The sequence below is a fragment of the Eubalaena glacialis genome, chromosome 4 (genome assembly GCF_028564815.1).
Source record: "Eubalaena glacialis isolate mEubGla1 chromosome 4, mEubGla1.1.hap2.+ XY, whole genome shotgun sequence".
Lineage (NCBI taxonomy): Eukaryota > Metazoa > Chordata > Mammalia > Artiodactyla > Balaenidae > Eubalaena > Eubalaena glacialis.
Genome location: NC_083719.1, coordinates 55,671,281 through 55,803,504, shown reverse-complemented (window position 1 = coordinate 55,803,504; position 132,224 = coordinate 55,671,281). Strand labels below are relative to the sequence as shown.

The following is a 132,224-nucleotide window of genomic DNA, read 5'->3' as shown; positions in this document are numbered from 1 at the left end:
AGGCTGTGTTCTGTTGCTTGGATGTCATATTGTCATTCTCCTCCTGCACCTTTTCTTATGTGTCTGCCTCTCTTCTAGCCTCCTCCACACCCTCCTCATGCACACTGCCTAACATGATTGCCCAGGCCATTCTCTCTTCATCATTACCTTGCAGTTCCATCTACCATCCATTTGACGATATCTGTGTCTCTCAGTTCAGATTCTCTGGAGAGGTAGAACATAGTACTGTTTTAGTTTAGTCTAAAGGATTGGTGTTCATACGCCTGAGATTCTCCCTAGTCCATTTAGCTGTGGGAGAAGATGTTAATATGTAAGTGCTATTTCTTTCAGAGGTTTTGCTTGGGCAAACTGCATGTGCCTAGCATATTAGTAGCTGCCCAGTATTTTTTGAATAAATAAGTGAATATTCAAGTGCCTGGTAAGTAAGCTTCGCAGAATGGAATGTTCTATGGCTTAAGCTTTTTTGTACAGGGTAAGTAGAGTTTTATCATTTTTCATGACAATTAGCTAATATTTTATATTAATTGCCTAAAATATGCCAGGTTAAATTTAGTTATGAAGGTAGCTTATTTGCTTTCTAAGATTTTTGGATGTTACCTCCCTTAATATTGTACCTAATACAGTTGGAGAGTAGTTGTAGGTTCAAGAAAGTCATTCATTTCAGCACATATTTATTCAACTTTGTGTTAGGCACTGTTCTAGGTGCTTGGGAACAAAACAGATGAAAGTTCCTGCTTACAGTGGTGGGAACTAGCTAGTAAACAAGTGAAATTTATAAGGTGGCACGTAGTGATTCATGTCACAGAGAAAAGGGAAACAGGAAAGGGAGCTGGCAGAGTGGGATTGGAAGCAGGGATGCTTTTTAAAAAAAGAACAGGGAACTCCTAATTGAGGTGCCATTTGAGCAGAGATCTGCAGAAAATGAGAGCCATTCACATAAGTGAAGAACCTCCCGAGCAAAGAAAATGACAGGTGCAAAGGTCCTAAGACAACATTGTGTTTAGCATGTTCAGGGAACAGCAAAGAAACCAGCTTGGCTGGAGTGGAAGTGAGCAAGGAGAAGAGATTAAGGTCATGTGTAGGCCATTGCAAGGTCTTCAGCGTTTCTTGGGAATCCATTGGAAGGTTTTGAACCAAAGGTGTTGCATGATCGGATGCATAAAAAGAGGCTTCTGGGGGGAATTCCCTGGGGGTCCAGTGGTTAGGACTCTGGGCTTCCACTGCAGGGAGCACGGGTTTGATCCCTAGTCGGGGAACTAAGATCCCACATGCCGAGCAGTGTGGCCCCAAAAAATAATAATTTAAACAAAAAAGAGGCTTCTGACTGCTTTGTTGAAAATAGACCATAAGTTTCAAGGGAGAGAGAGCAGGCCGAGTAGGGCTTGGATCTGAGTGTATTTTCCAAGTGGAGCTCAGGATTTGCCAGTAGATTCCATGTGGAGTATGAAAGAAAGGAGTCAAGAATGACCCCCCAAGGTTTTTGGCCTGAGCAAGTGGGAGAATAAAGTAATGAGATGGGGACTTCCCTGGTGGTGCAGTGGTTATGAATCCACCTGCCAATGCAGGGGACACGGGTTCGAGCCCTGGTCCGGGAAGATCCCACATGCCATGGAGCCACTAAGCCCGTGAGCCACAACTACTGAGCCTGCATGCCTAGAGCCTGTGCTCCACAACAACAGAAGCCACCACAATGAGAAGCCCACACACTGCAATGAAGACCCAACACAGCCAAGAATAAATAAATTTATATAAAGTAATGAGATGGAGAAGTCTGCATAAAGAGTACTTTTGTAGAAAGGAAGGAGAAGGAGTTGGGTTTGGACCTGTGTAGTCTGAGGAGTTGGATATGAGTAAAGTGTTCAAAGGAGAGACCTGGGATAAAGATGAAATTTTAGAAGTTAGCATAGACCTAGAATTTAAAGCCGTTCATCAGGATGAGATAGCCGAGGAAGTGCATATAAATAGAGATGTTAGAGGAGAACTCTGGGGTACTCCCAATGTTTAGAGATGAGATATGAGAAGCAGTAAAAGAGACTGAGAGGGAGCTCTCAATTAATTAGAAGGAAACCCAGAGTGATGCCCTGGAAGCCAAATGGAGAAAGTGTTTCGAGGAGTGGTGGGCCATATCAAAGCTACCAACAGGTCAGATGCTGCTAGCAAGTCACATAGGATGAGGACTAAGAAGTATTTGTTGAATTTAGCAGTGACCCTCATAAGGGCTGTTTTGGTGCAATGGAGGAGGTGGTAGAGAATGGAAAAGAACAGATGAAGACAGCACATGTAAACAACTGTTTCAAGAATCTTTGTATTTCTGAATTTTTGTTATATTTGGATATTAGTAAAATTATATTTGACATAGCTTTAGAATTTTTTGTGAATCTTGTATATATGTGTATGTGTGTAAATTTTTTAATGTAAGATTTCTTACTATGGGTCATGGTGAAAAAGTTTTAAAAATATGGGATTAGGACAAGAAGGTGAAGAGAATGTTTAGAAAAGAGGTAAAGGACATGGGAGATGTTACTCATGTGCGCACAGGGGAAGGATTTGGGGAGTTGGAGAAGGTTGGGATATGTGATCAGAAAGGGAGAAGTTTTGAAACATAAGGATGAGTGTCAGGGCAATGAGGGATGACCTAGGAGTCCTGTGGAAATTGATGTATACTGGAATAAAGGGCATAGTGATCTTATGATCCAGAAATAATCCATTCTCTGTAAAGGGCCAGGGTAAATTAATTTAGCTTTGTGGGCCTCTAAAAATGTTTTAAAAATTCTTAGCTTATAGGCTGTGGTCATATTTTGCTGCCCCCTGCTTTTTTTTTTTTGGGGGGGGGGGGCCATGCCACGTGGCTTATGGGATCTTAGTTCCCAGACCAGGGATTGAACCCAGGCCCTCAGCAGTGAAAGCGCAGAGTCCTAACCTCTGGACCACCAGGGAATTCCCACTGCCCCCTGCTTTATACTAGAAGCCCTTGGCAGAAGCTCTGGACAAATAATTTGCATGGAGTCCTGTTATTTTTTAAAGTATCATTGTTAATAGTACATGTATACGGTACAGAATTCAGATGATTATATGCAGGATAAAGTAAACCTCCCTACCGTGTCCACTAGCTATCCTGCTCCCCTCCCTGGAATCTATCATCATTACCAGTTTCTTATTTAAGAAGTTTTCTATGAAGGTATGAACATGCATGTACATATATGCTCTCAGTCAATCTTAAATTTAACTAGATTCTTTTTCCTTTAGGTCTGAACTATGAAATGTAATAAGTAATACTTGTACCACTTATGACGTTATTGCCTTCATGTCCAAATCCAGCCTTCACTGCCTACTCTGCAATAATGAATCTGGACCCTGTAACTACCCCTCCCTTGTCAGCAGGTACAGTGTAAAGCTTTGTCAGTAGAGGGTGCTGGTGAGACACAGGAGGGGCAGGGGACTACTTTTCTTGGGTCCAGTGTGCCTCTCTAGCAGACACCTGCAGCACATGGTTTCTGCAGCACATGGTTTCTACAGCCTTGTGCAGTGCCTGGCTTCAGCAGTGCCCAGTGGCCAGCAGCACTCAGCAGCCCCACGTGGGTGGCTTTCCCTGGCACCCCCAAAACACTTTCTAAGCAAAGTGCTCCAAGCTTATACCTTCTTGGGCTGCCCCTCTTTCATTAAGCCAGCCTCTCTGTTGTCCATGGCTGTGCCTTCTCTGTCGAAGTCTAGATCTCAGCCCTGGGGTACTTTCTTTGGGTGCTGTGTCTCAGCCTAGCATGAAGAGCCATAAGCTATTCCCTATACCTGCTTAGAGTTCTCAATTTCATAATCAATCCTCATTACTCCAGTTTCCTGTTACAGTGAATAACTCTATAGTAAACTTTCCCCAAATTACTGTGTGGTTTCTATCTCCTGATTGGACTCTGATACAAAACTTAAAGCCTTTCTGATTACAAAAGCATTAGATATAAAATCAGACAAGAAGATAATCCATCTCACCTTTTAGTAATCTCACCCTCCAGAGCAACTATTAATGTTGTAATGCTAAACTAGTTCTATGCTTTATGTTAAATATAAAAATAAAAACAGCTACTTGTAAAACAGAAAGCGGTACAAAAAGGACGAAAGTAAAAAAGAATGCCTTCCTGTCCCCTTTCTACCCACTTAAAATAGTTACCACTATTAACATTTTCTTGTGTATTCTTCCAGAAATTCTTAATGCATCTAGAAACATGAGAGTATAGTTTTTAAACAAATGGAATCATACCATATATACCGTCCCTGTGTTTCATGGTAAAAATAAAAATTAAGGTAAAAGAATGGTTGTTTTCCAACTTATACTAGCATTATGAATTTGGATTGTCCTTCTAACCATTCAGAAAACTCTGTTGATTAACTGGTAGGAATGAAATTTTGGACACAGGCACAGATGTAGACATTCACATCAAATGTAATACCTTGAACATTATGAAGTCATTGACAAAATATGTTCTCCCTGAGCAAAGTGGATTCATAAGAAAATTTTAAGGCCATTATAAATGCATATGTTAGACTCTTAAACATGTGGTTATCTAAAAAAACACTGATACTCAAGAGTCTTGAAAACACAGATTTAGCTAATTTCCAATAATGCTAAATTCTATTCTACACTTTTTTGCTTCTACAATAAGCATTGAATCAAAAGCCTCTAGAATACAAGCATTTTCCCTAAATCCTATTTCTTCATATCCAACACAGTTGGTAAAGGGAAGGTGTACGTAAGTAAACCCTACTATACCAAAGTTAATTAAATGTACAAAACAGACCCTACAAGGATTAAGGAATATCTCTTGTTTCACCTATGTGTGAAAGTGATTCAGTCCTTAAGTTAGCCATTTTCTAATAACTTGAATACTCCTTTCATATGGTGGCTTTAAGATAGATTGGTACACCTCTCCCTACCCCCTTCCCTGTGGCTTTGTTTGTTACTGTTTACCATAGTTAGCCTGAAAGCCTGATGCTGACCCTGATGCTTGATTAAAGGTCTGATCTTTGGTTGGGGAGGATCATTTAGGGACTTCAAAGTTACTGGTAATAATCTGTTTCTTAAGCTCAGTAATGGGTAAGCGAGTGTTTTGTTTTTTTATTACATGCCTTATGCATTTTATTCTTTCGTGTGCAGTATTTAATAACAAGTTTTTGGATAATTAGGTTTTTTAAATTGTTGACAAAATTTTTCTTGATTTAGCAGTTTTTAGCTAAATCTTCTATTTCTGAATGATTGGAGAGAATGGCAGTACCCATTTCCAGTGAAGGGTGAAGTGTTTAGATAGAGGATGCCTTTCTATCATGGCAGTAAGCAGTGTGATGTCTTCTGCATCCAGGAGCCAACTTAACATGTTAAGTCTAGTGAGTCTTCTCAGTCGTAACACACATTGACTCAAAGACTTGACTGTTGTGGCCTGAGCTTTGATACATTCTTTGAAATGCCTGGAAATAGTTAACTCTTGCAAGTTGGGCATGTTGTCCAGTGTTTGAAAGAAGTTTCTGTATCCTTCCTCTGTAATCTTGTGGTTGATTGAAAGATTAAGATTCTCGAGTTTCTGGAAACCTCCATTGATTGCTACCTTGGCTATAAATATAAAAGCAAAATATTTATGAAAACAGAATCATAAGGACTTCTATTTCAATACTGGTAGACTAAGTTATTTGAACCAACCTCTTCTACAACCATCACTTAAAGTAGAAAATGCCCAATTTTAATAAAGATACATAAATTTAACAATAAGTACATTAGATAGATTTACTTCTAATTGGAGTGTTAAAGATTAATAAATTACATTTAAAAAAACCAAACTGTATATTTTTACAAGAGACACACTTTAAATATAAGGACATAGAAAGATTAAAAGTAAAAGGGATACATCTCTAAATAACTGGTGTGGCAAAAAATGACAACTGAAATTAGAAAATATTTTGAACTGAATGAGAATGAAAATATGACACTAAAACTTGTGAGAGGGAGCTAAAGCCAAAGTTAGTGCTCTAACTATCCATCATCTCAGAAAATTAGGATATCAAAAAAAAAAAAAAGAAATTAGGACAAAAAAAGCAAATTATATCCAAAGAAAGTAGCAGGGGATAATAGAGGTAAAAGCAGAATAAATGAAAAACATGTGTAGAGAAAAAAAATTTAATAAAATTGAAAAACCAATCAGGTAAAAAAAAAAAGTATTGAATATATCAGGAATGAAAAGGGGACTATCACCACAGGTCATACAGATATTTTTAAAATTATAAATAGATATTATGGGCAATTTTAGAAAAGTTTTTAAATCCTTAGAAAAATGTAACTTGCCCAAACTGAACCAATGATAACACAAACGTATACCAATAGAAAATCCACAATGAGATATCACGACAGATTCATCAGAATGGCTAAAGTTTAAAAGTCTGACAATACCAAGCAGTAGCCAGAATGTGAAACAACTGCTGGTAGGAATGTAAGTTGGTACAACTATGGAAAACAATATTTACCAAATGACTCAAAGTCCACCCTAGAAATACCTCTGTATATGCATCAACAGTCATGTATAAAATGTTCATAGCAGCATTATTCATAGTAGCCAACTCATATCCAGTTGAATGGATAAATAAATTGGCGTATGTATAGTCATACATGGGATAATAGACAGCAGTGAAAATCAGTGAACTCTATAGTCACACGCATCAGTATGACTCAGTATCACAAGTATGTTGAACCCGAAGAGGCAGGCACAAGAGTACATACTGTGGAGGATTCCGTGACATATATTTTTAAAACAGGTAAAACTAATCTATGGTGAAAGAAAGCAGTATGGTGGTCACCTTTGGGAAGGAGGGGACTGCAGTGTCAGAAGGGACACAAAGGCGGCTTCTGGGATGTAATATTCTATATTGTAACCTAATGAGTAATTGTTACACAAGTATGAGTAACAAGATTTAAGTATGTTCACTTGAAAACTCATTGAGCTGTACACTTATGATTTTGTACTTTTCTTTATGTGTATTAATTTTCTATTTTTAAAAAAGTACTATAAAAAGGAGTACATGGTGGGTATGTGGCCAGGTGTCTGAAACACTAGGTGTTAAGAGTGGACTTGAGGGCTTGTGTAGTCTCAAGTGGGAGGCTATCTTTTACTTCTAAATCTGACCAGAATGAACCAAAATCCACAGAACATTAGAGGGAACAATATGAGAGCAAAAATGAGGAGGTGGGTTGAACATTTTTAGAGGGACGAATGTTTTTGTAGACATTTTGCAGCAGAAAGCTTGAGTAATACCACTGGCTTTCATGTGAGCTGAAAGAGTTTATCTGAGGGTATCTCACCAATTTCCACCACGCTGTCATCATCCAAAGTCTGGAAAAATGAGAGAATGCGGAGACATTGAAGATGCTGACATTGCTGGATGATCAGTTTGGCCACTTGATGAATCCCATCCCCAGTAGGAAGGATCAATTCTTCCAGGTTATTTAAAGAACCTAAAGTGTAGGCTATCAGAAGAGATAAAAAAGCTATTCTCTGTACTGTGTTCCCAAACAATTGTAATTGAAAGTCTCAAAATCATGCACATTCTACGAGTCCCCATGTAGCATAGAGGCTATTCCTCTTTCTCTCCAAGGGCTAGAGAAAGGGGTCAGCCTACACCTTGATCTTCATTGCTACCTCTAGACAACCATTCCTCCACCCTTCCCCAACCAGTCTCTCCTGTACTGAAGTCCAAAAGGCCTATCACATCTCCATTTCCTTTTTTTTTTTTTTGGCTGCACCACATAGCTTGCAGTTCCCCAACCTGGGATTGAACCTGGGCCCTCAGCAGTGAAAGAGTGCAGTCCTAACCACTGGACCACCAGGGAATTCCTATCCATTTCCTCTTTTAGACTGAAGCTTCTACTGGCCTCCAGGATACTCTTCTAGCTCCTCAGTGCCTTCAGCCCCCTTCCTTTCTGTCCTGGTGTCATCCTTAGTGAGTTCTGCCTCTTCCTCCTAGCACTAAATCCTCACAATCCACCACTCTCATAACTTGACTTTTCACTTTGATCCCTCCTTAGCATGGCTTCGCTTGTTGCAGAGCACGGGCTCTTGGAGCGCGGGCTTCAGTAGTTGTGGTTCGCGGGCTCTAGAGCGCAGGCTCAGTAGTTGTAGCACACGGGCTTAGTTGCTCTGCAGCATGTGCGATCTTCCCGGACCAGGGCTCCAACTTGTGTCCCCTGCATTGGCAGGCAGATTCTTAACCACTGCGCCAGCAGGGAAGGCCCCATTTTTGTTCAAATAAATTCTTAATTTTTAATAGGCTTCAGTTTATCTTTTAAGACCTGTTAGAAAAGTTAGAACTTTTTTCCAGAGCATACATTGCTTTTGTAATCATAAAAGAAAAGTTGAAAAAGTAATCTCTATAGTTATCATTTTGTTAAATCTAGGTTTTCATATACTGAGTTTTCATAACCTTAAAAGATAGTTTCACCTATATTCTAGAAACCTTTGAAACAACAGGTATTTAACTTGTCTGGAATGGATACCTGGCAATGAAATTGCATGGTGCTGGGACTTCTCTGGTGGTCCAGTGGCTAAGACTCTGCGCTCCCAATGCAGGGGGCCCAGGTTCGATCCCTGGTCAGGGAACTAGATCCCAATGCCGCAACTAAAGATCCGCATGCTGCAACTAAAAGATCCAGCATGCCGCAATGAAGATCCCGCACGTGGCAACGAAGATCCCGCATGCCATAACTAAGACCCAGCGCAGCCAAATAAATAAGAAATTGCGTAGTGCTGTAACAAACAAATCTGTATTCAAAGAAATGAGTCACTCTGAGAACATTGCTTTGAAAGACATCAAGTGAGATCAAGGCATTTGGAGGGTAAAAGTTGAGCAGCACTGTCCCTCCTAATGAGCCAGGGTAGCTAATACATGTTGTAATTTGTTATAGCTAATGCGAAATAGGAGGATTTTGTGGGGGAAAGAATAAAGAGCAAGCTTTAGGCACTGTTTTATAAACATACCAAATTTTTCAGCTGTTTCCTTATCAGTAATATATTGGTGCTCAAGATTTAATATCTTCAGAGAAATAAAATTTGGTAAAACAACGACTATAAAAGGGAAAAGAAAAATTTAGTTATGTCAGCTACATTTCTTATACCAAAAAGTAATGTGTTTAAAGAGTATTTTAAAAGTGATAGAAATTAATATAATAATTCAGATTGAATTAATTAGTATGACAGGTAGATAACACACATCTTTGCTCAGGAAACAATTCTCATAACTAGAAATGTTTAAACATCTAGAAACAAATATACCTTACTTGAAAATTCATTTAAGATCAGATATTTATTGCAATAGTTTTGTTCTTTGACATCAATTGCATTTTTTAAATTTGGCTGTTAAAAAGTGACTGTCCACAGAAGCATCTTAAACCAAAATTTTACAATTATAGCTCTTACCAAATGGGGCGGCTTTAAAAAATGGTCCAGTAAGGTTAATTTCTTCAAGTTTCTTGCAGGAAGAAAGTACAGTCATGAGAGACTTAAGATCCGAAAAGAAATTACATTGCAGATGGAAAACACGAAGGTTTGGAGAATTCTGAATTAATTTGACTGTAAAATATCAGATTTAAGGCATCAGAGATTGAAAATTTCTATCAGAATTAGTCATATAATTTATTAACTTGTTTCAACAATAGTGAATTAAAATAAAGCATCATGATGTAATGAATTGGGCTTAGGTTCAGGGTCTGTGACTAATTGATGAGCTACGTGAACCGTCGTTACTGACCCTCTCTGGGGAATGAGTTTTCTCCTCTATATAGTGATGGCATTGACTCAGCTAAAACCTTCAGCTTTAACATCCTAATGTCTCTAAGTTTGCACATGATGTTTACACTATAGAAACACTATGCAAAGAAACATAAAGGCAGTGACAACTCTGAAGCAAAACTTAAATTTGATGAAAAAATTGCTGAGAAATATAAGAAAACTACTACTTCCAGCTTCAGCTACAAATTTTTTTGCATGCAGCTCTGCATGTCTGTTCAGTAGGGATTTACCTTTTTTTAGTCTTTAGTGTTTAGTCTTTACTAAACTAAGGAATTGATGATACCTAAGTCATTTTGCTAAATGATATATTTAAGAAAGATAGCTGTACAGGTTGTTCATCAACCATGAGAATAGGCTGATGAGAAACAGGGAAAGGCTTCTGATTACTACCAATCATCAGATTTCCTTCCCTCTTATCTGGCAGATCTCTAAGTTGCAACGTAAGAGCAACTTAAACAAAAACAAAATAAAAGAACTCTACAAACTATTTTTAGAGAGGCAGTACATACCACGTTAAGAGCTCAGACTTAATAGTAAGAATTCCTGTGTTTAATTGCAAATTTACCATTTTCTTATCTGGGTGACCTTGAGCAAATTATCAATACTTAACCTCTATAACTCCATTTCCCCAACTGTAAAAATGAGAATATAATAGTATTTACCTTGTAGAATGGGTATGAAGGTTAAATGAGTTAATATTTATAAAGTGCTTAGAACAATTCCTACCATGTAGTAACGGCTCAATAATTACAAATAGCTGTCATTTTTAAATGACAACAAGTGCTATTCCCACAATTTACCTTGGATACAGGCTACACCCTCAGATCCACAGAAGCTTTAACTTAAATAAATTATTGGCCAAGTAGGTTTTCCAAGTGATATAAAAACAAGTAAATCAAAGTGCCACACTTACCTAGTTTGGAAGGACCATATTCAGCTAAAATTCGGATCAATAATTTCTCCATATGGTGGAGATTTAGGAATTCTTCAGGAATGACTGAAAAAACATCTCGTTTATCATCCAGATTCACAGACAGTTCTTTCAGGCACAAGAACTTGTCCAAACTAAGAAAGAGTTGATCTAGAAAGTAGCACACAGTTTCCCATTATTAATCTAAAGAGTTCCAAATGGAAAATTTCAAACTGTTATTTGATTCATCAAACTGTTTTCATATTTCAAATGAAAACCTTTCACATACCATAAGACTTTCTGTTTTAGAAAGCACATATATGAAGATAATGCTTTCTGCAGCATTTACTGATTATCTATGTCAACTAAAAAGAATATATGCACAACCTACAAGTTTTGAGTTATGTTTTATTCGGTGGACATTCTTAGGACTTCAAGTCCGGGAGGCAGCATCTCAAGTAATCCTGAGAAAACTGCTCCAAGGAGGTGAGGCGGGGAGCTAGGATATATAGGCGTTTTGCAACAAAGGCAGGTAGTCAGAACAAAAGATTACTGTTAATAAAAGAAACTAGATATCTCAAGTTAAGGAATTTAGCACTTTTCTATGTATGGGAAGATGCAAGAGTCTGGGGTCACTAAAATCATTCTTTTGATATGCACCTCAGCTATCTGGGGCCAGTATCCTGTGTTTTCACATCCTGAGTTTCTTCAAGCTGCACCCTTTGGGGTGGCTGCAGTCTGATGACTGCTAGATGGCAGGTATTCTTTGTTTCCTTCCTGAGTTTCCGCAGGGCTCACTAGCGGGGGTGGCTGCAATTGCTGATAGCTACAACATCCTTTGTTTACTGATATGGCAGGCAATATTTTATTTCTCATCTACTATATGAGAAGCCCTGTACTACACTCTGGATTCACAAAGACATCTCAGCAAATGGGGGTGGGACAACTGAATTTCTCCATGCAAAGAAGTTGGACCCTTACCTCCCACTACCATATACAGAATTGGCTCAAAATGAATCAACAACCTAAATATAAGAGCTAAAACCATTCAACTCTTAGAAGAAAACAGGAATAAATCTTCATGACCTTGGATTTGACAATAGATTCTCAGATATGCTACCAAGAGCACTAGCACAAAAGAAAAACCGACAAATTGGACTTCAATGAAATTTGAAACTTTACAGATTGAAGTACATTATTGAGACAGTGAAAAGGGCAATCTACAGGAGAAAATATTTTAAAACCAAGTGTCCAATAAAGATTTAATTATACAAAGAACTCCTATAACTCAAAACAAAAAGACAACACAATTTAAAAAATGGACAAAGGAACAAACAACCCAATCACAAAATGGGCAGGAGACCTAAAGAGACATTTCTCCAAAGAAGACATACAGATGGCTAACAAGCACATAAGATGCTCAACATTGCTAATTATTAGAGAAATGCAAATCAAAACTATGAGGTATCACCTGACAATGGTCAGAATGGCTATCATCAAAAAGTCTACAAATAGGGACTTCCCTGGTGGTGCAATGGTTAAGAATCTGCCTGCCGATGCAGGGGACACGGGTTCAAGCCTTGGTCCAGGAAGATCCCACATGCCACAGAGCAACTAAGCCCGTGCACCACAACTACTGAGCCTGTGCTCTAGAGCCCACGAGCCACAACTACTGAACCTGTGAGCCACAACTACTGAAGCCTGCACACCTAGAGCCTGTGCTCTGCAACAAGAGAAGCCACCGCAATGAGAAGACCATGCACCGCGATGAAGAGCAGCCCGCGCACAGCAACGAAGACCCAACGCAGCCAAAAATAAATAAATAAATAAAATTTAAAAAAAAAAAGTCTCCAAAAATAAATGCTGGAGAGGATGTGGAAAAAAGGAAACCCTCCTACACTGTTGGTGGGAATGTAAATTGGTGCAGCCACTATGGAAAACGGTAAAGAGGTTCTTTAAAAAACTAAAAATAAGGACTTCCCTGGTGGCGCAGTGGTTAAGAATCCGCCTGCCAATGCAGGGGGCACGGGTTCAATCCCTGGTCCAGGAAGATCCCACATGCCGTGGAGCAACTAAGCCCGTGCACCACAACTACTGAGCCTGCACTCTAGAGCCTGCGAGCCACAACTACTGAAGCCCGCGCTCCTAGAGCCCATGCTCCACAACAAGAGAAGCCACCACAATGAGAGGCCCGCTCACTGCAACTAGAGAAAGGCTGCATGCAGCAATGAAGACCCAACGCAGCCAAAAAAAAAAAACTAAACTAAAAATAGAGTTACCATATGATCCAGCGATCCCACTCCTGGGGATGTATCAGGAGAAAACCGTGGTTTGAAAGGGTACGTGCACCACAGTGTTCACAGCAGTACTATTTACAATAGCCAAGACATGGAAGCAACCTAAATGTCCATCAACAGATGACTGGGTAAAGAGGATGTGATGCACACACACAACAGAATATTACTCAGCCATAAAAAAGAATGAAATAATGCCATTTGCAGCTACATGGATGGACCTAGAGATTATCATACTAAATGAAGTAAGTCAGACAGAAAGACAAATATCATATGATATCACTTCTACGTGGAATCTAAAAAAGTGATACAAATGAACTTATTTACAAAACAGAAATAGACTCACAGACATAGAAAAAAACTTACGGTTACCAAAGGGGAAAGGGGAGGGAGGGAGGGATAAATTAGGAGTTTGAGATTAACAGATATAGACTACTATGTATAAAATAAACAAGGGCCTACAGTATAGCACAGGGAACTATATTCAATATCTCGTAATGATCTATAATGGAAAAGAATCTGAAAAAGTTTATATATATATATATATATACACACACACACACTATCTGAATCACTTTGCTGTACACCAGAAACTAACACAAAATTGTAAATAAACTACACTTCAATTTTTTTAAATGGGCAAAAGGATTTAATAGACTGTCTCCAAAAAAGACACACTAACAGCCAATAAGCACATGAAAAGATGCTCAACAGCATTAGTCATTAGGAAAATGCAAATCAAAACCAACGTGAGATACAATTTCACACCTATTAGGATGTCTCTGATTTAAAAAAAACAAAAAAGCATTGAGGATGTGAAGAAACTGGAGCCCTTGTACATTGCTTGTAGGAATGAAAAATGCTGCAGCCAGCGTGGAAAACAGTTTGGAGTTTCCTTGAAAATTAAAATAGAATTACTATCATTAATATCCAATAATTCCACTTCCGGGTATATATCCAAAAGAATTGAAAGTAGGGTCTCAAAGTAATATTTGTGCACCCATGTTCATGGCAACTTTAGCCAGAATAAACAGTGCAAGTGTCCATCAACAGATGAATTGATTTAAAATGTGATATATACATACAATGAAATATTATTCAGCTATAAAAGTAGTGAAGTTCTGACGCATGCTACAACATGGATGAACCTTAAAAACGTGAAAGAAGCCAGACACAAAAGGACAAAATATTGTATGGATTCACTTACGTGAAATAGAATAGACAAATTCATAGAGACATCAGCAGCTGGGGAGAAGCAGGAGTTATTGTTTAATAGGTACAGAGTTTGGGATGATGAAAAGGTTCTGGAAGTGGACAGTGGTGATGGTTGCACAACACTGTTATTGTACTTAATGCCACTGAATTGTATACTGAAAAATGCTTTTAAAGTTTCATGTATGTTTTACCATGATAAAAAATATTTGAAAAAACAAAATTTTTCTAAATTTGATGATAAGTATCAACCCACAGATCCAAAAACATGTTCAGTGACCCTCAAGTAAGATAGATACAAAGCAAAGCACATCTAGGCATTTAACAAACTGCTGAAAATCAAACCCATACTAGCAACAATCAGAAAATGAAAAAATTGAAATACCATTTACAAGAGTATCAAAAACACAAGTACCTAGGAATAAATTTAATGAAAGATGATAAAATCTACACTGAAAACTCTCAAACACTGCTTAGACAAGTGAAAGGAGACACAAATAACTGGGAGATACTACTTCCCACTTGTTTATGTCCCGGAGTACAAGCCCTTTCTTCCATGAAGCAGGTGGGGTGAGGGTAATTCTCAAGCATCATTTACATATAGATCATTCTTTTACTAATAACAAGTCATTTGTTTATTAAGAGACTTCATTAGTCATTTTATTATTTTTAGCAGAGTTTGAAAGCCATTCTGTTATTTGGAAGCCTTTCACTAATTCATATTACTGACAGATATAAGTTAGTAAAGATTTATTTTATATCTGTTCAATCAGCAAGGATTTATGGTCTCACACTTTCAGAAGTTTTCTTCCACCTAAAACTAAGAGCGAGAAGATAAAAGTACACATCCTAACAGTCATCTAAAACAGGTGCAGGTTTACCTTGTAGATGGGTTGTCTCGGAGACTTCAAGAGATTCTAGGGAAGGCAGAGCGAGAAGCAATTCCTGTTCTACTGCACTCAGCTCACATTGGCTTATGGAGCACTTGGTGAACGAGGCCTTATACTGCTCAAGAGCTGGGCGGATGCTTTCAATAAAACCCCCGCTGCTGGTCAAGTGGAGTTCAATGTGCTGTGAAGCTGAGAAAACTTTCATTAGAAATCTTAGCATCTCCTGATCCACAGCATCAGTACCAGTCACACGAACTTCCAGAACGGGAATCTTGTACTGCTTTGGAGAAAGGTTCCAATAGCCAGTGCTGATATCTGCTGGTGCCTTGAGTTGCATGTTCAGAAAACTGTTCATGGTTTCCTGTTTTTCAACTAAATTCTGCTTCCATTCACTCTCAAGTTCAAAGGCAGAAGCATAGTCCTGACCTATAGTTGGTGCCTGGGATTTGTCAAAAATTTTTTCCAGGAATGAAAAATCTGATTTGGGTAACCTATTTCCTCTTATGGAGACCTGGATGCTCCCCAACAATAACAGGCTTTCTGGGTGGTCAAAAAAATACGGTAACTTAAGTACACTCAAAGACAGGGTTCTCCCTTGAAGGAACTGCAAAATAAATGGAGAACAGGCAGCAACAGTGTTGCTTCGATAAGCAATTTTTACAGCCAGAGCCAGTAAATGTTTTGAAACCAGTGAAAGGTAATCTTCTGGAGAGTATTGCCACAACACCCTGAGAAACTGCATCTTCTCTGAAATCTCTGGATGATGCTTCAGGTAGTCATCATTTTCAGATATATTCTCCAGTGTCTCTTGATTATCCACCAAAAGAAGCAATTGGGATACAATTGTTGGCCCTGCCTTTGTTGAAGCGTGGCAAGAGACATAGTTCAAAAAATTTTCATAGGGACCTATAGCCATCATGGTTGAGTTAATTTGTTTCAAATAACGAAGTCCCGAATCTTGATCCTCTTGCCTATCTGAATCCAGGAGTTCAGTCAGCCTCATCCCAGCAAGAAATTCTTGGAATGCAGCATTCAAAAACTGATAGACTGGCCTCAGTCTCTGGGCTGTGAATTTGCTCATCAGGTACATGGCTAGATCTTCACCTTCACCAATCCCTACTTCTATGAGATCATCATCACTAAACTCAAAGCAAGATGAAAAAAACCCTTTCAAGGCCAGCTCGCCACAGGAGGACACAGTTGCTTTGAGAAGGTCAGCTGCAGTTTTGTGCTTTAAGAAAAGGCATTCTATATAGGACTTGAAAACAGCCACATCATCAAAGGACTGACAAAGAGGATACCGAAGCCAATTAGCACAGATTGCTGCTACGACGAAGGGAGTTTTCTGAATTCCCAGTAATGTTTCATTCATTCTAAAGTCAATCATAAACTTTCGCAGACGGGTCAAATTGTCTGGAAAGAGCTTCCGTAATATATAGATGGTATTACAGAAGGGAAACGCTTTGATCTCTAGAATTGTATCTAGGTATCGGCGGATGTCCTTGGCCCTGTTTGTATGGACAGCAATCAATAAGCAGGTCCTTGACAAATGGTTTTTTTGAATCATCCTCTGTATGATTTGGGGGATTGAGCCCATCTCTTTGTAGTCATCCAAAAGGAATAACACCTGGTTCTTTAACTGCTGGATGATGTTCCTCAGGCCCATTTCAGTAACAGATCCTTCTGTCTCTAGGAGCTGGTCACAAATGACATTGGCCAGCCCCTGGTCCAGTCTGGTAGAGCCAAGGGAGACGTAGAAAACCAGCTGGAACCTGTGTAACAAGGGACAGCATCCTGATGCCCATAGAAGAGCTACTTTCTTCAGGAGGACCGTCTTTCCACTACCAGCTTCACCCTCCACACACACGACAGAGTTCAAGTTAGCAAAGACCTCAGGCAACACCACAGGCTCCTGCACAGTATTGATGATGTGTTTTGAAGCAAGGGACAGATCACAACTCAGCAGCTGATCGGTGGCTGGACAGGAAGAGACCTCAAGCAAAGACATGTGGCAGAAAGGGGCACTGGTGTAGGCTTTTCTCAGGCGCTCACTTAGACTCTTTGCCTCCTGAAGCCACTGGGCTTCACCATGGGCCACCTCTGTGGAGAAAAGCAAGGAGGCACAGTTATAAATACTCTTTTAAAATCCCCTACGTAGAAATATATGTACACATTCATATAATCCCATGTGCTACTTCCAGATCCTTACCTGGCACTACAGAACTCACTGCTGACTCTTCAAGATTGCTTTCACTTGTAGTTTCCTTTGAAAAGAAAATCCTCTATTAAATCAACATTTGTATAAGAGGGTGGGGCTTTGAATTACAATTAGGGACCAGACATTTTCTAAACCCAACCCACCCTCAAGTATTTATGCCAGTTGCAGGGAGGAGTGCTACAAATATGAAACAATAAGTGATCTGCAAACACACGCAAGCGTGTGCTCCTGGGTGATATCCAAACAGTTCATTCCATGGGTGACTTGAGCCATGATTACCATCCAGGTGATTAGAATCACAGTGTCTAGAGCAAGACGGACCCTCCAGAAATCATTAGGTGCAACTTCTGATCTTAGTTATCAACAGTTTTTTAAATATTACATACCTGGGATATAGGAAGGTTATGTTTCTTCCTTTAAAAATAAGCTATTTAAGGGGCTCCCCTGGTTGTCCAGTGGGTAAGACTCCAGCTTCCAGTGCAGGGGGCCCGGGTTCCATCCCCGGTTGGGGAACTAGATCCTGCATGCATGCCGCAACTAAGAGTCCACATGCCACAACTATGAGCCTCCGTGCCACAACTAAAAGATCCCACATGCCACAACTAAGATCCGGCACAGCCATAATAAATAAATAATAAATAATAAATAAATATTTTTTAAAAATAAGCTATTTAAAGGAGGTGGGGGGATGAGCAAAGATGAATCAAGTGAACGACAAATTACCTTGTTTTCTTTTTGGGGGATGATGAACATAATACACCTAACATACAGCCTCAAATAAGGGGTGTGTGTGTATTAAATTGGCAGTGGCTAATCTCCTAGAGAACTATGTAGAATTTCTCAGTTTAAAAAGGGGTCAACCTATTAATCTGTATTTTTGATTTGGTTGGTTGGTTGCTGTTGTAAAAGAAACATATCTTCCCAGCTTTGAGAAAGGCCAACTACCAAGTCAGACCTTACTGTCCTCCAAATGATGATCACAGATGGAATCCAGGTAGCCTGGACGCTAATCAACTTTTAGGTCCAAACGAGTCTGGGCCTCAAAGTAGAAGGGATTGACTCTACATTTCATGAAACTAGGTATTATGTTTTGTTTATTGTAGCATCCCCATCTGCAACTGGCACATGGTCGGTGCTTAACAGATATTTGTAGAATTCATTTATTTATTTTTTTTATGATGAGCAGTTCCTGTTCAAAAACAGTTTTTAATCACATGATCACACACTCTGAAAATAAACAAGGTGGTGTTCATACCGTTAAGTCAGAAAGTTCACCATGGCTCTGAAGGTCTGGAATTACTTCTGCAGAGCACTTCATATTTTGGAGAAACTGACAACTAAGCACAAAAGTTAAAAGTTATAAAAATAATTGTATGGGACTTCCCTGGTGGCACAGTGTTTAAGAATCCGCCTGCCAATGCAGGGGACACGGGTTCGATCCCTGGTCCGGGAAGATCCCACATGCTGCGGAGCAACTAAGTCCATGCGCCACAACTACTGAGCCTGTGAGCCCTAGAGCCTGTGAGCCACAACTACTGAGCCCACATGCCACAACTACTGAAACCCGCGCACCTAGAGCCTGTGCTCTGCAACAAGAGAAGCTACTGCGATGAGAAGCCTGCACGCAGCAACGAAGACCCAACGCAGCCAAAAATAAATAAATTAATTAATTAATTTAAAAAAATAGTTGTATGCAATTAAGCATTTGCATTAGGTTTTCAAAAACACTGTTAGAGTTTTAGTGGCAAAAATTAAGTATAAAATTAACATTTCCAGTGATTCTGTCAGTGTCTTTATCAAACAAGACATGTAGACTGTAAATCTCAGCAGTAGAGATATAAATGGTTCATAAAGTAATGGTGGGCATAACCAGCCAATTTGGTGGAATGGGAGCATATTTAACACTCATCCATGAAACCAACTAAAATGAAGCTAAAGGAAAAAAAAATAGAAAAGATAGCTCTATCTATGGATTCTGGAATAATGACAACAAAAAGGACATTAGTAGAAAAAATGGTGAAATACGTATAACATCTGGAGTTGATAGCAATGTACCAGTGTTGGTTTTTAAATTTTAACAAATGTACCAGGATAATATAAGGTGTTAGTATTAGAGGAAACTGGGTGTGGGAATATAGGAACTCTCTGTATTATCTTTTCACCTTTTCTCTAAGTCGAAAATTTTTCCCAAATAAAAAGTTTATTTTAGAAAAAAACTCCATCAATATGAAGACTAAAGAATGGCCGTAAACATACTCTCTAAAAACAATTTGCTAGACATCATGAAACTGCAACATAAAATACCTTCTAAATTCAGGTATGATGTCTGCCTGAAGAACCAAGGAAGAAAATTCTAAAGAGCTCTACCCACAATCATTAACTTGGATAGGTGAGAACTATAAATGTCAGTAGGTAAATGATAAAACTAGAAACAACTATCTTGGTTTATTTTTATGCTGCTGAATTACAGGAAAGCAGGAGATAAAGCAAGAGGACACATCATTTTTATCTTCCTACTTGAAGATGAGCCCAGGAATAGAAGGGTAGCTACAGGAAAATAGCTAGTAGGACTTCAAATGCTTCTGTCCAAGGTCACTATGCAGATAGACCCATCAAGGAAAAGGACTCTGAAGGAAGGTAACATACAGGCATTTTCATACAAGTAAAGCCAATATAGTTAGTTGCCAGCAGACCAGCACTACAAGAAATGTTAAAGGAAGTTCTTCAGTTAAAAGGAAAATGATAACAGATGGAAACTTGGTTCTACCCAAAGGAATGAAGTGTGCCAGGGATGGTAACTCAATGGGTAAATAAGAAATACGTTTTTTCTCTTTTTAAAATGTATTTAAAAGATAATTTTTAAAGCAAAGATATAACACTATATTGTGAGATTTAGAATATATGTGATGTAAAAATGTATGAAAACAAAATCACAATAGGAGGGGGAAAATAGAAGTATACTGTTATATGGTTCATACATTATATGTCAACTGTGATAATATTATTTGAACATGACTGTGATATGTTAAATATGCATTATGTAGATTCTAGAGCAGGTACTAAAAAGATAAAGATGTACATCTAAAAAGCCAACAATAGAGATAAAATGGAATACTAAAAAATACTCAAATGCAAGTCAGGAAAAGAAGAAGAAACAAAGAAGAGATGGGATAAATAGAAAACAAATAGCAAAATAGTAGATTTAAATCCAACCATATTAATAATTATATTAAATGTAAATGTTCTAAACACTCCCATTAGAAAACAGATATTGGGGAATTTCTTGGGGGTCCAGTGGTTAGGACTCTGAGCTCTCACAGCCAGGGGCCCAGGTTAGATCCCTGGTCAGGGAACTAAGATCCCATGAGCTGGCAATACGGTCAAAAAAACTCAAACAAACAAAAACAAACAACAACAACAAAAAAGAAAGCAGATATTGTCAGACTGTTAAAAAAAAGCAAGACCCAACTATGTTGCCTACAAGAAACTCACTTTAAATATAAAGTCATAAATATAAAGTCATAGATTAAAAGTAAAATGATTTCAGGAATTCCATGGTGGTCCAGTGGTTAGGACTGAATGCTCTCTGGGTTCAATCCCTGGTCGGGGAACTAAGATCCCTCAAGCCACACAGCGTGGCCAAAAAAAAAAAAATTAAAACGATTTCAAAAAAGGTAGTATCATGTAAAAACTATACAAAAGCTGGAGTGGCTACATATATTAATATCAGATAAAGACTTAAGAATAAGGAGTACTATGAGAGATAAAGAGGGACATTTCATATATTCTCTGAATATGAAAGAGGAAAGGGCAAAGAATAGCCAAGATATGGTCCTGAAGAAAAAGAACAAGGAAACTGTATGGGAAAATATGAAAATATGCTCAACATTACTAGTAATTAGATTGACCAAAATTAAAATTTGGGCAATACTAAATTAGTGAGGAAGCAGACAGAATGGAAACATCTATGCTAGTGAGAATATAAATCAGTACAACCACTTTAAAAAAAGTTTTGCATAATCTAGTAAAGTTGAATATGTGCAAACCCTATTACACTGCAATTCCATGGTTGGTTATGCATCCTGGAGAAACACATATGAGTACTGGGAATTATGTACAAGAGGGTTCATAGTGGCATTATTTGAATTGCAACACTCTGAAAACAACCCAGATGTTGAATCGAGAATAGAATGGATAATGTTCATAAATAACAATAACAATGTTCATAAAACAATATACTATATAGCAATGAGAACAAGTGAACTACAACTCTATACATAATTATGAATGAGTCTCAAAAACTTTGTGTAAAGTTTGAGTAAAATAAGTCAGTCATCACAGAAGAACCATGCAGTATGCTTCCATTTATTTGAACTTCAAGAATAGGCAAAGTTAAATGTGTTTAATGATACACATGTAGTTGGTGAAACCATTAGGAGAAGAAGGAACAATTAACCCAAATTTCAGGATCATGTTTACCTCTGAATTGGAGGGACAAGGATATAATCAGAATTGGGAAGGTGGGAACACAGTAGCATTCTAAGGACTTGATAATATTCAATTTCTTAACTTTAGTGCTGGGTTCATTTGTTTCTTTGTTAATTGTCCTTTAAATCATACATAAATATTTTAGGTACTCCTTTAAATGCATCGTAGTTTGTGATTTTAAAAAAGAGGCAGAAGATTTGAGCCTCACATGGAGCACCAAAAAACAAAAACAACAACAAAAACCACAAAACAAACAAACAAAAAAGGCAGAGGAAAAATAAAAAGCCATACAAAAAGGGAGTTGATAGAGCCCAGAAGAGGTTCTAAATAAAATTAGACTGCATCCTAGCTTATTTTTCCAAGAATTAAGAAGAACATCCCCACTGTTTAAAAATTTACAAAATACTAAATCCAAATAAGAAAGAAAAAAACACAGCTACTTCTGTCAAAACACCTTCAAAACTGTATCCTCTTTAGCATCTTAGAATTAGATGGAAGTATTTAAGACCTGTTTGTATTAATATTTATTTCTGGAAGAGCACTTACTAATTACAAAGTGAAAACAAAAAAATGTTCTCTTACAGTTGAACATTTTTGAAGAGTTTGGTGAGTGAAAAATAAGCCAAAAAAAAAAAAAAAAAGGTTAAAGAGCTACAGAAAATAAATATTAAAAAGTAGCCATTTATTCATGAAATTTTAGAACACTAGAAACAAACAGAAAATCCTAAATGCATCCAGGATGGGAAAAAGTAGTTTGCAATAAAAGGATTAAGAATCAGAAAGACATGGAATTTCAACAGCAGTATTGCAAGCTATTAGAAAATATAGCAATGTCTGTACAACTTAGAATTAGAATGACTTCCAACCTGGAATTCTATACCTAGCTAAACTACCAAACGAGTGTGGGAAAATATATATAAATATTCAGATATATGCATTAAATGGAAGCTAAAAACATGTATCGCTTATGCGGTCTTTCCCAGGGAACTGTGGAGGAGTGTTCCAAAGTGAATGAATAGAGTGAAGTAAGTCAGAAAGAGAAAAACAAATATCATATATTAACACATATATGTGGAATCTGGAAAAATGGTATAGATGATTTTATTTGCAAAGCAGAAAAAGGAATAGAGAACAAATGTATGGATACCAAGGGGGAAGGGGGGGGTGGGAGGAATTGGGAGATTGGGATTGACACACATACACTACTGACACTATGTATAAAATAGATAACTAATGAGAACATACTGTATAGCACAAGGAACTCTATCTAATGCACTGTGGTGACCTAAATGGGAAGGAAATCCAAAAAAGAGGGGATATATGTATATGTATAGCTGATTCATTTTGCTGTACAGCAGAAACTAACACAATATTGTAAAGCAACTATACTCTGATAAAAATTAATCAAAAAAATAAAAAGACATAATCCAATTCCACAATTAAACAAAACAAAACAACAACAAAGTGAGTGAATAAACCAAGAAGAGGATGACAGTAGATCCAGGAAACAGGAGCTACAACACAGGAGAGAGGCAATAGGAATCCCTAGGATGACCGTGAAGAATGATCCCAGGATCCTAGGGTGACTACAGGACAAATAGTTCATATTGAAGCAGGTCAGAGACTTCACAACAGACTCCTTTAAGAAAATGAAAATGGTGGGCTATCTTACAAGTTTGAATGACCAGAGAGAAGATTTAAACATTTGGGAGAATTTGAAGACGAACTGGTGCTAAATACATTTTAAAACTAAGAAAATGGGTATATTTTTTAAAAAGGAAAATAACAAGTGTTGGCGAGGAGATGGAGAAACTGAAATACATACATATATATACACATATACAATTACATATATCTCAGCCATAAAAAAGAATGAAGTACTGATACATTCTACAAGACAGATGAACCTCAAAACATTGTGCTAAGTGAAGCCAAATACAAAAGATCATATTACATGCTTCCATTTACATGAAATACCCAGAACAGTAAATCTACAGAGACAGAAAGCCGACTGGTAGCTCTAAGGAGCTAGGGTGCACTGGGGAGATAGGGAATGACTGCTTAATGGGTACAGAGTTCTCTTTTGGGATAATGAAAATGTTTTGGAATTAGACAGCAGTGGGTGCTTGCATGACATTGTGCATGTACTAAATGCCACTGGACTGTGCACTTTTAAATAGTTGATGTGTGAATTTCACCTCAAAAACCAAAAAACTAAGCAAACATACTAATAAGACAATTGTTACTTACTACAAAAATTGGAAGTGGTACAGGGAGGGAAGGTAAATTATTTATTACTAGGCTCCGCCTTTATGAAGTCATGATAATGTAAACATGTAATGTGAAAATAATGATCGAACCAAAACTGTGCTGTGACTATAGTGAGAGGAAGGCTAGATGGGAAAGGGGTCATGAAAGCAAGGGCATGAAAGAGAGAAAGACTCATCCTTCATCGTAAGAATCAGAGAGGTGGGCAAAGACTTAATCAGAATATAAAATGAGGGGAAAATTGCTAAAGTATCAATACATCCAGATTCATAGACACTAAACATTCATTCTACTCACTTGGGAAAATATTTGGTGTGTTCTTCTAATGGGTCATCACCTTCCTCGAACTTATACAAATATCCTCCACAGGAAAAACACTGGACGGTGTCGCTTTTACCTAGAAGTAAGGAAATTTGATCAGTGCCACTGGCCAGTGTATTTGTCAAGTGACACACATAATAACTACCAGGCCTTTATTAGCAAAACCCTACTTGCACTTTCAATCAGATTTTGTGACAAAGTCACAAACTGGGTCACCAGTGAGGAAATATTCTATTTAGGGCTCTTCTCTCACCAATGGGGTCATGAACAAGTATCATTCAATGTTCCTATGTACCTGTACCATGCACTGATTAACACCCTCTCCCTGTCCCCTCCTCATTCTATGGAGCAAGAGATCTGCAAATCAGAATGTGGAATTGAAGTTCCATGAAGGAAGAGATGTTTTCCTTTTTTGCTCCCTAATGAATCTCATGGACCTAGAAGAGTGCCTAGGACTTACTAGGCACTCAGTAAGTTATTTATTTAATGAATAAATCAGAAAGAAAATATTTGGAGCTCAGGAAAATATATGAGCAAATATAGCAACTCTCATGTAAGTAAGTTCGTGAAGAATCAAATGCCTCTTACTACATTATTGCTAGGTTTATTCCACTAGAAGTAGGATCAAGTCTTCATGTGAGACTCTATTTCTTTGGACGGAAATTAGCATTTGGATCTACCAAAAGATTGAACTAGAAATGGAGCATCCATCATCTTCCTTCTCTTCTTGGACTCCTGTAGGCATTGTAAAGCCAGAGCAGAGGAAAACCTCCCTTTGTGTCTGGATAACAACAGGAGGTCCTAGAGCTTGCAAGACCCCGAAAGGGTGAGATGCCTAGGGTTTGTGGGGAGAGGAGGAGGTTCAAAAGGAAGAGGGTGAGGACACTGGACAGAGGGTCCTAGAGGAAGGCTGGCAAGACGAAGACAGAATGGAGAGAGCAGGAAGAAAGGGTGGAACACCGCCTTTCCAAATGCTTAAGACTGTGAGGCATTAAGATTTTTTCTACCAATGGAACATGTCTGTTAGTTCGAGTGAACACTACATTCCCCTACTCTGTACTGCTCTGTGGTATTCTTGACCCCTCTGTAAAAGGTCCACATGGACCTCCACTGTAACTTAGCATGTGTGTTTGGTCTGAAGAAGGCCAGCAAGGTTCCCAGGAAGGACACAATATCTTTTCACCTTATTGTACCTCTGGCAGAGGTTTAGCTGAGGGGAACCTGCCTGCTCTTTGTGCATTACAGAGTGGAACTCCCTGATGACCAGCAGCTCAAGAGAGAATACTATGAACCGATGGAAGATTCTACATGCTTAGGAATCATTAAAAGGAATTTCCTTACTTTCTCTTCCAAGGAGTGTGTGGCAAAAACCGCTATCCACACTCCTAGTTATCTCTCATTCTTCCATAGTAACAGAAACCCCAATTTTCAGCTGGGCACATTGCTACCCAGAAAAAAAGTTAAACGTCCCAGCTCCTCTTATAGGTAGGTATGGCCATCTGACACAGAAAGGAAAAGGAATATATAAGGAATAATGAGGGAATTCCATGGCAGTCCAGTGGGTAAGACTCGGCGCTCCCAATGCAGGGGGCCCGGGTTCAATCCCTGGTAGGGGAACTAGATCCCACACGCATGCCACAACTAAGAGTTCACATGCCACAACTAAGAAGTTCACATGCCGCAACTAGGGAGCCCACCTGCCGCAACTAAAAAAAAAGATCCCGCACGCCACAATGAAGATCCCATGCGCTGCATCTAAGACACGGCGCAGCCTAAATAAATAAATAATTTTTTTTTAAAAAAAAAGGAGTAATGAAAGAAGTAGGGATTGTTGAGCTTAGTTAAATATGAGCCCAGGATCATGAAGTGTATGTGGGGTTTAAATGGGCAGCAAGGCAAGAGCTTGGGGCAAACTGCTGACTCACCTATGTAGAAAAAACCTGCGTTGGCCAGAGCTGCAGCTCCCACAGGGGATGCCTGGGGCCAGTTCTTGAAAGAGTCCAGTCGGAGTTCTTCATTAGCAAAGATGTTGCCATTGCAACACACTTGAATAAAAAGCGTATGGTGAGACCAGCAAGCTTTGATATTGCAAGTATCAGTGTTTGAGTTATCCTTTCACATTTACAGACAGAATGATATGTTTGGCGTTTGCTTCAATATAATTGAAGGAGGGAATTAGAAAAGAAGAAACAGGCAAGGCCAGACTGACCACATGTTGAAGCAGAGTGGTGGATGCATGGTGGGGATTTACTATGGTCTTATTTCTATATAGATTAAAAATTTTTTATAATAAAATATTTTCTAATTATCTTTTCATCATATAGCATCAGGATAAAGCAAGAAAAAGCTAGAGGAGCTTCCCTTCCACCCCAAGTTAGTATCAGATTTGAGAAAGACAAATTTTCCTTGCAGCTCCCTTAAGAGCAGGCAGATTTGTTTCTTGCCCTTTGGGTGTCCACTCTATGGGGTGGTTTCTATTAGACTTTCCACATTGGGCTGCCCCTGGGGTTTGGTTCCTGTCTTCTGCACCCTTTGAGGATTTGAAAACCAATTTATGTTTATTAAATATGTTAATAAAATTAGATACTGCGAAACTCCTTAAGATGAAAGCTTGCTTCATTATTCCACTTAGCCCCAGGATTCCTGCTGTCACTTGAGTTTTAATTGGAATATGACTTAATGTACTGGAAAAACCTCAGTCTTTTCCTCCTGTGTGTCTCCTTTACTCTCACACTACTATCCCATTCACGATACTTCTGATACAAGATGTATGGGGGTTTTCTCCCAGTAAGCAATTCTCTGCAACACCAGCTGGGTGTCCTACAATTTAACTCTGTTCCAACACTGTCTACTTAGTAGTGTCAGATCCTACAGGTTAAAGGCTCAATCCCATAACACTGCTCCTACCCCATTTCATTTGTTAGAGTGGATCACAGAACTCAGAGAAACACTTATGTTTGTTTAGTAAAGGATATGATCAAGGGTACAGATGAACAGCCAGATGAACTGGCTCATAGAGTGAGATCTGGGGGCTTCTATCCTCATGGAGTTGGAATGTGTCACATTCCCAGTGTGGATGTGTTCACGTACCTGAAGGCTCCTGGAAACCTGTACTACTGGGATTTTTATGGAGGCTTCCTCACACAGGCATGATCGATCATTAACTCCATTTATACCCCTCTCCCTGCTCTGAAGAATAGGGGATGGGGCTGAAAATTCCAAGCTTCTAATCATGGCTTGCTCTTTCCAGTGACCAGCTCCCATCCAGAAGCCATCCAGGAGCTCACCCAGAATCACCTCATTAGAAATCAAAGATGCTCCCAGTGTTCTTATCACTTAGGAGTTTACAAGGATTTTAGGAGCTCTGTGCCGGGAACTAGGGGCAGAGACCAATATTTATTTTCTATTATTTCACATTTAATTTCTTAACAGACACTGATCTGTTTAAGAATGTTTTCAAAACCATTTTATCCAGAAACCTTAATTGTTTTAAAGGAAATTCAGTCAAGGACCCAACCCTGACATATTTCCCTATGCTCATTTATGTTAAAAAACTAAGTTACTCCAGGAGACCAGAAATCTCTAATGAAATGTTTTTTTAAAAAATTACTATGGCACCATAAAATGAGGAGAAAAATGGAGGGGTTAAAAAAAAAGTAGGCTGAAAAAAAAAAAGCAGAAGAAGAAATAAACAAGCAAAGCTTTTTGCAATACGTCTGAATCTTTACCTGAAGCCATAGGTAAATCTCTCTTGACCCAGGAATTCACAAAATGTTCTCCCTGAAGAAAATTAAAACTCAGGTTATCCTACAAACTACTATGTATAAAACAAATAAGCTACAAGTATCTAATGTACAGCACAGGGAACATATCCAATATTTTATAGTAACTATAAATGGAGTATAACCTTTAAAAATTGTGAATCATTGTGTTGTACACCTGAAACAAATATTATGCATCAATACCTCAATTTTAAAAGATTCAAGTTATCGACTTGGAGCATACAACTATCTATGAATAAAAATTAAAAGAACTCCCTCCTCCACCCCCTGCCCCCAAATGAAGAGTTTCATTGGATTGAGTAGCAGTGTTGTTAGAGAATTATTCCTTTAATTATTATTTCTATTAATGTTGTAATTTTTTATGCAGTGTAAAGGGAAGAAAAAAAACTGAATGTTTATTTATACTCAACAGGAAGCCGTCTCCGGGTCAGTTTTTCCAGAGATCCAACTCAAAAGCTAAGTTACAACAAGATATCACAGAGGTCCTTTGACTAATGAGAAGTATGAGATATAGGAAGGAAACTGGATTCAGAAGGGTGGTTAGGTATTGAGTAACTGATTCTTCTCTGAAAATTGCACCGAGATTGCTCTCTGAAGAAACACTCCTCCCCCACTTTCAGGCCATGTTTTCTGCAGGGTTCTCATCTGAGTCGTGTTAGCCAATAAATTCGCTATTTTTGCCTAAGCAATTTAAGCTGGGTTTTCCCATCACCTGTCACTAGGGAAGCCTTCCCGATAGAGCATAAAGTAACCAGCTCTGAGGCCCGCTGTGGGTAGTGTGCAGTGGTCTGAATGTCTTATGCGGGCACTCAGATGGGGGTGGCCAAGGGAAGCTAGGGGAGGTGACCTCAGTCAAAGAGGGGAAGACTACCAGGAAGGCAGACAGACCAATCAAAAGGCAGCCCTGAAAAAAAATTCTAAGGGCTCTAGTTGACCAAGAGAACATGCTTTTCTTCAAACTGCCCAATGAGAGGTAGGGGAATGAAATAAGGGAAGAAGAAAGAAGGAGAGCTCATGACAAAAGAGTGATGCCGCCCCCTTCTCATTCAGATATTAGGTACTCAAAAGCCAACTTGAGAAAAAATTTGCTGTTGTAAATTACCGTGACGCCAACAAATCCCTTGTAGCTTTGAATATACCGGGTAATTTCCTCTGAGGATTTCTTACTTTGAAGAAATTCACATCTATAATTAATAAACAGAATTAAAATTTACCCTGATACTGTATAGAGATGTCCTGTATCTTTATATAACTGCAGTGACACAATGAACATTTGTTAAAACTTACCGCATTGTATGCTTTAAATTGCTCAATTTTATTTTACTTTGATAAAACTGTCATAAAATTTACCCCAAAACTTATGACAATTATCATTATTCTCATATAATTATTATTTCCATTAACAACATGTGTAATAATTTAAAACTAAATCTTCAGATTATCTTTTCTCTTGAAACAAAATATAATTCAATCAAAGAGACAGATTTACAGTAATATATAGACTGGAGGGGTTTTTTTTTTGTTAAATTAAACTATGGTGACTATAGTTCCTGTGGTTAAATGAAAGTTACTGGCAGTAAGGATAACAAACAATAATAAATTTCATCCACTGAAAAACATATATCACTACTCTGTAAAAAAATACAATGGAAATTAATAAATTGAATTTTTTAAAAAGAGCATATGGAATACATTTTAAAAACACATTCCTTTCCACAAAACAGAAGCAATTTTTAAGTTAACTTTAAAAAAATCTCTCTCATTCAAATGTAAGGTTCCTTTCTAGTGATGTTATAGTAACATGAGGGCTGAGAGTCAGGAGGCCAGAATGTTAGTCCCAGTTCTGCCACTAACGGGAAGTGATCAATCTTGCCACTGTTCTCTTGTACAGACATGAGAAAGTGAACTCCACTAGTTGAGTCATATATTGCTCCAGGGCCACCACTCTGGGTAGCTAAGGTCCCCAGGTTTTAGGTGTACAGATCCTTCTGAGGAGCGCCCCAAACCTGTATGCAACCCAAATCCGTACACAATCCACATAGCACATGACGGACGGGGCCCTCCCCACATGCTTAGCGTGGATTGAGAAGGTGCTCGATAGATACTACTTCTTTAAAAAAATACAACAAAGGGCTTCCCTGGTGGCACAGTGGTTAAGAATCCGCCTGCCAATGCAGGGGACACGGGTTCAAGCCCTGATCCGCAAAGATCCCACATGCCGTGGAGCAACTAAGCCCTTGCGCCACAACTACTGAGCCTGTGCTCTAGAGCCCGCAAGCCACAACTACTGAGCCCATGTGCCACAATTACTGAGCCTGTGCTCTAGAGCCCGCGAGCTACAACTACTGAGTCCGCGCTCCAGAGCCCGTGCTCTGCAGCAAGAGAAGCCACCACAATGAAAAGCCCGTGCACTGCAACGAAGACCCAATGCAGCCAAAAATAAAATAAATAACAAATAAATTACAAATATATACATAATGTTTAAAAAAATACAATAAAGATCAGCTTATTTTATTTATTTACAATTATTTAGTACACTGAGTACTACGTTTTAAAGAGTAGGAGTAGACTCAGACATTGTGTCCGTAGCTTATAAAAGCAGCAAACAAAGCCAAAATTGATGCCCAAACAGCTAAGGTTAGAGCACAACCAACAAGAAACTGGGGAATTCTTAGTTCTAATTCCAGCTCTGAAATGTATTGGCTAAGCATAAGCTCATGATGACAAACAGGTGGAAGGTGAAACGGTCATGGAATACACAGGAGTTTTTACAAGGCATTTGCTCCATATACTTTACTTATCACCCTTATAACAACCCTACCAGCTATGGATTATCATTTTCATTTTTACACACGAGACTTAGAGGGTCAGTAACGTGGCTAGGGTCGGGGGGTCAGGAAGCAGTCGGCTCTGTGTATCTGTGAGCCTCTGCGCTCTGCCTTGCCCTTTGTATTGATAGCAGCAGACCTTAGCTCCTTCCACCTCTGGAGCTGAGTGCTGGACTCACATCTTCTCCCTATGCTTCTCACCTTTCCCTCAGTCCTACGTCAGAGAAGGTGTACCAGGGCCACCCGAGACAGGATGTGCAACTCTTGTTGGTGTTAGACCATCACATGATGGTTGATGTGAATGGTGCTGCTGGGAGTTGTCCAGTGTATAACCCAGTGACACTAAGCATTGTGGCCATGAGAATAAGTGAAGCATTGGCTAAGGCTACAGCTACGACAGGTGCCCAAGAGCCAGGGCTGATATTCACTCGGTACACACTCATGTGGTTCACTGCCAACACTCAGTATGATTGGCTGGGTGTCTATTCTTGATTGGTCAAGGAACCAGAATGACATTCAAAGTATTTAACCATCTGGCTTCCTGTATCCCTATAACTGTCTCATCTGCTTGTCAGGAAGAGCTCCCCTCCCTTTCCAATCTCCCTCTCCATCTCTCTCTCTCCCCCTCTTCCTTCTCTCCTTTGTTCCCTTCCTCCCTCCCACCCCCTCACTTTCTTTTCAACCATAAAAGAAATACACATTTGTTTCCCAGAATTTAAACAAGATAGAAGTGAACAAAGTAAAATATGAAAATCCCTCTCCACCTCATCTCCTGACAAACCCAAACCTCAAGAGTTCGATTGTTTGGTTTGTATATTTTCTTAACTTTTTCTATATATATTTCAAACAAGTCCATATATAGGTTGAATGGTTTTAAAGGCTTATACTACACATTATTTTGCATACTGCTTTTTTCACTTAACATATCAGACATACTTCCATTTTTGTGAGCATGGCTGTCCATGTGAAAGATGACTTATAAACCTAAAGAACAGCCCAGTTGTTTTGTGGTTGACCTACGATCCAACCAGAAACTTCTTTGCATGTGGTAGGTGTATGACAAATATGTTAAAGAAATAAACTATGAGCTGAAGCACACTGCTAGATCCAATTATTAGATTATAGGAAATACAGGAAGTAGAGAAACATGGTAAATGACACCACAGAAACATTCAGCCAAACATAGAGTGTAGGCAGTTTTACAGGACAGACTACATGGCTCCTTTCATGAGTAAGTGACAAGAAAAAGTCAGGGAGGAGGAAATCTGTAAATTAAAAATCTTGAGATATATCAGCTAAATGTAATGTATGGACCTTGTTTGGATCCTGATTCAAATCAACCAATGGCAAAGAGAAAGTGAGTTGGGGGGATGTGGACATTTGAACACTGTCTCAGATATTTGATGTTATTGAGGAATTACTGATAATCCTCTTTAGAAGACAGAATGATACTGTGGTTATGTTTCTTTAAAATATTCTTATATTTTTGAGTTATATACTAAAATATCAACAAGTGACATTATATGATGTCTGGGATTTGCTTTAAAATAAGTTGGTTATTTTTATTTCTGGGGAAGAAGTGGGTGAGAGATGGATGAAATAAGATTTGGCCATGTGTTGATAAGTGTTCTCTCCACTTGTATATGAAATTTTCCAAAATGAAAGTTTTAGAAATTGTTAAAGGAGTGAATCTGTATTTGGTAGATACAGTCACATAGAAAATACTAGTAAACGTAACATTAGAAATAATTTTTAAAAACACTTCATTTTCTAAGCAGAGAACTCAAGACCATTGTAATAATCAAAACTCTTACTGAGTTTTTGAAATACAATGTTTTCATTTGGTATATATTCAGCAGTGCATGCAACCATTTGTAATAATGTTTTAAACATTGTCTTACTTTCCAACTTCCTTTATGTACCATTTTACATCATCCCTATGCAAATTATTCATGTTTATTAAGGCAGATTCTGAAACTTATACTTGGCAAAACATATCTTAGTATTTTGGATAATAAAACAGTAAGAAACTATTTTGAAATTATATAATTAAAAATTTTCACGATATCATCAGGGCTTTCTTGCTTGAATAAATCCTGGAGTGTTCCAATTTAGGAGAGAGAAAGATCAAAACTGAAGGTTCTACTCTGAGAAGGTGACTCTTGCCTTTAGTTTTGTTTGTCTTAAAAAAAAATTACAAGCAAAAAATATTTATCTACTTACTTGGGGAACCACTTGGCATGTTCCTTCCAGGGATCATCATCATCTTCCCAATTTCCTAAACAGCCACCACAGCAAAAGCACTGTACAGTGTCACGTTTACCTGCATATGAAGGAAGACACTTAGATTGCCCGGCAACAGTGCCATGGGATGGTCCAGAAGGGGTGTCTCCAGAAGTTGACTGCTCTGTGCATGAATGAGACACGCTCCATCCCATCTGCCCACTCACACTCTCATCTGGCTGAATCCTCATCCACAGCCCCACTGCCCTAAGTGACCATTTCCGAAGCCTGGGACCCCACCTCTCAGATGTGGCCCACACAGAACTCTAAGCTGTTGGACTCAATATGCCCCCTGAAGTAGTGGGGAAGCAGAGGAATCCCCGTACTCATGAAGTAAAGCGCAGTTAGAAAACCTAAGCTGTAGCTTTGCTATGAAATTTCAGTGGAAACTTAGGCACAATCTTTTTTTTTTTTCTTCACATTTGACATTTGTATTTGACAAGTATATTTTTCTTTTCTGACAACTGTTTTTAGGGAAACTACAAAGGGATCAACTCACTAGCTTTCAAAACTAAGAAGAAAACTTACTTGAGATTTAAGGCATTTTGAGATGTAAATGGTACACAAACTGGTAGGCAAATTACAATCAAACTACAGACTCCAACCTTTTTGAACACGACAGAAACATCCGTTTTTTCTGCGTTTTACTCTGCTTCAGTCTCTATGTCAATTAGGACATTAACTATAACATCTTGAAGAAATAAGTGATAAGCACACTGTGACATCTGGGGAATTCTATACCAGAAATCTCTTAGATTTTCTTCTTGGGTCCAACTTGGGTAACACCATCAAGGTGAATTTCTTCAGCTTCTGCTATTAATTAATTAACAATAGTAACATTTCATATATCCAACATACACTGTGTGCCAAGCACTATGCAGTGTACCTGTGATGAATTGAAATATTTTCTTTTTTTAAAAACTTTTATTTTATATTGGAGTACAGCTGATTAACAATGTTGTGATAGTTTCAGGTGCACAGCAAAGGGACTCAGCCATACATATGCATGTATCCATTGTCCCCCAAACTCCCCTCCCATCCAGCCTGCCACATAACATTGAGCAGGGTTCCCTGTGCTATACAGTAGGTCCATGTTGGTTATCCTTAGGCACATTTCTTAAACTCTTTGAGCCTCAATGAAGTCAACTGTGAAATGGGGGAAAAGGGCAAGTTTGTCAGATTAGTATTAGTGCTTAATCCGTGCCTAGCATCAAGTAGGTACTCAGTAAATGATAGCTGTTTTTGTTATCACAATTCTCACTCAGATCTGTCATAACATTTATGGCGTGGCTAGGATAATTCAAACAAAGTACAATTTTCTGAAATGCAACTTGCCCTATATGTTAGAGTTAGCTTTAAGGTTAAAACAAAAACAAAAACAAAAACCCTACAATACTGCTGCAATTAAAAGAATCAAAGAAAGATCATTTCAGAGCAGCAAAAGGAGGATGGGTGAGAAGGAGACTGGGGTCAGGCTGACCTCACAGCTTATTTTCAGGGCCTTAGAAATCCAGTCAAGTATTCTCTAAGGTCCAAAATTTTAGGAAAAGTCACTTTCTTATTTTTTATATATTTTTGGTAAATTGACATGTTGTACTACACGTAAAATAAAGCTAAATTACTGAAGTTGAATTTTAATAAAAGAGACCTTATACCTAATATAACACATTGACCAAGTGAGGAAAGATTTACAAAATATTGCAACTGAAATATGGAACCTAAACTTAATTCCAGCAAAATATTTCAGAAAATGACTTCAAACTACCTGTAAAGACAAAGCCAGCAGCTGAGAGCTCCCTTGGGGCTGTCCCTTGGGCATAAAATGGCCATTTCTTGTAGGATTTGAGTCTGGCCTTCTCTTCTTGGTATCTTGCTTTGTCGTCCCTCGTCAACTTGTTCTCTGGATTCTTTACTCTTATATCATACTTGGCAATGTTACCAACATCTTTGCCCAAAAGGAACTCACAATCCGGATGGAACTTCTTATGGTCTTCCATGGGGAGTCTCTGGAGGCTGGTACCAAAGAGGATTAAGCTACAGCAGAAGCACTGAACCCCAGATTTTATGCCAGTGAAATAAAACCCAGCCGCTGCCATCTCCTGGGGTGTCCATGCACTGTAGTCATTATAGGTCACAAAAGTCTTTAACCTTTTTGCTTCACTACGCATTTGGGAATTAAAGCCTTTTTGCATTTTTTCTCGTTCTTTCTGCTCCTCTTCTTCTATTTCCTTTACATATTGAAGCATATCTATGCCTAGAAGACCAGACAGCTCCGGGAGCAAAGCGTAATCAAACTGGGAAATCCTCTCGTCAGGGGCTTTCTCCTGGGCGGCCATTTTCTGAAAAGGGGAAGAAAATGTTCATGAACATCGCCACCTGGTTTACTAGTCCTGAGGTTTGTTTCAACCCTTTATTCTTTCTGTTTTTTCTTCTGAATAACATTGGTCTTCTGCTCATCATTTAGCCCAATTCAGAGCAAATATGCTAGTAGGTTTGTGACAGACCTTTATCCTGCCCTCAACAGTAAGGTCACCTATGGAGTCCAAACAGTTGGAGGCCCCCTTATCACAGCATCAATTGTCACTTAAGTTAAAGGCATAAAATAGGGGATACCCATATCATCATATAACAAGTTCAAAGATGCGTGCTTGCATTCTCAACATTTCAAGAATCAACAAGGTATTCCATTTAATACCTACAGGTGGAGTTGGATATTTCCACTCTACCAGCTTTGCTTTATGTGCCCCGCCTTAATCCAGCTCAGCTGATTTAGAATTTGCCCATCTACCCACATTTCTGCAAAGGCTGCAGCTAATTGAAGATCTTGATTAAGCCCAAGCATGCCCTTCATTTGGCAGTACCTAATGCAAGGAAAAGAGCTCCTTTGTCACTAATATGTTCAGTACATTTCAGCAATGGTTCCTCAGGAAGCTCTATCAGCCCACAAGGTTACTTGGCTTTTTGACTGAAGAGCTCCTTCATTTCAGTTGTCTCTTCATGCCCTCTCCCGTAGAGTCCCTTTAGTGGATATCAGATGAGGGTCACATTCTGAACAAAAGAAATATCTGCCCAATTCTCCCTCTGGTATCATGTTCCTTCCTTTTACAGAAGGAACCAGCCAAAGCTTGGTGGACTTGGAAGCCTAGGGCTCTTAGTACTTTCATTTTGCCAAAGCAGCCCAAACCATGAAAAGTGAGAAAGAGATTTAGAACCAGGGATGCCAGGCTGGCTGCTGAGGCCTTCCTTATTTGCCTCACTATTCTTGGCTGACTTCCCCTCTGTCCATATTTCTGTTTTAACTCATTTAGCTGCTTCTTCTGGCTCTGGATCTATCACCTTTAAATTCCATTGCTGGGGGCGGGGGAGGGACAAATTGGGAATTTGGGATTAACAGATACCCACTACTACATATAAAATAGACAAACAACAAGGATCTACTATATAGCACAGGAAACTATATTCAATATCTTGTAATAACCTATAATGGGAAAAGAATCTTTAAAAAAAAAGATAGATATATATATAACTGAATCACTGTGTTGTACACCTGAAACATTGTGAATCAACTAACTATACTTCAATAAATTTTAAAAAAATAGTAAAAAAAAAAAAAAAAATTCCATTGCTGTGCTTTTCTTCCCATGAATAATTATAGTACTAGGGCAAATTCAAACCAGGATGGCCTCAGCAGCCAACCTGGCATCAGTGGTTCTACGTCTTTCTCCCACTTTTCATCTTTTCTTCTCCTAAACAAAGCCGGAGCCAGCATTTAAATTAAGTCAAAAACGGTTCCCGGGACTTCCCTGGTGGTCCAGTGGGTGAGACTCCGTGCTCCCAATGCAGGGGGCCCAGGTTCCATCCCTGTTCGGGGAACTAGATCCTGCATGCATGCTCCAAATAAGTCCGCATGGCACAACTAAAAAAAAAAAAAGGATCCCGCGTGCCGCAACTAAGACCCAGCACAACCAAAATAAGTAAATAAATAATAAATAAATTTTAAAAAATAACAAAAAATTGTTCCCATTATCCCATTCACACTGCCAACTTCAGCAAGTACACAGGGTCAGATAACTGAAAAAACTCACAAACCTCTACATAGTATACTTACTTCAGAATTTAATAAAGGTAGAGGATACGGTACAAAAATAAAAACCAAAACTACAGGCAAACATCAGAGAGGTCTCAGACTCCAGCCCCAGTTTCTAGGACCCTTTCTCTGTTGTTCAGGACATGCTTGCTTCATTTTAGGTAATGAACCACCTAGATATGTGCAAGGTACCTTGGTCTCAGGGAAACCACACTGTCACCTGACGAGGGGTCTTTTATGCTGCTCCAGTCACGTGGCCCAAAGTAGGATGCCTGACCAGTCTCAAACAAGCTGGTACGGACTGCCCCCTGGTCTCTCAGATCCTAGCACAGGGCTACATTCATCGCTAGTTAGTATGTTTCATTTAGGTTTGGCCGACAGACACCACCATGGCTCCAGGCCTCCCTGGAGATAAATAAGCACAGGGTAGCAACAAACCAGCTGGAATCAATCCTGCACTTCTACAGCAAAGTTCAGTTGTCAGTTTTGCTGGTACCCGGGGCATTTCCAGGAGGAGAGAAGATCTCCAAGGCCCTCTCCAGGTTTCATGCTCATTAATTACAAGTGCTAAGAGTACCAGTGATGCTGCTGTGTCGTGCAAAGGATTTAAATCCACATCTGTATGACTCCAGTGCCTGTCCTCTTGCCTCCAAAGAGAGAAACAAGAGCAAGAGAAATAAGAGGGTCATAAGTTTAGGTGTGGAAGAAAAGCACTTTTGCCAGAGATGGTAATTTACTTACCTAGAGGTTTATCCAGAGCCCCAGTCAAATGGAAGAAGAATGCGTAGTGTAAATACGAATGCTCTCTTTGCCTTTTAATGGGAAGCAGTGAGAACATATTTCAGGAACTGAAACTCAAAACAAGTTGCAGTTTTCTGAGAAATCACCAGTAAATGGTCTAGGGTGCTGAGTCAGCAGGGCTTAGTCAGGAACCAAAAGGTCTCACAAAACCTACAAAGTCCCACAGCAGAAGTGTTTTATTCTAAATAATTTAAGATTGGTTAATGTTTCTGGTGCTAGTATAAGTCTTATTTCTTTGACGGCAGTTTCCATCTTTCTGGTATCTTTTAGCGTTTTCTCTTTTATCTGTGGGTTATAAAATTTCAAAGTTATCGTGTCTCAGTGTGGGTCTTTCTACATTCATTGGACCCAGTGGACTTGTTTCAAGCTGAACGTGTGGGCCTCCCATCAACCCTGGGAAATTATCTTCTATAATTTCTTTGGTAATTCCCTACTGCCTACTATTCTCTTTTCCCTCTTTCTGGTATTCCCATTATTCAGATGGAAATTTATCACTGAAGTTCTTATCTTTTTTTTTGCTCACATATTCTCCCGTGCTTTGGCTTTACTTTCTGGGAGGTTTCCTCTTCATTATCTTCCAACTTTCCAATAAAAATTCTTTTTTTAATATTTATTTATTTGGCTGCACCTGGTCTTAGTTGCGGCACGCGGGATCTTGCAGTTGGGGCACGCGGGATCTTAGTTGCGGCATGCAGGATCTAGTTTCCCTACCAGGGATGGAACTTGGACACCCTGCATTGGGAGCGCGGAGTCTTAACCACCGGACCACCAGGGAAGTCCCACCAATAGTAATTATTAAGTTCAGCAATTATATTTTCAATTTCTCACAGCTCTTTCTTGTTGTCTGTTTCTTATTTTCACAAGATCTGATTTTTTTAGCCAACGCAATCTTTTATGAACCTCTCCTATACTGTCAAATGACAAAATTAAAACAACTTAATAATGAGTTTGTTGTCCTTTAGTCAAGGGAAAGCAATCCATAGACTGGGGGGAGCACAGTGTCCCACAGCGCTGCTCCAGAGGGATGGGGGGAAAGAGTGGGTTTTATAGAGAAGAGGCATGATTGGCTAGGAGGTCGGGGATTCATTAAACGTCTAGCAGGTCCTATTTTCTAGGGTCAGGCAAACTAGGTAAAGCTGAGTTGGGGGATTGTGATTGGTTTATATTAGGTTTCCTTGACAGGTGTTTCCTGTAAGTGCAGGCTGACTTGGGTTTAGATTTGTGACTTGGGCCGGGCCACTGAGGCAGCCCCCATTTTGTGGGTCCCGATATACAAATTATCTTTATCAGTACTAATACAAATAAAGTTCACCTGCCTCCTGAATGATCTGTTTCCTCCAAGGCTAATTACCATTTACCTTTTTGTTCATTTTTCACATTACCAACTTTCCTCAAATGTGTAATGATCCTTGGTTTTCAATTCATGTTTGAAAATTAGGCGATTTCAAAGCTGATTGATCAAAATTATGACTAAAAATTCTGATTAAAAGCCACATGAGTGTGACCTGAACCTAAGCCCTTTACTTTATGGAGAACAGATTGGGGAGCCAAGATTTACCCTGGAGAAGCCCTCAATGTCAGAGAAACACCTCAGAAAATGATTTCAAGTTAGCTGTAAAGTCAGAGCTAGTAGCCGAAAGCTCATTTGGGGTGTTCCTTGAGCATAAAATGGTCAGTTCTTGAAGTATTCTTCGTTTTGGGATGCCCAGGGCCCACCCTAGCTCCTCTAAGTCAGCTGAAACAGTTTATTCCATTTTTTTAGAAGAGAAGAATCCACTAATTTTTTGCCTCAGTGTTAATAACACCTGAATATTAAATAGTCTGATGGTGGGGTAGATGGAGCCAACTGTTTCATGCAGAGACTTTAATTTAGTCTCTTGATTTTCAGCCCTTCCCATCATTCCTGTCCGCCTTCAACCTGGCATTCTGGGCCCCCAGCTGCTCCAGGGTTCTGTACAATGTACAGAGTCTCCCAGGGGTTACATGTGTATTCAGGCTGTGGGCTCCTTTGGTCTGTTTCACTGGTTACTAGTATTCCATTTGAGTTTCCACCTTACAAAAATTTGTTAAGATATTCTGTATGCTGATGGTCCCCTCCTGCTTTCTTAATTTTTCTGGGTTTATAGTTTTAAAAATCATTTCAATAATATTGTGTAATTATTACCAATAATAACTAAAATTTGCTTAGAGCCTACTACTTGCCAGGCACAGTTCTAAAAACCTTAGATATGTCCATTTAATCCCTTTAACAGTCCAAATGAAGTAGCTATTTTTATTACCTACAATTTACAGATGAGAAAACCCAGGCACAAAGGGGTTCAGATTAACCAGACAGTCTGGCAACAGAGTCTGCACTTTTAACCACTGTGTTTGGCTGCCATAAAGGCTAGATATTAAGGAAAGGCAAACCCACGTGTCCCAGAAAGCTCATGCTCTCCCTATTTTGGTAGTTTAGCCAACTGCTGAGTTAGCAAGTCTTCTAGCTGTTACCAGCCTCGTCGGCATGTGAACTCCTCTAGCCAAGCTCTGGTCCAACAGGGCCCTTTACCCAGCCAAGAAGCAATCATTGTTAAATAGCTGACCCCTCCTAACTTTTGTATTAACACATATAACAAGGACAGTGTTTTTTTGAAACACTTTCCCTGGTACATCCAGCTGCTCCTAGACCAGCAATTCTTTTTACAGGAAGTTCAGAGGTCAGGGGAACCTCTCTGCACTGCTGACCATTCTGCCTGTAAAATTTTGCCCAATCAACCTTACTTTTCATCTATAATGTTATGTACATCTGTGTCCAATGCACATTACATTTATTGTAGCACCCTGTAGATTTTGTTGCCATTGTGAATTTTTTTTTTTTTACTATTCTATTTTCTAAATGTTTATTGAAGATGTATAGGACTCTTTCTGATCTACTTTTTTTTAATGTAAATTTATTTTATTTCTTTATTTTTGGCTGCATTGTGTCTTCGTTGCTGTGTGAGGGCTTTCTCTAGTTGCGACGAGCAGTGCCTACTCTTCGTTGTGGTGCGCGTGCTTCTCATTGCGGTGGCTTCTGTTGTTGCGGGGCACGGGCTCTAGGCGCGTGGGCTCAGTAGTTGTGGTGCGTGGGCTCAGTTGTTCTGCGGCATGTGGGATCCTCCTGGCAGGACTCGAACCTGTGTCCCCTACATTGGCAGGGGATTCTCAATCACTGCGCCACCAGGTAAGTCCCTGGTCTACTTTTAATATATGATTGCAAATCCTCTTGAATTTTCTAAGTAGCTGTTTGTATTATCTGAATATTATGATAGTTTTATCTTTTATGTCATTTCATTTTCTTGTCGAATTGAGTATATCCTTTAATATAATGTTGATTAATAACAGTGGTGGCTCAGCCATAAAAAGAAATGAAATGGAGGTGTTTGTAATGAGGTGGATGGAGTTAGAGTCTGTCATACAGAGTGAAGTAAGTCAGAAAGAGAAAAACAAATACAGTATGCTAACACATATATATGGAATCTAAGGGGAAAAAAAAAAAAAAAAAGAGGTCATGAAGAACCTAGTGGCAAGATGGGAATAAAGACACAGACCTACTAGAGAATGGACTTGAGGATATGGGGAGGGGGAGGGGTGAGATGTGACAGGGTGAGAGAGTGTCATGGACATATATACACTACCAAATGTAAAATAGATAACTAGTGGGAAGCAGCCGCATAGCACAGGGAGATCAGCTCGGTGCTTTGTGACCACCTAGAGGGGTGGGATAGGGAGGGTGGGAGGGAGGGAGATGCAAGAGGGAAGAGATATAGCAACATACGTATATGTGTAACTGATTCACTTTGTTGTAAAGCAGAAGCTAGCACACCATTGTAAAGCAATTATACTTCAATAAAGATGTTTAAAAAAAAAAAAAAAAAAAAATAACAGTGGTGGGCTTCCCTGGTGGCGCAGTGGTTGAGAATCTGCCTGCCAGTGCAGGGCACATGGGTTCGAGCCCTGGTCTGGGAAGATCCCACATGCCGCGGAGCAACTGGGCCCGTGAGCCACAACTACTGAGCCTGCGCGTCTGGAGCCTGTGCTCCGCAATGAGAGAGGCCACGACAGTGAGAGGCCCGCGCACCGCGATGAAGAGTGGCCCCCACTTGCCACAACGAGAGAAAGCCCTCGCACAGAAACGAAGACCCAACACAGCCAAAAAATAATAATAATAATAATAAATAAATAAAATTAAAAAAAAATAATAACAGTGGTAATAGATACCTTATTCTTGACTTTGGTAGGAATTCTTCTAAAGTTTGTAGATGTTTAGTGGATACCCTTTATCAGTCGAAAGAGCTTCCCTTTTACTCCTAGTGACAGGGAAAACTTCTGCACAGCCTTAATTGGAAAAAGATATACATATCACCTCTACATGGCAGGAAGGGAAAAAAATCCCCAAAGGAAGAGAAAATTTGGGTAGCCAAAAACAAACACTCACAAATGTCCACTACACGATCTGAAGAGAGGATTTGATGTTTTGAGTTTTAAAATAATACTATTTTCAATTACTTTTTTCAACCAAAACATAAATACAAACCTAGAGAGCAGTACAATTTAGCCACTTTAGGACATCAGTATGTACCTCATTGTGGCTTTAATTTAATGGCTTATTGGCTATTCATATATCTTCTTTGGTAAGGTGACCAAATCTCTTGCCCATTTTTAAATTGGGTTGTTTAGTAGAGGGAGGATTCTGGGGTGGTGCCTGTCAGCACCAGTGTCCTCATGGTGGAATGAGCTCCCCAAATGGCTGCCACCAGCATCTCTGTTCCCAGGGAGTGATCGGAGAGATGTGAGGGGGCACCGCCACGCCTGTGAGGGACAGCCAGTGATGTCATGGCTGGCCGTCATCTGTGGAACATCTTGTCACATGAGGATAGGCACAAAACCAGATTTTTCTACCAGGCATCTGGGGCACTTGTTCTTCAGCCACGGTCCCCGAGTCTTGGCTGAATGAAGGTGGTCAGAGCATTACTGGAAAATTGATAGACCACATGGGACAGGGCCACACCAGCTTCCCTGAACTACGAGCCAAGGCTACAGCCAGATACCAGAGTGGATCTGATTAAGAAGGCTCAGCCTATGGGGTTCCTCACTGTTGATTTACATGTTTGGTCAGATTTCCATGGCAATGGGTCTCCCTTAGCAGATCTGATACTAAAGAGCATGGCCACTGTATTGAAACGGTCTCAGGACCTTGATAATCTTGCCATTCTCTACCTGCTTTCAGGAACTTGCCTCCGTCCAGAAGCCAGGGAGGAAGCCGGGCTCTCTGTCATCACTCTCTTCCTGTGTGGCGGCCTGAGCAAGAATCCCCTTTCTGTGCAAATGTGTGGAGACATTACTGGCAGGCCTGTGGTCCTGTCACAAGAGGTGGAATCTGTCCTTGTGAATGCTGGTCGTCTGAGAGCCTGTGCCTCAGGGGATCTCACTTCTGTACAGGAGGCCATGGCAAGAATGAGCCAAGTTGGGAAAGTTGTGTTTCCTGGATGAGAGGATAAAAGGTATTATGACACGAAATATCAAATATTCCTGAAGCTGGTTGAACACCAGAAAGAGTATGCAGCAATCAAGAAAGGAGACCTAACATAAATTGCAGGTGCTGATGCCAGATTTTATGTCATTGCATCGGGGACCTCTGTCATTTCCAGGATCCTTAGACATCGTTTCATCATTTCTGTATTGTCTTTCAATAAAAAAAAAAAACCAAAACTGAGACGTGCAATCAGAAAAAGAATAAAAATAAATTGGGTTGTTTACCTTTTTATTACTGAATTGCAAGAATTCTTTATATATTTTGGATACCAGTTCTTTGTTATATGTTTGCACTGCAAACATACTCCCTCAGTCTGTGAATTGTCTTTTTGTTTTCTTAATGGTGTCTTCCAAAGCAGATGTTTTAAATTTTGATGAAGCCTGATTTTAATTTTTTCCTTTATGATAGATGCTTTTTGTGTCCTAAGAAATCATCGCCTACTCTTAAGGTTGTGAAGATGTTCTAAAAATTAACATTTGGATTGTACAATATCAACTTTTGGTTAAGGATGTGTGGAGCAACTGAAACCATCATACATGGCTTGTGGGAGTGTAAAATGGTGCAATTCTTTGGAAAAACAGCTTGGCAGTGTCATGTAAAGTTAAGTATACACTTACCATTCAACCTAGCAATTCCATTCTTATGTATTTACCCAAGAAAAACGGAAACATACGAACACACAAGGACTTATACAGGAATGTTCATAGTAGCTTTATTCATAATAACCAAAAAACCAGAAACAATCTCAATGGCCATTGGGAATAAACAAATGATAAAGTATCCATGCAATGGGATACTAGTAGGCAGTAAAAAAGAACAAACTGTTTATATACACAACCTGGACGAATCTTAAAAACATGCTAAGCAAAAGAAGCCACATATACTGTATGATTCAATTCGTAAGAAACTGTGTAACAGGCAAAACTAATCTACAGTGATGGAAAACACAGATGAGTGGTACCTGGGGCTAGAAGTCCTTGGGGATACTGACTGCAAAGAGGCCTGTTGGGCAAGATGAAAGTGCTCTCTTCTGATCGTAGTTGTCATTGCATGTGTGTATTTGTCAAAAGGTATCAAACTGCCCGTTTAAAATGGGAGCATTTTATCGTCTGTTAATTATAACTCAACTATGATTTTTTTTTATTCTAATACAAATAACTTCTTAAGGAGAATCTAAAGAAATGAAAAATCAATTCCAGGTTTGGGATTTGGTTTCTGTAAAGCTACCTGAGTTAATTTTTTTTTTACGTTCAGAATTCTATAACCAGGAACCTGTTTTTAAGTTATCTATGTATCTCTGTAATATGATTAGAGGCAGTGGTTCTCCTACTTTAGCATTTATCACAGTCACCTGGAGGACTTGTTAAAACAGATTGCTAGGCCCACTCCCAGAGTCTCTGATTCAATAGGTCTGTGATGGGGCCCAAGCATTTGCATTTCTAACGGGTTCCCGGTGATGCCGCTGATGCTACTGAGCCAGACACCACCCTTAGAATCACCGATTCCAGAGGTCCTTAAAAGTTCCCTCTTCCTCTAAAGAATCGATTCTAAATACCTAAAATCTAAATTGAATTATCCCCTAAAACGGGTACATCCCAGAAAAGCCTGACACCTAAAAGTTAAAAGATTCTCTGCCCTAATAAGGGACAGAGAAGAGACTGGCCAGGCCAAAGTGTGTTAACTGGCGGCCTGCAAGCAAGTTTTATTTAGCCCGTGTGGTTTTAAAAAATTAGACGTCAACATTTAAAACTTAGGAGAATTCACTTAAAAATCCAGTTTTTCAGTTTCTGTTTAAATATCAAAATATACTGCCCGAGGGAAACTACATTCCCAGAAAGAAAAAATAGGCTGTGGCTGAGTAATAGTTACCTCCTTTGAAAAAAACGTTTTTCTTTTGGACTAGGTAACAAATGCACATGTATAAAATTCAAACGGTACAAAGAAAGGTGTACAGTGAAATCGACATCTCTCTTCTACCCGAGCCCAGCATCTAGAGGCTGCCTCCTTTACATGGAACCAGTGTTTTCCAGATGCTACCACTTTGCATTTACCTAGCCCCTTTTCAAGTATTTGCATTACCTGCCTGGTTCCCTCAGGCATCTGAATTTGCATCTGAGCCCATTTTACAGATTCTCTTCTGCATTCCCAGGCACTTGGTTTATCATTAGCACTTTCACACTTTTAAAAAAAATTAATTATTATTATTATTTTTTTTTGTAGCCGCGCCACGCGGCATGTGGAACCTTAGTGCCCCAACCAGGAATCGAACCCATGGCCCCTGCAGTGGAAGTGCAGAGTCTTAACCACTGGACCGCCAGGGAAGTCCCCACACTGACGTCTTTAAAAGTCTGCCTCTTAGACTGGGAGGGTCACAGAGCCACAAGGTTAGGGTTTGTGTCTTCTTCTTGGTGTCTATATCCTGAAGGCTAGGGTCTCATCAGACAGACAGCAGGTGTATAAGGTTTGCTGAGTGAATTAATGAATAAATGAACAAACTGTGCATTACTTCCAGGGCTCTGGCCTGAGGTGTGACTCAAATAACAATTTAGTCACGTGAAATCAAGAATTTAGGAGAGGGGCAAGATGGCGGAAGAGTAAGACGCGGAGATCACCTTCCTCCCCACAGATACATGAGAAATACATCTACACATGGAACTGCTCCTACAGAACACCCACTGAACGCTGGCAGAAGATGTCAGACCTCCCAAAAGGCAAGAAAATCCCCACGTACTTGGGTAGGGCAAAAGAAAAAAGAAATAACAGAGACAAAAGAATAGGGACGGGACCTGCACCAGTGGGAGGGAGCTGTGAAGGAGGAAAGGTTTCCACACACTAGGAAGCCCCTTCGTGGGCAGAGACTGCGGGTAGCAGAGGCGGGAAGCTTCAGAGCCACGGAGGGGAGCGCAGCCACATTGGTGCGGAGGGCAAAGCGGAGAGATTCCCGCACAGAGGAGCGGTGCCGACCAGCACTCACCAGCCGGAGAGGCTTGTCTGCTCAGCCCCCGGGGCGGGTGGGGGCTGGGAGCTGAGGCTCGGGCTTCGGTGCTAGCCGGGAGGGAGTCCGGGAAAAAGACTGCAGCTGCCGAAGAGGCAAGAGACTTTTTCTTGCCTCTTTGTTTCGCGGCGCACAAGGAGAGGGGATTCAGAGCGCCGCCTAAACGATCTCCAGAGACGGGCGCGAGCCGCGGCTATCAGCGCGGATCCCACAGCAACAGGGACGCAGAGGGAAAAACGGAGAGATTCCCGCACAGAGGCTCAGCGCCGAGCAGCACTCACCAGCCCGAGAGGCTTGTCTGCTCACCCGCCGGGGCGGGCGGGGGCTGGGAGCTGAGGCGCGGGCTTCGGTTGGATCCCAGGGAGAGGACTGGGGTTGGCTGCGTGAGCACAGCCTAAAGGGGCTGGCGCACCACAACTAGCCGGGAGGGTGCCCGAGAAAAAGTCTGCAGCTGCCGAAGAGGCAAGAGACTTTTTCTTGCCTCTTTGTTTCGCGGCGTGCAAGGAGAGGGGATTCAGAGCGCCACTTAAACGAACTCCAGAGACGGGCGCGAGCCGCGGCTATCAGCGCGGACCCCAGACGCTAGGGCTGCTGCTGCCACCACCAAAAGGCCTGTGGGCGAGCACAGGTCATTCTCCACACCGCCCCTCCCGGGAGCCTGTGCAGCCCGCCACGGCCAGGCTCCCGTGATATGGGGACAACTTCCCCAGGAGAGCGCACGGCGCCTCAGGCTGCTGCAACGTCACGCCAGCTTCTGCTGCCGCAGGCTCGCCCCGCCTCCTCCGTACCGCTCCCTCCCCCCAGCCTGACTGAGCCAGAGCCCCCGAATCAGCTGCTCCTTTAACCCCATTCTGTCTGGGGGGGGAACAGACGCCCTCAGGCGACCTACATGCAGAGGCGGGTCCAAATCCAAAGCTGAACCCCGGGAGCTGTACGAACAAAGAAGAGAAAGGGAAATCTCTCCCAGCAGCCTCAGAAGCAGCGGATTAAAGCTCCACAAACAACTTGATGTGCCTGCATCTGTTGAATACCTGAACAGACAACGAATCATCCCAAATTTAGGAGGTGGACTTCGGGAGCAGGATGTATTAACTTTTCCCCTTTTCCTTTTTTTGTGAGTGTATATGTGTATGCTTCTGGGTGAGATTTTGTCTGTATAGCTTTGCTCTCACCGTTAGTCCTAGGGTTAGGTCCGTCCGTTTTTTTTTTTGTTTTTGTTTTTTCTTTGTTTTTTTTTTACTTAAAAAAAATTTTTTTTCCCTAATAAATGTTTTCTTAATAATTTTTTCCTTATTTTCTATTTTTAAAAAATTTAAAAAAATTTTTTAATAAGTTTTTTCATATTTTTTATTTTAAAAAATTAAAAAATTTTTTTCTTAATAAATTTTTTCTTAATTTTTTTCTTATTTTTAGTATAAAAAATTAATAAATCTATTTTTAAAAATTAAAAAAATTTTTTTTCTTAATAAATTTCTTAATAATTTTTTTTCTTATTTTTTATTATAATTGCTTTATTTTATTTTATTTTATTCTCTTTCTTTCTTTCTTTCTATTTTTTCTCCCTTTTATTCTGAGCCGTGTGGATGAAAGGCTCTTGGTGCTCCAGCCAGGCATCAGGGCTGTGCCTCTGAGGTGGGAGAGCCAACTTCAGGACACTGGTCCACAAGAGACCTCCCAGCTCCACGTAATACCAAACGGCGAAAATCTCTCAGAGATCTCCATCTCAACATCAAGACCCAGCTTCACTCAACGACCAGCAAGCTACAGTGCTGGACACCCTATGCCAAACAACTAGCAAGACAGGAACACAGCCCCATCCATTAACAGACAGGCTGTCTAAAATCATAATAAGGCCACAGACACCCCAAAACACACCACCAGACGTGGACGAGCCCACCAGAAAGACAAAATCCAGCCTCATCCACCAGAACACAGGCACTAGTTCCCTCCACCAGGAAGCCTACACAACCCACTGAACCAACCTTAGCCACTGGGGACAGATACCAAAAACAACGGGAACTACGAACCTGCAGCCTGTGAAAAGGAGACCCCAAACACAGTAAGATAAGCAAAATGAGAAGACAGAAAAACACACAGCAGATGAAGGAGCAGGGGCAAAACACACCAGACCTAACAAATGAAGAGGAAATAGGTAGTCTACCTGAAAAAGAATTCAGAATCATGATAGTAAGGATGATCCAAAGTCTTGGAAATAGAATAGACAAAATGCAAGAAACATTTAACAAGGACGTAGAAGAACTAAAGAGGAACCAAGCAACGATGAAAAGCACAATAAATGAAATTAAAAATACTCTAGATGGGATCAATAGCAGAATAACTGAGGCAGAAGAACGGATAAGTGACCTGGAAGATAAAATGGTGGAAATAACTACTGCAGAGCAGAATAAAGAATGAAAAGAACTGAGGACAGTCTCAGAGACCTCTGGGACAACATTAAACGCACCAACATTCGAATTATAGGGGTCCCAGAAGAAGAAGAGAAAAAGAAAGGGACTGAGAAAATATTTGAAGAGATTATAGTTGAAAACTTCCCTAATATGGGAAAGGAAATAGTTAATCAAGTCCTGGAAGCACAGAGAGTCCCATACAGGATAAATCCAAGGAGAAACACACCAAGACACATATTAATCAAACTATCAAAAATTAAATATAAAGAAAACATATTAAAAGCAGCAAGGGAAAAACAACAAATAACACACAAGGGCATCCCCATAAGGTTAACAGCTGATCTTTCAGCAGAAACTCTGCAAGCCAGAAGGGAGTGGCAGGATATACTTAAAGTGATGAAGGAGAAAAACCTACAACCAAGATTACTCTACCCAGCAAGGATCTCATTCAGATTTGATGGAGAAATTAAAACCTTTACAGACAAGCAAAAGCTGAGAGAGTTCAGCACCACCAAACCAGCTTTACAACAAATGCTAAAGGAACTTCTCTAGGCAAGAAACACAAGAGAAGGAAAACACCTACAATAACAAACCCAAAACATTTAAGAAAATGGGAATAGGAACATACATATCGATAATTACCTTAAATGTAAATGGATTAAATGCTCCCACCAAAAGACACAGACTGGCTGAATGGATACAAAAACAAGACCCATATATATGCTGTCTACAAGAGACCCACTTCAGACCTAGAGACACATACAGACTGAAAGTGAGGGGATGGAAAAAGATATTCCATGCAAATGGAAATCAAAAGAAAGCTGGAGTAGCAATTCTCATATCAGACAAAATAGACTTTAAAATAAAGACTATTACAAGAGACAAAGACGGACACTATATAATGATCAAGGGATCGATCCAAGAGGAAGGTATAACAATTGTAAATATTTATGCACCCAACATAGGAGCACCTCAATACATAAGGCAAATACTAACAGCCATAAAAGGGGAAATCGACAGTAACACAATCATAGTAGGGGACTTTAACACCCCACTTTCACCAATGGACAGATCATCCAAAATGAAAATAAATAAGGAAACACAAGCTTTAAATGATACATTAAACAAGATGGACTTAATTGATATTTATAGGACATTCCACCCAAAAACAACAGAATACACATTTTTCTCAAGTGCTCATGGAACATTCTCCAGGATAGATCATATCTTGGGTCACAAATCAAGCCTTGGTAAATTTAAAAAAATTGAAATCGTATCAAGTATCTTTTCCGACCACAACGCTATGAGACTAGATATCAATTACAGGAAAAGATCTGTAAAAAATACAAACACGTGGAGGCTACACAATACACTACTTAATAACGAAGTGATCACTGAAGAAATCAAAGGGGAAATCAAAAAATACCTAGAAACAAATGACAATGGAGACACGACGATCCAAAACCTATGGGATGCAGCAAAAGCAGTTCTAAGAGGGAAGTTTATGGCAATACAAGCCTACATCAAGAAACAGGAAACATCTCGAATAAACAACCTAACCTTGCACCTTAAGCAATTAGAGAAAGAAGAACAAAAAAACCCCAAAGCTAGCAGAAGGAAAGAAATCATAAAGATCAGATCAGAAATAAATGAAAAAGAAATGAAGGAAACAATAGCAAAAATCAATGAAACTAAAAGCTGGTTCTTTGAGAAGATAAACAAAATTGATAAACCATTAGCCAGACTCATCAAGAGAAAAAGGGAGAAGACTCAAATTAATAGAATTAGAAATGAAAAAGGAGAAGTAACCACTGACACTGCAGAAATACAAACGATCATAAGAGATTACTACAAGCAACTCTATGCTAATAAAATGGACAACCTGGAAGAAATGGACAGATTCTTAGAAATGCACAACCTGCCGAGACTGAACCAGGAAGAAATAGAAAATATGAACAGACCAATCACAAGCACTGAAATTGAAACTGTGATTAAAAATCTTCCAACACACAAAAGCCCAGGACCAGATGGCTTCACAGGCAAATTCTATCAAACATTTAGAGAAGAGCTAACACCTATCCTTCTCAAACTCTTCCAAAATATTGCAGAGGGAGGAACACTCCCCAACTCATTCTACGAGGCCACCATCACCCTGATACCAAAACCAGGCAAAGATGTCACAAAGAAAGAAAACTACAGGCCAATATCACTGATGAACATAGATGCAAAAATCCTCAACAAAATACTAGCAAACAGAATCCAACAGCACATTAAAAGGATCATACACCATGATCAAGTGGGGTTTATTCCAGGAATGCAAGGATTCTTCAATATACGCAAATCAATCAACGTGATACATCATATTAACAAATTGAAGGAGAAAAACCATATGATCATCTCAATAGATGCAGAGAAAGCTTTCGACAAAATTCAACACCCATTTATGATAAAAGTCCTGCAGAAAGTAGGCATAGAGGGAACTTTCCTCAACATAATAAAGGCCATATATGACAAACCCACAGCCAACATTGTCCTCAATGGTGAAAAACTGAAACCATTTCCACTAAGATCAGGAACAAGACAAGGTTGCCCACTCTCACCACTATTATTCAACATAGTTTTGGAAGTGTTAGCCACAGCAATCAGAGACGAAAAAGAAATAAAAGGAATCCAAATCGGAAAAGAAGAAGTAAAGCTGTCACTGTTTGCAGATGACATGATACTATACATAGAGAATCCAAAAGATGCTACCAGAAAACTACTAGAGCTAATCAATGAATTTGGTAAAGTAGCAGGATACAAAATTAATGCACAGAAATCTCTTGCATTCCTGTATACTAATGATGAAAAATCTGAAAGTGAAATTAAGAAAACACTCCCGTTTACCATTGCAACAAAAAGAATAAAATACCTAGGAATAAACCTACCTAAGGAGACAAAAGACCTGTATGCAGAAAATTATAGGACACTGATGAAAGAAATTAAAGATGATACAAATAGATGGAGAGATATACCATGTTCTTGGATTGGAAGAATCAACATTGTGAAAATGACTCTGCTACCCAAAGCAATCTACAGATTCAATGCAATCCCTATCAAACTACCACTGGCATTTTTCACAGAACTAGAACAAAAAATTTCACAATTTGTATGGAAACACAAAAGACCCCGAATAGCCAAAGCAATCTTGAGAACGAAAAATGGAGCTGGAGGAATCAGGCTCCCTGACTTCAGACTATATTACAAAGCTACAGTAATCAAGACAGTTTGGTACTGGCACAAAAACAGAAATATAGATCAATGGAACAGGATAGAAAGCCCAGAGATAAGCCCACGCACATATGGTCACCTTATCTTTGATAAAGGAGGCAAGCATATACAGTGGAGAAAAGACAGCCTCTTCAATAAGTGGTGCTGGGAAAATTGGACAGGTACATGTAAAAGTATGAAATTAGAACACTCCCTAACACCATACACAAAAATAAACTCAAAATGGATTAAAGACCTAAGTGTAAGGCCAGACACTATCAAACTCTTAGAGGAAAACATAGGCAGAACACTCTATGACATACATCACAGCAAGATCCTTTTTGACCCAGCTCCTAGAGAAATGGAAATAAAAACACAAATAAACAAATGGGACCTAATGAAACTTAAAAGCTTTTGCACAGCAAAGGAAACCATAAACAAGACCAAAAGACAACCCTCAGAATGGGAGAAAATATTTGCAAATGAAGCAACTGACAAAGGATTAATCTCCAAGATTTACAAGCAGCTCATGCAGCTCAATAACAAAAAAACAAACAACCCAATCCAAAAATGGGCAGAAGACCTAAATAGACATTTCTCCAAAGAAGATATACAGATTGCCAACAGACACATGAAAGAATGCTCAACATCATTAATCATTAGAGAAATGCAAATCAAAACTACAATGAGGTATCATCTCACACCGGTCAGAATGGCCATCATCAAAAAATCTAGAAACAATAAATGCTGGAGAGGGTGTGGAGAAAAGGGAACACTCTTGCACTGTTGGTGGGAATGTAAATTGATACAGCCACTATGGAGAACAGTATGGAAGTTCCTTAAAAAACTAAAAATAGAACTACCATATGACCCAGCAATCCCACTACTGGGCATATACCCTGAGAAAACCATAATTCAGAGTCATGTACCAAAATATTCATTGCAGCTCTGTTTACAATAGCCAGGACATGGAAGCAACCTAGGTGTCCATCATCGGATGAATGGATAAAGAAGATGTGGCACATATATACAATGGAATATTACTCAGCCATAAAAAGAAATGAAATGGAGTTGTTTGTAATGAGGTGGATGGAGTTAGAGTCTGTCATACAGAGTGAAGTAAGTCAGAAAGAGAAAAACAAATACAGTATGCTAACACATATATATGGAATCTAAGGAAAAAAAAAAAAGAGGTCATGAAGAACCTAGTGGCAAGATGGGAATAAAGACACAGACCTACTAGAGAATGGACTTGAGGATATGGGGAGGGGGGGGGTGAGATGTGACAGGGTGAGAGAGTGTCATGGACATATATACACTACCAAATGTAAAATAGATAGCTAGTGGGAAGCAGCCGCATAGCACAGGGAGATCAGCTCGGTGCTTTGTGACCACCTAGAGGGGTGGGATAGGGAGGGTGGGAGGGAGGGAGATGCAAGAGGGAAGAGATATGGGAACATATGTATATGTGTAACTGATTCACTTTGTTGTAAAGCAGAAGCTAGCACACCATTGTAAAGCAATTATACTTCACTAAAGATGTTTAAAAAAAATAAAAATAAAAATAAACTACGGATTATTGCAAGACGCAATTCTCCATTTTACTCATTAAAAAAAAAAAAAAAAAAAGAAAACGACTTTCAGGAAAATAAAAAAGAATATGAAGTGAAATGTATACATTCAAAAGTATTTAAAATAAATCTAATTTTCATAATGAATTTTAAGCTTTAAGGAGTTTTCTAATCAAACAGAACTCAGAAAGACATACTATTCAGGAAGATTCCTAATGTTAAAAAGTTTCCTTCATTATTGTAGTATACTGTGGAGTTCCATGAGGGAAACTAAGGCCAGAACTAACAGTATTATTAGATCACCATTTTTATTTCTATAATCTTAAACAAACCAGGATTTTCTCTATAATTTTTTAAAAATTAATTTATTTATTTTTGGCTTCGTTGGGTCTTCGTTGCTGTGCGCGGGCTTTCTCTAGTTGCGGCGAGCGGGGGCTACTCTTTGTTGCAGTGTGCAGGCTTCTCGTTGTGGTGGCTTCTCTTGTTGCGGAGCACAGGCCCTAGGCGTGCGGGCTTCAGTAGTTGCAGCACGTGGGCTCAGCAGTTGTGGCTCGTGGGCTCTAGAGCGCAGGCTCAGTAGCTGTGGCTCATGGGCTTAGTTGCTCCGTGGCATGTGGGATCTTCCCGGACCAGGGCTCAAACCTGTGTCCCCTGCATTGGCAGGCAGATTCTTAACTACTGCACCACCAGGGAAGCCCTCTCTATAATTTCGAGACTGGAAACTCCTCCTTACGTCTAACTAAAATATTCACCTTAACCTTATCAAGTATACAAATAAAACCCAAAATTGTAGAAAGAGATAAAGCAGCCCCCCAAAAGGCACTCAATGTCCCTTTTATATACAGTAGTGTGAGTGTGTGTCTAATATATTTCTAAGAAACTTTTCAAGAGGTGCCCACTCATGGCCTTTCTTTTAATTCAAGTGGGGGAGATAAAATATTCTGATTATGTTAAAGGCATCTCCTTCAAGCCACTGATACCTCTTGTGGACAGAGCAAAAGGAAGGAAGACAGCAGTTAATTTGGTTACCTAGAGCCGAAGTCTGTTTACTTGTAAAGAACCATGTGGGTCTAGGCGCAGAGAGTATGACTCTTGGGAGAAAGATCTGTACTTTGGTCAAATTATGTCTTAGTGTGTGTGTGCACACATGTGCTGCTAAAAATACATATTCTTTCTAATAACCTATAAGGGAAAAGAATCTGAAAAAGAATATATATATATATAAAAAACTGAAAATAATGCATATTCCTGGGCTTCCTCCAAGATTTATTGAATAGACTCTCCAGGGTGGGATTACATTGTCTTTACTGATAACATTCTTCACTAAGAATTGTTATTTATAAAATCATGACTATCATAGTGAAACTCAAGTTAGAGTGACTAAAGTTCGTAGATTTAAAATAAACATACCTTTGCTATGGAAACCTGATTCACTCTCAGAAGGGTATACCCTAGAAAGAGTCCTGCCTATAACAGTATATCTTCATTGAACCTGAAACATGGACCTCATCATACATTCTCACCTACATTTTTCTGATGACCCAGGGTAGGAAAGTTGAGGGGGATTAAGTTAACCAGTCCCTGGGTATGAACCTGAGTGAGGCTAACAAGGATAGTTCATTAACCTGAACTATAAAAGGTAAGCCAGTCTCAGATAACAAACCACCAAAATGGCGGTATTAGATATACATCATTAAGTAAATACTTTACCAATCATTACAGAGAAAGCTTTAAAGTAATAGGTTTCTTAGATCAGACTTTCCTTTCGAACTGTTCTTCACTGGAGTTTCTTCTAAAGAATCATTTTATTTACAGTCGCAAATGTCTTTTTAACACATTCAATGTGTATTATATGCTGGAATCAAATAGCTGAAGGAGCTGGAATCTTATGAATACAGCCAGGACAACAATGGAGAGAGTCATGAACAAAAATATCACAGTCCACACAAAAAACATTTTGGCACACAGTGCAAACATAGACCTGCAGTGAAAAGAAGAAAACTAAATTTAAAAAGTAGTTTCCAAAAGTTAAGTACAGCATAGTTAGAAGACATTCAAGTTGCTTTGCTCTTTTATATCTTTATCACTTTTTCCCTACTCACCTACCAACTTTATTAGTTCCAATGTACTATATATTCTCAAATCGAAGGCAATTAATTTTTTCCAAAAAATTATTCCTTAGAAATGAGGGAGGGGGCTTCCCTGGTGGCTCAGTGGTTAAGAATCCGCCTGCCAATGCAGGGGACATGGGTTCAAGCCCTGGTCTGGGAAGATTGACCCCACGTGTCGCGGAGCAACTAAGCCCGTGTGCCACAGCTACTGAGCCTGCACTCTGGAGCCCACGAGACACAACTACTGAGCCCACGTGCCACAACTACTGAAGCCCGCGTGCCTAGAGCCTGTGCTCTGCAACAAGAGAAGACACCGCAATGAGAAGCCCGTGCACCGCAACGAAGAGTAGCTCCTGCTCGCTGCAACTAGAGAAAGCCTGCGCACAGCAACAAAGACCCAATGCAGCCAAAAATAAATAAATAAAATAAATAAATTTATAAAAGGAAAAAAACAAAATGAGGGAATAACTTCGTTTTTGAGTCCTTAAAGTCCCTTAGGGACTTCCCTGGTGGCTCAGTGGTTAAGAATCCACCTGCCAATGCAGGGGACACGGGTTCGAGCCCTGGTCGGGGAAGATCCCACATGCCGCGGAGCAACTAAGCCCGTGTGCCACAACCACTGAGTCTGCGCTCTAGAGCCCGCGAGCCACAACTACTGAGCCCGTGCACCACAACTACTGAAGCCCACGCGCCTAGAGCCCGTGCTCTGCAACAAGAGAAGGCACTACAATGAGAAGCCCTCGCACTGCAACAAAGAACAGCCCTCGCCACAACTAGAGAAAGCCCGCGCGCAGCAGCAAAGACCCAGTGCAGCCAAAAATAAATAAAAATAAGATAAATTTATTAAAAAAAAGATGGTGTCTTCTTAAAAACTTTCAAATGAGTCAAAAAGTGGTTCTAGTGAGGATGCAGCTACTGATGTCAAAGAGGCATGTAAAACTTAATAAAATCTTTTTTTTAATTGGTTTTTTATATATATATTTGGGGTTTTTTTTGCCATGCCTCAAGGCTTGTGGGATCTCAGTTCCCCAACCAGGGATTGAACCTGGGCCATGGCAGTGAAAGCACCGAATCCTAACCACTAGACCACCAGGAAACTCCGATACAACTGTTTTATGAAATGTGAGAGTAGAATAAAACAAGCCATCCTTTCAACTAATATTTTATATAGTTTATAAAGTATAGTTTTAAATATGGACATGTAACTAAATTAACAAAAAATTAAAACTAGACAGTGATCTATCTTATTTGCAACTTTATATAAGTTTATATGTTCAAATTGGCCCCATCAAAATTTTAAAAAATATTTTCTCAGTGGCACAATGGAGGGATAACCTTTGGTCTGTGGTCACCTTAAATGGTAACTTCAAAATGAGTTATGAGTGCCTAAAGTATATCATGGAGAAAAAAACTTTTAGTATTTCCAAACTAATATTTCAGTATTTCAGTTTAGCTTGCAAACTGAAGACAAAGTACTAAAACATCTTTATAGCAAAATAAGAATGCAGAATTACAAAACAACTGTTTGTAACAGCTCCCATTTTATCTCTACCTACTGTTATACTTCTGAGGAATAACCCGATATGAGTCTGGTCTTCAACAATCTATTGAAAACTTATAATACTATTTCCTCAATATTTATTGTACAATACTTAATATTTACAAAGCACATGAACTTACATGTTGGTCTTTCAGTTCCCCCTGACAGGCATAACAAAATCTGAAAAAGAAAGTTTAAGGATCATTTTGTTAAGGACTCACTCATTAAAATAGCTCAGGAAAATTTCAACAAGAATTCTCTTATTACTAAGTACAGTTGACCCCTGAACAACACGCAGGCTAGGGGTACCAATCCCCAAGGTCAAAAATCTGAGTATAACTTTACAGTTGGCCCTCTGGCTCTCTGACCCTCCATATCAGCAGTTCCACATCCGAGGATTCAACCAACTGTAGATCATGTACTGTAGTATGTATTTATGGAAAAAATCTACAAGTATGTGGACCCTTGCAATTCAAATCCGTGTTGTTCAAGGGTCAACTGTAATTATCTTTACATATGATTTTTAGGAGAAAGAATTAAGAATACCAGTAATTTAAGAAAATTCCACAGTAAATCCCAAGGTCATCTGACAGCTTAAAATCTTCCTTAAACAAATTTTATTTTATTTTCATCAAGGTTAAATATGAATATGATTTCTCAACTGGTATTCTGCAAGGGAATTAAGACCTACAGAAAATGATATGCATGATTATTTTCCAACTTTCCCAAAGACAGCAGACAGCTGGTACAAGTCTAGATGGATAGAAGTTAATTTATCATAAAAATGGATGCCTAAGGGCTTAATTTTCAAGGAATGGTTTAAAGAATTTAAAGTTCTCAAAATTTATTACAAAAGAGAGCAGTTCTGTCCCTACCCACCCCCACTTCATTTCCAGAGCAAATGCTCATAGTGCTACCTCTTGGTTTTTTTCATAGGCCATTGGCTATGATCCTCCCACTATAGAAGATGAGATTTTAATTCTCTTTCAACTATCTTGAACCAATAGCATGGGTACACATAACTACATAGAAAGAATTGAGATTGACATTTGTTAAGTCATTTTGGATAGAACAATATTAAATGTTTAGTTTATTATGACTATATAGACATATTCAGCTGAGCCATGCCATACAAATTTTCCTCTCTGTAAAACACTTTTTCCTGGAGTTAATAACTGTATTGTTATTCATAAGCTTAAGTTTTCTAACTACCACTAACTCAGCCCCAACCGATCCCTGAGAAGTCTGAATATCCTCTTGTTATGTTCAGCTGCATCAGGAATTCTGTAGTTTCCATCCTCTGGTGACATCTCTCCTGGAGCATTCTGACTTTCTCCAAACTGGACTGACTGTTCTCCATATCTGACATACAAGTGTCATTCTAGGACGTCATCCTACAGCTTTCTTTAGCCACTTTTGAATTAGGTAAATATTCCTATTCTCTTTCATTCATTCTCTTTCTCAGTTCTTTTGAATCATCTCTTCCACAGCTTCCTAAGAAAGTCTCTTGAGACCTTACAAGTCTAAAAATATCTTTATTCTACCTACATTTTTTTTTTTGGCTGCGCTGCGCGGCATGTAGGAACTTAGTTCCCCGACCAGAGATCGAACCCACACCCCCTGCATTGGAAGCATGGAGTCTTAACCACTGGACTGCCAGGGAAGTCCCTATTCTACCTACACTTAAATACCTTGGCTAGGTATATAATTCAGGTTGGTAATAATTCTCATTCCAAATTTTGAAGGAAACTGCTCCCTGTCAGCATCCAGTGTTGGTCATGAGAAGCCAAACAATTTTAATTCCAGGTCATGTGACCCAATTCTCCCTCTCCAGAAATGTTTAGGGTTAGTATTTTGCTGTGTATTCTGAAATTTCACAATGATACACTTTAGTGCAGGTCTGCCTTCAATATGTCAGGCACTTGACAGTCCCTTTCAATCTAGAAAGTTCTTTCCTTCGATAGTAGAAAATATCCTTGAATATTTCTTTCATACTCTTCATTTGATCTTTTCTTTATTTTTTATATTATTTTGATATTAGGCCTTCTGGATAAATCTTCCAGTTTTACACCATGGAAATCAGCAAATGCTACAAATCGGGGCTTTTTTTTTTTCTTTTTTGGAGAGCTGATTTACCAACATACCACCACTCTTACTACAGGGAAATTAATATTAAATATTAAATATTAAATATTAATATTAAAATTTAGGGAAATTACTAGATCTCTGGAGATCCAGATCTGTTTAATGAATCATTTCAGTCATAAACAAGGCATTCTACATCTCATTTTCTATATTAGCAGTAATCTTGACCAAGTGAATATGACTCTTTTTTAATGTAGTAACAATATATTCAAACATTACCACTTGTAACAGATACAAATTAATCAAAACTCATGTACCTTTCTCCATTATGTTCTTCCAGGGGAATATCTTGAAAAGCATCCAAAGGAAATAAGTGATGGTAAGACCGTGCCAAGTGGGGAGCAGACACCAAAGTAAGACCTAACACATAAAGCAGAAAGACATATTTAATAACCCAAACCTCATAAAGATGATGGCTGAAATGTCAAATGATATAACTTAGGCTAAATATTTTCAAGTTCTTTTTTTTTAGGATTGCAGGCATTCATTTCTTTAGTTTACCTGTGGCCATAAAAGGAGACTCCAGGATGGAGTCTTAGTTCTGTCACTAAGTATGTGACCTCTCTTGGCATATTTCCTTACTTATAAATTAAATAAAATTCTACAATTCTGTTACTTTAACTTCTCATTCTCCTTATATATATATTTATTTTATGAAGAGCTGCAAAAACATCTACTAGATCTACTGCACTGCCTTTAAAGAACATAATTTTTTTCAGAAAGAGAATTAGGAAACTCTTTTAGAATGCCATGTTTATTGTTAAAAATGGAGTACTAGGCACACAATGAAAAAAAGTAATCTATGTCTTTTTTCACAGATTAAATCCAGAAACATAGGCAGAGCTTAATATTTATATTTATTTTAATAGCAATATAGGTAAGAAGTTATTCAAGATTAATTTACTGGATAATGAACAGTTGGTTTCTTACCACAGATTTTACATTCAACAGGAAGCTCACAGTACTTTGCCCGACACTGTGGGCAGAAATAGCCTCCTAATGTAAGTCCTGGCTCAGTGTTGCTATCCAGATGCCTATGGGGGGAAACATTACTTTTTAAAAAGTGATATATAAAGATGTGAGCAGTTAGAGCAAAAGCCACTTTGATTTTAAAACCTTCAAGTTGTTTCACTGCTCACTTACGCTGTTCATTTTTGTCTTTTTTTTCCTCTCTGCATTTTGTTTTGAATAGTTTCCATTAATGTCTTTGAATTCACTCATCTCCTCTTCTTCAGTGACTCATCTGCTGTTAATCCTAGTCCAGCTTATTTTTCATCTAAAACACTGTATTCTTCATCTCTAGAAATTTGACTGGGGTCTTTTTTCTATCTTCCATATCTCCTATCATACTCATGTACTCCTCAACTTTCCTGAGCATATGGAGTATATGTATAATAATTATTTTAACACCAAACCTACTACTTCTATCAACTGTGTTATTTCTGGATATGTTTCCATTCTATGATTTTTCTCCTTGTTATGGGTCATACTTTCCTACTTCTTTGCATGACTGGTAATTTTTGATTGGTTGCCAGATATTGTGAATTTTGCTCTGTTTTGGGTGCTGGATTTTTTTTTGCATTGCCTTAAATACACTGTGGCTTTTTCTGGAATATACTTAAGTAACTGTGAAATAGTTTGATGCCAAGACTTGCTTTTAAGTTTGTTAGGCTGTCCAGAACAGCTGCTAGTCTAGAGTTAACTTGGTTTCATGACTGTGGACTCTATTCAATGCCTGTGGTGTTAAGAGGCCTTTCCACACTGACTGGTGGGAACATGTGTGAGCTCTAGGGATTGTTCTGCTGCTCCTCTCCAGCTCTTCTTTCCCTGGCCTCCAGGAGTTTCCCGACAGGAATGTACAGATCAACACTCAGCTAATGACTCGTGGGGAGGTCTCTGAAGCTCTCCAGAGCTCTCGGTGCAGCTCTTCACTCTCGAGTACTCCGCCCTGCAAAATGGTAGTTGCTTCCACCCCACCCCCACAAACTCTGAACTTTGTTTCTGAACGGAGCAAAACCTCCTGGCTCTGTGTGGGTCTTCCCTCCCTGCACAGCAGCCTGGAAATTCTCTCTAGGCAGTAAGCTGCAATCAGAGGGCCCACCTCATTTGTTTCCCGTCTTGCAGGGATCATTATCTGCACTGCCTGTTGTCCAATGTACGAAAACCACAGTTTTGTATATTTTGTTTGGTTTTCTGCAAGGAGACAGAAGTGTAAATCTAGTCCCTATTATACTTTTATAGCTAAAGACAGTAGTCTTATTTCTTATTTATGAGTTTTAAGAATTACTTTCTTAAATTTACTTTTGTTTTATAATTATGTAAAATGTAAAGCTCCAAAGTTAAAACAAGTCATATGCAGAAAAGTCTAGGATCTATCTCTTTGCCTTTCTCCACACATTGCGTTAGTAAACATTTTTTTAGTTTTTACTTTTTGGTTTCATTCCTGTTTTTATTATTAATATAAACAAGAATGTGTCTACTCAAACCTCCACCCTCTTCTTAGATGATTGGTAGCACACTATACACTTTTCTCTACCTTACTGTTTTACTTAGTAATATTACAGGAGTACATATAGTTTTCACTCCTTTTTACAGCTACATAGAAAGTAATCTTCTACAAAAGCCATTACATTTCAAGTCCATCTTTTAAATTTATAACTTACAGGAAGGACTTAACAATGTAAAAACATTATCACGGACAGTTTCAAGGTTTTTACTTACGCCATACTGAAAGAGGGTTTTGCATCTTGATCAGACAGAGAAGCAATGGTATGCTGAGGAAATCCTTCACAGAAGAAAATGTATTACTTTTTTTTCCCCAAGGAAACAGAAAAATTCTAGTAATAGAAACCTAAAAATGTTCCTACCAGAAAGCCCACTAAGTTGTGCAAAAGTTCTCTTTCCTGCCTTTTAGATATGTTTATTATAGCACGGTCAAACTGACAGTAATTCCCAGTTTGAAAAAGAATTAATAGTGGAGGAAATGGGGGAAAGATCTGTCCATACATATGGCCTCAGATTCTAAAGTTCATATCCATATTTTCTAATTTAACTACACTTAACACACACTGCTTTTTAAAAAGAAAATGTGTGTAATTTTTAAATACTTTCTGATATAACAGAGGAGTCTATAATATAGTCTACTTTCATTTTATATAAGAACATACTTCTAGTTAAAAATTTTGGAATGTCCAAACCCATGTAGTTTATTTTCCATATATATTTTTAAATTCTGAAAACAAGTCTAAGAAAAGCAGAAACCATAAAAAAAGAGAAATTTCATTCTATATAAAAATTTTAAACCTATCTACATTTCAAAACAAATAAATAAAAGTAAAGGAATGTGGCCAATTGAAAAAACATTTGCATCAGGTGACTGAAAATGGGTTGATATTCCTAAATGGTTCTAATAAATCAATTTGGAGAATTATTATAAGTTTAAAAATAACTTTAAGATAGGCTAAGGAAATGTATCAGTAAATCGAAAAGATTAGCCAACATAATATCTAAAATGTACTGAGTATTTATATCAAGCATTACTCTAAATACTTGGTCTGTATTAACTCAATCCTTGCAACACACAATGAAATAGATACTAATATCACGTGAGATGAGGAAACAGGAAAGAGAGGTTGAACAGTACTATAAATGGCCAAAAACAAGGCAGAAAAGCATTCCATCTCACTGACAGTTTAAAAATGCACATTAGACAAGGAGTCTCTTTTTGTATTGAAAGTTGGGCTTTTTCAATTACAAATTACAAAAAAGTTGGGCTTTTTCAATTTCAATTTACAAATGAATGTTTACTATAAAATAATAATTGTATTACACAGCTTTGATAAAACAGTACAGATTTTATAGCTTTTTTGATTTCTTAATACAAGAATTTCTCTATAAACACAGTGTCTGTATACCTTTCTAACCTTAACAATTTAAAAAAAAAAACCAGTAGTGTTCCTTGAGTGATAGGACTACAAGTGAGTTTAATTTTCTTTTTACTTCTCTGTATTTCCCAAAATTGCTTCAACAGCATAATTTTCTCTAATTATAAAACATTTAAGTTAAATACAAGAAATTCTTAAACGTTAAAATAACTTGTGCAAATGAGATAGAAAGTCTAGCTTGAGTCAAAATATATTTTTTTAAATGTCTATTTTAAAATAACACAAAATAGGGAATTCCCTGGCAGTCCAGTGGTTAGGACTTGGCACTTTCACTGCAGTGGCCCGGGTTCGATCCCGGGTTGGGGAACTATTTAAGATCCTGCAAGTGGTGCGGCCGAAAAGAAAATTAAAAATAAAAATTAATTAATTAATTACTTAAAAAACACAAAACAAATACTTACCCATACGAATAAGTGAGCATTCAGAGCTTGAGCTGGCAGGCGGAGGACTAACATGATGTGTCAGCAATTCTTTGTAATGGCTTTCATCTAAAATAACATGGTATGTGCCTAACAAGACGAGAAGTAAAAGAGAAGAAACAACAGCTTTCCAGACATAAGAATGAACTGTAATTTCTATATAATTCTGTAAAAGTTTTACCATCTGAAAATGTTCATTTTCAAAGTAAATACTTAAGTTAAATTATCATTTTTCAAAAACTTTATTTAAATAACATCTCTAAATTGACTTCTCTAGGAATAACTGTAATTATAATTTAATTAAAGCCAAGTTACAAGTTCTTCACTAAGTATTAATATAGTAAAATTTCTAGCTTTTCAAGAGTTCTAATGCTTCCTCTGAACACTGACATAACTACTGAAAATTCCTTGCATTCTGAGATGATAGCTTATAGAATCGGTGATATATTTAATGTAACTACCCATATTTTGGACTTCAGAACATGAACTGATTTAAGTTTAGCAGCTTAAAAAACATATAAAAACATCCTAATTAATAAACTGTTACTTTACATAGTAATTATGAGTAAATATTGAAGATTCTAGATATATACCACCAGTTTCACGAGCAAGCACAGTGCAAACCCGAACCTCTGCAGACAATCCAATAACAGACACTCTAATTTTAGCTGCCTTTAGGGTCTTCGTAAAATCCAAGAAAATGGAGAGTTTTGAGGGAAGAAAAAAAAATTGAATAATTAATGTGTTTGAAAAATAGAATGTTCTGAAAACTAGTAATAAATTCACTATAGAATTCTCTTTAGAGTTGTAACTTTGATTTTGATTATGAAGAAATTATTGGTTCTACCTTGATTAGATCATAGATATTAGATGGATCACAGGTTGTGAGACTGCTAAAGATGATTAGGACTTCTCTACTTGTATGTCCGGGCATGTGTCTAAAGAAAGATAAAAACCACTCCAATTAGGTATAACAAATTACACTAATAAAAAACTTAACTCAGAAACAATAGTACACATGGTTTACACACTTAGACTACAGAATAACCCCATTTGTTTCAACATTACAAAGGAATGAATTGTGAGTATACTCTAAAAACCTTAATGCCAATTTTTCTAAAATTAGCTACACACTTAAAAAAAATTCATTGATTCACTTATTCATTCAATAAATATTTCTTGAATACTCTTTTAAGTTCTGGGGATAAAGTGATAAACAAGACCAACAAGGTTCCTGACATCATGAAGCTTACATTCTAATAGATTTGTTTCATACAAAGTCTAAAGTGTACATTGGAAAGTATGACAATACTATAGGAATCAACTTTAAGGTGCATATGTGTGGCTTGAAAATAGTAACATACTTCTTTTTTAAAGACTATAATTTAATCTCATGTTGATTCAGTCATAATATTCATAAACAGTAATGTTTGTGTACCATTTAATTAAATGACGGTTTATGGGATTTTAAGATGTGATGAACTGTTCTCCTCTATACCAAATAGATATTTCTATGCTTTTTGGAGCAATTTTATCAATTATTTATAGCTTTCCTGCTTATATTTTCATTGTTAGGCTCAGCTTTCACTTGTGGATGCTGCTATTGTGCCTACCTTCACTATGTGTGTTACCTCCTTCTCATCTACTTCAAAAATAAAAAAATATCATATAATGGTATAAAAATCTGAGTCAGGACAGACTATCCAGGGATAAAATATATAAGCTTTAAATATATTGAATACTTTCTTTGGGGCTTTAACTATATTCCACATAGTTAAACTTGCTAGAAAAGTGCTATTAATTTATAGATGTATTACAAAATAAGTTAATAAAAAACAACGTACAACAAACTCAGTTATTATATCACATTAAATTCCACATACAATCAATTTTCAATAAAATATTTTTTATCATATTTCTTTTGTACTAATATTACTACAGCTTTAATTATATTTTTCTAAAACCTTTAAGGATATACCTCAGCAACTAAAATGTAAAATAAAAATTACTTACCAACACCATACTAAACATTATAAATGACATTACATATTTCTCTCAATAATGATTTCATTATAGCTGGGTTTATGGAGACACATATTAACATATCATTTCAACTTAACTCATTCAAAAAACTTTGAAATAAATTATAAACAATAAGTGTAAAATACTAACTTTAGAGTCTGCATAGCCATGCTTAAGGAGTTATAAAGAGATGGCTCTCCATGGCAAGTCATATCCACAGCTTTCTTCAAAGATATTATGTGTTTCCTTGGGTTTCCTAAAATAGAAATGGAATACTCTACTTTTAATAAAAATCTATATATACATTATAGAAATTTACCTTTCTCCCAAATTTACATATCTATGATGTTAAACAACAGAATCCCTTTGATTTACATTTTTAGCAAGTTGCGTTTTTTTTGAATTTTTGAATTTTATTTTATTTATTTTTTATATAGCAAGTTCTTATCAGCAAGTTGCACTTTCATCAGAAATGTTTTGTTATATAAAGTCTCACTCATACTGAAAAAACAGAATACAAATAATCTCTTTGTCTATTAGCACACATTTAAATAATATTAACCTAGAGTGTGTAAATTTTTACTCTTAATATTTCCTATTTCATCATTTTTAATACTAATATATGTTCACATTTTAACAGCTCTGAAATCACGATGTGTCTTACAATCACTGGCAGCCAGGCAGCGTTTGTGACACAGCTGTCACTGCCTGCTCATGTGCGAACCTATGAATGCTGTTGATGTGTTGCTGCTTCAACTGTATCATGTGCATTGTTTGTGCTGTTCATGTTGAGTTTAACTGTAATTTAAAGTGTTTTTAGAAAGGCTAATACAGACGGTTATATTTTTATGTAGAAAGGCATGGAACAGAACAGTGAGGTGTAAATTTGTTATTGGTGAAGCAAAAACTCATTGATAGAGGAATGCCTGCAATTCCATTTTTTTCTTCAGGGGTAAAAAACAAGCACTTTATAAGACCCAAAAAAGAGGATTTCCACAAAGAGACAAAACTGTGTTACGTTGTTATTGAAATAACATCTGAAAAGACTGTCTGTCTCATGCTAAGCAATACCAATGAAGGGAAGAGAAACCGCCAAATTCTTTAGAATAGTTGACAGGCATGTCAAACCACCAAGAAGCTGGTATGAACAATTCACGTATCATTTGACATTGTATCAAAGGTTAATTGCTAGAGTGTTTCCTTCTTGATGACTCATAAAATAAAGGTATCTTACAAATGGCAGAATCTGAGATTCAATAAAATATGGTATTCTTCAGACATTTCCTCCTATTTCAACATTGTCTTCATATTAATTAACAACAATGAAACATCGAGTTTATCATATAGCAAACTACCTTCATACCACTGAACATTTATTTCCAATTTGTCACTATTATAGTGGGTTGGCCAGAGTTCATTCAGGATTTTCTGTAACATCGTCGGAAAAACCCGAACGAACTTTTGGGCCAACCCAATACATACCATTGCAGACAGTATATTTGTAGAGTGAGGCTTTTTCTTCTTTCATAACATTTCCTAAGTATACTCCAAGGAATATTTTTTTTCAATACCTTTTTTTTTTTCCCTCTTGGCCGTGCCGCACAGCTTGCGGGATCTTAGTTCCCCGACCAGGGATTGAACCCGCGCCCTCAGCAATGAAAGTGCGGAGTCCTAACCACAGGACCACCAGGGAAGTCCTCCAAGGAACATTTTTATGCCTCTTTTCCAGAAAATGTTAAACAAATTAACCAGACTATCAGCATTATAAGTACCAGTTTCTCCATGGTTCAGCAAGCCATATATTGCTTTTGAAACTTCATTTTGGTCATTTAAAATATGTAAAATGTTGTTGAGTGGGATTTTTTTTTTTTTTAACACTAGTTTGGCTAAACTTTCTTTTTTAATAGTTACTTAATTCCTCTTTTTATTCTGGCATGAACTGTCTATCTTCTTTGCCCATACATCTAGTTGGAGCTTCTTGGTGTTCTTATTTATTTGAATAAGTTTTAAAATATTAACCATTTGCCATAGTTAATATACAGTGGACCCTTGAACAATAAGTGTATGAACTATGTGGGTCTACTTATATGCAGATTTTTTTCCACTAAGTATGTACTAGAGTACTACATGATATGCAGTTGGTTGAACTCACGGATGTGGAACCACGGAAACAGAGTACCGACTGTAAAGTTATACGCAGATTTTCAACTGTGCAGAGGGTCAGCATTCCTAATCCTCAAGTTGTTCAAGGGTCAGCTATATACTGCAAGTATTTATTCTTGGAATCATAAAATTTTAGAAATGAAAAGTACCTAAGTCTAATTCCTTCATTTCATAACTGAGAAACAAATCTAATAAGTTAAGTGATTTGCCCAAAGACATATGCCTACCCAGTGGCAGGACCAGCACTCAAAATCTTCTGGCTCTCTATCCACTTTTCTTTCTACCATACCATACAAAACAATTTTTTATCTCCTACTGTGTTATGAGTATAGAAAAAAAGCATACTTACATTATTGTCAGTGTGGTTTATAGCAGTGATTCTGTTCAGAGGAAGAGAGGGTACTTTCAAGAGGCCTATAAGAATCACCAGAGGATTTTTCATCTCTGTGCACCCATAGAATATTACTATTAACTTGGGGGAGGGGGCATGCAAGAGGGTCGGCCCTACATCCTTTTCTTAGGGGAATCATCCTTCCTTCACTGTGTAAGAATCCAGTTTAGACTATGTGGTTCAAATGGAACTTACCCTGCTTCTACCCTACTCCAGACACAGACATGTAATCCAGGCCTACCAACAAAATACTTCATTCCCTTGGCCACTTTGACGGCTCATGGATGGGCAGATCATAATAAGGGTCTATAAGAGTCCTCTTTGGAACCTGTGCTGAGGCTACGGACTAGGAGGGTCATGTAGACTTGGGCTATTAATAGACATCTTTTCACCTCTCAGAAAACCTATCAGAGAATGAAGCCAGACAGAAACAACTATATGTGAAGTCAGCCCACCTTTCAACATGAGCCGGTAATTTCCCCTTTGCCCTTAAGCTAGTTTGTGATTTTTTGGATTACTTCCAACTGAGTTTCCTGGATGACCCCAGGCTAACATACACTTCACTACTTACTGCCATAATGAAAAATTACTAATGATGGAAGTGTGTCAATTTTATGTGTATTGGTGAGGATGAAAGGTTGAGAACCACATTTAAGGGATAGTGTATTTTACAGAAAATAAAATAGAATTAGTGACGTAAGTTTGCAATAGCACATATACCAAAGCAAATAAAATCTGCCATTATTATCTCTTAAGAATAAAATTCAGTTAGGCATGTCATGCAAGCAGAAAATCTAATCATTAACAACTACAATTCAATTTTTATACTCTTTGTTCTTTAAATTAGAGGTTTACCTTTAAAAAATTAATTTTAAGATTAAGTGGATCTTCTGAATGGTTAAAATAATTTTATCTTTATGCTTTCAGGATAAGAATAAACATTTACATTCATTATAATACTATTCACGACTGTGCAGAACTCAATTTAAAAAAAAAACAAATGAAAAAACAGAACTCAATTTAAAACAGGTCATTTTAGGGACTTCCCTGGCAGTCCAGTGGTTAAGACTCCGTGCTTCCATTGCAGGGGACACGGGTTTGATCCCTGGTTGGGGAACTAAGATCCCTCATGCCGCGTGGGCGGCAAAACAAAACAAAACAAAAAAACAGGTCATTTTAGAGACCAAGAGTTTAATAGAGGGTTTTTTAAGTGTATCACCTAAAGAGCCTGCAGAAAGGCTTCATTTTACTTATTAGGCAACCTTACAAACAGAGTTACAAGGTTGGGTAAATAAAGCCAAGTCCTTGAGTGCTATAAAGGTAATTTTATGCATACCTGAGAGTTCAGTCAGTTTTTCAGCTCTTTTACTCTTTGTTACAATTATTCCAATCTCAAAATAAAAAAAAAAAAAGATTATTAATTTAACAAATTATTTCTTCTTGATAAGAATGTACGTAACTAAAATAAATGACTAATTACAAAAGGAATAAGTAACATGAGAAACTTCTGATATAAACTGAGCTATGTGTTCACTGTACATTAACTTCTAGAGTTATCTTGCTTTTCATTGCTAAGTGTCCCAGAAACTTGTACACGATCTGAATCACTTAATCACCAATAGAATATATGTACAATGTTTTAAAAAAATAAATTATATTTGGCAATAATATCAGGATGCTAATTCTGAATTATATCACTTATCTACATACCTGACTAATAGGATTTTGATCAAAATATTCCTCTACGAAGTATTCCAACAACTGTTTAAAGAAAACAAAAAGGAAATACTAGATAAGGGCAAAACAACAACCACAGAAAACAGGTTTTGTGCAATCTTTTTTTTTTTTAAATTATTTGTTTTTGGCTGCGTTGGGTCTTCGTTGCTGCATGTGGGCTTTCTCTAGTTGCGGCGAGCAGGGGCTATTCTTCGTTGCGGTGCACAGGCTTCTCATTGCGGTGGCTTCTCTTGTTGCAGAGCACAGGCTCTAGGCATGTGGGCTTCAGTAGTTATGGCACACGGGCTTCAGTAGTTGTGGCTCACAGGCTCTAGAGCACGGCTTCAGTAGTTGTGGCGCACAGGTTTTGTTGCTCCACAGCATGTGGGATCTTCCTGGACCAGGGACTGAACCCGTGTCCCCTGCATTGGCAGGCGGATTCTTAACCACTGCACCACCAGGGAAGTCCCTGTGAAATCTACTTATCAAGCATTGTTTCTAATGATTTTTAAGTTTACAGATTTTCAAAAAATGTTCAGAAGTAAAAATATTAAATAAATAAAAAATAATAAATTCTGAAGTATTAAATAAATAAAAATTAAAATATTAAATAAACCTGAATTTGAAACGGTAAGTGATGAGATAGGTTTGAGCTAGTCCTTAAAAGATGGAACCATTTGGACATATAAGACAGAAACAATCTAAACAAGGAAAAGATCCAATAAAGACAAACAGGAGAATAAGCAAAATTGAGGATGGGTTTTAATAAATTAGGAATAATCTGAATGTGTTTATAAGCTGAGGAGATTGATTCAAGTAAGTCAAAGGAGAATGAAGATTCAATAAAAAAAAGGGATAACTGACAAAGCAAGATCCTAACACGGAGTGGAATTAAGGGCATAAATAATTAGCTATTTTGGTATACCATTTCCATAAATGATCCGGTAGCACTTCTACTTAGCTATAGTTTGTATTAGCTCAAAAAAAAAAAAAAAGATTGCTTCCTTTAAAACCATTTCTTTTATAGAATTCAGCATCCTTCCTCACATGTAGTATAAATTAGAATAATTTTAGTATACCTTTAAAGTACATGTCAGTCTATTTGGCTTTAAATCCTGGTCTTCCATTGTTCTTGATCCATCTACTACCACATAAAGATGGCGCATCTACCAAAAAAAAAACCCCAAAAACAAAACACACAAATAAGAACAATTTTCAAATACATTTTTGATCAAGAAGTAAAAATGTCATTTAGTATTCACATATTCTACACATATATTTTTAATATATTCCTTTAAAAAGTTTGTTTTACTGTTGTTTATTCTATTAAGCCAGAATGTTTCTCTAACTCAAACTAGTCCTGTATCAGAAAAGGAAAAAAGAATAACATACCATTCCAAGTCGAACTTGTCCATGGTGCTCAAATACCCTGTTAAAATCATGCAAACATTTTAATGGAATACCATCTACTACCTGAAAAACCATTACAACTTTTCAACTAACCTGCATTTTTTTAGTGAAATAAATTATTAACTTATGGATACATATAATTATGGGCATTTTGGACAGTCCCTGAAGATCAATTTCCCTGCTGAGGCACTAGGTTGCTGGCTCCTTCCCCCTATTTAGAAGGCTACAAGTCAGTTTCCCTGAAACACAGCTCAAATGAAGTACCAAGGAGTGGCCATAAGTGGACAGAAACGCTTAAAGGAATATATTTTACCTTTTGTAACACACACAAACTTTACCTACCTTTTTCTCTTTGCTTTGAAGAGAATGTCTTCTATTGTAGCTTTAAGTGATCCTGATTCATCTTCTTTAAGAATCTCCCTGTAAGCAATAATTACTTGTTTGAAAAGATAAAGCTAAAATTTTATTAACCCAAGAGAAATGAAAACATATGTCCACACAAAGATTGGCACCTGAATGTTCACAGCTGCATTATTCATAACAGCCAAAAATTATAAACAATCTAAATGTCCATCAAATGGTGAAAGGATGAATAAAAACATGGCATAAACATATTAACAGAATACTATTCAGCAATAAAAAGGAATGAATTACTGATACATGCAACAACATGGATGACCTTGAAAACAGTATGTTCAGTTAAAGAAGTCAGACACAACTGACCACATATTATATGATTACATTTCCATGAAATGTCCAGAAAGGGCAAATCTAGAGAAACAGAAAGCACACAGTAGTTGCCTAGGACTGGAGGTGGGAATGGAATTAATTGTAAATGGACATGAGGGATATTACTGGGGTGGTAAAAATGTTCTAAAACTGATTTATGTTGATGATTTCACAATCCAGTAAATTTTCTAAAAATCATTGAATTATACATAAGAAACAGGTGAATGTTAACATGTGTAAAATATACTTCAATGAAGTTGTAAAAACAAAACCAAAAAAACAAAACCCAGAACGTCTAAAAGGGAAGGGAAAGTAATAATGCCCTACTTACCATGTTCTTTCATAGCCTCCTTCCCATCGCTTAGTTCTTTCAGGCTCTTCATCCATTTTTTTCTTACTGTATTGTATTATTCAACATTCCATAAAAAAAAAATCATTAGATTGTGAATTGATTAAAGATGTTTGTCACCAAATGCATACAATTAAATTTGAAAAGTAAAGAGAGGGAAGTAAACATACAAAGTAAAAAAAAAAAACTCAGAATGCAAAATCATCTTATTCTTCGCAATTTATTCAATAATTGTAGCTGAATGAAAAATACTTTAAAATCCTCATGGAACTCTTTTCCCATCCCCAAGAACGAATATGAATAATTATGCACAAATTTGGCACCACCAGAAATAAGCATCTCTTTACAATTTAAAAAAAAACAAAAATGTATTAAAGATGTGTCATAGGACAGAACCATAGAATTATGGGAAGTGGGTACAGGTATAGATGAAACATGAGCCACAACTGCTGCTTATTATAGCTGAGTGATGAATACATGGTGATTCACTGTACTATCTTTCCACCTTTGTGTTTGTGTGAATTTTCTCATAATCAAGTTTTTAAATGAAACTTATTATTATTCATAAATGATAAATGCTTATGGCTCACAATTTTTTAAAAAATACAATATTAAACCTACACTATAACCCCAACTATTAAAAGAAAAAGGAAATATTTAGTAATTCAATAAATAGGACAAATGGTTTTGATGGGATATTACAATTAAGGATGATTGGTTTTTTGCTTCTTTATTCTTTTCTGTATTTTCATATTTTCAACATGAACATGTATTTCTTTAATAATCAGGGATACCCCATCTTGATTTTGAGCTCAATTAATTTATTTTAAATTTTATTTAATTATTTAATAATTTCATTATTATTTAAATAATTTTAGTAAGCATTTGGAAAGGAACTTTATACATTAGCTCAGGCTGTCTCAAGAGGGAGGTTATATGGAAACTCTGTACTTTTCTTTTTTTGCAACTTTTCTGTAAACCTAAAATTATTTCAAAGTTAAAAATTTAAAACATTTGCATTTTGTTTTGTCTGGATTTCACATGTTATTTTAGAAAAAAGATCATAGGATTTGAAAAAATAATAATAATAATAATAATCAGGGATAAATTTGGTGTTGGGAGGACTCTATTAACCATAACCAAGTAATAAACACCCCCGTCACATCCACACCTCCACCCTCCCCAGTGGAATCTCCCTCCCCATTCTACATTCTCACTTTCAACTTCCTTCTACCATAAATGAAAGATCAAAGGAATCCTAAGTGCCAAGACATTAAGGACAAAACAAATCCCATCATTGGCAGGGGCAAAGATTAATTTTTGTGATGAGGACGATAACCAAGACCTCAACCTCATTTATTTCATTTTTCCTATAGAAAAATATACTTAAAAATCTAAATATATATAGATTTTTATAAATGGACTTCTGGAATTAAAACCTATTCACAAGTTGAAGACTGCTTTTATGGCATCACCGCTTTCTCTGGCACCTGCTACAATCAGATATTATTTGCTAAAGTTCTGTGTGTCTCTCACTGAATTAACAAGCCACTCCCTGGCGCTGGAAGAGATTCATTTGTTTCAGGAGATCAGGTGATCCACTTTAGTATCCTGAAATAACAAGAAGTGCCTTAATTCTGACATCAGTGCTATTTCAACACACCATGTTGGTGCCTTGTAGGTTTAATGATGAGTGTAGTAATACAGCATACAGTGACTAAATTGAACATTTTGATCTTCCATGGAGGTGGTTTTGTATTTATCATGAATGTCAAAAATCAAAAGCTTAAATTCTTAAAGACGTGGCTACTGCCATCCATCACATCAATATTTAAACTGTATTTTATTTTTATTTTACTACTTTTAATTCTCTGAAAGTTCAGAAACAAAGTGAGAACTGTATGAGCAGAAACTGCAAGCAGGACCACCTCTGGCTCACTGCATACAAGGACTTCTTAATTCGAACTGTCTGCAATGGGAAATTACAGGGATACGACAGAGGTATTAAGATCCCCATAACTGCAGATGTTCAAAGGGAAGTTGGATGTTTACAATGCATGCAGTTAATAGAGAAGGGATTTATGCAGCCTGGAGGAAAATGTACTTGGTAACCTCTTAGGTCAGCATCTCCAACTGCCTATGACTGCCCAATATTCCATCTTCTTACAAATATCGCTGGGAATCCAACCCCAGGAAAGCCACTTCCCCCTGGGGAAGCCTGGTGGTATGATTCCTTCACATGAGCTCAGAGGGCTACATGTAAACAAATGAGATCTGCACCACACATCGCAATTTATGAAGCTTTCCCTCACACCTAACCCTGCCAAGCGCTGTGCGACAGGCAAGGGTGATAACTGTCCTACTTTTCAGGTGTGGAACTCAAGGCTCTGAGGCTGGTAACTCTATTGAGGCCACACAGCTGGAGGCTGGTGACGAGCTAGAACCCAGGACCACAGGTCCCCAAACTCGTGCCCTGTCTTAGGGCAGGAGAGCCACTCTCCAGACTGCTGCCCCAGATGCTTCTATGCAGCTCCCTAGACGGAAGTTGCCCTCCGCCCCCTCCCACACATCCTCATTCCCTACGAGGCGGTTCTGGGCCATGCAATCCCCGCTTCCAGCCGCGAAGGCCCCTCCCGCTGCCACACTTCCCAGGCCTCGAATCCCCGCCTCGGCTCCGGGCAAACCTCTACCACGGCCTCACCTGTCCTGCTGAGGGCCGCTCTGCCGGAAGCTCTGCTCAATTTGCTCTGAGGGCGCCGCCGAAGTCCTTCCGCCGCGCGCGGTGGCGACGCGCAAACGTTCCGGCTGCTGGGAGCGGTGGTGGCCGGAGCGTGGCGCTCGCAGGCCGGAGCAACCGTGTTGCTGACTTTGCGGGTAGGGACGTCCTGCTTCCTTCCAGCTCTTCGCAAAGAGGCGGGAGGAGTGGTGGCCATTCGCTCTTGGAAAGTTGGAGGCCCGGTAGCCGTCCATCCGGGATCTGAGACTTGATTTTATTCTTTACAAAAGGTTGGCATGAAGGACTCTGACCACATCAGCAGACTCAGCTGAGCCAGCTTGCCGTGCAGCGGTTTTCCTGGACTGCTCCGCTGCTCCTGCTAAATGACACAAATATTTATTGAGCACCTATTTTGGGCCTGGTACAGTTCTAAGCACTGAGGAAATAGAAATGAAAAACTGACAAAAATCCTTGCCCTCATGACAATTATGAAGAAAAACATACTGTATCAAATGGTGATTGTGCCATAGAGAAAAATTAAGCATGGAAGGGGGAAAGTGTTGCGGTTTAAAATAGGTGGTCAGGGGACTTCCCTGGTGGTCCGGTGGTTAAGACTTCCACTGCAGGGTTCACAGGTTCGATCCCTGGTGGGGGAAATAAGATCCCGCATGCCAAGAAGACAGTCGAACCATGATCAGAATGAGGGAGGGAGTTAACCGTGCTGATACTTAGGGAAAGATTTCTCCAGGGAAAGGGAGCTGCAAGTACAAAGGCCCCTGGGGTGGAAGCACATTGGTGTGTTTGAGGGACGGCATGGGCAAGCAGGGGATGAGTGGTGGCAACTGAATCAGAAGTGCGGGTCTCGAAACACTGTCAGATGGCAGTGCAGCTAGTGAAAAACGGCTGGATTCTCAATCGTGTCAATAGACTGGATGTTTGTTATGAAAAAAGAATCAATGGCTCCAAAGGTTGTTGCTGAGCAGCTGAAAGGCTGGAGTTGCAATTACTGAGACGGTGGGGGGTTGGTAAGATCAGTTCAATTTTGAACAAGTTGTTTGAGATATCTGCTAATACGCACAGAATTACTAGCATTTCCCATACCTGAGAAATGGAGAGGCAAGGCACCCCAGAGCCTCAGGAAAGGATTATGCCCAGGAAAAGAAGGAGAAAGGAACTGCCGGAACCTCTTTGGTTCCCCATCACCGCACGCTTCCCCTCTGTTGCCTATATTGTTTTGTTGGTACTAAAATCTTTCCATGTATTCTTCCCCCTCAAAAACATAAACAGAAGCCATCCTGCACAGTAGTGGAAAGAACAGACCTGAATTAAAAATCAGGCTCTGCCACACTAGCTGGGTGACCTGAAGCAAGTCACAACCCAAGTCTGATCTATAAGATGGGATTATTTCCACCTACCCTACAGGGCTTACACATCACATCTTGGCAACTCCATAACCAGCTCCTTTTATTTCTCCCCAGAAGACAAGGTCTTATTGTTTAGTTCTGATGTTGTCTTTAAAAGGTGAGGAGGGGAAATTAGCATTGCTGATTCCCAGTGCCAGTTGGCTTCCATCTTTGCCTCCCCTACATCTTTGACTCCTTTACAGGACTCACACACAAACTCCACCCTTTTTCCTTTTATTTCCTTCCTAGTATCCCCTCTTCCTCCCTCCCTTCGTTCCACAAACCCCACACTTTTCTTTCCTTCTGTTCTGATTAGCCATTCTGTTCCAAGACAGGATTCACACCCATAGAACAAACAGTTACAACCCCAAGCCCCAAGTTTCTCATTTATGTTTACTATCCACCTGTCTGGGAAGACTTTGTGGAAAAACCGGAAAAGGACAGAGGACTCTCCAAAGAATTTAAAGCATATTTGTGGACAGGAGGCCGAATCATTCAAGCTTTTCCCAACTGTAAAGTTTACTCTCCTCTGAATATATGTCTCAGATCTTGAATCAAGTAGGAATGGTACTAAGGCAAAACAAAACAAAAATGCATAAATCCATGGTAATCTTTTGCCATTATTATGATCGACAAAATATTTTAATTGCTTACAAAGTGGTAGAATAAAGAAATGATATAACCTAGTCAAACGTTTCAATTTGTAAAACTAAGCAACAACTATAAAGAATGGAACAATCTGTTCTCTGCCCATGGGTGGCTGGACACAATCCAGAGAGTTAGGAAATTCACAAACAGCTCAGCCAGTGGAATCAGCTGAAATTCAAAGTGTGCAACTTCAAAGACTGGGAGAGATGAGCTTTCCTATTGCAATACCTTTAGATGGAACCTCAATCATTCAAGACTCATTAAAACCCTCCAGAGTTGCTTATAAGAGTATCTGATAATCTTTAACTTGATATGTAAACTCTATACTATCTTTTAAAGCATTTGTTCATTATCTATGAATTATCACAATGCCAAACATAAGGCAATTATCTGCCTAAAACTAAAAAGAATTTACACCATAAAGCTGTACCCAGCACACACCAAACATATGGGATTGGGATGATACATGTACTCTTTTTTTTTTTTTTTTTTTAATGTATTTTTGGCTGTGTTGGGTCTTCGTTTCTGTGCGAGGGCTTTCTCTAGTTGCGGCAAGCGGGGGCCACTCTTCATCGCGGTGCGCGGGCCTCTCACTATCGCGGCCTCTCTTGTTGCGGAGCACAGGCTCCAGACGCGCAGGCTCAGTAGTTGTGGCTCACGGGCCTAGTCGCTCCGCGGCATGTGGGATCTTCCCAGACCAAGGCTCGAACCCGTGTCCCCTGCAATAGCAGGCAGATTCTCAACCACCGTGCCACCAAGGAAGCCCGATACACGTACTTTTAAAACCCAGTTTGCTTTTAAAAACTTGTTTTCACCATTTGACTTTGGAAAGTAGGTATAACTGGCCATATTTATTTTATTTATTTATTTATTTATTTATTTATTTATTTATTTGGCTGCATTGGGTCTTCGTTGCTGCATGCAGGGTTTCTCTAGTCGCAGCGAGCGGGGGCTACTCTTCCTTGTGGTGCGCGGGCTTCTCACTGCAGTGGCTTCTCTTGTCGCGGAGCACAGGCTCTAGGTGCACGGGCTTCAGTAGTTGCGGCACTTGGACTCAGTAGTTGTGGCTCGTGGACCCTAGAGCGCAGGCTCAGTAGTTGTGGCGCACGGGCTTAGTTGCTCTGCAGCATGTGGGATCTTCCTGGACCAGGGATCAAATCCATGTCCCCTGCATTGGCAGGCGGATTCTTAACCACTGCACCACCACGGAAATCCCAAACCACATGCTTTTTCAACAAAATCTTTGGAACAATGGTTAATAGCAGAAAGCAGAATGCAAACGTAACCACAGAAGGTCAGAGATGGAAGAGACCTCTTAAATCTAATCTAAACCTCTATTTTCCAGACTAGAAAACTGCCTGAGTGGTTTTTCAAAGTTATGTCCCAATGGTTAATGCCAACCCCCCAGGGGAATTCCCTGGCAGTCCAGTGGCTAGGACTCTGTGCTTCCACTGCAGGGGGCACGGGTTCGATCCCTGGTCAGGAAACTAAGATCCCACAAGCCGCATGGCACAGACAAGAAAAAGAAAAAAAAAAAGCCACCCCCCCCCCACACACACACAAAAGAACCACCCTGATCCTGACTCAGAGATCAAATGTGTGTAAGTACATTTGAAAAATGATTTTTTTAACTTTCAAAGTTCAATTTTATGGCACAATTTTACAGCGCGAACTCATGCTATTTGACTTTCTGCATTTAGCTGAATGGTTTTGTTCAGTCACAACACTGGCAAACTTGCCTTCATAAACTAAGTGTGCTGACTTCAGTTTAAATTTTAAGACATATAAAAATCAATTGAGGGCTTCCCTGGTGGCGCAGTGGTTAAGAATCTGCCTGCCAATGCAGGGGACACGGGTTCGAGCCCTGGTCTGGGAAGATCCCACATGCCGCGGAGCGACTAAGCCCGTGCGCCACAACTACTGAGCCTGCGCGTCTAGAGCCTGTGCTCCGCGACGGGAGAGGCCGCAACGGTGAGAGGCCCGCGCACCGTGATGAAAAGCGGCCCCCGCTCGCCGCAACTGGAGAAAGCCCTCGCACAGAAACGAAGACCCAACACAGCCAAAAAAAAAAAAAGACATATACCTTTAAAAAAAAAAATCAATTAAGTTGCTCGATAGAGTCCTTACCATTTGGTATGAATCCAAAAGATATGAAAAACATAAACTATTTATTACCTTTTGTAGTATGAGCAGCACATAGAAAATTAAGAATTTCTTCAACTTGAAGAACTGTATCAGTGTTATAATGGAAACCTTATTTTTATCTTTGGAAAATGATTCAGACATATATTAAAAACAATATACTTAAATGAGAGTTCCAAACTGAGGGGATAATCACAATCAACTTGGTTAGCTATATATCCAGTATTATCAGCTAATTCTACTTTACCAGAAAAAAACTGAATTAAAAAAAATGCTGAGATTTAAGGGTACCATTTGAAATAATTTGGTGTTTTATGATATTGGATTCCATTTCCAGACAAATCAGCCTTCTGTTAGCCAAAGGATTTAGGAAGCTACCAACCAGCACAGCACCCAAAATAGTTTAAAAGAGTAACAGATACAACTTCTGAGTGTAGTTTTCCATAGCTTAATATTAACAGCACTAATGACATCAAAAAGGTACATTATGGAAAGAAAACACCAGTTTTAATAATTATAAAATATGTACAAAACTTGAATATTCCCGTAAGATACAATTCAAGTCACAATTGAATTATAAATGTAATTGGATACTTTGATATAATGGAAAAGGCTAGTTGGTTTAAAAAAAGCATGTAAACCATAAAAGATAAAAAGCATTTTAAAATACACAACAAAATTCTAACCAGTAGGTTTAAACTTTGATTTTTAAAAAGTAAACATATATTTACAATCTTCAAATTTCACACATTTGTTACTTTTACATGATCTTTATTACCAGGATAACATGAAATAAAAAGCTCTTAAGCATTTATACACAGAAAAAAATCAATAGGGAGGCTGGTAGGACTCAGTATCCGTAGTAGCTAAAATAGGAAAAGGCCAGGGACTTTATCAATGGAGTCATAAAACAGACTTAACCAAAACTGCAAGCTAGGCAACAAGCAGTTTCACTTCAGAGACTTTATTGCAGGGCCCCAGTTTCCTTATCTGAAAATAAATGATTATAAGTAACAGTTATCTGAAGGGAGAATTCTGGGAGAATTAAACTATCCCCTACAAGACCCAATGAGCGTACTTAGGTATTAAGACCTGATTGCTTAGGGTGTGAAAGTTCACAGCACAGTGTACTCCAGGACCTTCCTTAGAGGTTTAAAAACCTCAAACAAAAGTTCTTAATACAAGAACCAATGTTTAAAGCATAAAATCCTTACTTGGAGTGTTCAGCCCAGTTGATTATCAAAAGCTATTTATAAAATGCTTCAATACTGATGATATTAAAACTACCAAAACTCTGTAATGATCACAAAGATTTGGCCTCCCAGATTAGAGTCCAAAGTCATTTTGACTCCTGATAACATTGCAGAGATGTCAGTCAGATACTTCTTAACCTAACAATGTGGCATCTGCTGTCTATGTTTTCCGTCGATCATAATCTCCAACCATCTTCTTAATGTGTGACAATTTGCTCTTCAACTGCTTGCAATAATTCCTCTTACTTTTGTAATCTGCAGACTAAAAAAGGGGGAAAGAAAAAAGAATCGCGTAAATTTAACAAACTAAAAACGAGTTATGTTTTAGCTGCTGGGAAGGCAGAGGTGAACAACAACAAAAAGGGGGCGTTAGTCATATAGAATTGCAGGGAGTGTTAAATGAAGTAACATGCATGAGGCACCTGGCAGTTATCTCTAACCACATGAGCAGCTGATTCTCTTTTCTCAATCATATCGTCTAACCTGAGTTTTACAAAGGATACACTCATTTCTAATGATTTGTAAAGTCACCAAGAAAATTTATCGGCCTTTTTTTGCTAAAACATGATTTAAAAAAAAATAAAAATCAGTAAAACAAGAAACTGGTGATATGGGTTTACTTAGAATAAAGAAACGGGGTAAAGGGGAGTGAGACAGGAAATTTTACTATGTACGTTTTTAAACTCTTGAATTTAAATTCATGACGTTCTGGGAATTCCCTGGTGGTCCAGCGGTTAAGACTCGGCACTTTCACTGCCGTGGGCCCGGGTTTGATCCCTGGTCTGGGAACTAAGATCCCACAAGCCGCGCAGCACAGCCAAAAAAAAAAATTAATGACTTCTGGAATTTTAAAAATTAATATAAAGTCTTTTAAAAACCAAAAATGTTTTAAGGCAATAAAGACTGATGATGCTGGGAAATTCCCTGGCAGTCCAGTGGGTGGTTGGGACTCTGTGCTTTTATTGCTGAGGGCCCAGGATCGATCCCTTGCTGGGGAACTAAGATCCCACAAACCGCGCTGTGTGGCCAAAGGAGAAAAACAAAAAGAAGACTGATGATGCCAAGTGTTGGCAAGGATATGGAGCAATAGGAATCTACACTGCTTGTTAGGAATGTAAAGTGGCACAAACCAGGGATGCTGTTGACAGTCCCTACCCAAGGCAGGATCCCCACTTGCTCAATGACCTTGCAATTTCATGACTATGTATATACCTAGCAAATGTGTGCCTGTGTGCATACACACTTAAAAACGAACCACTGCTTCATGCCACCATCTGAATGATTCTCACAAACAATACTGAGCAAAAGAAATCACACACAAATTACATACTGTATGATTCCATTTATATAAAGTTCAAAATAGGCAATACTAATACATGATGTTAGAACTTAGGATGGTGGTTACCTCTGGGGTGAGTGTAAAGATTGGATGAGCATACAAGGGGTACTACGAAATGTATTTCTTTATTGGGATGCCAGGTACAAAGGTGTGTGGTTGCTCTGTGAAAATTTACCAAGTTGTATACTTACAATCCGTGTATTTTTCTGTACATATACTTCAAACTAAAAAAAAAAAAATTTTTTTTTTTTTTTTGCATCAGTGCTGGTTGTAGTTGCAAACAACTGAAATTAAGGTTCCAACTTCTTACAGTTTTCATCTTGCAATTATGGGGCCTTTTGTCTATAATCAGTGCATGTGTGACAAGGTATTCAGAGTCATTCTAAAGGTTAAATGAAAAGCACATAATAGATAAGTTCTTCCTAGAAGAATCTTACAATCTGGGATACTTACTCCCTTAACTTGTTTCAGTCTATTGTATTCATCAGCAGCAGCCTATTAACGAGAAACAAAGGAATATGTTTAGTGGGGCATTTTCTCTTTCAAAAATAACACTCCTGATGTTATATTTTGAAGCTAAAAATGTCATCTTATGACAAAAATATAGGGAATTAAAATAACGAAGTCTTAAAGTTCTCAAAACTATTATGGTCAGTAGGAGGGCCTGAGGAATCCAGTGACGGGAAATTTATGACATTAAGATAGTTCTTACATTCCATTCACACAGACAGGTAACTATTTGTTCTGTTGCCTCTCATCTCTCCCCACGCCAGTCCACGTGGCACGTAGACCCCAGAGAACTTTTTCATAAAGCACGGCTCTGATCAGGTTACATCCCATTATAAAACTGGTCTGAGCACTCCATTAAATTCTCTACTAATCTAGTCTCCTACCTCTCCAGTCTCAGTGCCCACCATTTGCAATTCTTTAAAAAATTAAGCACATTAATGCTTCCAGATTTCCGTCACGTTCCCCTTATAGCTGTACTCATGTACCTCCCCTACTGTCTGGAGAATGTGTACTGGTTACCTCTCAGTGAAGCCTCCCCTAAACTCTCCAGGCCTTCAGCAGACTTTATTCCTTCTCAGAGAAGTTAGTTACAGTACTTTCTATACATAACGTAAATATGGCATTAGTCCCATTGTCAAAGTTGTTTAGGTGTCAGTTTCTCTCTTTGAATATGAGCTCTTTGAGGGTGGAAACATGATTTGTCTTTGTAACCTCAGCACTTCCACATCAAGGACACAGTAACAATGAATAAGCATTGATTGGATAAGAAAGGTTTACGATACCATAGAGAAGCCATAAAAGAAAACAATAAATAAATCAAACTATATACGAAGCAAATACTTTGAAACCGGAAAGCAGATCATCCCAATTAAAAATGGCAAAGGGTATTTCATAAAAGGACTATGAAGTTCCAATAAATACATGATGTGATAAAGTTTAAATACTGCTATCTAAGACACAAGTCAGTAATTTTTCAGACATAAAATGTTAGTGAGATGTGGGTCAGAGGAGCCTCTAGAGCATTACTAGCAGGAATACAGTTGATATAATCTTTCTGGAGGGCACTTTTGCAACAAAAGTTTAAATGTACTAACCTCTGACTCAGCAATTTCACATTCTGGAATTCGTTCTAGCAGATAAGTGGGTAAGTGTGTAAGGATGGAGAGGTTCATCAGTGTATTACTAGTAGGGGCAGAGTGTATGTGTGGCAGTGGGGAGACATACCTAAATGTCTATTCATAGAGGATCACTCAAGTAAATTATGGTACAACCACAAAACTGAAAATTGTGGAGTTATTTTTTTAACACATAAAAATATTTTCTCAGTAAGTAGATCTTTATCATTGACATGAAGTGATAACCACAAATTATCGTTGAATAAAAAAGCAAGATATAAGCAGTGCCAGTAAGTATTTAAAAAGAAAAACCTTCACAATGATGGGGATATCTCAAAGAAACACAGGAGGCAACCAAAAGAGTTCCCAATGGTCCTAGCTAAAACAATTCAAGCAACAAAACTAAGTAGTGTTGGATTATAACCCAAAGTATAAAACAAATATCCATGAGTCTATACTGACATAAATGATTAAATAAATGCGAGGAAGTGACAAATTTCCCATGCAGACGAATTCCAAATAATTTGTGTAGGTATACCGCTGGAGTATAATTCCCCAGTCCTTAAGTGTGATCTATGCATAGTGACTTCCTTCTAAAGAGCACAATATGGAGATGGGGGTTAAAAAGTAATGAGTAACTTTACATGGACAAACACTACTCCAGCCAGGTGATCAAGGAAAAAAAAAAATAAAAAAAGAGCCATAAACTATTATTGAGTAAAAAAGCAGGAAGGATATAAGTAAAACTTATGATTCTTTATCAAAGATTGTGTCTAGGTGCACTTCTGCACAGAGGGGACATTTTAACGACTAATACTTTGATGACAAAATTTAAGGCAATTTATTTTTCTGTACGTAATTCTGTATTATTTGAAATTTTTACAGAAAGAGTGAACTTTGTTTATAAATAGAAAAACTAATGTAGCTATTTTCTTTTAAGCAGGAAGGGATGTATTATGGATGAACCCGAACGAACTTTTTGGCCAACCCAATATGTACACAGACCATTGCTTTGTAGTTCTTAACTACGTTAGTACACTTTTCAATTTGGAAAGACTTTAATCTAAGACTTGATTTCAATTACTCTTCAATGAAATTACAGTTTGATAATTACTAGCAAAATCTGTATCAATATTAGTATAAAGGATAATGTACTCCATAGATTAGAATAAAATTCTATGTAATATATAATTATCAGATTTCAATTTACCATGTACTCTTCACTCTCTTCTCTATAGTCATCCAGTTCTTTATCCAGACGAGAGAGTTCTTTATTGATCTCATCAAGCTCTGCTTGTAAGCCCTTGTATTCCTGCAGGCCAGTGTCAAAATTCCTCTTGTAGAGTTGTCTTTGTTGATCTGAAGTGATAGGTGGATATTCCCTAAAAATTCGGTGAGAAAATGATTACTTATGTATCATTAGCAGACCTAAGATCCAGTGCTTCTTCCTCAAAGATGATAAGCTGGTGGGATGTGGAGACTGACATTCTCTTGGTTTTGTTTTTGTTGTTGTTGCTTATGGGTAGAGAAAGGTGGGATGCAAATGAGTTCTTTTAAGAATGATTATGCTTTTTACGTTGCTGCTCATGTTTTTTAAAAAAAACCATGCCTACTGATTTTTAGAAATAAGTTGAAAATCATTTATGAAATTTCAGGGTTGTCTTAGGAACTCATTTATTCTGAATACACAACACCACATGAGAATGGATACTTACGTTAAAAGTGTTAAAACTGGAATTGTGGAACTCAAAGGATATTTTCATCACTTCAGTGGCAGAGCAGCTGACTGGCAGCTGGCTGTTTTCTGCTACCACCTACAGTTTTCAGACTGTTTTGAGCATTTTTTTGGTTGGGGCAGCAGGGGCGGGGGGGGTCTTGTTTCTCCTTAATAGAAATCACTTTGATTATAAAAGTAGACATTAAAAGGTACATGTATGAAAATGTATGCTCATTGTAAAAATAATCTGGCAATGTGTTAAACTATTAAAAAAACCCTGAAATTCTGTACCACTTGTATCTCTCAATATGCCAGCTATTCTTTACATATGACAGTGATGCTATTAACCACCCATAATCCACTGAGGAAATACTCTGAATTGTTTCACGGGACTAAGGAACTTCATAGCAATATGGAATTTTAAATGTCATATCTAAGACAGTCTAAATATCTCCATTTTACAGACAGGAGAAATTAAATGATTTGCTCAGAAGGGAAACAAGAATTCAGAATTTCTAAAAGTTTTCATTTAAATCTTGCATGATACAAGACAGGCAAATATTTTATAGACAGATGACTGAACTAGGCCAAAACTCTTGAGGGGTAAGGGGGAGATGAAATATGAGAGCCACCAGTGAGTACGGCACTTCTAGCTATACTTGCCCCATCCATCCCTCCTAATACCTTGAGAAGCAATGTTTTGATTAACCACAATTCACACAGCAAATGTTTCTGATTTGTGTCCCATTCCTCAGAATATTTGGGCAAAAAAAGGCTACAGGTCATACACGAGTACAGCTGGCAATGATGGACTAGAACAAAACCACTGACACACAAAGTAACTTAACCACGACACTAAATTGTTAACTCCACTGTTTACAAAACTGTTTGCCAAAGTCCTCTGGATTAAACTTTTAAAAGACTCTCTGGTCTCATCGTGAAAGCTTAACTTAAAAGTAAACGCCAAAGGAAAGCCATAGCACTGGTCCGGAATTTTATAATTAGTAAAACAAAGTTCCTCTATACTTGTATTTCATTTATTTGAAAAACCTCTCTTGGGTGACTATTGGTAAAAGCATACAGCAGTGGCGAAGTTTATCAGTCATTTTGTGGAGGTGCGCTGAAAGTGTTTTTAAGACACGTTTTTAAGCCAAAGTGCTATTAAGCCAAACACATTCCCTCCAGGTCAATCTTTATTATAAAGGAGTACTTAGGGAAAAAAAAGTATCAAGAAACTGTCTCCAGCCCTGGTTGGCAAAGAATGAAGTTGTACCACCCACCCCAGTTGAGGAGGCAACACCACCAAAACCTGGCTGTACAACCATCAGATGCGCAAGGGGATCCAGCAAGAGGCGCCCCAGTACCTGATCCAGTCCTCCTCCAGCTCATCGCAGGACTCGCCGCCCGTCGTGTAGTCTGTTTCATAGTGGTCTTGCTCTGATCTCCTCGACTTTCCTGCCCTGCCCTTCGAGGGAGCCCTTTTTGAAAGCGTCTCCAAGTTACCACTGTTGCTGTAATGAGGCTGCCGGAAGTCCTCCACAGGTGAAGTCACTGGCAGCTCCTGAGCCACTTCAGGCACCCTAACAAAACAGGAATCATCTGTCCGTGAGCATTACCAGCCTTTGTCAGAGCACCGAGACCACAGAGGGCAGCAACACGTGGGCCGCATTCACTCAACCAGCCACCTGCCCAGCACTGGGCAGATCCCCAGCTTCCTGCGCTCAACCCAGCACCAGCCCAGCTCCCCTAATACACACGAACAGCTTTAAGGCTCTGATGTAAGGGGAGCTCATTAGTAAACCTTGTACGAAAAATGGATGCAAGATTTCACTTTAGGAAACACGCTGATCTGGAAGAGAATTACTGACCTGACCCGTGCCAGGGACTTACTCCACAAAAGGCTGTTAGGAAAATAACAATCACGACTCTTTTCTACAGGTTCTTCTAGTTCCACGGAATGCTGAGTGGGGAGAGGAATGCACATACATATCTACCTTTAGAGGCTGACTCTCAGAGATAAGCTCTTGGTAATATTAATTTTAGACTCCTCTGTATCAATTCTCTTTTCAAGATACAATGTTGAAAAATGAAAAATACTGAAAATTTAAACTAAAAAACCTAAAAACAAAAAACCTAAAAAGCTTTATATTGTAATAGATGAAAGAGCTCGTTAAGACTTCTTTTTTAAGTTGCACTGTTAATCCTGAAGCCCTGTACAATGAATGAAATGGAAGAGTTAACATTACACATATTTTTCTAACGCCAATTATTTAATATTGCATCAGATTTTTAATTGCATATAATGTTTCTGCCACAAGCAGAAAAACGAAGCCTAACATGGAATAAAAGACCAAGAGCTGTGGCAACTGTAGACTACTTCTGAGTAACAGAAATGCAAAGCTGCACTTTCCCCTTGTAGCAGAGCTGGAGAAGGGCAAGAGGAGAAACAAGGCACCTGAGACTTTCCAACATCAGCCTTGCTATTCAAGTCAACTATTTAAAAGTCTGAAGAATTTTTTTTTATTGCTTTCAACTTACAGAACTGTCATCTTGAGCTTTATCCACAAGGTGGACTGTTTTCTAGGTGATCCAAAACTGCTTGGTTCTAACTGTTGCCAAAGTCTTAGATTTCTAATCACACTTATTAATTTCTTATAGACTCCTAAAGCTTTAGGGGGGGTGGTGGCTGGGGGGGGGGGGCTGGTATTTATTTCTTCTTTCTAAATTTATCCAGGTTAACATGGCTTTGAGTGCTCTGTTAATGCTACTTCTAAAGGAAGGAAAATGTGACTTTCTCTGTGAGTCAATGATTAACGAGTTCCTAGACACTCTGCCAGGTACTATGCTTCTTAGCTTTGAGGTGGCAAATAAAACCTTTAGAATGCAGTGGGTTTGTTTGAAGTGCTGGGGGCCAGAGGGGGAGGATGCTAAAGGGCAAAATAAATTAGAAAAAAACCCCAAAATATTAAGGCGGCCCTCCTCCCGTAATTTTATATTAGATATTGATATTATAAATCTTCACCTTAGAAGTTTTCCATCTCCCCTCTTCCTACACCCTTTCAAACATTAAACAATAACTTGATACACCATGAAAGCTAAAAACGAAATGCTTGGCAAGAAACGTATATATAAATGTAACAGTTAGGGGATATGTGCACTCTTAGTCACCTTCAAACCTGCTTTTAGAGACAAGTCTGATTAGGTCGAAAATCTGCACAAGCCAGAAGTAACCACCTGTATACTTTCCTCAGTATCTGACTCAGTCCCCTAGGTGTGGAAATCTGCCCTTGTGTAGTTTTTGACTTCCTTCTTTTTTAAACTTGTTTTATTCTCTCTCTCTCACACACACACACACACACACACACACACCCTCACATGCCTTTGCTGCTCTATCTCACCCCAGCAGTGTAGTTATTGGCACTTCCTTCCACCTCTGTTGTATTGCAACCTCCATGGGAACACGAACTCCGTATTCCCAGGGGCACCTGGCCCAGTACATGGCAGGGGTTCAAGGTAATTACTGAATTGAAAAGACATTCACAAGAATCCTCTTTACTGAGGACACCCAGTATCAGGGAGGAGAGAGAAACAAAATGCATGATCACATCAGTGTCATGACTGTCGGAATGACATCTATGATATACATGGTATTTTAAAACTGTCATCATCACTGAGGGGAATATCCAAGCCTTGCCAACCAGAGAACTCCATCTTCCTGGACCCAAAAAGGACCAATCAGAATCTTTCCAATAGATTTGATATGTAAGTTTTGGGAAAGTAAATTCCATTCTCTGAATCTGGTGCTAGAAGATCAAGACAGCCTGGGGAATGTGCATGGCTAGCCTGCTACAAAAGAAGCTGTACTGAGAATAAAACCAGCATAGCAACAAGAACCCTGATATCTTCTGAGTCCCTGGATCATGCTGTGCCCGAAGCTAGCACCATCTCTGGGCCTTAGGCGAACCAGTGAATTCCTACAACCTGCGTAAAAGCCCTAACAGATTATCCTACCAGCCTAAATACTACTACCAGACAATGGTCTCATTGGGCACTCTAAGGTGTCAGCCTGCCCTGAAAGCTCTGCATCGCATCAGCACTCCACTTCTTTGATTTACAAAGGTTAATTCACCCTGGGTGTGGAAACGAGAGTAGGGAGTGTACCTACAATCTCCCAAATTCACTTAGAGAGGGTGGAGAAGAAACTATCTTCAGCTACATTCTGCTGTCTCCTAATCCAGGATTAATTCTAACTGCCTTAAAATTCTAAGGTTAGGACATTATGGTGAGAGCAAAAGGAGCCAGACACCAGAATAATTTCCACATGATTCCATTTTATAAGAACTCTGATATGGTGACAGGCGTCAAAAGAGTAGTGGTGGGGAAGGGGGGTACCCGTGGAGAAGACAACGTTTTGGAGTGCTTGAAATGCCTCTCTCTCGGTCTGAGGGCAGTTACTTCAGTGATCACATGCGTGAACTCTCATCAAGCTGTATAGCAAGATTAGTGCCCTTTACTGAATGTACGTTATGCCTCGAGGGGAAAACATCTTAGTATTGAGGTACCTCATTCTTAACCTGGACCTCAGACAACGTTCCGATTCTAATTCCTTCCCCATCCACTACAATGATAAGGAGAGGCGCTGGTGAGTTACTAAACACCTTCAAGAAACACCTGAGGAAAGACAGATCCCTTCGTCATCCAGGAGGACGTACACTGAATCCTCCATAGCACTCAATGCTCTGCCACAGACAACAATCAACAATGTCTATTACCCACCAGAGGCTGCAAGTTCCTCCCGTCATTACTACACACTGTTGCATTCGTTATCCCTTACCTTGGCACCATCCCCATCCTCCCCTTCTGCTGGGTTCTAAAACTAAGCATCATATTTGCATTTTCCAGGCCTTCAAAAAACTTCTAGGGTGTACTCCGGGAGTATAAACTGGTACAACCCACATGGAGTACAATTTGACTACATCTATCAAAATAAAATATGCAATTTCCTTTAACCTAGCAATTGTGCTTTTAATATTTTTCCTCCAGATACACTGACATATTTGCAAAGTGATAAATGTGCAAGTTCATTCTCTGCAGAGGTCTGTAATAACAAAACATTGGGGAAAAGTGTGCATCGATGTGGGATTAATAAAACAAATTTTAGTATACCCATTTAATGGAATATTATGTAGCTATAAAACAGATCAGTAAACTCTATACTGATAAGGACAATCACTAAGATATATTGCTAACAATGCATTTAATATGCTATTGTCTTTTAAAAGGCAAAAATAACCAACATCGTATTTGGCCAGCATATTTATTTAAAAATAACCTCTGGAAGGACGTAAAAGAAATTGGTAACACTAGCTGCCCCTGGGGAGAGAAACTAGACAGCTGGGGACAAAAGGGATTCCCTTTTGCTCCTTATAAATTTTACATCATGAATGTACTGGCCTATTGAAGAATAAGTAAGATATTTAAACTGTTCCAAATGAATTTGTGAAAATATCTTAGTTCTCATAAAAAGGGACAGCATGTGGGAACGCTGTGGAGTCCTGCAGTCCTTACAATTAATTTGGAGGCACAGCTGGTCACAAGATGCATTATAGATATTTATTTTGTATGCGTGGAAGTCATGCAAATCATAGCTTGAACCTTTTACAAGGACTGCATCTCTACTGGGTACCTCTGCCTCTCATAGCCTCACCTGATTTGGTTTTTGTCAAAATCCAAAGAGAAGAAGGAGAACAGAGAAAATGCTCTTCCTCCAAATCATTTACAACTGAAATCAAAAGTAAGCTTGATGCTGAAGACCAAATAAAATAAAATAAAATAAAATATATGGAGGATAAGGCAGAATGCCAGTCTACTTCCAAATTCCATTCCAGGGTAATAATAAAATCTATTCTCTTCAAACTGATTCCATACTTAACTCAGCTGCTGGTGTCATCTTAGGGGCTCCAGGCACCCAAACTACTATGCACTCAGAGTGGATCTCTACAAACTCGGCCCCCTAAGTGGCGGTGGAGGTTGGAGATAAAACTTTGAACAAAAATTTCCCAGCAGATAAACCTTTAACTTAGAACGATCAAATTAGCTAAAGGGAAGGTTTATTTTTTTGGTCTACAAAGGAACTTGGAGTTCTAGAATTATATACAGGAACGTTAATTTATCATCCTTAGGCAAACTACATCCAAGTCCTTAACAATATCCCCAACATCTCTCTCTTGTCATTAAGGTGAATTAGACTTAGGCTTCAGGGTAACCTAAAACCGCAACAGGGATACTATTTCAATAACCTGAATGGCACCTACTCTAGGCCAGAAACTCACTGTGAGGTTTTTCACACCACATGTAAAACAAAATCTAGAGGCTTTATCAGTTTCACATCCCCCAGCAAAAGAGATCTAATAATTATAGGCAGGAGGAGAGACTGAGAACCACACTTAGCTCTGCTATCAATCTGTAATACCCTTCCATCCTCATCTAAACTTCAAAACCAGAAATAGGAAAGAACCACATTCTGCCTCCACCTATAAGGCAGAGATCAGTCTCCAGCCTTTGTGAAAACTGTTGGTTATTTTTTTTTTTTTTAAGGCAAATGGCACAAAACAGTAACTGATTCATAAACACATGCAAATACTCACTTTTTCAGACTCATTCTAGCAAAAGAAGGAAGACGCTACTTACGGTGTTGATTTATAGGAAGACTCTGGTCGCTTCTCGTTCACTTTACCATTGGAAGAGTAGGCCACGGGGCTGTCCGCTCTCTCCACGTAATCAGAAAGGGGAGGAGGCATGTCTTGTGTGCCTGCAGAAACGTTTTTAACCTAAGGAAACAGTCCCAAGAGACTCAGTTATTATTTAGCCTGTAACATAAAAGGGGGAAGAAATGAAAGAAAAATATCATATATAAAATTGTCTAATATTTATCGGGCTCATTAAATATTACTAACCTATCTGACTACCTTGTTATTATCCAGCGTTAACAGTCAAATCACAGAAATGGTGCTATTGTTAGTTTAACAAATCCAGAATCAATTACAAACAAGAAAAAAAATCCAAATTACCTGATCCTCATCCTGATGTGATTAGGTTTAATAATTATCCACCCCATCTTAGGAAGACTAATCTCATTTTATCCGGCCTAGGTCTGAGTTAGAACGAGAATTTTCATTTCTAACAAGTTCTAAGGTAATGCTTACGCTGCTGTCTGGGCACCACTCTTGGAAAACCACTAATCTAGGACAAAGAACATTGATTCTTCTCAATCCATTCACCCTAAACATGGAATGTTAAAACTACATTAAGAAGCACAAACTGATTTCTGCTATGGTTCTTTAATAACAGATTTGTTTGTTCTCCCTTTACTTTCTCAATGGCTCTATCACTAATAGCCTATACAGTACAGTCACAGCATCACTGCCTTCCCTCTCTACCTTTCTTATTCCATTCTGATGTGTGAGTGAATGTGTTCTAAGAAGTAATACACATTGGAGATGATGCCTTGTTAACATGAAAGGTTTCCCAGAGAACCTTTGGGAGAAAGTTTTGTATATAAATAAGCATAGCCAATTAGAGTCTCAACATTACCTGTTAGATGTAGTAGGTCCAACACTCTTTAAATTTCACCTAAAAATCTTCACATTATTGCATACTACTCTGCCAGAAAAATAATAACTGCTAAGCCCAGACAAGTCATTGAGTTGGTTTGAAGTCAAGGAATAAAACTAAGGTGTGGGGGGAAAAGAAAAAAAACTTAAAATAACACTAAAAATTATTTCTGTGAAAAAGAGCAACTTTTCAAACTTAGGGAGGGTGGGACTGCTTTAGCTTGGTGATGAGCACAATGGCATCCAATTACCTGGGCTCACTCCAGATCTGCCAACTACCCAACTACAAGTTCTAGAAAGCCGCAATACCTTCATCTGTAAGAAATGGGGAAGCTCCCTGCTTCATAAAGTTGTTTTGACAATTAAATGAGATGACAAGGTATCACATTTAGCACAGGGCTTTTATGAACACAGTAAAGACTCAGAAGATGCTGGTTTCTGGAATTAAAGCCATTGGATCTAAACAAAGAACTTTTACAAGTATTTGAAGGGGATGGCAGACTTTTAATTGGATTATTTTGCTATTATAAATCTTCGCAATTAGATTCAACATAGCGTATGTCCCTGCCACACACACAAACTTTACATTCTGTTGTCCGTCAAGCATAGCATTAAAACGTGACCTGCTCCTTTCCTGTCACTGCACTATCACATGTCAAAAGATATTTACTTCCCCACCCCTTGAAGTACATAGAGATATTTAATCTTGATTGTTTAATATTCCCGTGAGTCAGAAAGGAATGGAATCACTTCCTTCTGAAAGTGGAGTTTGGCAGCAACTGGGAAACCAGGGGGTGGGTTACCAGGGAGTGTGCTCAGATCCCACCACAGGGGGGCCGGGTGGGAACCATTCTTGGCACCCACTGAATTCCTGAGGACTTGACACCATCGCTAAGCTTCACAGGCAAATACCTGGCCAAGCCAAAGGCGTATTCTTATTCTGGAGACTTCAGATTTAAAAGACCTCCCTTTCTTAAAAACCCATTTAACTCTTCTCTTTGCAAATTTAGCAGAGGGTGCAGAGCTCATGGATTTCCTACTGACCCTGGCAAACCGGAAACCAAAACCTTACAAAAGAGGTGTCTGGGTGTCTTTGCAGAGACTTCCTACTGCCCAGAATGGAATGTTCTTCCCCCTTTCTTTGCCAGCTAATCCTTAAATGGACTTCAAGTCCTGGCTCACTACCAAGTAGGGATAGTGCCACTACTCCCGGGGGCCTTCCACAAATGTCCCTGCTGGGTGAGGCGCCTCCCTGTCCTCCTGTCTCGCCAGCACCTGGGCACACAAACCTCCCAGCAGAGCACGTGTGTACTTCGGACAGACTGTTTACACACAGAGTGACGCTGCTCCCACACCTCTAACTTCACTGGGCAGTGGGCTGCTCTTAAAGCCACCACTGTCTGCCTGCTTACAGCATGCCACATACTGAACTGAGGGATCATTTAGTAGGTACAACCTTACAGGTAAATACTATAAGCAGATAAGTTAGGGGGTCCCTGGAGAAACAGAACCAGGAATGGCTTTCTTGACATAAGAGAAGCCATTTTGTGATCTAAGCCTGGCCACCATGCTCACCCTTGAACAGGTCTCAGTAATTTATGATCTTGAGGGAACAAAGGAATGCAGGAACAGGGAAAAGGCACTCAAACGACAGTGCAGTGATAAAGCAGAGTCCTAATTCCTCCTCAGGGGATACACATCATAATATATCTTTGAGTTCTGCAGGTACTAAGGACCCCACCCAGGTGGAGGATGGAATGATGATGGTGCCACTCTTGACTTCAGTCAACTAAAGTTTGGACTCTGTGGACCTCTGCCCCAATTCTATGCTGAATTCTCCTCTGCTCAAGCCCCTTCATGAATACGCAAGTACCCTTAGCTTAAAACTTCCCTAATTTCGCTGTTCGGACAGACACTGCTTTGGAGACGATCCCCGGTGTTCTCCTCACTTGTTGCAAGTAATAATAAATTCTTCCTTCTCCCGATCTTTGGCTTGGTTGTGTCTATTAGCTCAACAGCCACCAAGAGGTGAACCCAGTTTTCAGCTAACAATGCTAGCTAGTACTCCCTTTTCAGAAAAGAGGAAGCGAGGGCTCAGGGTGCTAGACAACTTTCCCAAGGACCTACACCTAATAAATGGTAAGGTGGGGTTTAAATACTTCAAAGCCTCAGCTCCAATCCACCGCCCCTCCCTGGGCAGCCTCCTACCTTCCTTCCTCTATGGGTCTTCAAAGCCCAGCCCAGTACCTGGCACAAAGCAGGAGCCCAGAGTTTGCTGCATAAAGGTTACTTCATTTATTACTGTTTTACTTCTACACTGTGTATATCCAACCGCCTTATCAGATGAGCTGCCCTGAGCTGACGTTTATCTCTTCGAGTCAGCAGCACTAGGCTAGCCCGAACACTGACTTCACCCTCCAGCACAGGTCTTTCATTACTTCAACCTTTTTCATACACGTGCACAAAAAATTCCAAGGCCATGCTCGCTTGGGCAGAACATACACTAAAATTAGAACAATACAGAGAAGATTATTATTAGCATGGCCCCTGCACAAGGATGACATGCAAATCTGTGACATGATACATAGTTTTGGGAAAAAAACACCCAGCCAGACTCAAAGGTGAGTAAGAAGCAGCCTTTGTCCTCGAAAGGAGCTTAAGTGTCTAGAGGCAGAAGCAAAATATATTTGTAAAACAAGGAGTAAGTTCATATTTTTCCTTTTATGCTTCACGTTTCCCAAAAGAAGATAAAATATTACTTTTTCTCACAGTACCAATGCAAAGTGAGTATAAACCTGCTGCTTTCAAAGGACAGTGGGAGGAAGCGGGGAAGCCCCAGTGAGGAGGGACCAGTAGTAGGAATTTATGAGTCCTCAGCCTGTGTTTCCTATGATGAGAATAGGGATTTGAGACTCACTGTGATTACTGATAGGACCCCAAGCCAGTCCATAATGCCTGATGATGTAGCTTAAGTTCTTTAAAACAACAACAACGAAACAACCCTACCATTTTAATAACTATAGTAAAAATTTAAAGACTTAGAACCTGAGAAAAACTCGGCTTAATTCTGAACAGCAAATGGTGAACAGTTTTCCTCAAGTAACTTGAAACTAGCTCTACGAAATTAGGGGCAGAAGAAAGCAAAGTGAAAAAACACAAATGCAGGAATATTTGCCTTCTACTAAGCACTGAGGGGAAAGGAAAGTTTGAGAGTCAAGCAAACGCTGGAACTGCTGCTGTGAAGCCAAGAGAAGCCTCGGGCCTGGGGGGCTGATCCGGGGCTCCCGCCCGCAGGCCCTCCGGCGGGGGAGCTGGGGTTCGGGGGCAGCCGTGGGGCGGAAGGGCACCGCACGCACAGAAATCCACACGGCAGCGCCCAGCTGGCCGCTCTTCACTGGGATCTGCCTGAAGAGTTCCTGGCCCTAGTGGCACCCTTGCCGCACAGACAGACTTTATAAAAGGGAAAGACAAGACAGGAGAAGACAGACGGGCTGAGGCCGAGGAGAGAAAAGACCCTTAACCAATCAAAGAATGACACAGGCAGACTCTAGAGACTAAATTCAAAAAGGACAAGCACTCTCACAGACCATGTTTAAGGCGTATGAATTATTAATTTAAGGGGACAGGAAACGTTTTACCAAGATTCACATTCCAATCAAGAAAGAACTAAAGTGTTTCTCAAATGTCAAAATGAAATAAATTCAAGTGAAATAATTTCAAAAGATCTTCACAAGAGGTAGTTATAATGAGGACAAATTTTTATTCAGAATTTAATTATACTCATCAGAAGTGTTCTATATGTCACTTGTGAAAAAAATCTTTGTTAACTAACCGTCTTTGGAGAATTAATGAAAACATCGTACATCCCTGCGGGGTGTCAAGGGAAAAACAAAGAGGGCGACTCAGAGCAGCTCTCATCCCAACACCTGTCAGCACGGAGCCGTCCTCCCCTGGGACCAGGATGGAGCTGCACGATCATGCTTATCAACGCTACTGACTCACAAGCAGCCTCTCCACCCCGACTCCTTGAAGTCAGGGATGGAATAAAAAAAAGGTCAAGAATGTTTTTAGGTCAATTCACCCTTGTAAAACAAAGTTTGGGAAAAACCTTTCTCTCCACACAAATCAACTGCATGCTTCATCTGGAATGAGTACAAGCAAAAAGGAGCGATGACAGCCACGCCCCATTTTGCTCTTCCTAGCTCACACAACACGGGAAGAGAGTCAGACTAGACCTGCATCATGAGAGGGAAGTTCATGTGTCAGGCAAAACCTGACCCCATTTGTTCCTCACCATTGCCCGGTGAGACAGGACTATCTCCATACTCAGATGAGGAAACTGAGTCTCTAAGGTCCAATTAATTTGCTCAAGGTCATACAGAAGGTGACAGGGTAGAGGGGGGATGTAAACCCGGTCCACCTGACTCCCAAGCTCAGCTGTTTCTGGCATAACAAACTGACACCTCAGTAATGTAAATATGGCTTGAGGTACCCATCTCACCTGGGCACTGACTATTCCCAGTAAGAAAAGGAACCATTCTCATTGCCTTAACTCCTCACCACATCCGAATAAGATACCACGTGAATCCATTTTGAAGAGTTTTATTTGCCTGCTGGACTATCATTCTAAAAGCAGCTTTTGACACAAAATTGCTATGATATGTGCTTAGTCATTGGGTTCCTTTTGTTTAGGTCAGAGTGTAGGAACACCACCCTCAAAAGGCAAACAGAAGGGGTTTTCCTGCTTGGTTATTAAAGTGGAGAAATATACCAGACATCAGAGGGAGAGGCGCCTTCATCTCAAAGTACCATCTCCAGTTTTACAACCCGAGGTCCACCTTCCCAGCCATGTGCCCTTGCACTACAAGTTTTCAAAACACTAAGTGGTCCAACTCGTTTTTCCCGTTTTGGTATTTTACACTCACAGATGCTCCCCCAACAAGAGCCTCAAAACTGCCTCTGGAAAGTTCCCTCAGACTTTTCTCTACCCTTGGTGGCTTGAAGGCAAATGCTTCCCAAACAGACTAATCCCACAAAGGAAGAGATCATGGATCAGGCTTGGGTAAGTCTGATTAATTTACGTTGATCAGATGGCTCTGGGGATTTAGCAAACACCATGTTCCCTATCCAAACGCAGGCTGCCCACAGGGAAGTCCTAACATACACCAGGCAAAGGTGAATCCTGAAGCTCCTAAGAGCCAGTGAGTTGTTAGAGCTTTGGGAGGGGTAAGGTGGAGAAGCTTACACTCAGTAAGTGATCCCATTCGAGGCCCCTTGCTCTAGAAAGGAAAACCCTGGTTCAGCCTGCATTTTAACACTCGAGTATCTCATGCCAGCCTCCCCAGCAGGTGTGCCACAGGCACAGTACACCTTAGTCCTCAGAGCCCATGCCAGCCACCACCTAGGGTTCCAAATCCCCTTCAGTTTACTGTAGTACTCCATACAACCTCAGCATTTTCTAAGTATGCCATGCCTGGAAGAGACCTTATGCATACCTTAACTCAAATCTCACTGGGCTTGCAGTATTATAGCTGCAGCCTGGCTCTATGGAACAGTGGTTCTCAAAGTGTGTTCCCCAGACCAGTAGCATCAACATCACCTGGGAACTCTGGGAACTCAGATATGCAAGTTCTCAGGCCCCATTCCAGATCCACTGCACGAGAAACACTGCGGGTGGGCCCAGCAAGCTGTTTTAACTAGCTCTCTCTGTGACTCTGATGCTTGCTAAGGTTTGAGAACCACTGGTGGAGGACAGTTTTCCTCGATGTCACAGACAACTGCTCTGTTTAGACCATTATACCTATAGTTAGAATTAACTCTATTTAGTGCTGGAAATCTAGGAATCCCTGCATTCAGAAAGCCACAAAGACACTCACCAGCTCTAGCACACATCCTACCTCACCTTCCATTACAACTCTCTACACCAGCCCCTCACGATGCCCTGGACAGACAGGGCCTTCTGTCCTCCACGCTGCTGGGTTCTGAAGGTCCGTCCATGGATAGGACACTTCCATTCTTGTTCCATTTCATGCCACCTGAGACCACAGATAATAGCGAAACCTTTCCCAGGGTGAGAGCCCAGTATACCAATTGTCGGCAGCCCACAGAACTGCTCTTACATTAAAGAACACTTGTACTTACTGGTTGAAAATAAGAAAGCTATTCGAGTTTCTTCAGCTGTCTAACACTGATTACCACCACCGCCCTGTCCCAGTCACCTGCCCCACCTGGACCTGTTCCCCGCTCCCGTGTGCAAGGAGATGATACGCAGAGCCTGTCTACACCCTTCAAAAATACATTTGTTCTTATCCCGCAGCAAGCTTACAAGTAAGAGGAAGATTAATAGTTTAACAACTGCAACCAACATTAAATGTATTTATATTTTGGGTACTCTTACCCAAGCTCCCTTATTTGATGCCATCATTGCAAATACTAACAATTATTACTCTGGTTAAAATTTATTGGGCATTAATAAATTATGTGCTGGCCCTGACCTAAGCCCTTTAATTGTTACAGGATCAGCATATACATGCTGTAGGTGGAACTTTTAATTTCCCCATTTACACATGAGAAACCTATTAAATGAACAGACAAAGTGATTACCTTCATCAGAGTCCAAGGATACCAAAAGCTACCCAACGCTGACCACAAAGGACAGGGTTCAGGACCCTGACCCCTCTCTACACCCAGGCCTGATCATCCTTACTAGCTCCTACCTTGACAGGTAAATGCTGGGAACAATGCTATAACAATGCTGCATCACAATGTCAAAGCCTTAGAAACTTCTAGAAATAGGCTACCTAAATAATACACTTACCTTTTATTTTTAGTTATTTAATTAATTTATTTATTTATTTATTTATTTATTTTTGGCTGCATTGGGTCTTCGTTGCTGCGCGCGGGCTTTCTCCAGATGCAGCAAGTGGGGGCTACTCTTCGTTGTGGTGTGCAGGCTTCTCACTGCAGAGCACGGGCTCTAAGCATGAGGGCTTCAGTAGTTGTGGCATGCAGGCTCAGTAGTTGTGGCTCTCAGGCTTTAGAGCGCAGGCGCAGTAGTTGTGGCCACACAGGCTTAGTTGCTCCGCAGCATGTGAGATCTTCCTGGACCAGGGCTCGAACCCTTGTTTCCTGCATTGGCAGGTGGATTCTTAACCACCGCACCACCAGGGAAGTCCCTACACTCAGCTTTTAGATCTAAACATTTTGTACTTAAAAACAGGATCTTGTTTAACAACCTTTATTTACTACTTGGTAATAATGAAGAAATAGTTTATGGCATGGTCTCTCCAAACTTAGTTTATTCTTGCTTCTGACATAAATCATGTGGCATAACAAGAAAAGGTGCAACTTAAGAGACAGACAGAAAATACTCCCTGAGAACTGGCATGCTGATTTGTGGTAGAGATAAGCACTTTACACATACATTATCTCATTTTAATGATAGTTTTATTAACTATGAACTATTTCCCCCAATTCTACTGGCAAAGAAAACTGAGGCTCATAGATCTCAGAGGAAAAAAAAAAACACACACCAAAAAAAATACAAGTTATAAAGGCAAATGTAACACTTGTCCTGCTGGTTAGTACATCAGGCTTGAGACAAATTACTGAAGCCCTCTGCAAACCTCACCGCCCCTTGTATAAGAAGAATATTCACACTGTAAAGATGTACAGAGTGGCTACGCCTATAATGGCTACTTAGGAAATGGTGGTTCCTACCTTTCTTTTACTGTGACTTTTTAAAAAACTTTATTGCCAAAATTAAGACGTGAAGCTCAATCCCAAGTCAGCCTGATGTACTATACTGAAAAGAGCACTGAGAAACCAGAGTCCAAACTTCTAGCCCTGACTCATCAAATCACCACCAACAAGCCTCCTTCTTACTACTGTGTCTACCTCGCAGGTCTTCAGCTTCCTTTGTGTAAGTTCACTGAGACAGACTGGATGACCTTACCCCTAAGGTCCCAGACTGCTCTCAGATTCTGTTTTCTTTCACTTTACCAAAGCCAAACCAAAAGTTATTCACAGGAGCACCTGAAACTGAAGTGCATAACTTTCAGTTACTATTTCACCAGAATACTGCAGGTACCAACAAAAACTAATCTCAAGTACACACATTTTACAATCAACTCTTTAATATTTACCGTAGGTGTGTGCTTTTCCAAAGCCAAACCCCAGTTCTAAGTATTTACTCTAGAGAAAATGAAGATGTATGTCTTGATATTTATATTTATGACCTTCTGGAAATGCAGGTGGGGGAAGAGAGATTTGAACACAAAGATTAACATGAAATACTCATCTTCATGGGCATAAGGGTATCAGCCCCTCCCAACTCAGCTCCAGCACTCCTGGCTGAATAGTCCCCCTACCAGCATTCTCAGTGTGTTGGCAGGACACAGCTCCTTAAACCACAGTCCCCTGCTGTTCTGTGAGGCCAAGCTCAAAGGGGCAGAAAGGGATCTGAGTAGCGTGACACCCTCCCAGGAAGAGCCAGCAAACTACTGCAGAGCACTGGGGTGAGACAGGAGCCAGTGGAGTACTAAGGGGCACTGGGGTGAAGCAGGCACATTCAAAGCTGCTCAGAAACACGTCCTAAGCTATTCAAATTGCACTCTGCATTTAAACCTGGTCAGATGACGCACACATAAAAAATAAACGGGCAATTACAATTAATCCATGTAGCTCATATTCAGGTAGTAAGTATTATCTACAGAGCAGTTTCTCTAGAAACCATCTCCCCATTCCACACAGTAATTGTGGGAACTGCCACATGCTGGATTATGCGAGAAGGGCCCTGCCCTTGGGCACAGTGGGTTAGTGTGAGGATGGCCGCCTGACCCAAGGCTACTTATTCATCAGGGCCCCTTCCCCAGGCAAGTCTTAGACGAAGCACTAATGTGAACAACTCAAGAGCTCTAAGTAGCTGCTTTTTGCCCCCCTTCTCCATGCGAAAATGAAGCCTACCAGGCAGGAGGGAGTCAAGATGAGAAAGCAGATCCCAATGGACTTGAAGTCCTGATTTTAGCTGTTAATGAAACACAGCCACATCCCTATCTCTGTGGTTAAGTTGTTTCAACTCTTTCTAGGTTTTCATAAATCACCACCCAAAATCTTGCAGATATATTCCTCTTTTTACCTATGCTAACTTAAGTTCTGTTTTTGTCAACTGTAACTAGTACTCATGCAACATCAAAATTCTTTTCTGCACAGCCAGCTGTTTTCCTTTCAATATCCCTGTAAGGCAGACAGCCATGTATTACTGGTCTTCTTCATTTTCTCACATGCATCTCACATTAGTCTTGAGAGGCAGACCAAATAATATAGCCAATTTTATAGATAAGAAAACTGAGGATCAGAAGGGGTAATCTGTTTACCAAAGAATGCTGGAGTCAGGACTCAAACCTACAGCTTTAGGGTCCAGTGCTGTTTTCCCTCCACCAGGAATTCTCCCCAAACTAGACTTCCTTGACATACATATGGGTTAAAAATAACAGAACTGATCTACCTAGAGTCACAGCAAAAGCAATGAAGCCAGAATTCAAACCCTGGTATTCCACCTCCCTGATATACTGCTTCTATTAGACAGAAGTAGAAAAGACAGCATTACACAGCAAGAGAAGAAAGGGGAAGACTACCAGTCCCACAGGGCTGTTCATCTGAGACTAAACGAAGGGTCTCCTCTAAAGCAACGCAAAAACCCTGCAGAGCCTAGTTTTCTGGCCAGTACATGGTAACATTACTTAGGGCAACGGAGAGGAAGTCCACTCAGAGTGAGAACAGCTGAGGGTACCTTCTCTGATCACAACGGAACCATTAGTTCCATTCCCAGAACTGAGAAGCACTTCAGTCATGCAATCAAGACAACAGAAAAGGGAAGGAACACATCACGGTCTTTTCTAATTAAAGTAGGGAAGTCACTCTGGAGACAGGTCACCTCTGGGAGCAGGTAGAAGCAGGTGGATGGGAGAGTAAAAACCACATGGGGTAATGTAACGTAGACCTCGTATTGTTAATTCTTGGGTAGGATGATGGGTGTTCATTATGAAACAAATCAATAAATACAAAAAGGCTATGAATGGACCAAAGACGACAAGGTCATGAACCAAGAATCGGGAATAATTTATTTCTGTGTACCTGAAACCAATCTGAAAAAAAAAAAAAAAGAGACAGAGAGAAAATGTAATCACTAAGGTTTTCCTAAGAGCACATTGGCATGGAAATGCTAGACTAGGGCTCTAGTCCTGGCTTTGTCACATTATGTGAGCCCAGGCATGTAAATTAAAAATGCCTTCCAGGGCTTCCCTGGTGGCGCAGTGGTTGAGAATCTGCCTGCCAATGCAGGGGACACGGGTTCGAGCCCTGGTCTGGGAGGATCCCACATGCCGCGGAGCAACTAAAGCCCGTGAGCCACAACTACTGAGCCTGCGTGTCTGGAGCCTGTGCTCCGCAACAAGAGAGGCCGCGATAGTGAGAGGCCCGCACACCGCGATGAAGAGCGGCCCCCGCTTGCCGCAAGTAGAGAAAGCCCTCGCACAGAAACGAAGACCCAACACAGCCAAAAATAAATAATTAATTTTTTTTAAAAAATGCCTTCCATTTACATAACAGCTAAGTTACCTTCAACATCAATTTTCTCCATTTTCAAAAAAAAGTACCACATACTTACTGTAAGAAAATTACTTTTTACATAATTATTCTGGTCAAAAATTGGAAAAGAACTAATATGCAACAACAGGGATTGGTCAAATACATCTCTACAATGGAATGTTATTAGAAAAGGTGTGTGGAACCAGAATTTCACACACCACTGATGGTTGTATAAATTGGTACATCTCCTTTGAAGGGCAATTTCTTACTATCTACCAAAGTTACAGACGTATGTATGTACATACTCCTTGACTCAGTAATACTCCATGAAATTTAGCCTATAGGAGTATATATATAGACAGACATATATACAAGGTATACAAAGTTTTCTTTTTTTAAATCCTATCAATCATTGTTTACAATATTAAATAATAAATATATCCAACAATGAGAGATTGATTACATAAACCACGGTACATCCATACCACAAAGAGGCTATGAAGTGGTAAGGAAAGATCACCAAGACACACTGCAAAGTAAAAAGGGGATGTGTAGACAGAATGGTATTATCAGTACACTAACTTCTGCATAAAAAAGCAGGAAGTGTATTTTTCTTTGGTTTTATTTTCACAAAATAAAACACTGAAAGGAATCATAAGAAACTAAGAAGAGTACGTACAAGTGTGGAGAGAGGGTGAGGAAAGATACCCAGAAATGGGCAAATGGAAACACAAGGATGGCAGGGAGACTGCCTGAAAACCTGTTTTTTTGAAAAATTGTAATTCTGGCCATAGGCTTTTTATTTATTTATTTATTTTAAAAATATATTTATTTATTTATTTTTGGCTGAGTTGGGTCTTTGTTGCTGCACGCGGGCTTTCTCTAGTTGCGGTGAGTGGGGGTTACTCTTCGTTGCAGTGAACAGACTTCTCACTGCGGTGGCTTCTCTTGTTGCAGAGCACAGGCACTAGGTGCACGGGCTTCAGTAGTTGTGGCTCGCGGGCTCTAGAGCGCAGGCTCAGTAGTTGTGGCGCATGGGCTTAGCTGCTCCACGGCATGTGGGATCTTCCCGGGCTAGGGCTTGAACCCATGTCTCCTGCATTGGCAGGCGGATTCTTAACCACTGCGCCATCAGGGAAGCCCTGGCCATAGGCTTTTTAAAAAGGGGTAATTAGAAAGCTTTTATCTTGCCAGAAAATACAAAAATTAAAACAGTACCACACCAACCAATGCAACAACATAAATGACTCTTATAGCATTATGTTGAGTGGACATAAAAGCACACAGGACGTAATTCCATTTATGTGAAGTTTAAGAATAGGCAAAACTAACTGATATGATAGGAATAAGAGGAGTTACCAACCCCTAGGGGAATACTGACGAAGAGGCATGAGGAAACCTTGGGCACTGGAATGTATTATATCTTGATTTAGAGGCTGGTTATAAATGGGCTTATACGTATAAAACTTCACCAAGCCATACAATTAAATTAGTGCATTTAATGTACTTTACTCTGTGTGTATAGATATACATTACACTTCAGTAAAAATTTTTAACAATATCAAAATTGTTTTTGAGAAATATTTAATGTGATAAAAAGCCTGTATCATGTTAAATCAAAAAAAGGTAGAGGGCTTCCCTGGTGGCGCAGTGGTTAAGAATCCGCCTGCCAATGCAGGGGACACAGGTTCGAGCCCTGCTCTGGGAAGATCCCACATGCCACGGAGCAACTAGGCCCGTGTGCCACAACTACTGAGCCTGCGCTCTAGAGCCCGCGAGCCACAACTACTGAGCCCACGTGCCACAACTACTGAAGCCCACGCGCCTAGAGCCCGTGCTCCGCAACGAAAGAAGCCACCGCAATGAGAAGCCCGCGCACCGCAAAGAAGAGTAGCCCCCACTCACCGCAACTAGAGAAAGCCCGCGCACAGCAACGAGGACCCAATGCAGTCAAAAATAAATAAATAAATAGATAAATAAATTAAATTAAATTAAAAAAAAAAGGTAGAATTTTACACTGATAAGGACTAAAATCATACTTCTGAATTAGAATAAAAAGTAGGAAGAGGAGGAAAGGATTAAAGAAAATACACCAAAAAGGTAACTCAGGATGGCAGAATTTTCTTTATACTTCACAGTATTTTCAAAATTATTTAGTTAAAATAATCATATTCTTTTAATTCAGAAAAAGTACTAATTAACCTGGGGTTTGAGGACATAATAGAAAAAATAAAGATCTACAACTTTAATTAAAAGAGCCTTTAAGCCTTTAAACATTTAAAATACAACAACATTGGTACAAACTTAAGTGAGTGACTGACTACAAAGGACCAGGTTAACATCCAAACAGTGTGCAAACATGGCCTGTTTATTTTACAAAGTACAAGATATCCAGAAAGGGGAGGGAAAAAAAACAACCCTAAAAATCCCTAAGAAGGCAGAGAAACCACTGTGCCGGAGATTCAGAGACAGGAAATTAGAAAATTACACATTTTCCCACAGATAATACAAAAGGACTGAAATCTGCTTAAAACTCTGAAGGCTCAGCTGTTGAGGTGCCTTTGCTCTGGGGGTTCTTATCTTAAAGATTTAAAAATTCAAGAAAGGCAGTAAGATTTAATTATGAATGTCAGGACCTACCCCAATGTGTAGGGAAGGAGTAAATTTAGTAGGTAATTGTTCCTTTAGTAAGTTTAGTAAGATACCACCCCCGCACCCCAAACAATCCATTATTAGCTGCATGGAGAGTATCTTGTCTTAGTTCTCCACAATTAGAATTCAAATTTTAATTCTCATTTAGTACAAGTAATTAATTCCAGATTCTCTTCCATTATTTCAACTGGAAATAATTTTTACGATATTACTTTCTAAGGACCAAAAGGAAGAAAAAACACTAATCCACTCCACTGCCAGGCACTTTATTTTATTTTGCTTTATTTTTTAATTAATTAATTTTTTTTTGGCCGTGCCACGCAGCTTGCAGGATCTTAGTTCCCAGACCAGGGATTGAACCCGGGCCCCGGCAGTGAAAGTGCCAAGTTCTAACCACTGGACTGCCAGGGAATTCCCCACTTTATTTATTTTTATCGGAGTATAGTTGATTTACAATGTTGTGTTACTTTCTGCTATACGGCAAAGTGATTCAGTTAGACATATACATATAGCCACTCTTTTTTAGATTCTTTTCCCATACTCTACTCAATACTCTGTAATGCCAGGCACTTCGGATGCAGCATCAAACATTTCCACTTGCGCAGCTATGTTATCGGAGTGAAATCCATTCGAGCAGAATATTGCGTAAGAGCAGAGAAACCTGAGGAACAGTCTGCATCTGGTTGTGGAAGTAAATTGAGGCAAGAATGAAAATGTGGGATTAGTTCAGCAAAGCAAACCTGGGCAGGTGAAGGGAGAATGGACGGTAAAGCACTATACCTGTGACTAAAACTGCCTCCCAAGAGCTTATTTCCAATAGCCTTCCTTAGGCATTTGAGTTGGGGGAACAAGGGAAAAGGAAATGAGGAATTTTCAAGTAATTAAGTACCGCATAAAACATCAGTGTACTCAAAATCCTATGTCTACTATTCAACAGATGATTATTTAGTTTCATATGACGAAACATTTATTACTACAGAGAAACTATGATGTGTGAAACAACCTACAGGCTGGCTATCAAATTTCCAGGGACTCAGTGAGGAAGCATTATAAAAATAATGCCTCTTTAAAAGTTAAGCCCTTTTGGCTTCGTTGTCATCATCACCTCCATAAGTTATTATGGCTATCTTTTGTCAAATTATCCAAAGTACCTACAACTTATTAAACTTTCATGACAGTAAAATCAGATGAGAAGCCAAAGTTCACTGGGACTCTAATATTACTGGCATTGGTCTCTCTTGAGTCAGTTTTTTAGGCTCTCCAAACCTTAAGTAAACAAATCCAACAGCCAGTGAAAACTGACACACCCAGAAACTCTCAGTGAAACCTTGACTTCACAGTTCACAATAGACTGTCCTATTCCCTCTACAGGTGGCCTTGCCTGGAGCTAAAGGTCAAAAGAAAACAATCCCCAACACCTTCACACTTTACGGGGGAAAAAATGAGGAAGAAAAAAACAACAAGCAGGCTTCAAGGAGAGGTTGGGAACACGGGCACATACATACCATACCTTCTGTTTTTCCTGACTGCTTTGTCTTAGTACCTTAACTAGAAAAATTTCATCTACATTCAAATTTCTTCAAACATCAGATGGACAGGATGCTAGAGCTAGGAGCCTTCAAGATGATCAGTATCTTCAGCCCCAACCTGACCAGCAGGACCCACCCTCAGCCCACTCCGCTCTGCTCCCACGGGCCAAAACCAACCTACCCTGGAACCAGGGTCCAGGATTCTGAACTAACCTTCATGGCAAGAAACCAATCTGCTCAAAGAAACCTATGAAGGCAGATTCTGAGGCTGCTCTCAACAACATCCTAACAAAGTGTTTCTAAGAAACAAAGTTTGGAACATCCCTAAAAACAGGTTAGCTATCAGGAACATGCATTTGGGAGGTATTTTTGGTAAGAGGGACTTTCTGCACTTCAGCAAATCGCATCATTTAGGAAGCCACCTACTGGTAGGATTAACAGTATATGCAAAAAAAAACCCTGCCCTAATCTGTCTCTGCCTTCACTAAAGGATTTCATATGTCAATATTAGTACAGAATTAGTCCCTGTGATTCTCCAGGCTGTTCCACATGTAAAAAGTTTAAAGACCTGCCACCTGCTACCACCCCAAAAACACCCTTGCCAATCTTGACCAAAGAGAGTAAACATCCTAAGCAATGGTATTTACTTCGAAAACGATCAGCAGGATAATAAAAAGGAAGCGGAGAGGAGATGTTTTTGTTTTCCAAAGCCACGTTATTTCCTTCGTGATTTCTTTAAAAGCCATTTCTTCTCAGTGCCTAGATCCACTTCTTAGAAATAGAAATCTGGCTTTTACCTGTAGTAAAACCATGTCCACTCACCCCACTTTCTTAACATTCGAAGTAAAACCTGAGCCACAACTTTTTCAATATACAAAGATAATAATTCTAAAAATAAAGTTTCACAAAGCAGTATAGGTCAAATTTAGAGACAAATCTGGGGGTCTAATAAAAAACTGGACATTTACTGACTTTCTTAAAACACTTACCCACTCTTCCACATTGGGGGGCTGCTCATCATAAATACGTTCCTTGTCCCACAAAATATTTGACTTGTCATACCGGTCCATCTTTCTTCGAGTTTTCACGGCAAAGAAAATTATTAAAGCAAAAGCCACAATAACCATAAACCCCAGCACAATGGCAATGGCCTAAAAAGAGATTAAAGATATTGACATATTTAGCTTTTAATTGCTTACTTTATCCCAACCCACACTCTACAAATACTTAAGGCCCTACTAAACATCTGTTGTTTAACTGCTATAAAACTGATACAAATGGTTACATTTTACAAATATAAAACCTAGCCCAAACTAGTTCAGCTAAGGCTAGCAACACACACACACACACACACACACACACACACACGCACACACACCCCAACCTTGATTCAATCCTTGGAATGAACATAAATCCCTGTTTTAGAATTATAGAAAACTAGTTCCAAAGCCTGAGCACCAAGGGGCCATATTTTCATAAACAGATGAGAATGGCCAATAAATTAACTCATCACTGGTATACTTCTAAAGGGCTGGAAAATGTTATTCTCAGAAGTAGTTTTATTATTATTTTTTTAACATCTTTATTGGAGTATAATTGCTTTACAATGGTGTGTTAGTTTCTGCTTTATAACAAAGTGAATCAGTTATACATATACCTATGTCCCCATATCTCTTCCCTCTTGTGTCTCCCTCCCTCCCACCCTCCCTATCCCACCCCTCTAGGTGGTCACACAAAGCACCGAGCTGTCAAAAGTAGTTTTAAATACCCAATCATGCTTATAGCCTTGTTTGGAACACAAGCCTGGCACAACTTTTTACACTGAACGTAAATTTCAGTCTTACCATAAATTATGCAGATACACTCTAACCAAGCTATAAATTAGAGAGAATGGGCTAATGATCCATTTAGTCTGTTAGGTTCCTCTGTTTTAGGTGTCTTTTGTGTGCCTACTAGAAGAGCCTGTGACAAGGAAACCCTACCCCTGACAGTTCTCCTAGTGTCTGACAGGTATGTTAAGTGGTACACTGGCCTGGAGGCACTTGGGAGTTGAGACAGGTACCAGGGCTCTGGCCTGGATGTCTGCTAACGGGTAACAGGAAGCTCTCTTTGCAGCTGTCTATGTAACAGTGGTATCCTTTTTCAAAGAATACAGGTTTCAGGTAGTCAGAGGACTAAGAGGGATGTCAGTATGGTAAGAAAGGAATACCAGCCTTCAGCCCTATTTACCACAGACACTCTGAATGTCAACAACAAAACTCTGAAACCTATATTTCAGTCTTCAAAATAATGGTAGTTATTGGAGAAGGTCTAACCTCCAAAAAGAGACTCATCCTGGTAAAAGAATGAAAATTCCTGGGCCAGTGTACGGAGAAAGAATAAAAGGAAAAAAGATTAGTAAGTTAGAAACATTTTCTTAATTAGGATGACTCATGGTTACTGAAAAGGAGGGTTCTCCACCCCACCTGCACATCTGAATCACCTGACAGCTTTTTGAAATACTGATTTACACAGTGAAAATTAGAAAACATTTTTATAAGAAATTAAAGAAGACCTAAGTAAATGGAAAGACACCCTATGTTCATGGATCAGAAGACTTATTGTAAATATGACAATTCTTCTCCCAGCTAGGATTTTGAAGGATTGCGTTGATCTACAAATTCAACATGATCCTAACATTCATGTGAAAATGCAAGAGACCTAGAATCTAGCCAAAAGAATCTTGAAAAAGAAGAACAAAGTTGGAGGACCCCCACTTCCCAATTTCAAAATTGACGACAAAGCTACAGCAATCAAGAAGTGTGGTACTGACCTAAGGATAGAAACACAGGTAATGGAAACAAATTGAGAGTCTAGAAAAAAATCGTCACATTTATGGTCAATTCATTTTTGACAAGGGCATGAAAATAACTCAATGGAGAAATAATACTAAGACAACTGGATATCCACATGCAAGAAATGTTGGACCCCTTCCTTATAACATGCCCCAAATTAACTCAAAATGGATCATGGACCTAACTGTTAAGAGCTAAAATTATAAAACTCTTAGAAGAAAACATATAGGAGTAAATCTTTGTGACCTCAAATTAGGCAAAGTGTTTTTAGATACGACACCCTTTTGGGGTGCAAAAGCAATGAAGAAAAATTAAATTAGACCTCACCAAAATTAAAAAACTTTTGTGCAAAGAACATCATCCAGAAAGTGAAAAGAGAATGACAAAATGGAGAGAAAATATTTGCAAATCATATTATAAGGGACTTGTATCCAAATATATAAAATTTCTTACAACTCAATAAATATCCAAATAGCCCAACTAAAAAATGGGCAAAGATTCTGAATAACCGTTTCTCCAAAGAAGATATACTAATAGCCAATAAGCACAAGAAAATATCATTAGCTATCAAGGAAATGCAAATCAAAACCAAAATGAGGTACCACTTCACACCCATTAGCATGGTTAGACTCAAACAGACAAAAACAATGCTGGGGGATGTGGAGAAATTGGAATCCTCATACATTTCTGGTAAATGTGTAATAATGCAACCTCTTTGTAGAACAATGTGACAGTTCCTCAAAATGTTAAACACAGAATCTCCATAAGACCCATCAATTCTACCCCTAGGTATATACTGAACTCAAGAGACGTTAAAACATAGGTTTCACACAAAAATTCGTAACAGCCAACGTGGAAATAGCCCAAATGTCTGTTAACTGGCGAATAAATAAAATGTGGTATATCCCCACAATGGAATGGTATTCAGCAATAAAAAGGAATGAAGTACTGGTACATGTTCTAACATGGATGAACCTTAAAACATTAATGCTAAGTGAAAGAAGCCAATCATAAAAAAACACATATTGTATGAGTCTGCTTATATGAAATATCCAGAATAGGCAAAACCATAGAACAGGATTAGTGGTTTCTCGATCTGGGGACGGTTAGTGAAATGAGGAGTGACCGCTAATGAGGATGGGGGTTTTTTCTGGGGTAGTGAAAATGTTCTAAGATCAACTGTGGTGATGGTTGCACAACTCTGTGAATATACTAAAACTACTGAACTGTATTTTAAATGGATGAATTAGATGGTATGTTAATCATACCTTAATGACACCCAGCCCTTCTCCCAGTTTCTGATTTAAATAGAAGTGGAGGGGCTTCCCTGGTGGCGCAGTGGTTGCGAATCCGCCTGCCAACGCAGGGGACACGGGTTCGAGCCCTGGTCCGGGAAGATCCCACATGCCGCGGAGCAACTAAGCCCGTGTGCCACAGCTACTGAGCCTGCGCTCTAGGGCCCGCGAGCCACAATTGCTGAAGCCCACGCGCCTAGAGCCCGCGCACCGCAATGAAGAGTAGCCCCCGCTGGCCGCAACCAGAGAAAAGCCTGCGCGCAGCAGCGAAGACCCCAAACAGCCAAAAATAAATAAATAAAAATAAATAAATTTAAAAAAAAAAAAGAAAAAAAATAAAGTAAAATAGTTTAAAAATAAATAAATAAATAAATAAATAAATAGAAGTGGAGCGTGGCATCAATATTTTTTTAAACATTCCCAAAGTGAATCTATTAAGCATCCCAAGAGGAGAGCCTCTGACCCAAGGAAAGAGGGGAGGAAAAAAACAAAACTATCCCTACCTCCTGGGGATCCACCACACAGTAGTGATATAAATATTGATCCACATAGATTCCAGCAGCTGCAGGTGTATAAAACTGGTTGCAGAGGGCATATATTTGTGAACTGTAGAGAGACCCAGATGCCTGGGCAGTTGGGTTGACTCCAATTATATAGACAATTGTGGCAATAAACACCATAATGGCCAGGACAGCACTCACTATTATCACAGTCAAATAATATCTTCTTGTTCTAGATATTTCAGATCTTATAACGCTGGTAACAAATATCACCAATGCAGCCATGAAACAAAAGGCAGCCATGGCCAGTAGGAATCCCTTTGCAGCTCTTGGATCTGTATAGCCTCCTCCATAGCCATAACCGTAGCCATAACCATAGCCATATCCACTTCCGTAGCTACCAAAGCCACTTCCTCCATAAGGGTAGCCAATACCACCTCCCATTAAGGTTCCATAGCCTCTGTCCCAGGCAAGAGTGGAGGCAACACAGGCAAAAATGGCAATGCACATCACGATAATAAGCATAGACAGAATTCGAATCACTCCTGGAGGAGAGGTCCATTTGTAGAAGTGGAGAATTTCATCTTCCGGGTAGAAAGAATACGCTGGCTGAGACAGCATTGGTCGAACGTGCATCTCTCCACCATATACGTCATTGCTTGGTGCATAATGATTGGGTTTGCTGAAAAGCACATGAAAATTTTAAGTTAGCAATTTTTAGTGGTGAGCAGAAAGAACAAATAAAGTACCTGGAATAATCTGAACAAACCACTGGCAAATAAAACTATTATTTGTACTGTTCCACTGTAATGGGGCAATCTGTATCCTCCCACACCCCTACCAAATTCAAATATCAAAATCCTAAACCCCCGGACTTACCCGGTGGCACAGTGGTTAAGAATCCGCCTGCCAATGCAGGGGACACAGGTTCGAGCCCTGGTTCGGGAAGATCCCACATGCCGCGGAGCAACTAAGCCCGTGCGCCACAACTACTGAGCCTGCGCTCTAGAGCCCGCGAGCCACAACTACTGAGCCCGCGTGCCCAGAGCCCGCACACCACAACGAAGAGTAGCCCCTGCTTGCTGCAACTAGAGAAAGCCCACGCGCAGCAACGAAGACCCAACACAGCCAAAAATAAATAAATAAATAAATTTATTTTTTTTAAAAATCCTAACCCTCAATGTGATGGTATTAGGAGGTGGGGTCTTTGGGAAGTAATTAGGTCATGAGGGTGGAGCGCTCATGAATGGGATCACTGCCCTTATGAAAGAGGCCCCAGAGAGCTCTCTCACCCCTTCTACAATGTGAAGATACAAGAAGTCTGCAATCTGGAAGATGGCCTCCACCAGAACCGGACCGTGTTTGCACCATATCTTGGGCTTCCAGCCTCCAGACTGAGAGAAATAAGTTTCTGTTGTTTATAAGCCACCCAGTCTATGGTACTCTATTACCGTAGCCCCAACTGACTCAGACACCCATTGAACAGTAAACATATCTGTGCATGATGCACCAAAATCACCTGGAGGGTTTGTTGGCCCTCATCCCCAGAGTTGCTGAGTCTGCAGGTCTGGGGCAGAACAAGTTTCTAGATGCTGTTGATGCTGCAGTCTGGAAACCATACATTGAGAATGACTGCTTAGTTTCTACGGAACAGAGGTTCTCAAATTTTGCAGCATGTTAGAATCACCTGGGGATGTATAAAATCCCCAGACGGAGCACTCCAGACCAGTTAAATCATAATCCCTGGGGATGGGACCTAGGGAGTTTAGAACAGTGGTATCAGCCCTTTTGCCTTTGTGACTGAAGACCGATTCCTTCAGACTTGACACTTACAGCGGCCTCCACTGGGTCACGTGTAAATCCTGGCAGCCTCGCTCTCTTACCTAAGAAAGCACATTCATTCACTTATCCATTTGGCGGCTATTTACTGGAGTTGCCAGGCTGACGCGTGCTGGGCTCTGTGCTAGGTACTGGGGATACAACAGTGAACAGGACAGCCTCAGTCCAGGCCCATCACAGAGTACAGTCTGTCAGGGCAGTAAGACATCAAACGAAGCACTACATGAACTACAGCCAGTTACGGCAAGAGCTACAAAGTAGATCAGTTACCAATGAGGGCTCATCAGAATGGTGGCTAATCAGATCTGATGGCTAATCAGATCAGAATCTCCTTTATAAAAATACCTTGCAAACTCCAGTAATTTAATGATAAACACACAGCTTGTAACAGACACACTGATTCGTGGACACATTGAATCTAAAAACTGTGGGCCCTGGCGAGGCAAAATTCAATTCCTAAACCAACTAAAGCCCCTTTTGTTTTGGTCATTATTTCTATAGACCGCCTTCCTCACTCCAAAGGAGACATCTTACTACTGGGTGCCACTAACCATAGGAATTAGAATTACCTGAGTACCGTAAATGAGAATGAAAAGGAAATGGAGAAACTGGAGAGAACAATGAAAATGTCAAGGAAGAAAATTCAGTAAAACATTCTACTTAGATACTTGGGTTGTTTCCATTTGGGGCTGTCATGAACAGCGTAGCTCTGACACAGTCTCCAACATACATCCTGATACACACAGGCACTTTTTTTTAGGGTATATATCCAGGAGTAGAATTTCTGGGTCAAATTTTTTTTTTAATTTTCAGCTCTACTAGACAACGTCAAACTGTTTTCCAAAGTGACTGATTCACTTATACTCCCATTAACAGTGTAATGTTCACAGAAACATTGCTTATGATAACCCCAAGCTGGAAACAGTCCAAACGTCTGCCTACAGTGCCATGGGTAACTGTGATAGAGCCTCACAATGGAATGCTACGGAGCTGTGCTATTATGACAGCCGCTAGCCACACAGATGGACGGAGCACTTGAAATGCGGCCAGTCCCAAATGAGATGTGCTGTGAAGTGTAAAACACAAAGTGCTCATAGTATGAGGGAAGAATGTAACATCAGCAGGAGAGAACCCTAGTACTGACTATGGACTTTGAGTGATAATGATGTGTCAATGTAGGTTCCTCAGTTGTAACAAATGCACCACTCTAGTGGGGATGCTGATAGTGGGGAAGCTATGCATGTGTGGGCAGGGGGCCTATAGGAAATCTCTGTACGTGTCTCTCAATTGTGCTGTGAACCTAGAACTGCTCTAAAAAATAAAGACTGCTAAAAAAAAGAATATAAACTATCTCGTAAACCAGTGTTTATATCAATCACATGTTGAAATGATAACATTTTGGATATATTGAGTTAAGTGAAATATATTAGTAAAATTAATTTCTTTTTAATATGGTTACAAGAAAACATGAAACTACATATATGGCTCACACTGTATTTCTTTAGCACTGCTCTGAAGCAAAAAAATGAACTACAAATTCATGTAGATAAATCTTACAAGTTGAAAGAAACAAAGCAGAAAAGAATACATACAGCATATTATGTTCATACAAAGTTTAAGAACAAGTAAAACTAAACCATATTGTTCAGGATGTACAAAGTGGTAAAATAATAGAGAAAAGCAAGTGATGTCCATATGTCAGTGGTTTCCACAGGAAGGAGAGGACACAGGCAAACACTGAGGTGTTCTATTTCTTGACTGAGATGATGATTTTGCTTTGTATTTATTCATCATTTTATATGCATGTTCTGCGCCCTTTTCTATATGTATATTTCACCACTGTTTACAAAAATAAGTATGAGGTTAATGGAGCACTACTCAGTTACTATATTCTCCAGCATATCTCATTGCCATAAACAACTGTGTCCCTACCACATTCAGGTATCGGTCAGGAAGCTATGTAATAGAAGCACATCCCCTTACTACAGTTATCAGAGTTAAAGCTACAAACTACTTAAAGGACAGCAAATTTAAAACTTAAGAATGTTTGACAGCAAATTTAAAACTTAAGAATTCATTGTTAAATCTCCAAATGGCTAAAGACACCAAGAACCCTCAACTTTGTTTCTTTTTTTTTAATTTTATTTATTTATTTATTTATTTATTTATTTATGGCTGTGTTGGGTCTTCGTTTCTGTGCGAGGGCTTTCTCCAGTTGCGGCGAGCGGGGGCCACTCTTCATCGCGGTGCGCGGGCCTCTCACTGTCGCGGCCTCTCTTGTTGCGGAGCACAGGCTCCAGACACGCAGGCTCAGTAATTGTGGCCCACGGGCCCAGTTGCTCCGCGGCATGTGGGATCCTCCCAGACCAGGGCTCGAACCCGTGTCCCCTGCATTGGTAGGCAGATTCTCAACCACTGCGCCACCAGGGAAGCCCTTTTTTTTTTTTAAATGGACATTTTCTACTTTGGGGAGACTTTTTTTTTTTTTTTTTTTTTGGTTGCGTTGAGTCTTCGCTTCTGTGCGAGGGCTTTCTCTAGTTGCGGCAAGTGGGGGCCACTCTTCATCGCGGTGCGCAGGCCTCTCGCTATCGCGGCCTCTCTTGTTGCGGAGCACAGGCTCCAGACGCGCAGGCTCAGCAATTGTGGCTCACGGGCCTAGTTGCTCCGCGGCATGTGGGATCTTCCCAGACCAGGGCTCGAACCCGTGTCCCCTGCATTGGCAGGCAGATTCTCAACCACTGCACCACCAGGGAAACCCCATGTTTCTTGTTTTAATATAATTAAGGAATCACTTAAAATTAACAATGTGGAAAACATTATTGCTAAGTGAAAGAAGTCAGTCACAAAAGACCAAACATTGTATGATTCCATTTCTATGAAATATCCAGAATGGACAAATCTAGAAACAAAGTGGACTGGTGGTTGCCCAGTACTGGGGGGAAATGGGGAATGACCGCTAACGGATAGAGGGGTTTCTTTGGGAAGGGGATGATGAAAATATTCTAAAACTGATTGCGGTAATGGTTGCACAACTCTGTGGATACACCCAAACCAATGAACTGCCCATTCTAAATGGGTGAATTGTAAGGTGTGTGAATTATATCTCAATAAAGGTGTTATCTGAAAAACTGACAATCTATTGCCAACAGTCATCTAAAAAAGGCATTAATATGGAAGCTTCATACCACTTGTGAAAAACAAAAAGGAACAAATATACACACAAATATAAGCCTAGACTATATTAGAGCAAACATTAAAATCAAGTGATAACAGCTCCCACTGCAGAAAAACACTGTCATCCTGGAAGTTATAGGTAAGAGGGAAACTCACTCTTCACTGCATACCCTTTGGTTCAATTTGATTTTACAAATCAACCAAACACATAACAGTTTTATTTTATTCTATTCTACTTTATTTTATAGCAAACACATAACAGATGAAAGTTTCAACTACACCTTTTTTTTTTTTTTACATGTAATAGACTTAAAAAAAAAGAAAAGGGGAATCCCCTGGTGGTCCAGTGGTTAGGACTCTATGCTCTCACTGCCGAGGGCCTGGGTTCAATCCCTGGTCAGGGAACTCAAATACCACAAGCTGCGAGGCTCGGTCAAAGAAAAAGAAAAAGACTTACTTATTTACTTACAATTCATCAGGTCTATAAGGAGGTGGACTTTCAAAAGGCCTGGATGACATGGCTGATGTCAGTGGTCACCTGAGCTTCAGGATGAGCAATGCCCCGTAGCTCCCAAGATAAGCCAATCTAAACAACATAAGTAGGGTAATGACGTTACTACTGAGCTCATAGTTTCCTTGCATCACTAAGAAAACTAATGATATCAGTCTCAAGTAACCTCTCACTCCATGGTTATTTCTCTTGTCCTTTCCACTGTCATTTTTACACATTGGACCATTAATTCTTTGAGCACAAGAAATCATTGAGTGTAGGACTCATTCGGCCTGGTAGTCCTCAGGGCACCTAGCATCATGCTCTGCACATCACTGGCATATGAATATTGTTTAAACTTGAAATTTAAAGTTGCAATAATGAAAATTTCACAAAGCTTTTTACAGCATAGGCAAAAGTGGTATTTTTTAAAATAGTCACTTCAAAGAACACAAATAAAGATGTATAAAAGATAAAATTTCTTAAAATACATTTATTCTGTCTCATATTACTTTTCAAAGTTCATATAAAATGAGAATGCATATGGAAGTGCATACATAGCGGTGTCCAGCATATACCAGCCCTTCAATGTTAACTAAAGCATAATCTGGTTTAAAAGTATGCTTTTATCATTAAAAAGGGTTACAAAAAGCATCTATAAATAGTACGATTATGGACATTTTTCCCTTATCTCCTTTTCCAAGTCTTCAAAATGGAATATAATTTTCAAAAAAGGAAAAACATCAAACACACACTGTATTAAAGAGTCCTCTTCACTAAGAGAAAAGCAGAATAATTTTCTTCTAAGATTCCTCAGAACAAAAATCCCTGAACATCTGAGAGGCAATTTCACTCAATCAACAACGATTTATTAAATGCCTACACTGTACCATAGGAGCCTGTGGAAGTTAAGTATGAGACCAAGTTCTCCCGAAGGTCACGCACAAAGAAAACAGCATCTACAACAGGCATTATTTAGGGCAGAACTACATGATTAAGTGCAGTTTGGAGATAACAGGGAAGACTAAGAAAGAGCCGGAAGCTTGGGGGTGGATGGCGGGAAGGACATGAGAAAGATCTATAACCGGAGTATATTAAAGTGTCTAATATTTTTTCCTTTTCAAATAAGGGTTGTGTAATCATACATTACTATGTTTGGAACAGTAAATCAATTCAAACTCTTTAAACTTCGTTCTTTAAAATCAACAGCAACTATCCTCCACATCCTTAAGAATAGTCAATTACAAATTTCTCAGAATAAAATACTGCCCAAATGTATCTAGGTGAAACCTCAAAGATGGAAATATATTAAATGTTAGTAATGCCAACACAACTAGAATAATTTTCCAAACACAGTGAGGAAAGACAACTTCTCTACATTCTTTTTCTAAAAACTGCTTTATTGAAGTATAACATACAGAAAAGTGCACAAATCTAAGTGTATACAGCCCTGTAACTAGCACCCAAACACACATACAGACGAGCAATTTAGGCCAAAATATTACAGTGCTATGAAAGAGTAAAAGTCCAGATTAACTGTCTTCCTAATTGATGTTCAGAAAAAGAACATTAAGGAAAACTGAATTTAAACACTATTAAATATGGAACCCTATTTCTGAAGCTGAATGTCAAATACTGACACACTGACCTTAGAGGAATCTTACCTCTTCTATAACTAGGTCTCACTCATTCAAGACTATGCCAAAAATTCCAGGCTCAATGGTAGTTCTTAAAAATCCTAAATTAATCCAGACTCAGGCTGAAGTTTTGTTTTGTCGAAAATCCAGCAAACAAAATCCCTTTCCAAACTTCTATTTCCTGGAGTTTGTCATGTCTCCCCTAAGAGCAGAGGTTTTAAATTGTGAAGCAAATAATTTCAGAAAATTAATTAAGAACAAGCCAGGACTTCCCTGGTGGTCCAGAGGGTAAGACTCCGTCCCAAAGCAGGGGGCCTGGGTTCAACCCCTGGTCAGGAAACTAGATCCCACACGCATGCCACAACTAAAAAAAAAAAAAAAAAAAAAAATCCCGTATGCAGCAACTAAGACCTGGAGCAGCCTAAATAAATAAATAAAAATAAATCTTAAAAAAAAAGAACAAGTCATGCCAAATCAACTTCATTTTCTTTTTTGAGAAGGTTACCAGACTGGTAGATGAGGGGAATACAGAGAGAATCCTGAGAATCTTGGACACCTCCTCGTGTAACAGAGTGTGGGTAGGCAGATTCCTACGGGGCTGAATAATGGAAGCTAATTAGGATGAATAAATGAACCATTTATGTCCACCTGGAGGGAGGTATCAAGTCGTGACCACAAAGTGGACAAGTGTGTCCAGATTTGCAGCTGACAAGACACTGGAAAGGACAGGTAACCCACCGGCTACAAGTACATCGACACTGATCAAGGTCTCTGTAAGGCTAAAATGATGAGCTAAAACATTCTAGTTAAAAGCTCACAATCTGAGGGGACAAATTCTTCTCTTCTGTGAGCATCGCTACCTTCCTGTGTCAAAGAGGGGGATAATCCTGACCTCTGGACTGGGATAAATAGGTAAGATAATGTATTAAAGAAGATGAGCAAAAAGCATTTACAGCAAGGTGATTATTCTGAAGGTGAGAAATTTCAGTGTTTAGGCACTTAGGTATATTGTATCCATTTTCAAATACTGGTGGCAGGATAAATCATTTTAAATAGGTAAAACTCAATTTTTAAAAACTAATAGTGTTAAGTACTAGATAACGGAAATCTGGCTTAATAACTGTTCATTTTTATAAGTGTATTTCCTTGATCAGAATTTCAACAAAAGCTAACAAGCTATCCCAAACTTACTCAGTATTTACAGAGATAGTGCTTAGATCTAGGAATGATACAGTTATGAAAAAGAAACAAACCTATAAAAAATAATAAAATCAAATAAAATCAAAAAAAAAAAAAAGAAACAAACAAACAAACCCCCACAGAACTGTGAAATCTGAACATCATGTTCCAACTAGGTGCCTCTCCAGGAGGTAGACTTAGATTGTTAAAGATCTAGAAAAACCATGTGTTAGGACAAATGACTGGAAAAACAGGAAATGTTTGGCCTGGAGAACTCAACATTAGAAGGACCACTATGGCAGCCTTCAAATAGCTGTAGAGCTGTCTTTGTAGTCCTAGAAATGGTTCCTCTAAAAAAAAAAAAACAACACTCCAGAGGGTCAGATCTCATCTCAACGTTAGGAAGTCTCTCCACACACCCTCCCAAAATAACAAATAACAATTTGACCTCATGCCATTTATGCCAAGCTTGTTTGGTATTTGCAGGGGGTGGGGAGAAGTGGACCGGAGGACTTCTAAGGTATCTTTCAAGGCAGCCTGTGACTGGGTTTTAAGGTAAGGCAAGAGGAAACAGAGAACCAAGAACGCTGCCCAATGCCCAGCACGGCAACATGAACAATATCTGGTCAATAAGTGTATGTTGAATGAAGGAAAACATGGGAAGTGAAAAGGCCACAGGATCTGGCTGAAGGGGCTCACCGGTCACCTTTACAGAACCTTCGCAGAAACTGTGTCGTAAGAATGATAGGGACAAAAGTCAAACAGCTGACTCAGAGTCAGGGCCAAAAGGGAAGCAGTTGACCCTTACTGAATATGTTAAGTTGATGTTAAAGTATAAAAAGTTCTCTCTTTGAAAATATTTACTGGCCAAAAAAATCTTAGAAAACTAAGTTAAGGTAAAAAAGGAAAGCCTGGGACTTCGTGGTGGCACAGTATATAAGACTCCACACTCCCAATGCAGGGGGCCCGGGTTCAATCCCTGGTCAGGGAACTAGATCCCACATGTGTGCTGCAACTAAGAATTTGCATGCCACAACTAAGGAGCCCGTGTGCCACAGTTAAGAAGCCCGCTGGCTGCAACTAAGACACGATGCAACCAAATAGAAATAAATAAATAAATATTTTTAAAAAAGGAAAGCCTGAAAATGCTATGCTTCAAAAGTATTCTTTAAAGCAAACTGTCAACAAGTAAAAATAAATAAACACTATTATATTTAAGGGCAGTCTGTTCCTTTTCGATCACATGCCTTTCATTAATTTGCTCTTAAGAAGTTTTTTATGTTTATATTAAATGATTCTATTTAGATTTTGAAATTAGGCAGATTTTGAAATAGACTAGCTCCGAGTCAGAAACCACATTTTTTTTTTAAATTAATTTTTTTTTTTTTTTTTTTTTTTGGACTGTGTTGGGTCATCGTTTCTGTGCGAGGGCTTTCTCTAGTTGCGGCAAGCGGGGGCCACTCTTCATCGCGGTGCGCGGGCCTCTCACTATCGCGGCCTCTCTTGTTGCGGAGCACAGGCTCCAGACGCGCAGGCTCAGTAGTTGTGGCTCACGGGCCCAGTTGCTCCGCGGCATGTGGGATCTTCCCAGACCAGGGCTCGAACCCGTGTCCCCTGCATTGGCAGGCAGATTCTCAACCACTGCGCCACCAGGGAAGCCCTTAGAAACCACATTTTAAATTCGCTCTCCAGCTGATTTTTAACCACGCCATATATTTTGAGAATCATTGCCTAGAATAAAGGCATCAATCCAAGGAGGGCCTTGATCTTGAGCGTTTCCTGTTCAGAACGCCCAGATCTTTACATGGCAGGCACCTCCCGATCAGGTCTCAGCTCAAATGTCACCTCCTCAGAGATGTCCTCCCAGTTGCTCATTCCATCCACCAAACCAATTTATTTTCAGAGCAAATTTCCCCTCTAATTATTTTTTTCTTTCTTTCTTTTAAACTGCTACCATCTCCACCCCAAAAGGAATACCAGTTTCCCAAGCACTTAAATGTCTGTCTTGATCATCACTCTTATTCCTGATCCCTAGATCTAGTCCCTGGTACAAAGGGATGCTCAATCAATATTTGATTTATAAAATCAACAGCCCAAATTAGAGTTAGTATTTCAATCCAGCAGTGAATGCCTTGAAGCTCTTCACGTAACTAACACCCAGGAAATAAAATCCTTCAAGTTAAGTTCAACAAAAGTAGTTAAGTGCTTACAGTGTGAGGGAAAGGGAGAAAAAAGGGTCAAACTCACAACTGTACAGGCATCACCTGGGAACTTATTAGAAAGGCAGAATTCCAGGCTCCACCTTTGACCTATGAATCAGAATCTGTATTTTAATAAGATCCCCAGATGATTCATACCACATTCAAGATTGGAAAGCATGAAGGTACAGAACAGCTGCAACCCTGGAGGCGAATTTTGTGAAAAGGGGTAACAATGGTCTTTTTACTCCAATAGTTCCATAAATAGTAATGTGGATGAAAAAAGCCCACTAAAATTCTAATCAAGTAAGCCTTGAAATGCAACTAAAGAAAACTTCCCTCTGGGAGGTTCCTGGGAAGGTGAAAGACATACCAGTTACTTTATGTGGTTGAAAGCAATCTTCTATCATTTTGAAAGGGCAATTAACTACAGCATTATCTTTAGAAGAAAACAGGAAAAGTTTTACCTTTACATCAAGCAAGATGGGGAACACTTATATGAGGCCATAAGGACTAGTCAAAGGTAGAGAATTCCAGAAAAACTCCCCAAATCTGGTTCTCACGCTGGAATATCAAGGACTGTTGCTTTAATGATATACCTTCCCTGATTAGCTGAAGTAGTTTTCAAGCCAGCCCATTTGTAACATGTTTCCCCTACCCGGTGTTTACTCACTTTTAAAATGGAGTTCTAATAAGATCTAGCTTTTAGAGATGCTGGGGTGATTACATGATATAAAGCACAACAGGCTTTTAGCACAGTGCCTTACACATAGGAGGCAATGCTCATCGTTTCCCTAAATTGCCTGGAAGTTGTGGAAATCTCGCTCTCCTCCCCTCCATATTCTAACAAAGAAGGTGCCTAATAACCAAATAAATGCAAAACTACAAAAAAAAGGGCTGCTGCTTTGTCCGAGGAGATATCAATTACTGTGGCGCCACCTTTTAAAATGTCTATTTTAAAACACCAGGAAGAGAAAATAAAGATTCAATACGTACAGTGCAAAAGTAAACACTGCTACACTAGGGAATACACAGTTTGAGAAATCCACCTGTCTGGAAAGAACCAGTTTTCAATCACAAAAAACACAAGTGCCTTAATGGGAAGGGGTTCTCTTTTCCCGGGATGACAATAATACACCTGTTGTGCATGAGGGCCACACACTAACCTGGAAGGCTGCCTCCTACCCGCCCTGGGTCATTTCCCAGGTGGGAAGGTTGCCCGGCCAGCCCCAAGGCCGGCCCGAGGATGCCGTGCCTCTCCTCCGGCTCAGCTGCTTCACCTGGGACACGAGGGGCTTGGGCTTGCTCTCCCAGCCGCAAGGTGCAGAGGCCATTTTGGCCCCTCATCCCACCTGCCCCGCACACTTCCTCCAACGCAGGCAACATGTCGGCTGCGCGCGGGGCCTGCCCTTCCCGGGGTCTCAAGACCCGGCGGCCTGGCTGAGAGCAGGTCCCGGCGGCCGTGCGCCCCCGCAGCGCCCAGGAGCACCCCGGACGGTGCGCGCCCGCACTGGCCGAGCAGGGACGGCCCCGAGGCAGGTCCGCCCGTCTGGCGGCGGCCTTTAGGTCACGGGTGAGAATCCCATGCGTGAGCGGCTTCCCTCGAAGTACAGCTTCATTCGAAATTAAATCCCCGCCCCCCCCAGCTTAAATCGACGCGGGCTCACACAGCTCCCACCAAGGGGGTTGAAAACAGCCGATCGGCCCGCCCCAGGTCTCCAGGAATACTGCACGGATTAAACCCGGCCACCCCCTCTCCTCCAGAGACACCCAAAGCGGGTGGGATGGGGGCGGAGAACAGCAGGCTCCCCTCGGAGTCCGAGCCGCCCCGCCCCGGCCAGCGAGCGGCCCCCTTGCTCCAGTTTTCAAGCTCAGGGCCCTCTCTCCGAGGACCTCCCAGAACCGCAGCCCGGAGAGCTGGGCGCAGGATTCTCGTTGTTCACCAACCTCCCGCCGGCCCCCAGGAAAGCGAAAAGTTGCCCGCGCCGCCTAGACACTGGTGGCTTTAAGCGTTTCCGCCGAAGGAGCTGACGGGCGGCTCCAAGCGGCCCCTCGCCCCTGGGAGGCAGCCTCCAAGTTCGCCCGGCGCAGCTCTCTCCGCCGCCCCGTGCCTCTCCGGTTCCCGCCAGTCCCAGCCCAGGAGCGAAACCGCCACCGAAACCAGCGCTGGGCGTCCTCGCCCTGCGCCTCCCCTACAAGACCGGGGGGCCTTGGTCCCCCCCGTGCGACCCAGGCGCCGCGCCCAGCTCTCACCTCCTCACTGCAGCCGGGCCCAACCCACCAAGGACGGTGGGAGCCCAGGAGCGCGCTCACCTGGAGGGCGCACCTGACGACGTGCAGACAGCCAGCTCTCCGCCGGGACTCCGCAGGGGACCCAGCCCTCCTCCTCTCCCTCCCCCTCCTCCCCTCCCCCCTCCCCCCCCTCCCCTCCCCCCTCCCCCCCCTCCCCTCCCCCCTCCCCCCACCCACCCCGCCGTCCTGCCCCCGGGCATGCGCACCAATCCCAGGCCCGGGGGCTGGAGGTTCGTGGCCACGCGCCTGCGAGCCGCGCCGGCGAGCCTCACCTGCTGCACCCGGCTCGGGCTCCTCGGCGATCTGGCTAGTTCTCCCCGGAGTCCCGCCGCCTCCGCCAGACGAAGGAGAAGGGGGGAGGTGGACGCGGGCGAGAAGGAGTGGTGTGGCGGCCTCCTCCCTCTGTGACCCATTCACCTGAAACTCCGATGGGAGAGGGAAGGGAGCGGTGTAGAAGGAGGCGGGAGGAACCGGCCTTTCCCCGCACACCCTTGCCGCTCCCGGCCTTAAAGGAACAGCGCGGCGTTACTGCCCGGGTGGGCGGGGACGGAGAGCAGAGGGGTGGCGTGGGGTAGAGGCTTGGGCTCCCCGAGGGTGGAGGGTGGCCCTGGACCACTCTAGGGAGCTCCGCGGGCTTCGGGTAGAAGTGCGGAGTGTTTGGCGTGTGAGGTCTGGAGGGGACCGTTCCTCCTGACGAGTGTTCAAGGGTGCTCAGCACTTTGGCAGGAAAAGCACGACCTGACACAAAACTTTACTGCTCCAAAAATTTGGTTAAAGTTTTGTTGGAAAGAAGCATCTAGATGTGGGAGATTTTCAAAAGTCATGCGTAAATTTAGGAACTGTTTCTGAATCTCTGGATCCAGAAAAAGACCATTACTCAGTGGTTCAGTGAAGGTGACGTATCGTAGATACTGGTGTCGGTAAATTTGCCATCAAAATTCTGTGTATACTAAGATATACGTTATTACCATTTCAGGGTCCTCTGCCCTTCCTCCCCAAATTTAACTATGGCATGACTGAGAGTCTGCTCTTGAGGGGATTTAAATTATTTGAATATTCTCTGAGGCTTAAGGAAAAAGAAAAAAAAAAGCCCTAGTTCTGTGTGCTATGTTCTACTTCTTGATCTGGAGGCTGTTTCCAAAGGAGTGTTCAATTTAGGGAAACTCATAGTCTACACTTAACGATGTGTACACTTACCTATATGTTGTTTTTCAATATAAAAAAAATTGCACTGCTGAATGGGACAGTTTTAGTTCTTGCTATTTAAGTGTCTGCATATTGAAGGCTAGAATTTAGGTTTCTTAAGTCCTGCTTCGCTTTGTGTTCCAATCTGCAATGTCAGCATTGCTACATTCAGTCCAATCCCACCCACTTCTCTGCCTCTAATTAAGTGGTTAGAGATGTGACTTTGCCATACATTAGATCTCAAGGCACAATTCAACACTTAAGGAAGTAAAACCATTATATAAATATAAGGTGTTTAAAATGATGACAGCCTTAATGAGTAATTAATCTAATTGGTTTCTTTGTGGAAGTCATTGCTGCAATTACTTTAATATGACTATGTAGTTTTTGAATGATGCAGTTTAAATTGGTATTGTTAACACTGGGGAAGTCAGGTTAATCCTCTTAAGTTCCCTGTCAGATTACTGAAATCTCCAAACATTCCACTCGGTTTATAATTAAACAAGGGAACATTTCCTAATACTCTTACATGTATAAACACATGTCTATTATTTTATAGTGTACTTTTGACTTGTTCTGAAGAGGAGAACCTAAGTTTTTTTCCCCACTTTTCAAAAATTGAAATACATTTCATATACTGTAAAATTCGCCCTTAATTTTAAAGTGTGTATATAATTCAGTGGGTTTTAGTATATTCACAAGGCTGTACAATTATCACCACTAATTCCAGAACATTTGCATCACTGAAAAAGTCTATTAGGAGTCTCTCTTCATTTCCTCTTGCCTCTAAACCCTGGCATCCACTGATCTACTTTCTGTCTCTCTTGATTTGCCCATTCTGGACATTTTATACTAACTGTTAATATAATATGTGGCCTTTTGTGTCTGGATTCTTTCACTTAGCATAATGTTTTCAAGTTTCATTCATGTTGTAGTTCCTACCGGTAAATCATTCCTTTTTATGACTCAATAATATTCCATTGCATGGATATACCACATTTTATTTAAACCTTCATCAGTTGATGGACATTTGGGTTATTTCCACTTTTTGGTTATTATTAATAATGCTGCTATAAACCTTCATGTACAAGTTTTTGTGTGAAATTATGTTTTCAGTTCTCTTGGGTAAATTAAGTATTTAAACTAAACTTTTTATCATTTGAAGAGACTAACATTCATATCATGTTATTTTTCTTATTCGCATTTTAAACCTAAACCCAAAGAGATGTTAGGATGGAAGGTTAGTTACTATGTTTTATTTGCTTTCCTAATTCATTCATTCAACAACCATTTTCTAAGTGCCTACCATGTGCACAATAGTGAACAAAACCCCAAAATCCCTTTCTTGGCAAAGATTACACTCTAGTTACTGCTGCATTCAGGCGTATGGAATAGTAGGATTTTTTTTAACTTGAACTATATGAAACTGGTAATAGTTGATCATTGTAAACTACAAAATGGCAATTTAATATGGTTTAACTTAAAACTAAACTAAATTTCTATTGGAATGTTGTATACCATTTTTGTTCCATTCAGATTAATTTTCCAAACAATACTCATAACATTAAAAAATCTAAAAACTGTATTCTTTTAACTATTACCTAATAGTGTGCCTATTAGGTAGTAGTTGAAAATGTTCAGAAAGAAAATTCAGCCTTAAAACCTAAACACATGGGCTTCCCTGGTGGCGCAGTGGTTGAGAATCTGCCTGCCAACACAGGGGACACGGGTTCGAGCCCTAGTCTGGAAAGATCCCACATGCCGCGGAGCAACTGGGCCCGTGAGCCACAACTACTGAGCCTGCGCGTCTGGAGCCTGTGCTCCGCAACAAGAGAGGCCACGACAGTGAGAGGCCCGCGCACCGCGATGAAGAGTGGCCCCCGCTCTCCGCAACTGGAGAAAGCCCTCACACAGAAACGAAGACCCAACACAGCCAAAAATAAAATAAATAAATTTTAAAAAATTAAAAAAAAAAAAACTAAACACATCAGTAGCAAAATAAAATTTGTTAGATGGTAAATGATGCAATGCTGAATGTAATCATGTTACATAATCATAAATTGTAACAAAATTTTAATTAGTCAAATATTTCTTCTTGGCAACTCATTGTAGTATTAACCACTATTATCCACTAATGAACATTATTTGGTGAAAATCCTCATGACTCAAACAAAGTAAATATTATTCTCAGAGGACCCATGATTAGAAATTTGTTGACTGTACTTGCAGTAAAATGAATAAGATTAAAAAAACAATTCTTTTAGTCCTTTTCATATGTAAAGGAGAAAGTTAAGAGCTCAGATTATAGTGTCAGAAATTTGGGTTCAAAATCTCGGTGTTAAGAGTTAAAAAAAAAAAAACAACTCAGTGTTGCCACTTATTAGCTGGAAGGGAAGCTAAATGCATAAGCTTCATTTTTCTCCGCTGTAAATTTGGGATGATAATAAGTAATACTCTTCATAAGATTGCTGGGAGGCACGTGGACCATTCACCAAGATAAAACAAATGCTGGGTAAGAAAACAAGTCTTGATACTTTTAATAAATCATTGCTGTATCCTGGCTACCTGAAACAGTTCCTGTCATGTCACACAGTTATTCTATAAATATTTCTTGAATGAGTGAATGAATATAACCCTGATTCCTGAATCCGACATGCCTGTGGAATTGTGTGCATCTCTCAGGTAGCATGCTGCCCCTGTGAAAGCAGTACATTCTTAATAGCACGTCAAGGGTTACATCTCTAGTACGCGGTCTTATTTTTTTTTTTTAACAAAATTTATTTATTTGGCCACACCACTCGGCTTGTGGGATCTCAGTTCCCTGACAAGGGATTGAACCTGGGCCATGACAGTGAAAGTGCTGAATCCTAACCACTAGACCACCAGGGAACTCCTTAGTACTCAGTCTTAGAAGAGGAAAGATGGGGGATTAGAATATTTCTACTCTGCCTCACCTGCTTAGTGGATGAATGCAACAATTGGTGTTTGTTCAAGGGCAATTCAAGGGCAACTCAGTTTGGAGTCACCGAGGGCTCTAGGTTCCTCACCCATTCATAAGGTGGGAGGCTGCCTGTCCACATAGCACAGTTTCCTTGGATAGATTTATGGAGGAACTTATGGGGAAGTCACCAGGAAGGCAACTTCTGAGAGGATGATGACACTTGGTGACTAAAGCTCTACCTCCTCAATTCCTGTGTATTAACCAAGATCCTTCCAGAAGAGACAGTTCTTGAACTGGAAATTCAACAAGTGGAATAATAATAATAGTAACCACCATCATTTACTCAGGATATCTGTGTCTGTGTGCCAGGCACTGTACTATGTGCTTTATGAACTTTTGTTTTTCTTTATAACAATTTTATGATGTACTATCATTTCCCCCATTTTTGAAAAACTAAAAGCTCAGAAAGTTTTGATCATTTACTCAAGATTTCTGCTAAGTTGTGGAGTCAGGACTCAAACACATGTCATCTACCTCCAGAACTAATGTTCTTAACAGTTTTACTATACTTTAGCATCACTTTTTGTCTTTAAAAACACCCAAACTTTCCAAAAAAACTACCCATAAAAAGGGTTCATAGGGCAGCTGTAGAAAAAAATAATCCTAAAAAAAAAAATTGAGTACAACTCAGTGTTATGGATATGAATGAACCAATTAGAGCTACTCCCAAAAACAGGGTGAATCTTTCAAACATAAAATTGAACAAAATAAAGGAGTCCCCCCTGCCAATACAGTATGATTCCATTTATATAAAGTTCAAAAACAGGCAAAACTAAGCTACATCCTTTGGGGATTCATACATAAGTGGCAAAGCAACAAAGGAAAGCAAAGGAATTGTTATAAAAGTCAAGAGAGTGGTTATCTGTAGGAGAAAAGGGAGGGTAAGGATGGGAATAGAGGAGTGGGGATGCTCTTGAGGTGCTGGCAATAATCTGTTTCTTCACCTGTGTGCAGGTTACATGGCTGTGAGCCTTACAACAAGTTATTAAACTGTACACATATGCTTTATACACTTTCTGGTAGGAATTTTATATTTTATAATAAAAATTTTATTTAAATGAATAGAGTTTAGGGACATTCTTAAAAGGTGGTTGGATACCCATATCTAGGTGTTTTGTTTTGTGAGTAATATTCCTCAAATACTACAGAAGATCACTTTATAGGATCAGAGTAAGTAGAGATCATCATCTGAAGAGGGAGAGGGAGGGTCTTGATCTGGATCTGGACAGAATATTTCCGTAATTATATGGATGATGCAGAGAAAGAGATTTGGGGCTGATTTTTTGTGTTTTAAACTGCATCAGTCATCCACTGCAGTGGAAAATTGGCCTTACAAGGCCTTTTCAGGAACTGGCCTTCCTGAATATTCAGCTCAAAAAAGGAAAGAAGAAAAAGTAAACATTAACCAAATACTTCAAATGCTGTGTTCTCATACCGAATTTTAACTTCTTGGGGCTCTTTGCCTCCTGGGTCCCCAAACTTTGAAAAGTACTGATAATAACCTTGTAACTTATGACAAGGAATCCCAACCCTAGAAAAATCACTTGAACTGGGTCAGTATGAAACGGATATTCTCTAAGCAGACAACAAACTTCCCATGACATTCTAGACATTCTACTGGTTCTAAGACACATTCTCTTATCCATTACAGGGGCTTCCACATGGCAGCTTTTCTGATTTTCTTTGGAATTTCTTATTTTATGTTTTTAATTAATTATTTAATTTAATTTAATTTAATTTATTTATTTGGCTGAGCCGAGCGGCTTGCGGGGTCTTAGTTCCCAGACCAGGGATTGAACCCAGGCCACAGCAGTTGAAAGCACCGACTCCTAACCACTGGACCGCCAGGGAATTCCCTTTACTTGGAATTTCTTTAGGAGAAAATTTAGGAGCCTGTAAAGGGGAGCTCACTACAGCTCCTGAAATGTTGATGCTACACACAGAGAGTGTGGTCTAAATGGCACATTTGTCAACTGCATACCTAAAGAAATATTTATTCAGTCAAAAAATATTTACTCAATATCTTCTATGTACTGGATCCTGTTCAGCCCTGGAGATACAGCGGACTCAAGACAGACAGGATCCCTTGTGGAGGTTTACACTCTAGTTGGGAGAAGCCATGCAATAGTGATGATTAAACTGGAAATGAACAAGATAATGGCAGACAGTGATGAGTGACTTGAGGAAACAGGCTAAGGGGACAGAGAGGGCTGGGAGAGGCAGCGGGGAGGAGCTGCGTTGGGCAGAGTGGTCACAGGCTGCTGCTCTGAAGAGGTGACATTTGGGCTGAGACTTTAATGATGAGAAGGAGCCAGATCTGGGCCAAGAACACCCTAGGGCAAAATCTAGAGCCACTTTGGAGATTCAAAGCACAGGAGGCCAGAAGAAGGGGAGAGAGTGGGAGGTGAAGTCTGAGGAAGGCTGAGGTCAGATCCTGGATGCTGTGCCACCTGAGTGTTTGTTTTC

At 39.7% G+C, this 132,224-nt stretch overlaps 3 protein-coding genes, 1 non-coding gene and 1 pseudogene across 14 annotated transcripts; 2 read left to right on the top strand and 3 right to left on the bottom strand.

Annotated features, from left to right (window-relative positions):
- Nucleotides 1-5,168: 5,168 nt before the first annotated feature.
- Nucleotides 5,169-35,642, bottom strand: NAIP (NLR family apoptosis inhibitory protein). The gene is made up of 14 exons (XM_061187883.1): nucleotides 35,072-35,642; nucleotides 33,247-33,346; nucleotides 29,298-29,379; nucleotides 28,142-28,193; nucleotides 26,339-26,458; nucleotides 24,390-24,489; nucleotides 18,592-18,673; nucleotides 17,328-17,382; nucleotides 15,110-17,218; nucleotides 10,726-10,893; nucleotides 9,441-9,593; nucleotides 9,003-9,089; nucleotides 7,331-7,495; nucleotides 5,169-5,593 (listed from the first exon to the last, which is right to left on the bottom strand). The coding sequence occupies exons 1-14, from the start codon at nucleotides 35,640-35,642 to the stop codon at nucleotides 5,229-5,231; spliced, it is 4,209 nt and encodes a 1,402-aa protein (XP_061043866.1). The 3' UTR covers nucleotides 5,169-5,228.
- Nucleotides 35,643-37,661: 2,019 nt separating this feature from the next.
- LOC133090521 (FGGY carbohydrate kinase domain-containing protein-like) lies at nucleotides 37,662-43,854 on the top strand (annotated as a pseudogene).
- An 11,977-nt stretch (nucleotides 43,855-55,831) lies between these two features.
- On the bottom strand, nucleotides 55,832-75,652 carry GTF2H2 (general transcription factor IIH subunit 2). 3 transcript variants are annotated; one of them, XM_061187884.1, is made up of 16 exons: nucleotides 75,612-75,652; nucleotides 72,893-72,958; nucleotides 72,175-72,268; nucleotides 71,815-71,851; nucleotides 71,502-71,588; nucleotides 70,417-70,467; nucleotides 70,043-70,097; nucleotides 66,303-66,408; nucleotides 64,978-65,068; nucleotides 64,724-64,811; nucleotides 64,113-64,220; nucleotides 62,489-62,552; nucleotides 60,698-60,801; nucleotides 60,025-60,127; nucleotides 57,763-57,802; nucleotides 55,832-55,952 (listed from the first exon to the last, which is right to left on the bottom strand). In XM_061187884.1, the coding sequence occupies exons 2-16, from the start codon at nucleotides 72,942-72,944 to the stop codon at nucleotides 55,833-55,835; spliced, it is 1,200 nt and encodes a 399-aa protein (XP_061043867.1). In that variant the 5' UTR covers nucleotides 72,945-72,958; nucleotides 75,612-75,652; the 3' UTR covers nucleotide 55,832. The 3 variants fall into 3 exon arrangements, with proteins under 3 accessions (XP_061043867.1, XP_061043868.1, XP_061043869.1); XM_061187885.1 differs by having other exon boundaries at nucleotides 72,175-72,252; XM_061187886.1 differs by lacking the exons at nucleotides 60,698-60,801; nucleotides 62,489-62,552.
- A 4,903-nt stretch (nucleotides 75,653-80,555) lies between these two features.
- On the bottom strand, nucleotides 80,556-126,055 carry OCLN (occludin). Of its 9 annotated transcripts, none has more exons than XM_061189329.1 (9): nucleotides 125,845-126,055; nucleotides 118,246-118,362; nucleotides 112,767-113,445; nucleotides 109,124-109,285; nucleotides 92,444-92,583; nucleotides 87,118-87,333; nucleotides 85,247-85,418; nucleotides 82,865-82,906; nucleotides 80,556-81,334 (listed from the first exon to the last, which is right to left on the bottom strand). In XM_061189329.1, exons 2-9 carry the CDS (start codon nucleotides 118,293-118,295, stop codon nucleotides 81,233-81,235), a joined length of 1,563 nt encoding a protein of 520 aa, XP_061045312.1. In that variant the 5' UTR covers nucleotides 118,296-118,362; nucleotides 125,845-126,055; the 3' UTR covers nucleotides 80,556-81,232. The 9 variants fall into 9 exon arrangements, with proteins under 9 accessions (XP_061045312.1, XP_061045314.1, XP_061045311.1 ...); XM_061189331.1 differs by lacking the exon at nucleotides 125,845-126,055 and adding an exon at nucleotides 125,594-125,669; XM_061189328.1 differs by lacking the exon at nucleotides 125,845-126,055 and adding an exon at nucleotides 125,534-125,637.
- LOC133091565 (U6 spliceosomal RNA) lies at nucleotides 95,848-95,958 on the top strand. Its single transcript, XR_009700909.1, has one exon. It is a non-coding gene; the product is annotated as a U6 spliceosomal RNA (small nuclear RNA).
- Nucleotides 126,056-132,224: the final 6,169 nt, after the last annotated feature.

Coding starts and splice junctions, on each gene's coding strand:
- NAIP (XM_061187883.1), bottom strand. CDS start 35,642: ATGGCCGCCCAGGAGAAAGCCCCTGACGAGAGGATTTCCCAGTTTGAT. Junction 10,894..15,109: donor CGAGACAACCCATCTACAAG/GTAAACCTGCAC, acceptor GCTACTTTCTAG/ATCAACTCTTTCTTAGTTTG. Junction 9,090..9,440: donor TTTTAAAGCCGCCCCATTTG/GTAAGAGCTATA, acceptor TCCCTTTTATAG/TCGTTGTTTTACCAAATTTT.
- GTF2H2 (XM_061187884.1), bottom strand. CDS start 72,944: ATGAAGAGCCTGAAAGAACTAAGCGATGGGAAGGAGGCTATGAAAGAA. Junction 70,098..70,416: donor ATCAAAATCCTATTAGTCAG/GTATGTAGATAA, acceptor TTTTATTTTGAG/ATTGGAATAATTGTAACAAA. Junction 55,953..57,762: donor GGGAACTGAAAGACCAACAT/GTAAGTTCATGT, acceptor TTTTCACTGCAG/GTCTATGTTTGCACTGTGTG.
- OCLN (XM_061189329.1), bottom strand. CDS start 118,295: ATGTCATCCAGGCCTTTTGAAAGTCCACCTCCTTATAGACCTGATGAA. Junction 92,584..109,123: donor CCCCCAATGTGGAAGAGTGG/GTAAGTGTTTTA, acceptor CTGTTTCCTTAG/GTTAAAAACGTTTCTGCAGG. Junction 87,334..92,443: donor TCTTCCTATAAATCAACACC/GTAAGTAGCGTC, acceptor CTGTTTTGTTAG/GGTGCCTGAAGTGGCTCAGG.